A 144,179-nucleotide genomic window follows, 5' to 3' on the forward strand; every position below is an offset into this window, starting at 1 on the left:
AAACTTGTTTTATGAGGCCAGCACATCTCAAGTACAAAACCTGACACGGACATCACAAGGGAACACGACAGAATAATATCTCTTATGAATAAGGATGCAAAATTCCTAAACACAGTGTTAAAATCAAATCTGATGATTTCTAGAAAGAATAATATATCATGGCCAAGTGAGGTATATCTGAGGAATCTCAGGTTGGTTTAACATTGAAAAATCAATTGTTATAACCAAATAAAGGAGAAGACCATATGGTTTTCTCAGGAGAAAAACTGATTTGATTTAAAAGAACAAGACATTTATTATTAAAAAGTCTTAAGAAAGCTAAAATGATAAAGAAACTGCCTTCATCTGATAAGGGGTAGCTTTAAAAACTCTGGGCCTAACATTTTAGTTAATGATGAAATATTACTTTCCCTGAACTCAAGAACAAGACAGAGGTGTCCACTATTACCCCTTCTGTTCACAGCTGCCCTGAAGATTCTCAGCAGTGCAATAAGGCAGGAAGTAGAAATAAAGGATGTGAAGACTGAAAACAAAGTAAAACTATCATGATTTGTTGATGGCATGAGTGTGTATGTGTAGAAAATCCAAAACAACGAAGAAGCCACTGGAACTAATACATGAATGTAGCATGGAGCAAGCAATAAACAATTAGGACATTTAAAAAAATATAATTTAAAATGCGTCCAAAAAACTCACCAAGGTACGTGAGAATAAACATAATAAAAGTTGTTGACTTCTACAGTGAAAACTACAAATTTTCCAATATTCTTCCTAAGTTTCTGAAAGAAATTTCAAAAGTTCTACATAATTGGAAGTATATTCTATGTTCATTCATCAGAAGACAATGTTTTTACAGCAGTAAAAAGACTCTTGAGTGTCCCATTGACAGCAAAGAGATCAAATCAGTCCATCCTAAAGGAAATAAACCTTAAATATTCATTGGAAGGACTGATGCTGAAGGTGAAGTTCCAATACTCTGGCCACCTGATGCGAAGAGCTGACTCATTGGAAAAGACCGTGATGCTGGGAAAGATTGAAGGCGGGAGAAGGGGACGACAAAGGATGCGATGGTTGGATGGCATCACCGACTGGATGGACATGAGTTGGAGTAAACTCCGAGAGTTGGTGACGGACAGGGGGGCCTGGCGTGCTGCAGTCCATGAGGTCGCAAAGAGTCGGACGTGGCTGAGCGACTGAACTGAACTGCGCAGAGGAGAAAGGGGAGCTTGGCCGCGGGAAGGCTGAGGTGATCCTGAGCCAAGAGAAGTCGCTAAGGAAAGCTGAAGAAGAAAGGGAGAGACACGTAGAGACTAACCACGGACCCCCCGGCGTAAAACCCGCGGGCCTGGGAGGCTAGCCACGCCCGCCCGGGAAGCCTGGGGAGGCGGGACTAGGAGTGCACCGATTGGCGGTTGGCCCCGCCTCACCCCGGGGCGGAACCAATTGTGACGGCGGCGAGGTTTCCTGCCGGCGCCACCAGCGTGCGGCACAGAGACGCCGGCGTGCGCCGGCGTGACGCGGCCCCGCGGGATGGGCAGGGCCGAGGCCGAGGAGGCGACGGCGGCGGCGGCTGGGCGAGCGAGAGACTGCGGCCGGACGACGGCCCTCCGACCCTACCGCCATGAGCACCAAGCAGGTCACTTGCAGGTCAGCGCGCGGCTCCGCGGGTCCTTCCTCGCGCGCGCCTCGCCGCCGCGCCAGGGAAACGAACCGGAACGGGGCCGTGGGAAGCGGCTCTCCCGAGGTTCGGGCTCCGGCCTCCCGCAGCGGGGCCGGTGCCCGGGACCCGGCGGTTCGTGGCGGAGCCCCGCGGGCGTTGCGCCGCCCGTTGCCGGCGCGCCGGCCGCCGCGCGGCTGGAAGGAGGGCGCGCTGGCGGGGCCGTGGGACCTGGGGCGAGGCCGCCGCTGTGCTGTCGAGGGGCCGAGGAGGTCGTTTACAAATGGCGATACCGCCCAGGTGTAGGCTCTCATAGTCGGTGAGGGCCCGGGGAAGCGGCCTTCGGTTCCTAAGCGTCTGGAGAACTCACGTGCAGAGTCAGCGTGTTACTAGCGGCTGTGTGGGAAATAGCGTTTGCTGTAAGTTTCTTTCTTTCCCCGCGTATCCCCAAGGCTTATGTTCTCGGCAGCCTTCACAGTAACGCTACTAGGCAGATTTTATTTCTGTTTTGTAGTGCAGGAAACTCAGGCCGACGGAGGGTAAGTGAGAGTCTCCCCTTAGGGAGAGACCCATTTCTTTGGAGAAATGCAACAGGAATGGATGGGTGGCTGTAGAAAATTCAAAGCCGGATGGCCCCACTGCGCCCGTTGAATAGAAGTGGTTTGGTGTGTAACACCCGCATTCCTCGGCGGGTATGTGGCTTGAAGGTTTGGGGGTCCTGCTTTTACTGCACCTGGAAAGTACAACTGTTAATAGTTGGTCTGAGTTAAATCTATGTGGGAAACGTTGATGGGCGGCGGTACCCAGCCCCTCAGTCGTATGGTTCCATTATATGTAATGAAGAGTTTAAGTATCATTTATGTTGCTACTTCTCTTCCTTACTATGAATAGTTGAGAAACTGTGATGTAAAAAGTTTCCTGTTAGCATTAATCTTTATTAACCGTTCAACCAGTTTATCCAAGGCCTAGGTGCCGTTGTCGGAAATTGGCCGTTTGTGTGGATAGAAAAGAATTTCTCTAGGTTATTTGTAATAGAAGGTCTTTGTGAGGACCTGTGCGCATGTTTATGTGTATTTCTGTAAACTTACCCCTGTTGGACAATATCTTTAATCATTGTGGTCTGTATACCAAATTCCGGTTAAGGGGGGGTCTAAGCCGCGTCTGCGTAAGGGTTTTTGTGTCTGCGCTGCTTTGTAATGGAATCTCCCGTTTGCGTGGTGTCTCATTTGACAGATGAGGAGAAGCTGTGCTCCGACTTGAAGCTTGCCCCGAATTCACATCCACCTGGAGGAACAGAAATGTAAATCAAGATCACCTTGGGGTGGTTCTTTCTATCCTAGGAGATGGCTTGACCTCAAAGCTTTGGTTCTGGTTTTCCCAGATAGGAGTGTCCTGCAAGAAGGTGGTGAGGAGAAACTAGAGTGGGTTGGACGGTTGAGAAGGAAACAGTTCTGTAGGAAGTGGTGTTTGTTGGCAGTGCGCTGGGTGCTCTTTGAGATTCCTTACCAGTCATGTTGCTTGTCATCCAGCAACACACGTCATTCCGTCGATCACCAGCCAGGCCTCAGCAGTGAAGTGACTTCCAGGGTTATTCAGCTTCAGGTGGCACATATGTGGCATCAGAGTTTGTGCTCTTGTAGGTGCTCTGGCCCCCAAATAAGTTTGGGAAATGCTAAATTAAAGTTTCTTTACTTCAGGAATTTTCAAAGCTTTTAATTTGCTTATACAAAAAAAGGAAAACTCATCCAAAACTATACAGTGGGACTGTGCCTAGTGGTCCAGTGCTTAAGACTTTGCCTTCCAGTGTGGGGGAACTCTGGTTAGTGTAGTTCGATCCCTGGTTAGGGAGCTAACATCTCACATTCCTCAGGGCCAAAAAAACAGAACATAAGCAACAGAAGCAATATTGTAACAAATTCAGTAAAGACTTTAAAATGGTCCCCATTAAATGAATAAATAAATGAAGGTCCCTTGCAAAGGGATGTGAAAGAGTCTGGCGTCACAAGGTCTGCCTTGCCAAAGGAAAAACAGGACATGTTTACATAGGAAAAATGGCAGTGTTAACCAAGAGTACCAGGTTAACATTAGTGCACTAGTGTCGGAAAAGCTTTTCTCACATCAGTACCTTATACACTGAGATCTATCTCCAGACATTGGCAACGTACATGAAATGTTCAAGGTTTGATTTGTTTGGGAGACCAGATCTAAAACTGGGTGGTCTGCTGTTTTTGGTTTATGTCAAGGTGCAAACTGGTATTGGTTTTCCTGGCTGTGAGATATGATGTATACATGCTTATGCTGCATGTCAGCAGGACAAAGTGTTTGTTTTGCTTCTATTATAATACAAGCTAAATGATAGGATTCCCAGACCTAAGGACAAAGACATTCCATGTTTATTGCCTGGAATGCAAGAATGGCCACTCACACCTCTCTGCTGTCGGTCAGCTCCCCTGACTCCTCAACATTCCACTCTGTCCAGAATCTCAATTTTTTGCTGATTCTTTTTTCCAAACCATCTCCCTAGGTTTTCCAATCTGTTTTCAATGGCCTTTATTATTGCTTGGTAACCAATTTGTTTGTCCTTCTCCTCATGTGATAGCAGTCCCTTTGTTAAGACCCATAATTACAGTTTCCAGAGAGTCAGGCCTGGAGCTTGTGACTCATTGAAAGGCACCAACAAAATACAGGGCACCTTGTGGCCCGTGAGTGTAGGAAGCACTTGAGCTCCAGACTTGGGCATCTCTGGATGCTGATTCTGGCTTCACCTGGGCTGCAGTCTCCTCATCTGTAAAATGGGGATGGCCATGCCCACCCAGCTTGAAAAAGCCCCTGGTGCTAGGAAAGTTCGAGGGCAGAAGGGGAAGAGGGCGTCAGAGGATGAGGTGGCCAGACGGTATCATTGATGCAATGGACATGAACTTGGGCAGACTCCAAGAGATGGCAAGGGACAGGGAGGCCTGGCGTGCCGCAGTCCATGGGGTGGCAGAGTCAGGCACAACCGGTGACTGAACAACAATGCCCAACCAGTAGGGCTGGTTAAGAGATAAGATAATAACAAATAATCCTAAGACCATTGAGGATGTTTTAGGCTAAGCACTGACATGCAGCCTATGAAGTACTGTGAATTATAATCATATTACAGATGGGAAAGGCTTGGAGATTTAAATTATTTACTCAAGGTCATATAGGAAGCTAACTTCACAGTCTTCCTTTAACCACTACATTGTTCTTTATTTCATCCCTACCACTAATCAGTTATTGCAAGCCTGTCACCATGCCTCCCATTAGCTGCTTTCCTTCCCCTTTTTATAAAGTTTTTGTTTTTCATTTATTTGGCTGCAGTGGGTCTTAGTTGCAGCACACAGGTGCTTTAGTTGTGGCATTTGAACTCTTCGCTGTGGCATGCAGGGTCTAGTTCCCTGACCAGGAATCCAACCTGGGCCCCCTGCATTGGGACCTCAGAGTCTCAGCCACCGGACCACCAGGGGAGTCCAAATCTGCCTTCTCCTTTGATGGATCTGTTGTCACAGGCAGTACAGCCGTAGAATTTAAGCCTGTGAAAATACATGGGAAAAGGTGAAGGAAGGTGACACTGAGAATGCAAATTGCCCTTGTGCTTGGAAGTGATTTGCAAAAATGTTCTGTTAGAGGCAGGCACCATGGAAAGACCTGCACGAAACCAGGTTGATTGTGTTTGGCTCAGCCTTCAGCCACAGCTGCTGGCGGTTCTGTAGCTAATAGTGAACCTGATACCCTCTGCAACAGATAAAAGCCACACCATCTGGAACAGTCTTTAGGGTCACCCCAGATAACAGATGACTTTGGAGTGTCCCCTGGAAAGAACCTCCCTACTCTGAGTCTCAGCTGTGCACGCCCCCCCCCCCGCCCCCCCGATATCCCAACAGCCCACAGTCCTCTCCAGCTCGTGTCTCAATCTTCTCTCTAGGAAGAGAGGGATGGTTTGGCCATCCAGAAGAGTGAGCAGTTGGAAACTCATTACGGGATACATACCGCACGAAAGAGGTCGGGGTTAAGCTTAGTATAACCCAAATGGTGAGGAATCATTGTGAGCAGCTGACAAATGCCCTGGAAGGACTGGCGGGACGCCCCCAGAGAAGTTTTGGGTTTGTCACCGGGCAGTGGAAATGGTGACATACACTACAGAAATAGGACTGGACCGGCTCCACTTCTTGTTTCACACTTGCTTTGCTTGAGGCAGTGGTGGAGGCTTAGAAGTTATATTTGAAACTAAATTTCAGTTTAGTCACAGAGGTGAAATGCCTTGCATGGAGTCACCAGCTTCTAAGTGAGAAAACTCGGAACTTGGGTGGTGGTTAAATATTTTGAATTTTTGATGGGGAATATAATTAGTGCAGTTTGGAAGGTGCATTTTCTAAAGAGGACTTGTGGGAGGTGGTGGTAGAATTACTCAATATAAAAGACATCTGCAGGCCCACCACTGAGCATCTTTCCTCTTCTTGCCTGGTTAGTAGATGGTATCTAGCAGTCTTGCCCTGGTTCTTTGAGGAAACTTTGTCTAGTTTCTCCAAAAGAAACCTTTAATGAAGCATTTGTTAGATCTCACTTGTGTGGAACTGTTTTTGTAGCCAACTGGAACCTGTTCTCTTCCACTCTTCAGGAGTCTACTAATTCTGATAACGGATTTAGCTCGTCACTGATTTTTTTTTTTTTTTAAACACCTTCAAAAATTACCCTACTTGTGGATGGTTGGAATCTATTGCAGTGTGTGTTTCCTTTGTATTTATTTGTTTGGCTGAGTTGGGTCTTGGTTGTGGCAGGCAGGATCTTCACTTGCAGAGCATGTGGGCTCAGTAGTCGCGGTGCCCGGCTTTAGTTGCTCTGTGGCATGTGGGATCTCAGTTCCCTGACCAGGGGTCGGATCTTCATCCCCTGTACTACAGGGCGGATTCCTAACCACTGGGCCACCAGGGAAGTCCCGGAATTACATCACGATGTTGAGTAGGGTTTCTCCAGAAGAGTTACCAAACTGTTGAGAAGTGTGATACACTTTGATGTTGGGGATCCCAGAATTACCACTACACTGGTGATTGGCTAGAATGACCTGTGGAACTCAACGTGTCGTTGTGTTCAAGACTGAGGTTGATCACAGTGAGTGGTGAGGGGTTATGGCTGGACCCTAAGGGAGACAGACTCCAGTGGCATCTGGGGAACCCGAGAGCAGGCTTGCTGCCCTCACCTCCTCCCGTGAAGGGTCACAGCACCCTTCTCCTCCCGCAGCAGAAACGCAGCGCCCTGTGCCCAGGGAAGGCCAGCAGAGACTCCGTGCCCAGACCCGTCTCCCTCCGCCCGGCGTGTCCCCAAACCAGACTCCCGGGAAAGCAGGCGCGCAGCGCCAACGAGATCCTACACAGGAGAGGCGGAGCGAGCCTCTCGGCACTCAGAGACCGTCTCTCAGTGTGGGGGGCCGTCTCCCAGCCGGGTCCCGGGGGCTGCAGGCAGGGGCCTGCCTTCTAAGCGGGCTCAGGCCTGCCGTATTCACAGTGCTTCTGCACACTTGGAAAGCCAGTATGGTGAATACCAAGGTTTATTTAGGCCCTTTCTTTTTCTTTTTGTTTTAACAAGAGTACCCTTAGTTTGCCAGGTTCTGAGCCTCTTTTCTTTTTTCATAGAACTACAGCAGCCTTATAGCAGGTTACTGCACACGTCTCTGGTCTGTTGGCAGCCCCGGGGGTGTTGCCTGAGAAGAGCCTAGCTGACCACCTGGACAAGCCCTGCAGGCCACCGCCTCAGTGTAGTCGCTTGCATCGCAGGTCCAGTCATCTTTGTTGGCTCAGAAACTTCATTCTGTTGGTGTGTTTAGAGGTGACACATGCTACCCAGGGGCTTTCCAGGTGTCACTTCTTATGTGAGCGGCTGAGCACGTGCTCCCGGCTCAGTGGGCACTGACATGCAGAGCAGAGTGCCCTTCTCACACTTCCTGGGAGAAGAGAAACTGCCCGGCGGGCCTGGTCAGCGGTCTGCCGGTGGGGAGATGGGCAGGTGGAGAGACGTGGACGTACGTGTGCAGAGCAGGGCCGGGGGGAGGGGCTGCAGAACTGTGGCGTCCAGCTGAGCAGCCTCGCCGGTCCTCTGTGGGGCTGAGGTGCAGCGTGAACCCCTGTTCTCTGGTACCCTTCCTCGCCTCTGTTGTTGCTGTTGGTGAAACTCACATAATATAAAACATACTGTTTAGCCGTAGTTGACTGTACATTTCAGTGGCGCTCCGTACCTTGATGTTGTGCAACTTGTGTGCGTGAATGCGTGCTCAGTTTCGACTGACACTTTGTGGCCCCATGGTCTCTACCCACCAGGCTCCTCTGTCCATGAGATTTCCCAGGCAAGAATGCTGGAGTGGGTTGCCATTTCCTCCTCCAGGGGATCTTCCCAACCCAGGAGTCGAACCAAGTATCCACGGCTCCTGAATTGCAGGTGGATTCTTGACCACTGAGCCACCATATGGCTCACCATCATCTATTTCTTGAGTATTTTTTACTTTCTTAAACTGAAACTCTGTCATCATTAAACACTAACTCCCCATGCCACTCCCCCCGACCCCTGGCATCTAACAATTTATCATTACTTTCTGACTCTCTGAATTTGACTAGGTATTCCCCATACCTCGTATACATAGGAATCAAACAGTATTTGTCTGCACTGTAAATTGGGACACCTTTTTAAGGTTAAGTTAATGTATGTCCTACAAACAGATTGTACTTTCTTCCCACCCCACCCCCTCCCCGCCCCAGTGCTGTACAGTAGGTTCTCATTCACCTCAGTTCAGTTGCTCGGTCATGTCTGACTCTTTGCGACCCCATGGATTGCAGCACGCCAGGCTTCCCTGTCCATCACCAACTCCCGGAACTTGCTCAAACTCATGTCCATTGAGTCAGTGGTGGCATCCAACCATCTCGTCCTCTGTTGTCCCCTTCTCCTCCAGCCTTCAGTCTTTCCCAGCATCAGGGTCTTTTCCAGTGAGTCAGTTCTTCGCATCAGGTGGCCAAAGTATTGGAGTTTCAGCTTCAGCATCAGTCCTTCCAATAAATATTCAGGATTGATTTCCTTTAGGATGGACTGGTTAGATCTCCTTGTAGCCCAAGGCACTCTCAAGAGTCTTCTCCAATACCACAGCTCAAAAGCATCAACTCTTCAGCACTCAGCTTTCTTTATAGCCCAACTCTCACATCCATACATGACTACTGGGAAAACCATAGCTTTGACTAGATGGACCTTTGTTGGCAAAGCAATGTCTCTGCTTTTTAATATGCAGTCTAGGTTTGTCATAGCTTTTTTTCCAAGTAGCAAGTGTCTTTTAATTTCATGGCTGCAGTCACCATCTGCAGTGATTTTGGAGCCCAGGAAAATAGTCTGTCACCGTTTCCATTGTTCCCCATCTATTTGCCATGAAGTGATGGGATCGGATGCCATGATATTAGTTTTTTGAATGTTGAGTTTTAAGGCCAACTTTTTCACTCTCCTCTTTCACTTTCATCAAGGGGCTCTTTAGTTCTTCACTTTCTGCCATAAGGGTGGTGTCATCTGCGTATCGGAGGATATTGATATTTCTCCTTTAAATCTTGATTCCAGCTTGTGCTTCATCCAGCCCGGCATTTCACATGAAGTACTCTGCATATAAGTTAAATAAGCAGGGTGACAATATACAGCCTTGACGTACTCCTTTCCCAACTTGGAACCGTTCCTTTGTTCCATGTCTGGTTTCAGCTGTTGCTTCTTGACCTGCATACAGATTTCTCAGGAGACAGGTAAGGTGGTCTGGTATTGCCATCTCTTTAAGAATTTTCCACAGTTTGTTGTGATCCACGCAGTCAAAGGCTTTGGCATAGTCAATAAAGAAGTAAATGTTTTTCTGGAATTCTTTTGCTTTTTCTGTGATCCAGTGGATGTTGACAACTTGATCTCTAGTTCCGCTGCCTTTTATAAATCCAGCTTGAACATCTGGAAGATCTTGTTTCATATACTGTGGAAGCCTGGTTTGGAGAATTTTGAGTGTTACTTTGCTAGCATGTGAGATGAGTGCAGTTGTGCAGTAGTTGGAACATTCTTTGGCATTGCACTTCTTGAGGATTGGAATGAAAACTGACTTTTACCAGTCCTGTGGCCACTGCTGAGTTGTCCAAATTTGCTGGCATATTGAGTGCGGCACTTTCATAGTATCATCTTTTAGGATTTGAAATAGCTCAGCTGGAATTCCGTCACCTTCACTAGCTTTGTTCACAGTTATTCACTAGCTTTGTTCATAGTGATGCTTTCTAAGGCCACTTGACTTTGGACCCCAGGATGTCTGGCTTTAGGTGAGTGATCACACCATCGGGGTTATCTGGGTCATTAATCTATTTTTGTACAGTGCTTCCGTGTATTCTTGCTACCTCTTCTTCATATCTTCTGCTTTTGTTAGGTCCATACTGTTTCTGTCCTTTATTGTGCCCATCTTTGCAGGAAATGTTCCCTTGGTAACTCTAATTTTCTTGAAGAGATCTCTAGTCTTTCCCATTCTATTGTTTTCCTCTATTTCTATGCACTGATCACTGAGGAGTGCTTTCTTATCTCTCCTGGCTATTCTTTGGAACTCTGCATTCAAATGGGTATAGCTTGCCTTTTCTCCTTTGCTTTTCACTTCTTTTCTTTTTATAGCTATTTGTAAGGCCTCCTCAGACAGCCATTTTGCTTTTTTGCATTTCTTTTTCTTGGCGATGGTCTTGATCCCTGTCTCCTGTTCAGTGTCACAAACCTCTGTCCATAGTTCATCAGGCACTTTGTGTATCAGATCTAGTCCCTCAAATCTATTTCTCACTTCCACTGTATAATCGTAAGGGATTTGATTTGGGTCATACCTTAATGGTCTAATGGTTTTCCCTGCTTTCTTCAATTTAAGTCTGAATTTGGCAATAAGGAGTTCATGATCTGAGCCACAGTCAGCTCCCAGTCTTGTTTCTGCTGACTGTATAGAGCTTCTCCATCGTTGCCTGCAAAGACTATAGTCAGTCTGATTTCGGTATTGACCATCTGGTAATGTCCAGGTGTAGAGTCTTCTCTTGTGTTGTTGGAAGAGGGTATTTGCTACAACCAGTGCGTTCTCTTGGCAAAACTGTTAACCTTTGACCTGCTTCGTTTTGTACCCCGAGGCCAAATTTGCCTGTTACTCCAGGTATCTCTTGACTTCCTACTTTTGCATTCCAGTCCCCTGTGATGAAAGGGACATCTTTTTTGGTGTTAGTTCTAGAAGGTCTTGTAGGTCTTCATAGAACCTTTCAACTTCAGCTTCTTTAGCGTTACTGGTTGGGGCATAGACTTGGATTACCGTGATACTGAGTAGTTCACCTTGGAAATGAAGAGAGATCATTCTGTCATTTTTGAGGTTGAACCCAAGTACTGCATTTCAGAGTTTTTTGTTGACTTATGAGGGCTACTCCATTTTTTCTAAGGGATTCTTGCCCACAGTAGTAGATATAATGGTCATCTGAGTTAAATTTATGTGTTCCAGTCCATTTTAGTTCACTGATTCCTAAAATGTCGATACTCACTCTTGCCATCTCCTGTTTGACCACTTCCAGTTTGCCTTGATTCATGGACCTAACGTTCCAGGTTCCAATGCAATATTATTCTTTATAGCATCGGACTTTACTTCCATCACCAGTCACATCCACAACTGGGTGTTGTTTTCACTTTGGCTCCATCTCTTCATTATTTCTGGAGTTATTTCTCCACTATTCTCCAGTAGCATATTTGGCACCTCCTGACCTGGGGATTTTATCTTTCGGTGTTGGATCTTTTTGCCTTTTTATGCCGTTCATGGAGTTCTCAAGGCAAGAATACTGAAGTGGTTTGCCATTCCCTTCTCCAGTGGACTGCATTTTGTCAGAACTCTCCACCATGACCCGTCTGTCTTGGGTGGCCCTACACGGCATGGCTCATAGTTTCATTGAGTTAGGCAAGGCTTGGTCTGTGTGATCAGTTTGGTTAGTTTTCTGTGACTGTGGTTTTCATTCTCTTTGTCCTCTAATGAATAAGGAGAAGAGGCTTATGGAAGCTCCCTGATGGGAGAGACTGACTGAGGGGGAAACTGGGTCTTGTTCTGATGCGTGGGGCCGTGCTCAGCTCAGTTCAGTCGCTCAGTCATGTCCAACTCTTTGCGACCCCACGGACTGCAGCACGCCAGGCCTCCCTGTCCATCACCAGCTACCGGGACTTGCTCAAACTCAGTGCATCGAGTCGGTGATGCCATCCAACCATCTCATCCTCTGTCGTCCCCTTCTCCTCCTGCCTTCACTCTTTCCCAGCATCAGGGTCTTTACCAATGAGTCAGTTCTTCGCATCAGGTGGCCAACGTATTGGAGTTCCAGCTTCAGCATCAGTCCTTCCAATGAATATTCAGGACTGATTTCCTTTAGGATGGACTGGTTGGATCTCCTCGCAGTCCAAGGGACTCTCAACAGTCTTCTCCAACACCACAGCTCAAAAGCACCAATTCTTCGGAGCTCAGCTTTCTTTATTGTCCAACTCTCACATCCATACATGACTACTGAAAAACCATAGCTTTGACTAGACTAGCTTTGACTTTGTCAGCAAGGTAATGTTTCTGCTTTTTAACAAGGGGCCATGCCCAGTAAATCTTTAATCCAATTTTCTGTGTTCCCTCCCTGTTGTTTGACCTGAGGTCAAACTGTCACCCACGCCTCCACTCCTGGACACTCACGGGCGAGTCTGGCTCGGTCTCTTGTGGGGACACTGCTCCTTTCTCCTGGTTTGCACACACGGTTTTCACTGTGCCCTCCAAGAGTCCATTTCCTTGGTCCTGTGGAATCAAGTCTGTAATCAAGTCCCACTGGCCTCCAAAGCCAGATTCCCTGGGGGTGAGAGTCTGCTCAGTGGCTCTGTGGTGGGGCTGATGGGGATCTCCTCCAAGAGGCCTATACCACACGCTGCGTGACCCAGGTCTGCTGCAGTCAGAGCCCCCGTGCCCGCGGCAGGCCACTGCTGGCCCGTTCCTCCATAGGAGACACTCAAACACTCAAAGGCAGGTGTGGCCTGGCCTCTTTCCGGCCTCTGGGTCCTGGTGCGCACACGGTTGTGTTTGAGTCCTCCTCGCGTCTGCGGCGGGTATGGGGTTTGATTCTAAACGCAATTTTGCCCTTCTACCATCTTGCTGGGGCTTCGCCTTTGTCGTTGGATATGGGGTATCGTTTTTTGTTGGGATCCAACATTCTCCTGTCGATGCTTGTTCAGCAGCAAGTTGCAATTTTGGAGCTGGTGCAGGAGAAGATGAGCACACGTCCTTCTACTCCGCCACCTTGCAAACAGTTTGAGGTTCTCGTTGGTCACGTGTTTTACATGTAATGGTGCATATATGTCAGTCCCAGTCTCCTGACGTAACCCCTCCCCTCTTGGTGTTCGTGGATTGTTCTCTACATCTGTGTCTCTGTTTCTGCTTTGTAAATAGGTTCAGCTGTACCATTTTTTCCTAGATTCCACATATATGTATTAATATATGATACTTATTTTTCCCTCTTTGACTGACTGCTCTCTGTATAACTGTCTCTGGGCCCATCCACTTCTCTGCAGATGGTATGGTTTTGTTCCTCTGTGTGGCTGAGTAATATTCTGTTGTGCGTGTGTACTACACCTTTATCCCTTTGTCTGTCGATGGATATCTTCATTCCTTCCATGTGCTGCCATTTAAATAGTGCTGCTATGAATATGGAGGTGCATGTACCTTTTCAAATTAGTGTTTTGGATTAAAAAAAATTTTTTTTTTAATATACCCAGGAGTGGAATTGCTGGTTCCATTTCTAGTTAGTTGGGAAATCTCCACACTGTTTTCCACAGTGTCTGCACCAATTTACATTCCTACCAACGGTGTAGGAGCATTCCCTTTTCTTCATGTCCTCGCCAACATTTGTTATTTGTGTCCTTTTTTATGATACCTGTTCTCAGTGGTGTGAAGTGATCCTGTGGTTTTGATTTCCCTGATGAGTAGTGAAGTTGAGCATCTTTTCGCATGCCTCTTGGCTGTCTGCATGTCCTCTTTGGAAAAAATGTCTATTCAGGTTTTCTGCCCATCTTTTTAAAATCATGTTGTTTGTTTGATGTTGAGTTGTATGAGCTGTGTATATATTTTGGATATTTACCCCTTATCAGTCAAATCATTTACAAATATTTTCTGCCATTCAGTAGGTTGTCTTTCCATTTTGTTGGTGTTTTCTTTTACTATGCAAAAACTTAATGTTTAACTAGGTCCCATTTGTTTATTTTTGTTTTTGTTTCCTTTGCTTTAGGAGGCAGATCCCAAAAAATATTGCTGTGCTTTATGTCAAAGAGTGTTCAGCCTATGTTTTCCTCTAGGAGTTTTACGGTTTTCAGTCTTACTTGTAGGTCTTTAATCCATCTTGAGTTTATTTTTGTGTGTGGTGTGCACTAGATGGCCCCAGGCATGTTTTCAAGAGCAGCAGTTCTCTCAGGTCAGGGCCCGGTGGGAAGCACCGCACAGTGAAGCTGTCGGGAAAGCACTTGGTGGGTTGGAGGGGTGGGACGGTTTCTTGGTCCAGCCAGGACTCATACTGGTCATGAAGGAAGGTGGGTTATCACAGCTCGGTGCAGTGTTGTAGACAGGGGCCATGGTTTGGACAGAGGCAGAGTGACAGGAAAATCAGTTTGTGTAGGAAAAGGTCCGGGCTTCCTGGGAAGACCACAGTTGGGGTCCGCTGCCCAGCAATTAGATCTTCTCCAAGCCTCAGCTTCCCTGTCTGCGTCATTGGTGTAGAGCTGATACTCCTCAGCGCAGTGTCAGGGTTAAGTGAGGTATAGAAGCAAAAGTGCCAGACAGAGTCTTACTGACAGTACTGCTGGTTGAATCTGTTGTGTTTTTCCTTACTTGTATTTCTGAAAACTTGTTGAGAGAGAGGGAAGGCCCTCTTTGCCACCAAGTCAAGAGGTATCCCTCTTTCAAAAAGATACACCGTCACAGGCTTACCCGGGAGAAATGGGTAAAACCAGAGCGCTCCAGAGCTGATAAGATGAGAGCTGGTGTGGGACATCCTGGGGGGAGTCATCCTGCCGCTCCGTCTGCCTTTGTGCATTTTGAGATTCTCCACACTATGTTTTTTAAGTAAGTTAAAACATAGGTTCACAGGTGAAGCCCTTTAACAGAGCACCTTCCTGATGAGATCCTCACTGACTTCTCCAGCCTCTCCAGTCTGGAAGAGGCCTGGGAAGGGGTGGTGTCTTTCAGCCCCGTGTCCCTTACTGGGGGCACACTGGTCAGTAAAGCTGCCAGTCTGGCCGTGACCCTCCCGTCTGTCTCAGCAGGCCTGCTGCGCCCTCAGGAGGCCTCCCTTCTCTGCCTTTCTGTCTCTTCTCAGAAGAGACATGTCCTCCTCCCGCCCATGGGCACCCTGCGCTCTGCACACTGCTTGGCACGGCCCCCTGGGCTGCCCCCTCCCCACCGCGGTACTGTGTCTCCTCAGCCCTGTGCGTGCATTGTGGTAAGGCACAGGTCTGTCTTGTAACTGTCTGCTTAATCGTCAGCATTTTTTACTAAACTTTAATAAGAGCTGACTCATTAAAGAGGTGAGTGACTGCAGCCATGAGATTAAAAGACGCTTGCTGCTTAGAAGAAAAGCTGTAACCAACCATATTAGAAAGCAGAGACCTTTGCCAACAAAGGTCCGTCTAGTAAAAGCTATGGCTTTTCCAGTAATCATGTATGGATGTGAGCGTTGGACTATAAAGAAAGCTGAGTGCCAAAGAATTGATGCTTTTGAACTGTGGTGTTAGAGAAGACTCGTGAGAGTCCCTTGGACTGCAAGGAGATCCAACCAGTCCATCCTAAAGGAAATCAGCCCTGAATATTCATTGGAAGAACTGATGCGGAAGCTGAAACTCCAAAACTTGGCTACCTGATGCGAAGAACTGACTCATTGGAAAAGACCCCAGTGCTGGGGAAGATTGAAGGCAGGAGAAGGGGACGACAGAGGATGAGATGGTTGGATGGCATCACTGACTTGATGGACATGAGTTTGAGCAAGCTGCAGAAGTTGGTGATGGACAGGGAGGCCTGGTGTGCTGCAGTCCATGGGGTCACAAAGAATCAGACACAACCGAGCAACTGAACTGAACAAGAGCTGAACTTTGGGGGTTAGGTGAGATAGGTATTATATTGAGCATTTATGTTTGTTTTTTTTAAACACACTCTCCCCAGTATTTGATACTTTTTATAATTTTTTAAAAACTAAAACAACCATCATTTACTCTTACAGACGCAGTATATATTACATTCATGGTAGAAATACCTTTCTGCATTTTTGACACATATGTCAAACTGTGTGTGAGAGCATACTGTATGTGCTGTTTTAAAATTTGTGGTGAAATAAACGTAACAGAAATTTACTGCCTTAGCCGTGTGTCAGTGTGCAGTTCAGTAGTTAGTACATTCACACTCCTGTGCACCCGTCTCCACCATGCACCTCCAGAACTTCCAATCCCCAAACCGAAACTGCCCCTTTAAGCTCTTAACTCCTCCATCTGCCTCCCCAGCCCCTGGCACAGCCGTTCTGCTTCCTCGCTGTGAATTTGACTGTTCTGAGCGCCTCGTGCAAGTGGAATTCGATAGTGCTTGTCGTCTTGGGTCTGGTTTCATCACTTAGCATACCATCCTCAAAGGTCTTCCGTGTTGTAGCAACTGTCAGGCTTTCCTTCCTTGTGTGTGCAAACCACATGTTGTTTATATCCATTCGTCCATGACTGAACACTTGGATTGTTTTCACCTTTTGTCTATTGTGAATCACGTGGGGTGTACAGATACTTGAGTTCTTGTTTCCGGTTCGTTTGTGTATATACCCAAGAGTGGAATTGCTGAATCATATGGCAGTTCTATTTTTAATTTCCTGAGGAATCGCTGTACTGTTTTACATAGTGACGACTGCACCATTTTGCTATATGTTCTGTTTTGTAATATGCTTTTTTCAGTTAATACTCCTCAGTTTTCCATGTCAATAAATTATCTGATATCTAGTCTGGACGCGTCTGTACTCAGATTTTCTCATTTGTCCCACAGATTTTTTTTTCCATTTTCACCAAGAACTTTATTAAACAGTGTATTCACTGTTTTATTCCACCTTGTTTAGTCACTAAGTCCTGTCTGAGCTTTTTGCGACCACATGGACTATAGCCCATCGGGCTCTTCTGTCCATGGGATTTCCCGGGCAAGAATACTGAAGCAGGTTGCCATTTCCTTCTCCAGGGGCACAGATGTTTTTTGGAGCTGCTTTGTCCAAACCAGAATATAATCCAGGACTGAGTATTGCGTTGGTTATTGCATACCTTATATTCTACTAATCTAGTGCAATCTACTCCTTTTTAATTTTTTTCTTTTGACAGCTTTATTGAAGTTAATTTTCATGCCATTTACAGGGACTGTGTCTGTGTGCAGCCTATATCAGCCGTGCAGTGGTCTGTATGAGGAGTGTTCTGTCCCTGTAGATGTGCCCCGTTTTTAACACTACATGTAAATGAATTCATGCAGCATGTGGTCTTTTGTGTCTGTCTTATTTCACTTACTATGATGTGTTCACACTTCATCCTTGTAGCATGCATCATTATTTATTCCTTTTTATTGCCAGATTAATACCCCACTGTATGGACATTTTGCAATTTGTTTATCTGTTCACCAGTTGATGGAATTGTCAGAGTTCTCACTCTTTGACTATTATGAATAACGTTGCTATGAACATTCCTGTCCAAGTATTTGTTTGAACATGCTTTCATTTTTCTTGGATAGACAGAGTCGACACCTGGGAATGGAATTGCTGAGTCCTGTGGTAAATTTATGTTTAAGTTTTAAGAAACTGCCAAACTGTTTTCCAAACCGAGACCCTCTCCCCTTACTCTTTTTCCCATGACGCTTGAAAAAGAGACCTGACCCACATACTGCCTCCTCTTTTGTATTTATCTGGTTGATTCATCATGAAGTCTTTCAGTTTGTTCCCAATCCTCCTGAATTTCCTATAAACTCAAAGATGTGCAGTTTTGGGTTTTCTTGAACTTTTTATTTTGTATTCTGGTATAGCCGGTTAACAATGTTTTAACGGTTTCAGGTGAACAGGGAAGGGACTCAGTCATGCATATATATATATATATATATATATATATATATATCTATTCTTCCCCAAGCCCCCCTCCTATCCAGGCGGTCACATAGCAACGAAGAGTTCCATGCACTATACAGTTGTCCTTGTTGGTTATCCATTTAAGATACAGCAGTGTGTATATGGCCATCCCAAACTCGGTATTTCTTCCCCCTCAGCAACCATAAGTTCATTTTCTAAGTCTGTGAGTTTCTGTTTTGTACGTTCATTTGTATAATTTCTTTTTGGATTCCACATCTAAGGGATGTCACATGGTATTTCTCCTCTCTGTCTGACTTACTCAGTATGATACTCTCGGTCCATCCATGGTTGCTGTAAATTGTATTATTTCATTGTTTTTTAATGGCTGAGTAATATTCCCTTGTATTATATGTACCACGTCTTCCTTATCCACTCCTCTGCCAGTGGATATTTAGGTTGCTTCCATGTCTCGGCTGTTGTAAACAGTGCTGCAGTGAACATGGGGTGCACATATCCTTTTGGATCATGTTTTTATCCGTCTGTATATGCCCAGGAATGGGATTGCGGGGTCATATGGTAGCTCTATGTTTAGTTTTTTAAGGAACCTCTGTACTGTTCTCTATAATGGCTGCACCAGTTTACATTCCTCGCAACAGGGTAGGAGGGTTCCCTTCTCTTCATACCCTCTCCAGCATTTATTGTTTGTGGATTTTTTTTTATGATAGCCATTCTGGCAGATGTGAGGTGATCTCTCATTGTAGTTTTGACTTGCATTTCTTGAATGATTAGCGATATTGAACATCTTTTCATGTGCCTATTGGCCATCTGTATGTCTTTGGAGAAATGTCTGTTTAGGTCTTCCCATTTTTTGAGTGAGTTGATTGTTTTGATACTCTTAAACATCATGAGCTGTTTGTATATATTTTGATCATGACTAATCCCTTATCTGTCACATCATTTGCAGATATTTCTCCCAATCTGTGAGTTGTCTTTTCGTTTTGTTTATAGTTTCCTTTGCTGTGGCAAAGCTTTTGAGTTTGAGTTGGTCCCATTTATTTTTGTTTTTATTTCAATTATTCTGGGAGATGGATCAGAAAAAGATGTTGCTGTGATTTATTGCAGAGAGTATTCTGCCTATGTTTTCCTCTAGGAGTTTGATAGTATCAGGTCTCTCATTTAGGTCTTGAATCCTATTTGAGCTTATTACTGTATGTGGAGTTAAAGAATGATCTGTTTGCATGTGGTTGTCCAGTTTTCCCAGCACCATTTGTTGAAGAGACTGTGTTTCTGACATTGTGTAGTCTTAGCTCCTCTGTCATAGATCAGTTGACCGTAGGTGCTTGGGCTTATTTCTGAGTGTTCTGTCCTGTTCCATTGACGTGCATTTCTGGTTTTGTACCAGTACCATACTGTTTTGACGACTGTAGCTTTGTAGTGTAGTCTGAAGTCCGGGCACCTGATTCCTCCAGCTCTGTTTTTCTTTCTCAAGATTGCTTTGGCTATTTGGGGTCTTTTGTGTCTACGCACAGATTTTGAGATTTTTGTTCTATTTCTGCAAAAAATGCCATTGAAATTTGATAGGGATTGCATTGAATCTGTAGATTGCCTTGGGTAGTATAGTCATTTTGACAATATTGATTCTTCCAGTCCACAAATATGGTATATCTTTCCATCTGTTTATGTATTCTTACAGTTTTTGGAGTACAGTTCTTTTGTCTCCTTAGGTAGATTTAATCCTAGGTATTTTATTCTTTTTTGATGTGTAGATCTGCAGTTTTGTTGGATTCAGGTTTAAGTGTTTTTGGCTAGGATACGTGGCAATTTTGTTGTATACTTCACTCATACTGAGTAACATCAGCAGACATAGTGTTTTTGTTTTTTTCATGTATGTATGGGTTCAACATCATTTGTTGAATTACCTTGACACCTTTATCAAAAGTCAGTCACTGTGCCCGTGCAATTCTACTTATAGGCTTTTAAAAGAGCCTCCCTCTGCATCCTTGAACTGCAGTTGCTGTCTCTTCATCTCAGCAAGACAGCGGGGCTCTGCTTGGGGTTGCCCTCCCTGCTCCAAGGCCCAGATATGCCTCACGGCAGAAAACCGGGCTTGGCGCCTTTGTCTGCCTTCTCTTCAAGGGCCAGTCTGGTGTTGCCTTTTGTCCAGGTATGAAAGCAGTTGTTTGACATGTTTTGTTCTGTTTCCTAGTTTTTCACAGTGGAAGGACAAGTTGCATGTGCCTCCTGGCTGGAAGCAGAAGTCTCTTTTCTTGTGCGTCAGTTTCTGTTGCTGTGTCTTCAAGTTTTCTGTGATTTTCTTAGGTAGTGCTAATTTGCTGTCACAGTGTGATTGTCATTTCATATATTATAGCTTTCATTTGGTTCATATATTGTAGAAGTTCCATTTGGTTCTTTGTTATATTGTCCATTTCTCCTCGTGTTATTTTTGTGTTTCTCTTAAAACCTTCAGCATATTGAACATAACCTGTAATAGCTATAATTAAAGTCCTTGTCTCCTGAGTCTGTCACCTGCCATTCCTGTTACTGTGACTGATTTTTCTCCTGATTGTGGGTCACATTTTCCTGCTTTTTGGTATATCCAGTGTTTTTGAGCATTTAGATTTTATTGTCCTCCCTCACAGAATGCTAAAGTTTGTTTTAACTGCCAGTAAGTTATTTGCTATCATCTAGCTCATTTTGAAGCTTTTCTCTCTTTTTCTAAACATTATTGAGGAAGATCTAAAATCTCTTTATTTGAGAACGTGTTTACCCTTAATGCCAAAGCACATCCCGCTCCAGTTCGCTCTTGAGTATTCAGTGAGGTCTCTCTGCTCTGGCTGGACGGAGCTAGAATGCCTCCCTGTGGTTCCTTCAGAGCCAGGATTGGACGACTCAGTGGAACGTTCTTATTTGTAAATGTCTTGGTGCTACGCGGTCTTGTTTGGTCCTCACCACGGATTAGTAGGGTAGGTAGTAAAGTTTTGTCTCACAGGTGAAGGTAGCGGGGCCCACCAAAGCTGGTTTTGTGATGTGCTGACAGCTGATACCGCTGGGGCTTGAGCCCAGATCTCTGACTTACATACAAGCAGACCCTTTAACTCTGAGAACAGAGCGGTTCTTCAGTTAGGAGGCTCACATTTTGCGTGTGTAATATATCTTAAATCAAGAGGATGTATTGTCAGATGGAAATACATGGGATCGTTTTTCTTCTGGAAACGCTGCCACGGAAGTAGCTGTGATGTGTCTAAGATCACGGTGTCTTCTAGTCAAGGACGCATGGGTCCCCAGCGCCCACTTGGCACGCAGTATGAGGAGGGTGTGCGTGCACTTGGCCCAGGAACGTGGCGGCTTCAGAGAGTGAAGCACACGCTCCTGAGAGCCCGCGCCTCTGCTCTCTCCCCAGGTACTTCATGCACGGCGTGTGTCGGGAAGGAAGCCAGTGCCTGTTCTCGCACGACCTGGCCAACAGCAAGCCGTCCACCGTCTGCAGATACTACCAGAAGGGCTGCTGCGCCTACGGGACGCGTTGCAGGCAAGAGCGCGTCTGCGCCGGCTGTCACCTGCGCCGGCTGCGCGCGGGGCTCTAAACCCTTCATCTGCAGCTTGGGTCTTGATGAGGGGAGAACTTCAAAAGGAGTATGCAAAAATAATTTGGAAACCTCAAACTTAGTGCCCTAAAAACAATTTTAATTTTCCACAAGTCACTTTCAGGCCCATTCTTATGAGTCTGTAATTACAAATTTGCATTCACAGTATACCCAAGATTTTACATCTTGCCTTTTTTTGTTTAATAACATGTCATAAGCTCTTCCCAGTGCTGCTGCTGTTACGCACGAACTGTAATAATTGTCCATAATGTTGATGTGCCGTCATTTAACTGTTCCTATATTAGCTACTTTTAGAGACTTGAGTGGCTTCCAGCTTTTTGTTGTGAGTGCCCATGCAGAGACATTTATGTGTGCATAGAATCTTTGTTTGTAACCGACATCTGTAGGCAAGTTCTGTACCTTTTGGACAGGAGCACATTCCAAAGCCTGCCCTGTGCGGTCACAGTGAGCGGCTGCTCTGCTTCTGGGACCGTGGCGCGCCCCCTGTCCCTCCCTCTGCTCCCTGGACGCGGGCACTTGGCCCACCCTGCTCTCCTCCCTCCAGTGGGCGTCCCCAGGCGTCCAGGAAACAGCCAGCATCTCCTGGCAGGTCAGGCTCCGTGTGGTCTGGGCAGCACGTCCGTCCCACTCAAGTTCCACGCGGGCACTTAGTGGGAGTAATAGACAGCAGTGGACCACCCACTCTGAATGGCCAGGCAGTTCTTACTCATTGATAAGAGTTTTATCGATTAAAATACAGGAGAAGTTTGTCTCCCTGTCCACGTCCTCAGATGGAGCAGAAGGGGAGACGGTGCGGGTCTGGGGCGGGCGGGAGGCTGTGCGTGTGGGGTGTCCTGATGCCTCTGCCGTGTGTTCTGTGCAGGTATGATCACACGAGGCCCTCTGCTGCGGCTGGTGGGGCCGTGGGCAGCGTGCCCCACGGGGTGCCCTCCCCAGGTTTCCACAGCCCTCGCCCTCCTTCTGAACTCACCGCATCAATCGTGAGAACTAACCTACATGAGCCCGGGAAACGTGAAAAGAGGACGTTGGTGCTGAGAGACCGAAGTGAGTGAGCATGGCCCTCCGTCCCCCCTCTGAGCAGCACCCTTGTGTTTTAGGTCTTCCCTGCCAGGGGGCTCCTCACCGCGCACCCAGAGCCAGCCTGAGAGCGGCCTCCTCTGGCTGCAGGGCGCTCGGGCCACACGCCTGGCCTCGTGCCCGAGGTGGGGCCAAGCCTGGGTCTGCGGGCAGAGCCTGAAAGGGACGCTGTTGGCACCGTGTGCTGTCACCGCGTGGGGTGCTGGCCCAGCTCTGAGAGGCCACAGGCTGCTCATCGCAAAGCTCTGCTTTTCGATGAAGCGCATGTTTCACTGTTTCTCGTCTGTGTCAGTTCATGGTCTTAGTTCTCACGCTGAGCCAGTTGCACTTTCAGAAATAAAACAGCCCGTTGGGGTTTGGGGAGTGGTCTGTGCCCTGGAACAGGGTTTGCCTGGGTCGGAGACTACAAATTGTAGTTGTTTTTATTGGCTGGTTCTCACCAGGTGAAGGAGTTTCTACTTCTGGAAATTGTTCAGCATAAGATAGGCAGATACCCTACCAAGCAAACAGCAGGTCCATCCCATAGATACCCGCTCTGAGGAGGTTAGGAGCGTGTGCTGGGGCGGCGGCAGCTCCTGTGTGACAGGTGGATGGTGGCTAAGCAGCCAGCAGTCTGCCCCGGATCTTTAGTCTCCTCGCCGTAAAGTGACTGGTGAAAAGGCAGTCTCTGTCATTCCGTTGACATCATTCCGGATTCCATTTGACTTTTTCTTTCTTTTTTTTTTTTAAGTGTAACTGGTCCATATGTTGACATTTCAATACTTGCCGTTTTTAAAAAGCAACTTTCACATTCTTTTATATAAATATATCACTGTCTGCTTTGCTATTTCCCTACGTTGCCAATTACGGCTTTTTGGTTTTTATTACAATTCTAAGTAATATCACTCTGAACATTTTTCTCCTCTAGCCTTTGTTTTTTTTCCATACATTCCCAAAGTCAGGGTTAATTTGTCAGGTTTTGACTGATGGCTTCCCAGAAAGGCTGGGCCTGTGTTCACGGGTCTGTGTGCTGTATCTTCTCTTCAGATCTCTCCGGCATGGCTGAAGACAAGACCTGCCCGGGCGGGGGGAGTAGTCCCGGGGGCTGCAGTGACGCGCAGAGTGGCCCCGAGCTGAAGCCACACTCCTACCTGGACGCCATCAGGAGCGGCCTGGACGACCTGGAGGCCAGCAGCTCCTACAGCGGCGGGCAGCAGCTGTGCCCCTACGCGGCCGCCGGGGAGTGCCGCTTTGGGGACGCGTGTGTCTACCTGCACGGGGACGTGTGCGAGATCTGTAGATTACGCGTCCTGCACCCCTTCGACCCAGAGCAGAGGAAAGCTCACGAGAAGGTACAGTGCCCGGCTTTACATGAACGCGTCTGAAGGAGCGGGAAGCGCACCAAGTGACGAAATCCTTGGCAGCTCTGTCCACATCTTTCTGCCAGTAATACCTGCCTCCTGGGCCTGGGCAGCCAGACCGAGCCCCGGAGAATTTGAGGAGCCCGGTGCTGGAAGGGACCGTGCAGGGCCGGAGGCTCCAGTGTCTTATGGAGGCCTCTGCTCAGCACAGGCTGTGGGGTGGTCTGCACCCCCGCCGTCTCCAGGGGGTGTGGCAGTGAACACCGATTAGGGCTGCCCTCCTCCCCAAGGACGCGGTGCCCAGTGTCACGTGGGTTCACTCCTGTGTGCGTCCACTGTGCCAGGGCCTAGGCTGCACACCCTTCACGTTGACTCTGGTGCCTGGTACGTGGTGCCGCACCGGGACGTGTTCACCTGCTTCCTGAGTGGAGGGCTGCGTCCAGTAACTGCTTCTCCTGGGAGGAAGTGATGCTGCTGGCCCCTGACCCTGGCCTGTCAGCCCGACAGTTTAGGTTGAGAAATGTTCACCACGTCTGGTGTTGGTGTGGGGAAAGGCAGTGCCCGAGGGGCCAGGAGACCAGGGCCCCCTTCCTGGCAACCTCTGTGACCCCACGTCGGCCCTGTAACCTCGGGCCTGTGATCTCGGGTTTAGATTGGAGGTGACCCTGGAGCAGTGTGGCGGGCAGGGGCCGAGCCAGTGGCGACCTGAGAGCGCATCGTGTCCCGGACGCAGGCCCTGCCTCGGCAGCCTCAGTCCCCCGTCCGAGCTGGGCCGCGTGGGCGCCAGCTGCTCCCGGCTCGCGCCTCTTCCCGCTCCCGGACCTCAGGCTTCCCTCCTCCCCCGTACCTCAGGTTTGCATGTCAACATTCGAACATGAGATGGAGAAGGCCTTCGCCTTCCAGGCGAGCCAGGACAAAGTCTGCAGCATCTGCATGGAGGTGATCCTGGAGAAGGCGTCGGCCTCGGAGCGGAGGTTCGGGATCCTTTCCAGCTGCAACCACACGTACTGCTTGTCCTGCATCCGGCAGTGGCGGTGCGCCAAGCAGTTTGAGAACCCCATCATCAAGTAAGTGCAGCGGGGTGAGCTGTAGACGCTGGGAGGAGGTGTGACCCGGGACCTTCTTCCATCCGCTCTGAAGCCTTCCCTTGTCCTCCAGGCTGCAGGGCCTTGAGCAGGTTGCAGAACCCCTGAACCCAGATGCCTTCTCCTTTTAAATGTGGGTGTCAGTTCCTGTAGGCATCTGAGGTGTCGGGGGGACCCTCAGCAGGCACCCCTGTGCGAGAAGGCCCACTGGACTCTGGGGCTCACAGTCATTGGTGGTCCCCTCTTAGGACAGTTGCTGATTTTTTTTCCATCTGTTAAATAGGGGTCATTTGAAGCCTAAATGAAGTGGTGCATGTAACACATCTCACATGGCGTCTGATACTGGAAGTTCCTCAGTGAGCCAGCAGAGGGCTTTGTCCCCAAGCCTTACTGAGAGAGAACTCACATCTAACAACATGGGAGTCTTAACTTCCTTGGCGGGGAGGGAGAAGAGCTCACTGTCAGTGAGGAGTCACCACATGTTGTGTAGCGTGAGAACGTCACACGTTAAGTCGTCATTCTCTCAGTGACCCCGTGACCATCGCCCTCGTTTTGTGTAGGGAAGCTCGGCGTGGCGAGGTCAGGTGACTTGCCTGAAGGCACACATCTGTGTGGGGAGGTAGCAGCTTTGCTGAGATAAAACGTACAGTTCAGAGGGTTTTTATTATTTTCAGAGCAGTTCAGCTGTCAGTAGAGTCTAATTTTAGAACATTTTCATCATCTTAAAAACAAAAACTCTGCTTTGAGTCACTGCCTATTCCTCCTTCCAGCCCCTGGCAGCTACTTTGTTGTTCAGTCGCTCAGTTGTGTCTGCCTCTTGGCAACACCATGGACGGCAGCGCGCCAGGCTTCCCTGTCCTTCACCATTTCCCAGAAGTTAGTCGGACTCATGTCCTTTGAGTCGGTGGTGCCATCCAGCCGTCTCATCCTCGTCGTCCCCTTCTCCTGCCTTTGCTCTTTCCCAGCATCAGGGTCTTTTCCAGTGAGTCCATTCATCGCATCAGGGGGCCAGAGAACTGGAGCTTCAGCTTCAGCATCAGTCCTTCCAGTGAACGTTCAGGGCTGATTTCAGTCAGTAAATCAGTGTCTCTTTGAGATTGCTTGTTCTGGACACATGAAGTGGAATCATACAATAAGCAGGCCTTTCTCCCTGGCTTCTTAACTCAGCATGTTTTCAGAGGTCACCTATATTGTAGCATGAATCAACATACCGTTCCCTGTAGTGACTGAGTAACGTTCCATTATATGCCTAGACCACATTTTGTTTATGTGTTCATCAGTTGATGAACATCTGGGTTGTTTTCATCTTTTGGGTTGTTTAGCTGGTGTGCTTGTGAATATTTGTGTATTTGTTTGCCTGCTTATTTTCAGTACTTCTGGGTATACACTTAGGAGTGCAGTTGCTGAGCATATGGAAACTCTGTGTTTAACGTTTTGAGGACCTGCCAGACTGCTATCCAAAGTGGCTGAGCCAGGGACGTCCCTGGTGATCCCGTGGTGAACAACCCCCCTTGCAGTGCAAGGGATGCGGGTTCAGTCCCTCCTCAGGGAGCTGAGATCCCATGTGCCTCGGAACACCCCACGGCTCCCCACCCCATGCGCCACCAGAGTCCGTGTGCCGCAGCTAAGACCAACACAGCCAAATAAAATGCCCCAAAGCTCTTAGTCTGTTAAAAAAGTGGGTGAACCATTCTACATCCCCAGGGTCTTTCCTGATAGCTCAGTTGGTAAAGAATCACCTGCAATGCAGGAGACCCCGGTTCAATCCCTGGGTCGGGAAGATCCACTGGAGAAGGGATAGGCTACCCACCCCAGTATTCTTGGGCTTCCCTTGTGGCTCAGCTGGTAAAGAATCTGCCTGCAGTGTGGGAGACCTGGGTTCGATCCCTGGGTTGGGACGATGCTCTGGAGAACGGAAAGGCTGCCCACTCCAGTATTCTGGCCTGGAGAATTCCAGGGACTGTATAGTCCATGGGGTAGCAGAGAGTCGGACACGACTGAGCAACTTTCACTTTCAGCAACGTAGGAGGATTCCAGTTTCTCCACATTCTTGCCCACACTTATTTTGAAATTGTCTTTTGATTTCTGATGTTAGCCATCCTAGCAGGTGTGAAGTGATACCTTAGTATGGTTTTAATATGCATTTCCCTGATAACCAATGGTACTAAACATCGTTTTCTGTGCTTGTTGGCCATTGTGGAGAAATGCCTACTCAAATCCTTTCCCCATTTTAAAATTAGGCTGTCCTTTTACTGTTGAACATGTTTTAACTGTAAATTAGGCTTAGAGGAGTGTGTCTGTACTTTTTAGAATTCAGAGGTGAGCGGCACCGGGCTGGTCACACACTTGCACACGAGGTTTGGTGGTGGAGTGGGCACAGGGTTTGTGACTGAGTCTCTCCCTCCCTAACCCGCTTCTCATTGCAGGTCTTGTCCGGAGTGCCGCGTGATATCAGAGTTTGTAATTCCAAGTGTGTACTGGGTAGAAGATCAGAACAAAAAGAACGAGCTGATTGAAGCTTTCAAACAGGGGATGGGGTAAGTGCTGTGACCGCGGCGTGCGCGGCCGCCCCGTGGGGGCCTCAGGCCACTTGGTGTCTGCTCTCTCTCAGGCGGCGGGCCAGGCTCTGGGGGCGTGGAGATGAGCGCAGCCGGGGTGAAGTGGCCTTGCGTTTTGGCTCTTAGCTGAGCGGTGTGCCCCTGAAATCCTGCTTGTAATGCTGAGGTAGACCTGTCATGCCTGATGATTCATTCAGCACGAGACAGTGAGGATGGCGATGAGGGTCTGTATGACAGACTTGTTCTAGTTGCTGGGGATACGGCTGTAAACAAATGACAGACAGCCCAGCCCACGCACTGTTCACAGTGCACTGAATGAAGTAAACAAATGAGGTAAACAAGAAAGGATTTATTAGACGGTGGGACTAAGGAGAGAAGTAATCCTGGGAATGGGGACAGGAAATGAGGGGCTTGCGGCGTCCCTGTTGGAGCCTGCAGAACCTCAGCAAAGCAAGCAGAGACCTCGAGGAGGTGAGGCAGTGACCATGTCCATGTGGTTGAGAAGGACATCCAAGGGAGGGGCCGGCCACTGCAGAGAAAGACTGCAGCCGGAGCGTGTCTGCCGTGCTGGGAGCAGCAGGGCGGAGTTGGGTGAGAAGGGAGGGTGGGCCACGTCGTGTGGGGCTGGGGGCACTGGGCAGACCCCACTTTTATTCTGGTTGAGGTGGGCAGCCATTGTAGGATTGTGACCAGAGGAGTGACGTGACCTGATGTATGTTTTGAAGGGATCACTGTGACTGAACCACCGTGAATATATTGAAAGAGGAGACAGGGGAAATGGGGAGACCAGTGAGCCTGTTACAACAAGCCAGGCGAGATACAGCAGGGGGGCCGGGCCGGGAGGCGTGGAGGCTTCTGGAACAGATCTGGATTCCCCATCTGTTGGGGAGAATCAGGATGAGTTTGCTGGCGCACTGCAGACGGTGGAGAGCTGAGAAGTCAGGTTTCACTCTCACTTCCAGCGTCACCACTCTCCAGTTTCTGGCTGCGCGTCTGTCCGTGTTGGCCGGTTTCTACCAGTTTTTGTGAAATCTGTTGAGGATTCAGCACTGGGAGGCGAGGCAACACAGCACCGCCGACTGACCGATGGATGCACCAGTGGGCTGTCGCTGGCAGACTGGAGAGGAGAGTCCAGACGGTCGGTCCTGACCGCGCTCGTGTGTTGTCTGGTGGTCTGGACTGAACTGAAGAGCTGGCTGTGCTTCATGCGGTCTGTGTCGTGAGGATGGAATCTGAACCGTGTTGCGGGGGCACCAGTGACGGTTTCCAGAACCGTGGGGGTTTGTTTCCATGGCTGCTGGAGCACTGGACCGTTACCCAGACTGTGTGGCTGGAGACAGCAGACGGCGCTCCACCGTTTGCAGGCTGGAAGCCCAAAGCCAGGTGTGGCAGGCTTGGCTGCCCGGGGGCTCCGAAGGAGACTTGGTCACAGACCCCTCTCACGACTTCGGGTGGTTGCACCCCTCCACCTCCTACCCTGCTTCTCTCCCTTCTGGCTCTTGTGAGGCGCTCCTATGAGACGCCCCCCCCCCATTAACCCAGGACGAGCCCCTCTCAAGATCCCTTGCTGCGTTAGCAGACATGGTTTCTCCAGAGGAGGTCCCGGTCCCGGGAACCGGGGATGAGGATGTGCCCACGATGCATCTCACTGGACATGGCTTCTCAGCCTGTTTCAGATGCTGTAACAAAATAGCACAGACCGAGAGACTTAAAAACAACAGGCATGTTTACTGTTGCAGTTCTGGAGGCCGGGAAGTCTGAGATCAGCGAGCCGCACGATCAGGTTCTGGTGAGGGCCCACACCCCGACCGTGTCTTCATGTGCTAGGAGGGTGAAGGAGCTCGCGGGGTCCCCCTGCAGGAGCGCTGCTCCCCTTCCTGAGGGCCCGCCTCATGACTCCATCACCTGTCTGCTGATCTCGTCCAGCTGGACGTGAGGGTTGCAGGGAATTCACACATTCAGACGTGACCCGTGATAGCTGAACTGCACGCACACCAGCGCCGCCAGCGCAGGCCTGCCTCTTTGAGCACTGATCTCCTCTCTGTTGAAGGACACCGCTACTGTTCACAACTGAGAGCTACTCTGACATTTTTTTTTAGAATTCCATTTTAACTGACATCTTTTAGGTTGTCTTTTTTCTTCACTGGTTTTTTTTTCCTTGGGATTACAATGTATTCCTAATTTTTCAGGCAGTTAATACTCCTGCTGTCATACATGAAATGCAGTTGCCTCTTGATTAGCATCTTTGTGCTGCAGATGAAATACATATGCATTATGTTTACATACATAAGGCTACACAGGTGGAGATACAACTTTTAAAACTCAGCCTGACTGAGGTGTAATCGGCAGCTGCAGTTGGTTGTTCAGTCACTAAGTTGTCTCCAGCTCTTTGCAACACCATGTACTACAGCATGCCGGGCAGGCTTCCCTGATCATCCCTGTCTGAAGCTTGCTCAAGTTCACGTCCATTGAGTCGCTGATAACATCGAACCATCTCATCCTCTGTTGTCCCCTTCTCCTGCCTCCAGTCTTTCCCAGCATCAGGGTCATTTCCAGTGCATCAGTTCTTCACATCAGGTGGCCAAATCATTGGAGGTTCAGCTTCGGCATCAGTCCTTCCAATGAATAGGGAAATAATGATCTCCTTTAGGATTGACTAGTAGGATCTCTTTGCTGTCCAAGGGACCCTCAAGAGTCTTCTCCAGCACAGTTCGAAAGCATCAGCTCTTTGGTGCTCAGCCTTCTTTATGGTCCAACTCCCACATCCCATGACGACTGGAAAAATCACAGCTTTGAGTATACAGACCTTTGTTGGCAAAGTGATGTCTCTGCTTTTTAATAGACTGTCTAGGTTTGTTATAGTTTTTCTTTCAAGGAGCAAGAAGTGTCTTTTAATTTCTTGATTACAGTCATAATCTGGAGTGATTTTTGGAGACAGGAAAATAAAGTCTGTCACCATTTCCATTTTTTCCCCATCTGTTTGCCCTGAGGTAATGGGACTAGAAGCCATGATCTTAGTTTTTTGATGTTGAGTTTTAAGCCAGTTTTTCCACTGTCCTCTTTTTACCCTCATCAGAGACTCTTAGTTCCTCTTCACTTTCTGCTAGTAGGGTGGTATCATCTGCATAATATCAAATTATTGATATTTCTGCTGACAAGCTTATGATTCATCCAGCCTGGCATTTTTCACAGTGTACTCTGCATGTAAGTTAAATAAGCAGGGTGACAGTATACAGCCTTGACGTTCTTCTTCCCAATTTGGAACCAGTCTGTTGTTCCATGTCCAGTTCTGTTTTTGACCTGCATACAGGTTTCTCAAGAGGCAGGTCAGGTGGTCTGGTATTCCCATCTCTTTCAGAATTTTCCACAGTTTGTAGTGATCTCCACAGTAAAAAAGCTTTAAGGTAGTCAGTGAAGCAGAAGTAGATGGTTTTCTGGAATTCATTTGTTTTTTTCTACGATCCAAGAGATGTTGGCAATTTGATCTCTGGTTCCTCTGCCTTTTCTAAAACCAGCTTGAACATCTGGTAGCTCACAGTTCACGTATTGCTGAAGCCTGGCTTGGAGAATTTTGAGCATTAACTTTAACTAGTGTGTGAGATGAGTGCAATTGTGTGGTAGTTTGAGCATTCTTTGGCATTGCCTTTCTTTGGGACTGGAATGAAAACTGACCTCTTCCAGTCCTGTGGCCACTGCTGAGTTTTCCAAATTTGCTGGCATATGGAGTACAGCACGTTCACAGTGGCATCTTTTAGGATTTGAAATAGCTCAACTGGAATTCCATCACCTCCACTAGCTTTGTTCGTAGTGATGCTTCCTAAGGCCCATTTTGACTTCACATTCCAGGATGTCTGGCTCTAGGTGAGTGATCACACCATCGTGATTATCTGGATCGTGGAGATCTTTTTTGTATAGTTCTTCTGTGTATTCCTGCCACCTCTTCTTAATATCTTCTGCTTCTGTTAGGTCCATACCATTTCTGTCCTTTATTGAGCCCATCTTTGCATGAAATGTTCCCTTGGTATCTCTAATTTTCTTGAAGAGATCTCTAGTCTTTCCCAATTCTGTTGTTTTCTTCTGATCATTTCTTTGCACTGATCACTGAGAAAGGCTTTCTTATCTCTCCTGGCTATTCTTTGGAACTCTGCATTCAGATGGGAATATCTTTCCTTTTCTCCTTTGCCTTTAGCTTCTCTTCTTTTCACAGTTATTTGTAAGGCCTCCTCAGACAACCATTTTGCCTTTTGGCATTTCTTATTTTGGGGGATGGTCTTGATCACGGCCTCCTGTACAGTGTCCCAAACCTCCATCCATAGTTCTTCAGGCACTCTGTCTATCAGATCTAATCCCTTGAATCTGTTTATCATTTACACTGTATAAATCGTAAGGGATTTGATTTAGGACATACCTGAATGTTCTAGTGGTTCCCTCTACTTTCTTCAAGTTAGGTCTGAATTTGGCAATAGGTTCATGGTCTGAGCCACAGTCAGCTCCTGGTCCTGTTTTTGCTGACTGCATTTAGCGTCTCCATCTCTGGTTGCAAGGAGTGTAATGAGTCTGGCTTTGGTGACGTCCATGTGCAGAGTCCGCTGTCTGAGCAGCAGCTTCCATTGTGCGCTGCAGTGTGCTCCGCACACTCACTGTTGTACGTTAAACGCTCACTCGTCCTGTGGGTGAGGGCTTGTCGCCTTTCACCACCTCTCCTGTTGTTCAGCACTCAGTTCCTGGCAGCCAGTTTCTCCTCCGTTTCTGTTTGTGTGACTTTGGCCCTGAGAGCCGGGCATGTGTGTGAGTCTTCCCTGTCTGACCTCACTTAGCGCGACACCTCCAGGACAGTCCCGCCGCCTCGCGCGGCGGGGCTTCCTTATCTCCCGGATCGTGTCTCTTATGGTCCGCCTGGTGGCCCGGGGGTTCCCAGGTGGCACTGTTAGTAAAAATAACACCTGCCAATACAGGAGACGCACGTTCGATCCCCGGGTGGGGATCCCCCGGAGGAGGGCATGGCAAGCCAGTCCAGTGTTCTTGCCTGGAGAATCCCACAGACAGAGGAGTCTGGCGGGCAGGAGTCCTACGGTCGAGAAGATTCTGACACGGCTGCGGCAGCTGAACACGCGTGCAAAGTGCTGAGCGGTAAAAAAGCCGCTTCCAGTGCGGCAAACACCAGTGCAGTCCAGGGATCGGGAGTGTATACTGGAGAAGGAAATGGAAACCCACTCAGATATTGCGTACAAAATTCAATGCACAGGGAAGACAGGCGGGCAATAATGCATGCGGTCACAAAGACTTAAGACAAAACGCAAGAACGGAGCTCAAAGACAGGCGGTATTTATATTCCCCAAACCTGTGTAAAGGGGCCCGAACGCACCGTATTTTAAGTTGTTGGTACAGACATAAGACGGCAGCCTTCCTGCATTTTCTGTTCTGGTTGCTAGGGCGGCGAGAGGCTAGAGAAGGTCCGGGCGCTAGGTGAGAGTGGGGTGTGCCAGAGGACACAGCCAGGGACTTGCGTCTCCTTCCCGCCTCCCCGTTGGCCTCACGCCCCAGCAGGCAGATCTCAACCGCTGGAAAACCGCTGGGCTGAGGGTGCTGTCCCGGCAGGGAGGGGCTTCTCATGGAGAGCGGGAAGAAGTCTGGCCCCAGGACGCTGGCAGACGCGGTGCCTTTTCGGAGCCCTTGCTGACCGGAGGGTGAGCCGACCTTGGGCCCTCCCGGCTCTGCAGAATGTGGTCCCCGCCGTGCGGGGCCCAGCGCTGCCGTGGGCGGGCTCATCCTGACCAGCTCCTGCAGCTCCCTGCGTGTCCAGCGTCGGGACCCAAGACTGCTCGGGCTTCAGGGGTGGGACACAGCCGGGTGCCAGAGCCCTCGGGGAGTGTCGCTGGCCTTGCTTTTACCTTCAGTTTGTGGTTTCCTTTGGAATAGGGTTCCTTTTCTGTGTTGTTTCTCCTGGGTGTCCAGCCACTTGATTGACTTATGTATGCACATAAATATGCGTGTGTGTGTGTGTATGCACGTACACATATATTTTTGTTTCACTTAGTGCCTTAGTTTATTACAGAGTGGGGTCTAGACTTGTCCGTGCTGGACACTGTCTTTCTGGACCATCTGCTCTGCATGCGTGTGTTCACATCATCAGGCCCTCCCGTCCGCCGTGCTGGCAGCTTGTTTTCGTCGGCGGCGCTCAGGCTGTGTTGTGGGCCTGGCGGTCAGTTGTTTCTGCCGTGGGCTCAGTTGTCTTGTGTTTTAGAGCCCACCTGTAACTAACAGCGTATATATTTTCCAGAATGCCTACGTCTAAGGTCTTTCACCCTGTATGCCAAGTCCAGGGCTATCCAGGTTGCTGGAAAAGGCCTCGTTTCCTTCTTGCTTTTTGGCTGAGCAGTCCCTTCTGTACAGGACCCCACCTTCCTAACCCTGATGACCTGTCCCAGACATAGCTCTGTGGCAGGTGTCACTCTCGGCCCCTCTGGCCGTGTGACTCAGAAGGGCCCGTGAGCCGGGATAGCACAGCGTGGTGATAGACGTCCCCAAGGCGGCAGCAGGCCTGCATCTCCTCCGGAGCCCAGAGCCAGGCGTGTTCCAGGCGGCGGGTGGGAGCTGGGCTGGAGGAGCGCGCAGGGGCTGGTGTTTCGTGCCTGCTTCCCGCTCGCCCTTCACAGAACTGGGGTGTGCACACGAGGTCTTTCTGGGGAGCTGTGTATACGGGTGCACGGTGATCTGCCGTGGCAGGGAGGGGTCACTCTGGGAAGAGGAAGGGAACCCACCACCAGGACCCTTGCAGAGCAGAGGACTTTCCAGTACTCCTTACAGCCCACAGGGCGCTCTGAGCTTTGGGTTCACTCGGCTTGCTTGAGTTGTAGGCATGGCCCTCCTGGGTCCATATAGACCGTGATCCCATCCTGAATGACCGAGGGTGTTGAAGAATTAGTAAAAGGTGACTCACGACTTTGTTCTGTTTTGCTGTAGGCCCCTAGGATATTTTTCTTCAGGACCTGATGGGAGTCCTGTGTGGGAAAGTTAATGTACTTGAGGTGTCTCTTGAGACATCTTTATTGAAGTACATCAGTTGGTTACGTTTAAGCTACCAATTTTATGCTAATCACGGAACTATCTTGACATCAGCAGTCTATGAGACTTGCTTCTCTGAAGTGTCATTGTATTTTATACCATGCTTTCTTCTCAAAACTTTTCTCTGTCTTTTCCATTTTTCTTTCTCAATATGTTAAATATTGGTCTTCCCTTGTAGCTCAGTTGGTACAGAATCTGTCTGCAATGCAGGAGACCCAGGTTCAATCCATGGGTCAGGAAGATCCCCTGGAGAGGGGCATGGTTACCCACTCCAGTATTCTTGCCCGGAGAATCCCTGGACAGAAGAGCCTGGCGGGCTGTGGGTCGGAAGAGTCAGATGCAACTTAGCAACTAAACCAACCAACCAACACATACTTTAGGATCTTACTAGCGCTATTTCAATCAACTAATTAAGCAGAGTTGCCCAGTCTACCTAATAGGTTTTTAACGTAAAGTGTAAGACAAAACAGTAAAGTAATATTTTATCTTACATGAAAAATACTTAATTGCTAATGCAAAGCAAAAGAATGAGTATTACAGAAATAAGGGGGCCATTGTGTTCACATGTGTAGAACATGTGAAGCGATTTATGGAAATGGAAAACTTTTGGTAGTATGGATAATGTAAACCTGTACCATCCCAAAGTGGTTAACTTCCATTTTAAAGGTGAGAAGACAGAACTACCTGCTGGGTACTTATGACATAGCGGACAGTGCAGGTGAGAAGACAGAACTACCTGCTGGGTACTTGTGACATAGCGGACAGTGCTCTATGTGGGATATTACTCACTTAACCAAGTAAGGTGCTCTTCTGCTAGCAAATGAGCCTCCTGAAGTTCGGAGGAACACTGGCAGTATCAAGAGGCAGGCAGACTTGTAATAGAAGCCAGGCATTTGGATAATTTACAAACTTCATATTCAAATGACACTCAGCTAATCATATTCAAACCAGTGGAAGGCCATGGTGCAAGTAACTCTAACAGGTAGTCCAGAACTTTTTACCTGGCTTTTAGCACATTGATCATGTACATTTTGTCTGCATTAGCATCAGTTTTAGAATATTACTCAGCACACACGGAACAGCTTCCAGTGTCTGACCTCAGGAGAATTACCGCAGGAGGTCAGCACGGTCTTACTAAGTCAACAGGAACTTACACCGTTATCTGTTAGATCTTATCCTCAGAGGCCATATAACTCGACTCAGGGAAATTTATAAAACAGAAAATAATCTCACACCGTCTTCCAATTAAGGGCTAAATATTGTGACACAGACCGAAAATGCTAGAGGCTTTTATTCTCACATGTAAGTATTACTGTTAGGAACTGATAACATATTTTTTTTGTAGGTGATAAACTTTTTTATACTGCCCACTCAGGTTCTTTTTCTCCCCCCCACCCCCCCACCCCGTCTTTCCCTCTCTCTGTTCATCTTCTTGAACGTCTTTAAGCAGCAGCTGCTTTGAAATGCTTGTTATCTTGAAGTTAGCCTCTTGTGTCTTTTCTTGTTAAGAACGGTCACTTTTTACTGATTCTTACATGTGTCATTTTATATTGTTAGCACCCAGTATGGTGGGGAATGACAAAGAGCCAATGACAGAATCTTTCCTTACCTCCAATAGTGGATTTCCACCAACATTGTCTTTACCTTCTTCAAGCCACAAAGACATGGCTTTCCCACTGGAGTTTTAGCCCCCTTGCCGAGGTATTTGACTAGGCCCTGCTCTAGGCTGAGCACTATTATTTCTTAAAAAGGTAACTCAACGTCTTACCATTCCATTCTTCTAGGTGTCTATAATCCCTTGAAAAACGCTGCTTTTGTTCATTCTTTAGCGCCTTCAGGTCTTTTCATCATATCTGTATTTCTAGTTTATCTGCAGAAATGGTACTAAGAGCAAAACTAGTTCCTTTAAGTTACTAAAGGCTTGAGATCTTGTTTTACCGTTTTTTTACTTCCTGTGGTGTCCCGTGTGTCCCCCAGAGGGCAGGAGCAGCCGGGCAGAGGGGTCCCGCCTGTAGAAAGCTCTGCTGCAGCTGGCTGAGAAAACCCTGGTGTAGCCGTTGGGCTTCAGGGCCTCGCTTTCTGTTGCAGTGTTTCTGTGCATTGCACAAATTTACTGAGCTGTGGGCCCAGCCCCTTCAAGCTAAACGCCAGTGTGGGAGAGCTGGCTAAGAAACCTGATGGGAAGTTAAGGACAGGTATGACACAGGTTTCCTGGTGACAGTGTCAGAAGAGCAGAATGGGGCAGGCACCTCGAGCCCTGTGTGTGTGGGATCGCGGGGGCAGGTGGAATGGTAGGGGTGCACATCTGGTCTGGGGAGCAGTCCCTCGGGTTAAAAGAAATGTGGGAAATGTGGGGTTTACAGCAACCCAGACACAGGCTGAAGGGCCTCAGCCTGACCGGGGACTTTAGGAAAAGGACGGCAGGGCACAGTGGTCACGGCCCTGTCCCTACCGGCCCCCCAGGTTCCGCCCTCCTCACCCAGCACACCAGGGGCCGCCCCCGAGGGGTGCCCCAAATGCTTCGGCAGTGCGTGAAGCGAGAAGGGGGTCGCCCGGGGGGGGGTGCTCTGTAGACAGCGGTCCTTGGTGGCCAGATAGGGCTGGGGAAAAATCATCCTGGGGTGGGGACTCGAGGACAGTGTCTAGAACCTGACAAGTAAAAAGCCAGTGTCCCAGAGACCCCAGTAAGAACCCTCAGAAGCTCGGGAACAGGGGCCACAGCCCTCTGCCGGCCTCCACGGCCCGTCCCCCATGTGGGTCAGACCTGTAGGGAGCTGGGCTCCGGCTGGCCTCACCCTCTGCATCTGTCTGCTGGGGTCGGCCTGCGTCTTTCCATCTTCTCCAGACACCTTGCGGCTTCTTGGGCACCTCTTCATCTTGGGATAACTTTGGACCACATATAAGCCAGATTTCATTTTAGCACGGAATGTGAATTGTCTGGTTTTGAGTTTCAGGAGCAGGGATTTTTAAGAGAGATCTGTAGCTAGAAACTGAAGATGGGGGCAAGTTTAACTTTCAGACTATGTTTTGTAGACAAACCTGTTCTGAGCAGGGGTCTGGGGCACAGAGTGAAGAAGCCCTGCTCTGGAGGGTGGGACCAAGGGAAATTGGAATGAGACCCATAAGGCAGCGGCCAAGGTCTAGGCTCCTGTGGTCACCTTGACATCACTGCTGGCCGGGAGGACGGGAAGCTTGCCCCCGGGTGGAGCCAGTGCTGGGACTCCGGGCGGAGACGAATCAGCTGGGCCGGAGGTGTGGTCAGGCCTGCTGCCCCGGAGGCCACCAGGGCTCCCCGTGTGCGTGAGACTCCGCACCGTGGTGCACCACCGTCCAGCGTGGAGATCGGCTTCCAGCATCTCTCAGCCTCCCTGTCACCACCTCTGATGGGAGGCTGCCCCTGCTCCGGCAGAGATGGCGAGGAGTGGTTCATCTACACCCAGGTTTTGACATTATCCTCTCCTGCTTTTCAGGAAAAAAGCTTGTAAATACTTTGAGCAAGGCAAAGGGACCTGTCCATTTGGAGGCAAATGCCTTTACCGTCACGCTTACCCTGACGGGCGGCTGGCAGAGCCTGAGAAACCACGGAAACAGCTCAGCTCCGAAGGCACCGTGCGGGTGAGGGCTTTGTGGGCACGGGCCCCGGGGGAGCCAGCAGTCTCAGCCACCCTGCTTGCGTGTTGCTCTTAGCAGTGACCAGGCATGTCTGCTGGCTGTCTTTGCAGTTCTTTAACTCCGTGCGGCTCTGGGATTTCATCGAAAGCCGAGAGAGCCGGCACGCCCCCAGCACTGACGACGTGGACATGACGGAGCTCGGGGACCTCTTCATGCACCTGTCCGGGGTGGAGCCGTCCGAGACCTGAAGAGCCGCCACGCCCTCCTCGGGGGCTCTGCGGCCAAGCCGCCTGCCGCTGGGGGTGGCGAGCGGCGTCCAGGGTGGCCCGGGGCGGCGGGGGCCGGAGCCAGTGGGGCTGCACTCCTCTGGGTCTCAGCCCCTCGTTATTCCAGCCGTGGGAAGAGTGAAGGATGTAAAATAACTAACAGTAGACGGGGTTCTGCGTCTCTGGTTGCTACTGTAGTCGCCCCTCCACTCCTCAGAGGACCCGGCCTGGCCCTGTCTGTGGCTCGGGCTCCACGGACAGCCAGCGTGCGGCGCCCCCGCAGCAGCAGGCACGCTGAGGGGAGACCCCTTTGGGGGTCAGAGGGCTCCGGCGTAGCGAGCACCCCAGCACCTGGCTAGGTGCCGCACACCTTCCTTCCCTGGCACGCAGCTTGCCTTAGGCCTCTCCAGTGCCCCCAGGCAGGGCAAGAGCATTGTGGCTGACGTTCCTCTGAGGGGGGCTCCTGAAGCAGCAGGGGGCAGAGCAGATACGGCCCCCCGTGCAGGGTTTGTTTGAGGGTCACCAGGCAGATGACAGCCTTACCCGGATGCCCCAGGGACACGCCCCTGGCTGTTACCTGCCGACTTGTGACCCAAGGGTCCCTGTGCACTCTCTCCTCTGTAAACTGGCTTTGATTTGAAGTTTCATACAAATTTAACAGCACCTAAGAACAGTTTCTAGTTCTGACCCAGCAGTGGTCCTGAGAAAAAACCGAATACAAGTCTCTCATCACTTGTGATTTTAAGAGCTTAAAATACTATCAATCCCAACTCACTCCAAGCCTGAATTATCTATTTTTATAGACATCTGTAGATACCAGATATTTTATAAAATGTATTAAAGTATGGGTAGAAGAAGGTCTACTCTTTACCTGAGTTTAGAGTGCTTTTTTGCATAATTCCTACAGTTCTCTCTCTAGTGGAGGGTGAACAGAAGCTGGACTCCATTCACTCTGGCCCATTTCCCGCTTCTGGAGTTCTGCTCCGGAAGGCTGAACAAACAGAATTCGATCTGTGAGCTCACGATTTACTTTCAGAGGAGGGAAACAGCCATTAAACCTACATTTAATTTATTTTATTAAAATAACATAATTGAATAACTGTATTTTGTCAGGCGCATAAAAACAAAATTAAACCCAAATTATCAAGAAAACCTGTGTTCCTGGCTTCCTTGCACACGATGTGATGCAGAGACAAGGCTGGCCAGGCCCCGCCCCACGGGGGCCGCTCCTGGAAGACAACTCGGCAGGCTGAGGACTGCTCCCCAGGGCGGGGAGGCCCAGCACCTCCGGTCACCAAGCCCAGCGCTGGAGCCCGTCAGGAGAAGGACGTGTCCCCGAGTCAAGTCCCTAGTACCAAAGCGGGCTCGTCCAGGCCGCCGCGGTCCCAACAGCCCTGGGCCGTTCGGTGCATTATGTGCAAAACTACCTGTTTGCCGCCACACCAGGTATCTGCAGAGAAGTCCTTCTGTGATAGCGTCCCTCCTAGAAGCTGACTTAGAGAATCCACACGTCCCACGTCACGGCTGGTTTGCCTGCCACCTTCATTTCCCCTCTGAGCACGTTTGTTGCCCCAAAGACACTCCTGCAGCTGACAGCTGGGCCCAGTGTGTGACCATCAGCAGCCACGGGTGCGTCTGGAGGAGGTTGGCTCATGAGCTCAGGGGCCGCCGGGGGAGCAGGGCAAACCAGCTGGCGAATGGCTTCCTCCTCCCCGGACAGAAAGGGCAGAAAAGGCAACGTGAAGTTAAGGCCCTGTTGAGTGGTGTAGAAGGTCCTTAGCAGCAGCTTCTCGGAAGACCAGCTCCGTCCCCACAGAAAGGGAACAGATGGTGGTGCCTGCTGACCACTCTTCCCGCCAGCAGCCCAGGCGCGGGGCCACTAGAAGACGGGCAGCCGAGGGGACGTGGTCAGCGTGCAGGCGTTGATGTCCTCGGTGTGGGCTGCCCGGTGCAAGGAGGGCTCCGAGGCACTCCGGTTGATCTTGGGCAGAGAGTGCTGGAGCAGCTCGATGGAAGACAGGATCTGAAAGAGGCACCAGGGCGGTCTCAGGGGGCGCGCCAGGTGTCCCTGCAGCCGCTTCCCCTTGGGCCTCGAACCCTTCCCACCCCACGCACGGCGTGTGCAGGGCACGCGTCCGGCCGCTCCGCATCACTAGACCCGCTCTAACCTGCTCGAGCGCCCGGAGCCAGCCTTACCTGGGGAAAGAGAGGCCTCTCTTCCTTCACTTTCTTCACACAGTCGGCTACCAGCCTCTTCATGGCTTTGGGGCAGTTCTTGTAGAGCTTGCTGAGGTCTGGGGAGGCGTAGCCGCGGCCCACCATGAAGATGATCTGGGGAGCAAGCGGGGGAGGGAGGGCGGTGAGCAGAGCGCCTCCAACCCTGCGCTGGGAGGCGGCCTGCCCTCTCAGAGCCAGCGGATGGGCGCCAGGGACCCACCTGGTCACGGTTGTTGATGTGGGAGTAGGGGAGCTCCCCCGTCATGAGCTCGTACAGGACGATGCCGTAGGAGTAGACGTCGGACTGGAAGCTGAACGGGTTGTTGTCCTGCATCCGGATCACCTCTGGGGCCTACGGGACCAAATGCGCCCGTCACTGTCTGGATCCGGGCTGCCCCGGGGCTGGGTGTGCCTGTACTGTCCTCAGAAAGCCCCACGGCGGCTCATCCCCAAAGGCTCCCACGCTCAGCATCCATGAGCGCAGGGCCCGACGGGAACCCAGCTCCACGCCGCGCTGTGCCGCCAGCTCCCTCCAGGCAGCCCAGGAGCTGCCCGTTCGCACCCGGCCCCCCACCCGCCCGGGGCGCCAAGCCGCCTCACCATCCACAGGATGGAGCCGGTGGGCTGCTCGACCTGCTGAGAACCACTCCAGCGCGACTTCACCGTGGCCAATCCAAAATCGCCGATTTTCACCGTCAGGCCTTCGTGGAGAAATATATCTCAATGCTCGTTAAGGACACTAGTTTAGAAGGATGGTCCTGCTCCTCCTGAAAAGCTGCCCCAAGTTCTCCCTGGCACCTCCTTCTCGGCCTTCCCTGCACTGGACCTGCAACGCTTTTGGGGGGGGGGGGGGCAGCGGACCAGAGCGAGGGGCCTGGCCAGCCCTGCCCTCCCCACAGCCTGCAGGGCCTCAGGCCCCAAGACTGTGAGCATGGCCCGCGGCCTGCTGACCGTCTCGGCCTGCGCCCCGCCCTCCCATGACCAAGGGAAACCCCACAGTCCTGAGTGCTATCTGCCTCCAGACGTTTCCCGCGAGAACAGGTACCATGGTGACTTCAAAATCACAGCCAAACTTGCCTCCGTCCCGGGTAAAGTAGTCAGGCGGTTTAAGGCCGACGTGTGCCATCTGCCAATGCCCAGTAATTCATACCTGCTTAGAATCTGCTGTCTGCTTTCATGGTGTGATGTGTTGGCCTCCAAACCCACCACTAACAGGTATTTCCTGCCTCAGACACATGCCCCAAGTAGGTAACATCCCAAATTCCAACCCGTCACCACTGCTGTGCCTCGCACTGGCCAGGAGGCAAAGCTGGGCTATAAAGCCCACTCCTCTGAGAGGCTGGGGGGGGAGGCAGGTGCACCCTTGTCTACCTCACGCCTACAGCGTGAAGACTGCTTTTATCCACTTCCCTTCTGCAAAAGCACATTAAAGCCTGGAAAAGGGTTGATTCCAACGGTAGTCTATGAGGAAACCATTTCTGTACATTCAAGAAAGACAATTTCAAGTAGTAATTTTAAAAATCTTGTACTTTCGGCTTGCATCTACTTTCTGACCTGATATAATCCACAAACCAGAAATAAACATGAGCGACAAAAGGCCCATTCCCCCAAGTTAAATTTAGTAATAAACAGCCTTCCAAATTAGGCCTGTTTCAAGCATAACCAAAACAAGTATCTCAACTTTGGTGGAACTCTTTCCAAAGTCACTTTTGCTGAGGTAAACTTTAAAAGTCTTCTAAATTTAGAACTGAGCAGTCTGATGAAACCACCACCAAAGGATACTGTTGGATTTCATGTCTCTGTGGATGATGTTCTTTGCATGCAAATAGCTGTGAAGGGAAAATAAATCTATTAAAACCAGTTTGAGAGACACTGGTAAAAAGCAGCTTCCTTTAAATTACATCAAAGAAGCAAACCACTTGGAAGGCCTGACTCCTAGATGAGGAGTTATAGGGTTGGCCAAAATGTTAGTTCAGTTATTTATTTGGTTGCATCTTACGGAAAAGCCTAACTGAACTTTTTGGCCCCCCCTAGTACATTCGGGAACTGGTCCTGCAGTGGTTCAGCGTGCTCCCCATTAGGACTTAGACCTGAAAGTGAGGCTACAGCACAAACGGAGGGTCGTCTTTTAGCATCAGTTTTATTCAAATGGGAATTCTGACAACCCAGATGTCCATCAGCTGATACACAAGTAAAACCATATCTGTACAACGGGCTGTCCTTCCACAGAAAGGACTGCAGCACTGAGACGCTGCAACATACACACACGCCTCAGAAACGCCACGGCGAAGAGGCAAGACCAACACGTCCATCTCATTAATCTTGAAAATGTTCTACAATTAGACAGTGGTAAATGGCTGCACAACTCTGAATATACTAAATAAAAAAAACACCTGAACTATAAGGGTGAATTTCATCTCTAAAAAACGAGTAGTCATCTCTGAAAACATATGGAATTTGCATGGTATATGAATTTTACAAGCACGACATGAGATTTTATAAACCCCTTGCAAGCACAACTTTAGTTCGGGGAACTTCAAAGGAAAACAAATTATTGGAAAAGTGACATCTGATAAACCCCCAGGTGGGTAAACCACACTGGACGGCTACACCTCAGAGGCATGGTGCCCCCCAGAAGCCGCCGGCCCACTCTGTGTTCTGGGGTGTCTGGCAGAACTCTGAGGGCAGCAGCTGGAACCTGAATCTGAGCCTCAAGCAGGTAGACTCAGCTCAGGCAAGAAACCCGACTTTCTCGTTCCTTCAGTCCACCCCTCAGGTTCACTTCCAGCTGCGCAAAAATAAGGGAAACCACTTAACAGACTTGGCTTTCCCTAATCTTGGTTTTGATTCAGGGACAAGCCGGTGCACGGGCCCCAGACCTCCTCGTCAAGCCAGGCACTCACTCCATTCCCTGAGCCGTCTGCCGGGCGATGTCGATCAGCTGGAACATCTGGAACTTGGTCTCCTGGACGTGCAGGTGCTTGTAGAGGCTGCTGCCCTCACACCACTGCGTCACGATGGCCAGGTTCTCCTTCGTCATGTAGCCCATAAAGAGCAGGATGTTCACGTGCCGGGTTTTGCTGGAGAGGGGAGGAACAAAAGGCTCGGAGCTTCTGCCTCTGCAGACAGGGAGACCCATCCTGCCCCCGAGTGCCTCCTGTGGGCAACTGACGCCGCCGTACAACCCCTGGGCTCGCAGAGCACCCACGGCAGACTGCTCCCACACAGCTGCTGCTCTGGGCTGGCAGAGCGGCCCTCGATGCCGGCCTGGGTGGCAGAGAGGACGTCCCCCTCCAGCAGCACAGACTCACCGAGCTCCCCACAGGGGTCACAAGGACCCCTCATCCACGGAGCCCATCCTCTCAGCCTATTCCTACAAGTCTAAATAGTGACTCCAAAAAGATTTATAAGCTGATGGTTTTGAAGTCCAAATTAAGGCCACTTGGTTATAAAGAGTACTTGGAAATAAATGTGAAAACAGAACCTATGTCAAACTAAAACCCAACAACAGAACCTGAGCTGTTGAGGTGGTGAGCCCAGAGGCTGACGCTGAAGGGCGGTGCCATCAGAGCGGCTCTTCTCAAGGCCTAACAAGCACAGGAGCTGGAAGAAGGCTCCACTCCTTTCCACTTGAAAGGCAGCCCCAAAGCTTTGAGCACGCCCCCAGAGGCAGGTCTCGCCCGCAGCCCGCTTCCTCCGCAGGGCTGCGAGGTCCACTCTCCACTCACCGGAGGACAGCCACCTCGTTCCTGAAGGCCTGGAACTGCTCTGGGGTGGGGTCCACGACCTTCAGAATCTTTACTGCAACGTCTCCTGCAAATGAGTTTATAGTCAGTGCAGCTGATCTTAACTTCATTTTTCATGTACACCTGTCTGAGGAAGAGGCAGTGAATCCCTTATTCAAAAATCACAGACAAAAAAAAAAAAAAAATCACAGACCTACACAGATAGAACAAATACTATGCCAATTTCTGAATTATTCAAGTGGCTGAAAAAAAAAAAAAAAAAGGTTTTATACCACTATCCTTCAAATTCCGCCCCAGAGACCTTGAACCAGCTTAGTTTCAGCTGTTCCTGTCAAGCCAGGCGTCCCCGGTGGTGAGGTGACGGTCACAGCCTGGGCCCGTGAGGACGACAGGGGCGAGATGTGAACCGCCTGGCAGATGCTGAGTCTCCTCCGGGGCCAGAGGGGGGGCCCAGGAGCAGGCCAGCGACAGCCCAGATGCTCCCTTGCACAAACTCAAAGATCTGTATTGTAATGAAGCTCCTCTGCCTTCAATCCCATTAGAAACCAACCCTATCAGATGACTGCTGATGCTCACTACACCCTGACATGTCTGCTTTCACAGGTTATCACCTCCTTCAATCCTCACAGCCGCTCTATGAGGTTAACACTGCTGGCCTCACCTTACAAGCAACGCACAGAGGTTTGGTCAGTTGGCCAAGGCAGTACTGCCCAAAAACGCCAGAGCCAGGGTTAGAACCCCGGTCTCACAGCTGTACTTCTAACGAAAATACTGTCAGTCACTCTTCACATACCTTTAGAAATATCCACAGAGCAATCCTACTTTATAGGTACGACTGATTTAGAAGCCACTTTCAGAAGTTATGTTGTCCTTATAACAGTGATGATGATAAACTGCCTGAAGCCCCAGGAGGACCTCAACTTTCAGGACAAGTGATCAGACAAAGGGAGTCCAGCTCAGCGGCACCTTGGAGGTGACCGAGTCCCCCTACATCCTGAGCCCGTGCCCTCAGCAGCACCCCGGCACCTCCGCTGGGGTACTCTTTTCACTTTTGTGGGCGCCAAATGGTAGAGAGATGGTTCTCATGTCAGGTCGCTGCCCTGCGATCTCTGCATCATCTGAAAATGAAATCACCTAACAGCAGCTTCCATGCTGATTCTTAACCAATTTCTGGCCACACGAATTTGCAGAGGGCCCAGGCTGCCTGAGGACGGCAGAGAGACACTCCACGTTCAGAGCTGCCTTCAATTCCTGGGCAGATGGAGCTGGTAAACCGCGCAGCCCGAGCCTGAGCTCCTGATGCCGGACAGTGGGACAAGAGTCTTCTGGGCACCTGCCCACCCTGGAGCATCAGAGCCAAGACAGAATGCGGGTGAGGGCGGTGACACCAGAGGGGAGTAAGTATGTCGGCGGAGGATGGAGGTCTTCGGAGGGAGATGGGGCGTCAGCCAAGGCAAGAGGCAGTTCTGGACGAGGAACCCCAGGAACACAGTGAGGTGAGGGGGAGGAGAGAGATGCCAGGGCAAGGCCAGCGTGAGCTGCGACACCTGCAGGACGGGAGGGGGGCTGGGGGGAGTCTGAGCACGGGCCCAGGCTCGGAGCAGGCGGAGGTGACAGGAGGGCAGGAGAAGGGACAGAGGCGGAACCTCGTGAAGGGGGACTGGCTCAGCGGCAATCGCGGAGAGGCAGGGCGGGCTGGGCCGGGGTCGCATGAGGACAGGCTGGGGAGGATGCGGGCGGAAGGCCCGGGCGGGGCGGGCTGGTGGGCTGCCCTCAGTGGAACCGCTTCCCCGTGCTGGGCCTAGTCGTGCAAGCCCTGCCCCTCTCATGGCTCTCCTCCAGGCACACGCAGTCCCGTGGTGGACTGATCAGCTCAGCAACCTCAGAGAGGTCAGCAGCAGCCACAGCCAGCCCCCCGCGACGCCCCCTGACCTGCACTCAGCTGAGCACCCTCCCACTCTAGGCTCTACTTTCTGGAGCTGGGAACAAGACGGACTCCTGTGAAACAGTCATCTGTCTGTGTTCCCCCGTCACGGCCACGTGAAATCCTCCCATCGTTCTCAGTCCAAACCCCAGCCCCCAGGTCCGTGTGACCGCGCGGGGGACGTCACCCACAGGCCCGGGTCGTGCACGTCGCTGATGGGGAGACGGGGCCCAGAGGCCCGCCAGCTCAGGTCAACGGCCCTGCCAGCGGGCTGTGCACTGGGACTACAGTCTGGGTCACAGCCGCCCTCATCTGTGCACCCCAGAGCGAGGCCAAGTTTTCAGGTCACTCAGAAGCTCCCGTCACTGGTCTTCAGGCCAAGGCTGGGCAGCCTCCTAAAGGCCGGGCAGGGTCCGGGACGCCCGCCGCGCCCAGTGAGACCAGGGTCTCTCCAGGCCCTCAGAACCCAGAGCCTGACCTGACCGCCCCAGCCTCTCCCTCGCGCCTCCCCAGCAGCCCCTCAGGGCTCCTGGGGTCCCCGGGACAGGCCAGGGGGGCGGCCCACTCCACCTCTGCTGCTTCCCTCCTGGCACTCCCTCACGGACTCCCCACCAGCCAGTCGACTGACAACCGGGAGCCAGGCCTGCCACCCCTTACCTGCCTTCCTCCATGTTCCTCCTGAGCACGCAGCACACACCTACTGGGCTTTCCCTGGCCATTATCCCCACCAGAATATTAACTCCGTAAGAGAAAGAATTTGTTTCCATTTTGCTCAGGGCTTCAGCCCCAGCCGTTAGAGAAATGCTCGATATTAGAATGCTCAGGAAACACTGGCTGAAGAAACGAGTGGCTTCTAAGCGGCACCGGTCAGCAAGCCAAGTCATGAACTGAAAAGCTGCCTGTCTGAGGCTCTGGAGCTGGAAGTGGGCACAGCCTCTGACAGGGAACGCCGGGCACTGAGACGGCCCGCGGGGCCGAGCGCGTCAGGACCACGGCCCCCCCAGTGGCTCGGGGCCACTGCTGAGGGGCTGCATGACACGGGTGCTAGTCATCAAACCAGAACTTCGCGCTTTCCCTCCACAGTAATGTCAGAGGCAAACGTGGTACAAGCTCTAAGATACACTGCTCCTGGTTATCATGGGTTTAATAAGACACTAAGCTGGTATGATTCATCCACCATTGAAGAACAGCTGCCATCACTGATGAATCTGAAGTGGGTTTGTTTTCCCTTTTTATATTTCAATTAACCCTCCTGTTTTAATCATCTAGGATTGTCTAAAACTTATTACACACAGCCCTGCTTTCTAGAACAGAAACAAACTGAACCCCATTCCTCCTCTTCACACTGACTCAGTCAAGACGAGGCTCAGCCTGAGGCGGGGCCGGGGGTCCCCATGCATGGCTCCGCCAGCTGCAGACCTCACACATGACCCCCGAGTGTCCTCAGTCTGGGGATCTGCTGCCTCTTCTCACTCTGAGAGAATGACCCTGCTGCTAGCACTCTGACAGCTTCAGCTGCTATCTTCATTGCTTTTAATGCATTTTTGCAATTGGGAGACCCCAAATTCACGCTCCAAAGGAGACTCGGCTCTCGGGCCCAAGGGGTCTCTTCTGTACGTGAAGTCGGTGGGCTCTGTTCACGGGTCTGAGGCCTCCATCTTGGCTGCTTTAAGACCTTTTCTGTTTTTAGTTTTTATTTTTGTTCTGCAGCTGGGTAAAATAAAAAGCACTTAAAAATCACCAAAACAGCTGTAATTTTTAAGGAATTGAATAAAGCATTATATATAGGAATCAGAAAAGCATGGGCGGGGCGGGGGGGGGGGGAAGCAAGCATAGCATAAAACATTCACTCTAGAAATCATGGTTTCCTTGACCCTCTCCTTCTTCGTCTTCATTTGCAGACCACAGCTGGCTTTCTGAGAGGCTGAGCTGAAAGTCCACGGCTCCTCACTCCTCTGACTTTTGAGACTCAACTCAGAAAAACTAGAATCTTAAAAGCATTAGATGTTATCCACATTCTAATGGCTGTCTTCATGGAAGTAACACTAGAGCAATATACCTCCTTACAGTAATCTACAGGCTCACAACTGAGAGAAAATCTACCACCTCAATGGCAGTACTGTGGCAAATCTAATGCTCTAAAAAACTATGAACCCCCAATAAAAGTGCTCAATCGGAGGAGGTTTAAATTTGGGCAACACTTAAACTGCATGTGCTGGCTTTTGGCAAAGGCTCTAAAATGTATAAAAATGATAAAACGCTCTTAGTGGGCACATTAAAAGGAGTATTTGCTGCTCCAGTTCCTGCAGTTACTTACAGGCTTGCTGTCTCAGATATAAGCACTCTATCTCACAAAACTGTGTTTTTCTTTTCTAAGGGATCACCAAGACATTTATGACATCTATTTACAAAATATTCAGCAATAGTATAATTTCTCGGTGACCTGGGAGGCAGGCCAGTAGTATATTAGATGCAATATTCAAAAGGAAAGGAATCCCCCTCATGTAATTTACAAACATTCAGTCCTTTCCTGGTTCTTACAAAGAACCAGAGGCTTGTCAGATGGTTAGCTCTAAGTGGAAACCCCACATGTTAATTAACATAAGCTACTTGCAACGCTGCAAGTGTTTCTCAGTTGTTAACAAGTTGAATCTTAATGCTCCAACGCATTTTATGCTCATGACTTCTCTCAGCCTTTGTCCATTTATGTGTAAAGATAAACACGGTGGCAACCAAAGTAGAAATGCAGGCACTCTAGATTCTGTGTGTGGTCTTGTGGGGCTTTTGTTGGTCTGCTTGCTTGCTTTTTTGTTTTATTAAAATCTGAATTTAGAGAGATGTCTTTTGGGGAACATGTAGCATTTTCAAGAAAATACTCTATCTGCTGACATTCTAAAGGCAAAGGCATTAAAAGCCTGACAGAGAAATGTTAAGTGTGTTGCCAAAATAAAGAAGCTGTGGCTACAGACCTTAAAATAGAAAGTTTCTTCCAATGACAAAGTGTTTCCATTCAAATAAGAACATCAACTCCAAACAGATTCAAGAATACAGTCTGTGCATTCCTGTCTGACAAGAGGTTCCCACAACCAATCCCAGGGCAGAGCAAAGACAATCTACCTTAGGAGGCTCCAGGTTTTACTGTGCTGACTGTCTGACCATGGGTGTGTCAGTTCCCCTTCTTGAGACCTTGGTTTTCTGCATGTAAAATCTCTAAGTGCCTTGCCAGCTTTAACTTGCTGGAGTGCCTGACCCTCCTAATAACAAACTCTTAAACACATTTAAGGAGCTTCAAAGCATGTCCCTCCCAGGTTCACACTATCTAGTCAATTTATAAGAAAGAAGAGACTGTGACATTTAACAAAGATGTTCTCTGGGGGAGGGAGAGGGAGTGCTCAACTCTTGTTCACCAATTTCAAGTTATCCTGAAAACTTTTTTGTACCAATTATAGATTGTTGAGTCCTACAAAGCACAGTATGCAATGTCACCGAGAGGGAACAGGGAGCCGTGGACACTGCTGCTGGGAGCCCGCCTGGCCCTCTCTGGACTGAAAGAGGGCTTCACCCTGGTAGTTGGCAGGGGTGCGGGGGGTACCAAACTCACCATGCCACTTGCCCTTATAAACAGTCCCAAAGGAGCCTGACCCAATCCGAGTGGACAGCATCACTTCACTGGCTTCTATCTCCCAGTAATAACTCGAATCTCTCTGTCCACGAGGCCTCTAAAGCAAGCACAGATCATTAATATATTTCATGAACAGTTAAAAGTCTGCTTAACAAGGGTGTCAAAGAAAGGATCAACCCAACTCCATCCATTCCCAGATCTTTTAAAAATACATATTAACTATAAGTCTACTTTTTGTCATTTGAGAAAATACTATTTTGGTTCCTGCCTTGCAACAAACCAGCAAGTTTTCCAGTGCAAGCATGCCAAAAACAGCATTGACATGTATAACGTATTCATTTAATGAGCGTTCCCCACCCCTAAAATGAACGGCATCCTCATTTCTGACCAGGCTTTTCTTGCTGAACCCTGACATGCAGGGGGTGCTGTGGGCACTCACAATTTTGTTCTTCTCCTGGGTGCTGGAGCTCGGCGCCCGCTCTCTCTGTGCCGGCGCAGGGGTTTTGGGCTGTGACCAGCCTGTCGGGCTCAGATTGTTGGGGCTGCTGGACAAGGCTGAAGGGGAGCCTTAACAGACAAGACAAACAGGATCCACTCATGGATAAGTCAACAGAAGACACAACAGCATAAAGAGAAACAGCCCATTACTATCTGCTAAATGACTTAAGCAAGTACCTGATTCACTGTGACTTCGAATTGCATCCTGAAACAGAAAAGGAAAGCTGGTCAATTTCTGCCCTAGAAAAGATGTTCTCTGGGGGAGGGAGAGGGAGGATAAGGATTTACAAGAGCAAAAGAGATTATAAAATCTCTAAATCACAAAAGGTCTAATTACATACACTAACTTTTCTTTGATCCAATTCATCAAATGTCTGTAGCCAGTATTATCATCATATATTAGGAGGACTGCTGCTAGTTTCTCATACATGACAGACATGACATTCTTTTTTCTCTGAAGAAAGCAATGCACACAGCAGACTGGTACTCTTTAAAGGAAGGCTAACCAAGTTACTATCAAGCTGAGAGGTTTCCAATGGTTGGGGATCTTGTTCCACTGAAGCTCAAAAAAATAATATTTTTTAGCAAGGGATTCAGTGCCCAGTTCACTCTTACTCCTCTAGGAGTTAGATCTGCGAAGAGGAAGCACCATGACTACATACTTGATCCAAGCCTAAAATCATGGAAAGCTGGAAGAACCGTAAATCCCCTAGTCTGAAACCTACATTTTACATGTAAGAAAACATATGTGAACAGGCAAAGGGACATGGCAAGGGTCACACAACCAGCAGGTGGCAGAAACAGAACGAAAAATAACCACCCAAGGACCTCAGCCAGGAGCTCATTCATCACAAAATGTTCCTCAGATCTTGTGGGTAAGCTCGGAAATGAGTTACATTCTACTCAGGTGAGAGGTCAAAGGTTACCCTTAGAATTTATTAGAAACTATTTAGTTGGAACAGTTTAAATCACAGGGCCCTCCCATGAGGCCTAAATCCCTTTTCTAAAAGGCTCACTTGGAGTACATAGGTAACAACAACATAAAACCACTTCACCCCATATCCTCGAAAAGGAGATTTTTCCTGAAGTCCTACTCTGTTCTCCTTGTGTAACCACAAGGTGCTTTTTTCACAGAATTATTACCAGAATGCTTGCACCCTGCAGTATCTTTACAAGAGATGAGAGAAATCACAGGCCAAGCCCCCCCACACTTTGGCAGCCCCATCTTCAGAGTTTACCAATAAAGCCTGGTTCTAGGGTTCCCCAAACTGGTCAGTCTTCAGAATTACGTGGAGAGGTGTGTAAGAACACAGATTCCCAAGCCCCTCCACCAGTAGAACTGATCTAAGAATGTCTGGGAGAAAAGGTGGGAAATCTAGGAATCTGCATGCTCTTAACAATGACAAAATGACTGCCAGGTGGACAATCCTTTGTCCAAAAATAACCTGAATAAAAAAAAAAAAAACAAAAATAACCTGAATTTCAGTAGAATATTTAGCAGCTGTAGTTTTCTTATTCAACTAATCTATTGTTTTCAATCAAAGCATGGCACAACGTATTTTTATTGACCAGAATTATATGCCCAGTGCATTAGGATTTTTTCTTAATGCCATAGTAATTTTCTTCCCTGTTTTTTCTGTGCTAATTTCTACAGCTGGATTGACATGTCATCTTGAGATCTAAATATTAAAGAGAACTAAGATGATTTATACAAAGCAAGAAAGTGTACTTTTAAAATGCTGAATCAAATTTTTAAAACACAGGAGTCAAAAATGTGCTCTGCTTCTGAAGTGCAGACAGGATCAAGCACAAGAGATGTGCCAGTTATTCTACAATTCAAAAATTTTCACTTTTAATGTTCCCCCTAACTCTGAGTGTTTATACAAGAACAGATTATATATCAGAAGAAAACTGGTATATTACTGTATCATTATTAAGGCTCATCACAATAAAATAGTAAGATTCATAGTCTGCATACACACAACCTCACAATAATCGTGTGATAACCTAAGTGCCCCTAAACGACCAATTTAGACCCCACATTCAAAGGACAAGTATGTCAGAAATGACTTGAGGTCTGAGTACTGTGAGTTGTGTCTGAGGTCACAGGTGGCCCTGAGGTTTTTCAAGGACCAATTCAGAATGCAGAGCACAGTTGTCTCTGATTCAAAAAAAAAAACCTCTTATCAAAGGAATTTCAGGGTATACCAACCAAACTGACACATTTTGTTGTAAACAGAATAGTGATGGTGTTCAGTAAGAAGTAAATAAACTAGCATTAGTCTCTGGTTGAAAATTATTAAAAAAAAAAAGAAAATTATTTTTAAAGAACAATTTTAATACCCTTAGACTCAAAATCCCACCTGAGAAACTGATTTCACCTATCAACAATACCACATACAGTATCTTTTTTAAACTCCTAAATATGCTGCTGCCAAAAGAGAAAACATGAAAGTAAGTCTGATGAGAAATATAAAATGCAGGGATTGTTTCATTTTTGATAGTCTACTGTCTGACAGTCTAAGAAATCCTGATAGTTTACAAGAAAGCAAAGGCATGAAGAAGAATACCTACTCTTCCCCTCACACAAAATCGTCTGGACCACGCCCTGGGAGAAGCATTCAGGCTGTTATTCTAGTCCAAAGCAATGAGAAACAAAGGAAGTATTTTAAGTGTATTCAGTTGTTAATAAAGATGAACCAGAAAGCAAACCAAACAAATAGAACATACCATAAAGAAAAGAAAAGAAAAAGCAGTTTGAAAACACTAGCTTTGGGCACTTTCATATATTCCTAAATACCTGCTTGTTAAAATCTTAGGACTCCACCCTTTTATTTCTAAATAAAATCACAAAGTCTTTCAGAGAGTTCATAGTCCTCTATCACTATTATTTTCTTTTCCCCGCTCCCCCTCCAAAAAAACACTACTCTTTATTGTAACTTATCCGCTAGTTCACTGAAATTCTCTTCCTATCTAACCTGGAAAGAATGAGCTCAAATGTTAACATCTCTTCAGGAAATTTCAGTTCTCCATTTGAATGATATACCAACAGGATCATTAAGCTAGTCTGAGGATACAGTGAATAAGAAATTCAGGAAGTCCAGGGGCCTGAGAAACTGCTGCAACATTCTTTACCAGGTTAGAAAACCAAAACTCTCTGACACAACTGTCAACCCACCCGAACGACTGACTGATGCTCTCCACCACCCCCAAGGGGCCCTTTTACCTCAATCATCCTGTTGTCCACAGGCAGAGTGGTGCTGACCATGTGGACGTTAGGTGTGGACGTCGACCTCTGCCTCTGGGAGAGCGAACCTTCAGAGGAGGGGCTGGAGGTGTTGAATGTGAAAGCGTGGGGTGTGGAGTATCTGTGCTGGGAACTAGGCAACAAGCAGAAAGAAAGTCCATGGTTGACACTCAGGCCTCTGGAATGGAAAGTCTTTCGACTACTTGCTTCATTAACATCCTGGGGCAAACCCTACTTACACTATGACCTTCGACAAAAGTATTCGTTTCTTTTGTCAATCTAAATATGCACCATTTAAATTTTTTCTTCTATTGAGGTGCCTCTGCATGCAAATTTTTAAGAAGGAAGTAATATATGCGCTCAGAATTCACGTACAAAGAAATGATACTTCAATAAATCACGTCTACAGAATACTCCAAAACTTTAGACCACCTCAACACTACCCTCTACAATTAAGCTAGCTGGAACTCTCCCAGGTTCATTTCGAGACTAAATGAGAAAAGCTGCAGGAAGGTCCCTGACACTCCTAGGCCTGCCCAGTGCGCCTGCCCACAGGCAGCACGTTCCTCATGGGCATCCCCTCCCCGCAAACAGCTCACAAAATCAATCACAGTGACTTCGGCTTTTAGATCTGAATACCTCTGACATTTATCACTGGCTTCTTTTACCCAATGACACTCTCCTACCAGCCAAACTGGGAACATGCATTCAGCATAACACTGTCATTATTTGTTCAAAAGATTACTCTGGGTTTTATTCAGACAGGTTAGCACCATGCATGAATTCAAGGGATGAAAGACTTTTTCTAAGAGAAATTGTTCTACGGCCTTGAAAAACTGCCTTTCCAGGCAATTCAACATGAATGGCCTCAGAGGCCTGGTTTTTTCTTCTATCTAAATATTCAGAGGCAAGTACAATTTTTCAGTCAGCCATGCTTTTAAATTACCAAGAAAAATAAAGGTCATACACTAATACATCCAAGTATCATTTCAATACAAATTCCTTACTCTAAGATATGCTGCCTTGAATAATTTCCATGTTAGTTTTACAAAGGCCATTAAATATTATATGACTACATATAAAGTGAAGTCAGATATTTTGGGCAAAGATGTAGAATTATTTTAGGTTCCAAATTCATGTGTAAAACTGAATGAGGCATGTGAACTCAACAAAACTCTGATTTTAAAGTTGCAAAACAGAATAAAGACAGATTATGTGCAAACTTACAGGCACATTAAAATGGATTATTTATATTAAAAATCTAATTAGATTTTTTCAAGATAGTTTATTAAACATCATGGTTTTAGCAATGCAAGGCCATAATAAGCATTTCAAAGTCAAGGGTTTTATTTTTATTGAATCACCGTGTATCATTTTGGGACCCTTTCCCTGAGGCTCACTGTATACTGACAAAGGCAAATCTCCAGGTCTTTAAAATGTAATGAATGGATAAAGAAGATGTGGTACATATATACAAGAGAATATTAGCCATAAAAGGAAAAAAACAGGGTCATATGTAGAGATGTGGATGGATCTAGAGTCTGTCATACAGAGTAAGTCAGAAAGAGAAAAACAAATGTCAAATACTGACGCATACATGTGAAATCTAGAACCACGGCTCCGAAGAACCTACTTGCAGGGCAGCACTAGAGACACAGACGCAGAGAAGAGACCTGTGGACACTGGGGGCAGGGGCGGGTGCGATGAACTGGGAGATGAGGACTGACGTGTACACACTAGCGTGTGTGAGACAGAGCGCTAGTGGGCCGCTCCCAGACAGCACAGAGCGCTCAGCTCAGCGGAATGGTGACCTAGAGGGAGGGATGGGAGAGCGAGCACAGAGGTCCAAGGGGGGGATACGTGTATTTATACAGCTGATTTACGTCACTGCAGAGGAGAAAGTAACACAACACTGTAAAGCAATTACATTCCAATAAAAAATACAAAAACAAAACACACAAATGCGATATAAGGAACATGCCAGGATACCAGGATTAATTGTATTCAGTCACTTTTCAGAATTTAAGAACTAAAGGACTACAAAGAGAAAGTTCTACACTTTGCTCTAACACCAATGTGGAGTTCCACAGAGGCCGCACGGAGTTTACATGGAAAGAGAAGGGAATCCAAGGGAACTCCAGTCCTCTGCGTCACACTTTCAATCCCATCTGCCCCAGCACAACTTCCCATAAGAAAAGCAGTAGGTGCAAAGTACCCAGGAGGTATCCGGGAAACAGACTCTCGCATCCGACGCATCGTCAAAGAAGGCAGCGCTGGGACCCCACCATCACCAACAGTGGAATTTGGGAACAATCTAAATGAAATCAGAGAAAGGCAGGTTTACAGACTTGTGGTAGTGATTTTACAGTCAGCCTGCTTGGCCTTCCAAACTCAGCTTCTCCTAGTCACATTTTCCTGGACCATTTTAGGCTACCCAGAGTAAGTTGTGTAAGTAGCTCAAGTCACGTCCAACTCTTTGTGACCCTACGGACTGTGGCCCGCCAGGCTCCTCTATCCCTGGAATTCTCCAGGCAACACTGGAGTGGGCAGCCATTCCCTTCTCTACAGATCAAACCCGGGTCTCCTGCAAATGGATTCTTCACCACTGGGCCGCCTGGGGAGCCCACTGATGGACTACCAAACTAAGTGACTGGGCTTAAATGACCACAGAAAGTGAACAACCTTGACCTGCCAGGGAACACAGAGTCTCTAGTGTGCATTTCTAGGAAATACTGGCCTAATGTCCAGCTACCTCAAAATAATGTTTTTTAAAAAATCTATACATAGTAGGCACTTTGCAACCTAAATCATATAGCTTTTCTAGAAACATTCTGTCTCGGAAATGCACAAATGGTAAGACTGAAGCATGAAGGACAGATCACCTTCAGCACCAAAAGTCATACACAGAGAAAAAGTGAACTCACATCAACTGGGCATCTTCCCACCATGAGATGAGCACTCAGTGCCTGGAAAGGTCACGCGTTATCACAGAGAAGGCTCACAAGAATGCTGCAGCCAGGGGAATGCCTCTTTTACAGACGAGTGAGCCGAGGTTCAGAAGTAATGACAGTTAGTTAATGATAACAGTGAGAGTCTGACCAGTGTCTGCTGGACTCCAAAGTCTGTGCTACTTACAAAGTTCTCTCTGCAGAAGAGACAAGTTCTCTCTGCAAAAGCTACGTGTGACTACCACGAAAGCGAAACAGATGCTCCCGTGGTGGCTTAATGAAAACATGCCCTTAATTTTTCTAGTGCCCTCAAAAAGAGGTAAAGTGCAACTCCGACGTTTCCTATCCCTGTTCACAGGTTTTAAGAGGTGCTCTGGAATACTTCTTTAAACCTTACTAAAAAAAAAAAAATTGTCTATATGGAATATATTTGAGTAACTGGCTTGTTGTCAGAGGGATATACGTGTTTATGGTTTACTGTAAAATCATTTGAAGACTAATGTGTTCCCTAGTTTGAGGTGAAGAAAACAGCAGCAGCCATACTCACCAGCCCTTCTCTTCAGAAGGTCTCCTCGGCGTTATTTAACACAATGCAGAGCAATGTCTCCTAGCAACCGAGTAAGAACCCTGGGGCTGCTCACGTCACCTGCTCCTGGTCTTACGGAGTCACAGTGTATCAATCTCTATTCAACAGTCCCCTCAGCTCGTTTTAGAAAGTTGTATACAAGCCACACTAAAACTTACTAATTTCAGAACTGTCATGTTTCTAAAGTAGATCATTTCCAGATCATGATAATTCACTTAGAAAGTCTAAAACCCAGACCTGTCAGTCAAATATACAATTTGCATCCTCCAAGGAGGTTTATACCTCCCTGTCCCCTTATATTCTTTGAAAAAAGAACAATGCCTTACAAGAGCTGTCTGATATTACTCCAGTCCACACACATAGTGGGTACTTTGGTGCTACAATGCTCGTGAAACTTGTAGCCACAAGTCTGACATCTAAATCCATTTAGCAAGAACTTCTGACAGATGTCACAGAAGGCAAGCTTCAGGAAGGTTTTCCGAGCCTGGAACAAGAACACAGGTGTGTAAATTATGCTGAATAAAAGACAAAATAATTTCCTCCTTGGCCCCCATGAGGTTTCATTACAATGGAGAATCCTACTTCCAACATTTGTAACAAAATTCATACACAGAAACTGAAGTACATCTGTGATCTAGTGAAACCTAAACTGCTTTACTGTAATCAACGGGATAGCTTTAAACAATCCAACAACATACATGCTTATTATCTCTGAGAAATTCCTACTGTGCCAGCCAAAGCACCCAACAGACCACAAAGAGAGAAGAGATCCGCCACTTACAAAGTTGTGTGTTGTGAGGGGAACATGATCCAGGAAATCCACTTGAAGTTCCTCTCCGATCAATGAGGCAGCATCAGTATTCCAATCTAACCGTGCTTTTTTACTAAAGAGGATTTTAAAAAGCATTACATGAAAGGGAAATATTTAAACGAGGTAAAAGAACTGAATACCCATAAATAATAAATGCCACTCAGCTCATGCCTCATAAACATAAAGCCTAAAGCCCCGCCCAACACTGGCCCTTCATTCACACAACAAATCCAGAGCAGGTTCCTACCTCCATCTTCAGAATGGGAGGACTGCGGCTCTAAGAAGGTGACTTGGCTCAAGGCTACACAGAGTTTAAGGGCCTACTGGAATCTAGGTCAGTCAGACTACAAATGGGTACTCTTAGAATAAAGTTTTCTTTAAACAATGCAATAAAACAATCTCATAATAAAGGAAATTTGCAATAAACTGGGTATCTTTAAACATAAGAATCCTATAAAAATCCTATAAAACGGGTTAAAAATATTGCAAGAGTAGCAAAATTTAATCTTCACTAGCCTACTTCATTCTTGAAAATAAATAAGTGGAAAGGAATCACAAATGAAATGCACTTTTTCTATTAATAATGGTCTCAACTCTGTAGAACTGTTTATAGTCTATAAACTGAGGAAAGACTTAAGTGTCTTAATATTTACTCTGAAACTATTCTTCTGTGCCTACACGAGACATAAAAGCAGGTACATATAAGTAAAAATGAATGCCCAACTCCTTTCCTGTGTCCTATGCAGTCCACCCGGCCCATCTTCTGAAGGAAGAAGACCCTCGGACAGGGAGAGAACACTGCATACACAACACCATTCAAACTTCTGCCCTTTACCTACAAGAAGCCTTCAGAGCCATTTCTCTAATTACCTAACAGGAAACAATCCATTCCTTAATTCCCTGAACAGGGTACAGGAAACCCAACATGACTCTAAGTCCCGTTTCACCCTAGTGGAGAAGGTGAGGGTGAGTCCTGTTTTCTGATCAGCCCTCAGGTGCCCTCCACCCAAGGGAGAACTGAGGATGGCTCCAAACAAACGCGCCTGGACGAGCGGGGATCAGGTCCCCCACCCCCACCCCGTCTCAGCCCCTCAGCCTCTAAGGAGCTCTATGCACGAGCTTGGAGACCAACCCGCAATTGTACCCAGACAGAGCTGGCATCTGCTTCAAAGATTTGCACTTCAGCAAAAAGCCTCCGAAGCTGAAAGGAGCATCATCAACAGATGACTTTATGCTCACCCTTCTGAGCAGATTCATTCCCTAGGCTCCTCTCTCAAACTAGGGAGTCCCTTGAAAAATAAAACATGCAAGCAAAAAAAGAAGGGAAAGTTAAGGTATCATCCCAGAATTCTGGGGGGACAGTAACCGGTAACGGATGGTCACAGACAGCTCTGATGCTTCAGGGTATTTATTATTATTACTCTTAGACTGTGAAGTGATGTCTCTATCTTTCCATCATCATTAGAAATAGGATGTCCTATGGATCGTCCCTGAAGCAAATTCTCCTGCATCTTTTAGCCCTGTGTCTGTCAAACTGCTGGGATTCAGTAAAACTGAATAAAAATGAGTGAATTGTCAAAGTTTATCTCTTACAGACAACATTCTTTAACTATAAATAATAAGGCAAACACTTTCTAAGTACCCATTCTGTAAACTGCCTTAGAGCAAACACAAAAGCCTTGCTCTCAAGAAACATACCATCTGACATTACTGCTTCCTTCTGTGGAAACGGTATCCAGCACCTAATATGTATTTTATTTTCCAATGTAATATTTAAGCAAAATCTTCAAGTTCTTGGTATCTTACTTTTCTAAGCTGTCTCTTTACAAACAAGATATTCAAATATTCACTATTGAATAGGTAGCAAGTACTTTTTTTTGTTTGATGGAAACAGTTACTATCTGAAGCTAGGAGATCCTTACTAGTATGAAGGAAGACCTGGCTGACTTTCAAGTTCTTACCCCTTGTGTTCGTGGAGAAGTCTGAACACTGCACAGCACTCTGGTTGCAGACCCCTCACCTTGAGAGCTTTCATAAGGCAGTCATGCAAGCTCATTCCATTCCGCACATTGACCTACAAACAAAGGACCACCATTAGAACAAACACAGGCTGTGCAAGCACACTCCTTGGAAAGTGAGCACAAAATAAAGGCATCGGTCTGTAAAGGTGTATGCAGAAAATGTATGACAGCATTGCTCGGACAGCTGACCCTTGAACAACATGGCTCCAAACTGCACAGGTCCATTTACACGTGGACTTTTTTTCAGTAATAAATAATACAGTACTACATGAGTCGCGGTTGTTTGATCCAAAGGCTACGGAACAGGAAATACAGAGCAACAGACCCAGGGGCTGACTATAAATTATATCTGAATTCTCAGTTGCACACAGGGAGGGCACCCACAAGCCTCAAGTTGTTCAAGAGTCATCTATAATGGCAAATACATACACAGAGAAGACAACCAGAATGCCTAGCAATAGGTGAGTGCTGGAATAAAGCATTGAACATCAGCGTGTGTCCCACTGCGCTGTTACTACATTACTTCTAACGACCTGTCAGAAGGGGGTCATCTTAATTGGGGGAAAACATTTTTCAGAATAAAACAAAGAGTAATATTAGATGCAAAAGATTAGATATGACAAGAGTGCCTGAAGAACTATGGACAGAAGTTCGTAACGCTGTACATGAGGCAGTGACCAAAACCATCCCAAAGAAAAAGAAATGCAAGAAGGCGAAGTGGCTGTCTGAGGAAGCTTTACAAATAGCTGAGAAAAGAAGAGATGCAGAAGAGAAAGGGGAAGATATACCCAACTGGATGCAGAGTTTCAGAGAACAGCAGAGAGAGATAAAAAGGCCTTAAGTGAACAGTGCAAAGAAACAGAGGAAAACAGCAGAATGGAAAAGACTAGAAATCTCTTCAAGAAAACTGGAGATATCAAGGAAACATTTCACAAAAGGATTGGCAAGATAAAGGACAGAACAGGTAAGGACCTGACAGAAGCAGATGAGATCAAGAAGTGACAAGAATACACAGAACTATTAAAAAAAAAAAAAAAAGGTCTTAACGACCCAGATAATCGTGATGGTCTGGTCACTCGCCTAAAGCCAGATATCCTGGAATGTAAAGTGAAGGGAGACTTAGACAGCATTACTACCAACAAGGCTAGTTGGAGGTGATGGAATTCAGCATAGCTATTAAAATCTTAAAAGGGGGACATCCCTGGTGGTCCAGTGGTCAGGACTCTCCATCTCAGGACTCTCCACTTCCACCAAAAGGACCACAGGTTGGATCCCTGGTCAAGGAACTAGGAACTAAGATCCCACACGCCACATGGTGTGGCCAAAAAATAAATAAAATCCAAAACACGATGCTGTTAAAGTGCTGCACTCAATATGTCAGCAAATTTGGAAAACTCAGCAGTGGCTACAGGACTGGAAAAGGTCAGTCTTCATCTGGAAAAGGTCAGTTTTCATTCCAATACTAAAGAAGGGCAATGTTAAAGAATGTTCAAACTATCATACAACTACACTCATTTCACATGCTAGCAAAGTTATGCTCAAAATCCTTCAAGTTAGGCTTCAACAATACATGAACCAAGAACTTTCAGATGTACAAGCTGAGTTCAGAGAAGGCAGAGGAACCAGAGATCAAACTGACAATATTCTCTGGATTACAGAGAAAGCACAGGAATTCCAGAAAAACACCTACTTCTGCTTCACTGGCTATGCGAAAGACTTTGGGTGGATCACAACGAACTACGGAAAATTCTTTAAGAGACGGGAATACCAGACCACTTTACTTGTCTCCTGCGAAAACTATATGCAGGTCAAGAAGTAACAGTTAGAACAGGACATGGAACAATAGACTGGTTCCAAATTGGGAAAGAAGTACATCAAGCCTGTATATTGTCACCCTGCTTAACTTACATGCAGAGTACATCATGTGAAATGCTGGGCTGCATGAACCACAAGCTGGAATCAAGAGTGCTGGGAGAAATATCAATAACCTCAGATACGTAGATGATACCACACTAACGGCAGAAAGTGAAGAGGAACTAGAGTCTCTTGATGAGGCTGAAAGAGAGTGAAAAAGCTGGCTTGACACTCAACATTCAAAAAACAAAGATCATGGCATCCAGTCTCATCACTTCATTGCTAATACAAGGGGGAAAAGTGGAAACAATGGCAGATTTTATTTTCTTGGGCTCCAAAATCACTGCAGACAGTGACTGCAGTCATGAAATTAAAAGATGCTTGCTCCTTTGGAAGGAAAGCTATGACAAATCTAGACAGTGCATTAAAAAGCTGAAACATCACTTTACCAATAAAGGTCCGAATAGTCAAAGCTATGGTTTTTCCTGGAGTCATGTAGGTATGAGAGTTGGACCATAAAGAAGGCTGGGTGCTGAAGAATTGACGCTTTTGAATTGTGGTGCTAGAGAAGACTCTTGAGGGTACCTTGGCTGCAAGGAGATCGAACCAATCAATTCTAAAGGAAATCAGCTCCCAGTAATCAGTGGAAAGACTGAAGCTCCAGTACTCTGGCCATCTGCTGCATAGAGTCAACTCACTGGAAAAGACCCTGATGCTGGGAAAGATTGAAAGCAAAAGGAGAAGGGAGAGACAGAGGATGAAATGTTTAGATAACATCTCCAACTCAATGGACATTTGAACAAGCTCCGGGATATAATGAAGCACAGGGGAGCCTGGTGTACTGCAGTCCATGGAGCTGCACAGAGTCACAGATGACTTAGCAACTGAACAATGACAAGAAGATGATTTAAAGGGCGGGGAACCTATATATGTTTATACATGTCATATGCATGTGAAAAAGTAGCTCTTACCCCTAAGAGAAAGTGGTTTCTTCTTGTTTAGTCACTAAGTTGGCTCTGACTCTTTTTGACTCTATGGACTGTAGCCCACCAGGCTACATGGGATTTCCAAGGCAAGAATACTGGAGTGGGTAACCATTTCCTTCTCCAGAGGATCTTCCCGTCCCAGAAATCAAACCCCATCTCCTGCATTGGCAAACAGATTCTTTAACACTGACCCACCAGGGAAGCCCCAAGAGACAGTAGTTGGGAGAGAGAATATGATCAACTTTCCCTTTCTATCTGTATGCAGGTCAGGAAGCAACAGTTAGAACTGGACATGGAACAACAGACTGGTTCCAAATAGGAAAAGGATACGTCAAGGCTGTATATTGTCACCCTGCTTATTTAACTTATATGCAGAGTACATTATGAGAAACGCTGGGCTGGAGGAAGCACAAGCTGGAATCAAGACTGCCAGGAGAAATACCAATAACCTCAGAGATGCAGATGATACCACCCTTATGGCAGAAAGTGAAGAAGAACTAAAGAGCCTCTTGATGAAACTGAAAGAAGAGAGTGAAAAAGTTGGCTTAAAGCTCAACATTCAGAAAGCTAAGATCATGGCATCTGGTCCCATCACCTCATGGGAAATAGATGGCTAAACAGTGGAAACAGTGGCTGACTTTATTTTTCTGGGCTCCAAAATCACTGCTGATGGTGACTGCAGCCATGAAATTAAAAGACGCTTACTCTTTGGAAGGTAAGTTATGACCAACCTAGACAGCATATTAAAAAGCAGAGACATTACTTTGTCAACAAAGGTCCATCTAGTCAAGGCTATGGTTTTTCCAGTGGTCACGTATGGATGGGAGAGTTGGACTATAAAGAAAGCTGAGTGCCGAAGAACTGATGCTTTTGAACTGTGGTATTAGAGAAGCCTCCTGAGAGTCCCTTGGACTGCAAGGAGATCCAACCAGTCCATCCTAAAGGAGATCAGTCCTGGGTGTTCATAAGAAGGACTGATGTTGAAGCTGAAACTCCAATACTTTGGCCACCTGATGCAAAGAGCTGACTAATTTGAAAAGACCCTGATGCAGGGAAAGATTGAGGGCAGGAGGAGAAGGGGACGACAGAGGATGAGATGGCTGGATGGCATCACCGACTCAATGGGAATGAGTTTGGGTAAAGTCCGGGAGTTGGTGATGGACAGGGAGGCCTGGCGTGCTGCGGTTCAGGGGGTCGCACGACTGAGCGGCTGAACTGACTGAAGGTGTCTGACTCAATGAAATATTCATGCAAACATAAATATCCACCAGAAATAAAAATCAACTAATCCAATCTGTAACATGAGTTCTTTGGATCAAAAATTTGTATTTCAACTTATTTTCAACAAAATGGTTCATCTTCCTAACCAAAAAGCCATCTCACATACACTGCACAGTAGAGGGGGGCAAGCAGGAAGTAGAAGAAATAAAGTCTCTGCCCTGCTGGCAGGGCAAACAGCACTGCTGGTTTAAATAAGTGTGCACACCCAGCCAGGTAGTCTCAGCTGTACAGACACCTTCATACCCCCACGTACCCAGTCCTCAGGAGCTCAGCAGGCACTTCAGAGCCTAAGAGAAAGTGTGAGCAACCAGCATGCTAATACCAGCAGCTATATAAACATTTCAACTAAGATTTTAAGCATTCCAGTAAGAGCCCCACACAGTGCTTTTAAAGCCAATAAACTTTATCAAAAGTAAGGCAACTAGACTCAGAATGGGCAGCAGGGTGAGCAGAATGAGATTTGCAGTGCTTGCAAACTGCCCACAATGGAGTCCTTCTGCTGCAAATGTGACTGCTGACAGAAGCCAATCCAGCCCCTTTCCAGAGAGAGGTAAGTGATTTTTTATTTTAGAAGTTTAGAATATTTTCAACTGTTCATCTTCAATGTTTCACAACAGTTTATTGTTAAGGTTTCTTGAAGTAGTGATACCCTTAGAAATATCCCACCAACTTCCAGCTTTTCAGAAACAAAACAACTCAGTAAAGGGAGAGACTGATCTGAACTGTGCGGACATCAAGAATGAGGACAATGAAAAGTAATAAACACTCACGCAGTAAGAGAGCCAGGACCTGTGTCAAATACTGTGCAGTAGTACTTTGAAAACTGAAAAGTGATATCTGTGATATTTAATCTTCATTAGAAGCCAGAGCTCCAAGAGCGAGACAGTTCTTTAAATATCCTCTAATCCAGCGGGGTTCCCAAACGTGGCTGGTATCAGAGTCACCCGAGGAGCCTGGGAAAATGTATTTTCCCAGCCTGCCCCCTCTAACACACTCATCTGATTCAGTTCATCCTGAATGAAGCTCAGGAATCTGCAGCTTACACTGCTTCTGAGGTGATTCCAATGGTAATTAAAGAGCCTGAGCTCTGATCCAATCACTCATCTAATAAAAAGCATCAGCAGTAAGTCAGAGACACATGTTTACAAAACAAATGACAAGAAAAACTCAAAAACCAAGCAACTACTAATTATTCTAAAAGTTACTTATCAGATATACACCCTGTCACTCTTCTCTCTGTATCCCATGGATACATGCTGTGATCAGTTATGGCCTGACTAAGCTCTGGAGCCCACTACTAAGTGATTACGGCAGTCATCCTGGGCTCCAGCAGTGAAGCAAGCTGGGGATGACTACAAACAGCTGCCTGACCGAGCCGGCCCGCACATGACGCCTTCCTCCTCCAAGTACCCCTGGAGCTGGGTACCCTGGTACCAGCACGTTCGGGAACCCCGCTGGATTAGAGGATATGTAAAGAACTGTCTCGCTCTTGGAGCTCTGGCTTCTAATGAAGATTAAATATCACAGATACCACTTCTCCGTTTTCAAAGTACTACTGCACAGTATTTGACACAGGTCTTGGCTCTTTTAGTGTGTGGATGTTTCTATCAGAGGCACATAGTCCAGCTCTGGTCAAAGAAGCAAGAGAAACTAACTCTCCCTGCTGGAACCCTCTCAAAAGCTGCTGCAGGTGTCCCACTTTTCCAATCAGCGCCCCAGCCGCCAGCCGCGCTCCACTGAAGGCTGTCAAGGATGCACTGATGCAGAAAACACTCAGGAGCTAGCATGCTGCCGCCAAGTCGTTCCAGTCGTGTCCAACTCTGTGCGGCCCCACAGACAGCAGCCCACCAGGCTCCTCTGTCCCTGGGAGTCTCCAGGCAAGAATACTGGAGTGGGTTGTCATTTCCTCCTCCAGAAATTATCATAACTAGTCACTGTAGCTAGCATAAGCCTCATTTCATAAAGGTCAGGAACAGAGGTTCAAAATATTATGTAACTTGTCATGATACAGCTTATAAAAGGCAATAAAGGGATTTAAATTTGGGCCTCGTTGTCTTAAAGGCCTATACACTTAACTATTGTGCCAAACTAAGGTCCCCCATCTGCAGGCAAACGGGTAGACGGGGGTGGAGAAGACAGGGGCAGGAATGCCCAGAAGCAGCACCAGAGGGTCTTCAGCTCCCCAACACATTCACCCTTCCCACTTTCTTAAGGTCAGAAAATTAATGAGAAAACTCACTTTGCAAACAAAAGATTACTGCTGAAATAAGGAGATTATTATTATTATTTATTTTGCCAGTCATTAAAGTTTCATTTCCAGGAAAAGGAACAAAAATAAATTTATTCAAACTTTAAATGCCTTTGAGTTTTGCCTTCAGCTTAAAAATGTACCTTAATGTACAACACTGTAACTGGGAGGCTCTTTAGGTTTCACAAAAGTTAAAGGAAGTTTTAGTAAAGAGGAGAGAGTGGAACTGTTAGAAAGAAAACTCTGGACTGCACTTTCCAACCTGGGAACTTTTCCTCACCTAGGTACACAGAATAAACACAGGTGCCGATTTTACACAAAGAACAGAGGGTGGGAAAGGATGACGCCTGGACGTTTTGAACGAAGGTTCTCTCGGACCGTATGGGTGTGTGACAATCACCCACCAAGCACAATTAGCACAGCTTCACTTTTCAGTTTCAACCAGGTGGTGTTCCGCGCCCCCTCCCAGAATGGGAGGAAGCTTTTTGAGCAGTGATTTCTTAGAAAAGTTGAGATTTTGTGTCAGAAGCTACACAGGAATAACTGGCTAGTCCAGGGCCTTGGAAAAAAGCTTGGTTTCTAGGCTACCTCCAGCTTTGCCCCCGAACCTAGGAAATGTACTAAAATAATTTTTTCCAGGTAATTTTATTTTCTTCTGTATACTTGACTGTAATATCAAAAAAATTTAAATGAACAGTTTGCTTTAATACACTGAACAAAGTTTGTAATTAGGCAGAAATGTCTACGCAAATTTTTTAAAGAACCCTTTGAAATATATCCCCACTAAGAATGTACTATATTCACCTGACACCAGTCAGAATGGCCATTATTAAAAAAATCTAATACAAATAATAAATGCCACAGAGGGTGTGGAGAAAAGGGAACCCTCCTACACTGCTGGGGGGAACGTAAAAGGATACAGCCACTGAGAAGAAGAGAATGGAAGTTCGTTATAAAACTAAAACCCTGTGACTTAGCAATCCCACTCCTGGACACGTCTGGAGAAAATAATTCTGAAGATACAGACACCCTAAGATTCGCTGCAGCACTGCTTACAATAACCAGGGCGTGGAGGGAACCTACATGTCCACCAACAGAGGAATGGATACAGGTGTGGTGCATATATACACAATGGAATATTACTCAGCCATAGAAAAGAATGAAACCCTACCATCTGCAGCGACATGGATGGACCCAGAAATTGCCATACTGAGTGAAGACAGAAAGACAAACACAAACATCATGATATCACTTTCACATGGAATCTAAAAACAGGGTACAAATGAGCTTATCTACAAAACAGAAAGTTAGATATAAAAAACAAATCTATGGTTACCGGAGGGTAGGGAGGAGGAGGGATAAATTGGGGGACTGGGCCTGACATGTACACACTGCTATATACAAAGCCGATAACTAGTCAGGACCTACTGTTAGCACAGGGAGCTCTGCCCCACCCTCGACAATGGCCTACACGGGAAAAGAGTGTCAAAACTGGATCCTGGTGTATGTATAAATGATTCACTGTGTTATGTACCTGAAACACAATATTGTAAATCAACTATATTTCAGTAAATATTTTCTTTAAAATGTACTATTTGTTTAGGTGAATTGTCAGAAAAGACCTTCGAGGCAAGACTAAGTCGAAAGAAGGCCAAGAGCTAGAAGGAAAAAAGCAAGGGGGTGTGAAGAGAATATAAAGCAATAAAATCTGCAACTAGAAAGTCAATTATCAGAGACTCTAAGGAGAACCCTCCTGCAGTGTTGGTGGGAACGACAATTTGTGCACACATGATGAAAAACAGTATGGAGGTTCCTTACGAAACAAAAACCAGAGTCACTGTATGATCCAGCAATCCTACTCCTGAGCACGGATCCAAAAAAGACAAAAACTCTAATTCAAAAAGGCACATGCACTCCAGTGTTCACAGCACTATTTACAATACCCAAGACATGGAAACGACCCCAGTGCCCACCAATGTGTTAATTACTAAGTCATAAAGAAGAATGAACTACTATCATTTAAGATTATCATACTAAGTGGAGTCAGTCAGAAAGAGAAAAACAAATATTATGTTAATTATCATTTAAATGTGTAATCTAAAAATAGATGAATCTATATACAAAATCAAAACAGACCACAGACATAGAAACCAAGCTTATTATCAAAGGAGAGGGGAAAGGTGGGATAAGTTACGAGTGTGGAATTAACAGAAACAAACTACGATACATTAAACAGATTAGCAACATGGATTTACTGTGTAACATGGAGGGCTACTGGATATCTTGTAATAAACTAGAGTGGAAAGTCATTGGGAGCACATATACACGCTGGAATCACTTTGCTGCACACCTGAAACTAACACAACAGTGTAAATCAACAATACCTCAATTTAAAAAAAAAGGTGCAACTACAAAACACTAAAATAAAAATTAAAGATAAAGACTCTAAGAGACAGTGAAGATTTTTGCTATCTATAAGATGGGCAACATGGTCTGTAATGTTTTTATAGGTGATGGACACTACATTTTCTGAGAGGAATGTTCACGTACCACTGTTCTTTGTTTGTTTGGCAAAAACACACGGATAGTGTTGCTTGTCTTAGAAGGGTCCGTAAGTTTGCCATCATCTGATGCCCGACGCTGATAGCCAAATTGCTGAACTATTGTAGGGGAGATGCAGCTGGTGCCATCAAACACCGTGTCTTTGAATCCAAAACCATTGCTGATCGTCTTCCAGGCCCCCTGTATGTGCTCCATTGATGCAGCTTACACAACACTTCAACCTAGTAAAAAAAATAATAATAATTCTTGAGTAAAATTAATTAGCTCAACAATACAATATACAGAGTAACTGTGAAAACAATAGTATGTGGGGTTTTTTGTAGGTGACGTATTCTGCTTAAATACATTATTCAGAAAACTTCTATTATAGTATATTTCCATAGAATATTTCAGACAACTCAAAAATGAACACGATGCGGACTAGAGATCAAAAGACTCATCAACGGTTATACAACCAGGTAAAAGCCAACGTGGAACATGAGCCTAGGTCTCCTGACTTCTAGTCTAATGCATTTTCAATCCCACTTTTTCTTTTGTTATTGTATATTAAGCATAACTAGCTTTGAATATTAGTAACACATTAGTACTATGAGAAATACAAAAAAAAGTGTAAGCCATAATTTTCTGCCTTTGAAGAAAAAAAAGAAATTAGTTTTTGTAAGATGTTAGACACTTTATATATAAATTATCTCATTTAATCTATAATAAGGACCCAGAAAGATTTTAAATACCTTCCTCCAACCATGCTTTAATTTTTAAACAAATGAGGCAGAGGAAAACAATGCTACTTGCCCAAGAATATCCAGGTTGATAGGTAAAACAACCAGATTCTTCATCTGTTTATATTTAAAGTACATGAACTTTCCAACATAACATTCGTTGGAGTTCAGTTTTAGTACAGAAACAAAGCTTACAAACAGATGCAAACAGAGATAGTAACCTAACAAAAAATAATCAAATGTTTTAATAGGACAACAAGAAAACCACAGCTGAAGTCCACAGACAGTCACACAATGAGAGTAAGAGACACTCTGCAGTGAGGGCGTGCAACGTCCTGGCGCCGACTGGGAGTCAGCAAGCGTGCGGAGGTGACAGGCGGTCCACAGCCACACCACCCTGAAGGCAATCGATCTTGGCAGAAGTGAGAGGTGCTTCCACCTTCACAGAACAGTGAGGTCGACAGGGAACCCATCCTTCTCAAGCCTTCCTCCTTCAGAAAGTTGTTTTATCTTATAATCAGCAGTAGTTACCATTTACTAGATGCCTACTATCTAGCATGAGAATGAGTATACGCTGCATACACCCCATTCATGTCATCCACTGTGATCCTTAGGTGGAAATGACATCCATTTCACTCTACCTGGCAGAAATGGGATTCAGATCCGGGCAGCTCTATCTGATTCCAGAGTCCTTACCTTGTCATACGTAACACTGACACTTGAAATCATTTAGTCAGAGCTAAAATGGCCCAGAGTTAAAGATCATTTAATCCAAACATCTTGCTCTGAACCAGAAGCTTCTGTCTGCACATCCACTATGTGGTAAGCTCTTTCTCACCTCACATGCCTGAATCCAGAGGGGACGATAGATACTAACTATTCTGAGCTGACAGCTGAGGAAGCTAGAGAAGTTTAGAGACAGGATCACTATCTGGCATCACTCTCACAAAGTCTTGGCACAACTTTTTAGAGGAGAATATGGTTTAAAAAAAAAAAACTATTAAAAATGTGAAATGTTCTTAAAGACTAACTTGGTAATTCAATATTGCCCTCGGAATTTATCCTACGGAAGTATAAGGCAAGGCCTTCTCTGATGCTCCTGTGGTTAAGATTCTGCACTGCCAATGCAGGGGGCATGGGTTCGATCCCTGGTTGGGGAACTAAGACCCCACATGTCACATGGCACAGTCAAAAAAAAAGATAGTATGTATAAGCATCTTCACTACAGTGTTGTTCATTTCCTTGAAAAACTGTGGAAAAGACCAAATACTTAACAACAGAGAATTAAACAAATCATGTTAATTCCCATGTGACAAATAAAGTTGCTCTGTATGTGCAGAGATAGAAAAAGCTACCCACAAGACAAAATGAAAAATGTAGTCTGAACCTCTTTCATACTAATCTAGAAAGGAGAAAAATCTAAAATCATTTTTTTAAAGGTGAGAAAATCTCAAATAATAAACAATGTGCCAATAACTATTTTAGCAGGATGGTTCGGAAATTTTTACTTTATATACATCTACTTTTTGCTTTTTATATTTTACTACTACACTAGAAGCCTATTTTATTTGTGTAAAGGGGAAGGGCAGGACAAGATCCTACAGCCTTCAAGGGGCAGGACCATAACACATTGCCTCCCATTTCTTTCTTACACCACCCAAGCTCCAACACATTCCTAATTCTATTACCATGAGGTCACTTTTTAGGGACATCTACAGCTTCTTTTCCCTAGACCTTTTTTCCCCAACTAAAGAGGAAGACTTATCTGAGCATCTCAGTAGCCTGAAAAGGTGTGGCTCATATAATCGACAGGTACAGAGCAGCAGATTAATCTTAAAAACGCATCTCATCATTTCCCTCCCCTGTTTAAGACTCAGAATAAAAGCTAAACTGCCAAGCCACGCTTCACATCTCAGTACTTTTGAACTTTCTGTTTCCTTCACCTGGAAAGCCAAAACCTCCATAAACAACCAAGCTGTCCTTTTCAGATCATTAAGGTCTTTATTTAAAATATCATTTACAGACACTTTCTCCACCCTAACCTTAAGACTCCACCGCCCTACCCCCATCAAATAACCCAGTCTTACTTTCTTCATGCCACTTACCACTTACACTCACTGTTTACAGATTTGGGTCAGTACCTCCCACCCTTTTTGCTCCATGCCAATCTTGCCAGTACCTCCTGCCAATCATGTTCACTACTGTATTCTTAGTCCTTAATACAGTACCTGGATCACAAAAGCACTCAAATATTTATTAAATGAATTCAGTTAGGAACCAGAATAATGCTGCAAAAAATATATTTTAAAAGAAAAGACCTGTCAAGAACTAGTAAATGTGAATTAAATCTCCATCTGGTAGTACATCTTTTAAAAAATATACCTATTGTTCAGCAAAAGACAAACTGCAATAAACTGCATTCTATATTATAATCTATTGGCTAAAGAACCCACTTACAAGACTTAACTGCAGCCTAAATTCAAGATTATAGTTATTTTATGACAAATTCTGTGTCCTACTGTAGGCACTTAGAAAATAACAGTGCTGGTACTTAGTAGGAACACATTACAATAACTTAATAAAAACTGACAAAAGCAAATCCACTCTAATTCTCAACTTTTTGATTATTTATCATTCATAACTTTGAAGTTTCCATGTCTATATCAAGACCATTTACAGGCTAAGAAGCATGCTAAAGCAGTGCCTTTTTCATGCCACTCACAGAAAATGATGAATCCTAATTGTAGGGCATGCTGAGATAAGCAGACAAGCCCAGAAAAGCCAAGGGCCCTACCAGCTGCCCCAGTACTGACCTCTGTATCACAGGAAGCTGTAAGCCAAAGTATCCCGTAATCAATTAACGAGAAAGGATACACATCTGAAAACAAGAACAAAGAAGCTTCTAAAAAACCATATAGCAGCCAACATACTTCAATATTAAATGGAGACATTCAGAAACTCCATTGATACCACTCCCAAATGTAAAAGTATGCATAATGTATATATAAATCTACTTTCTAATACTGTGATCTCTCCCTCTCAAATTGACCAACATTTGGTCAGTATCTGTTGACCAAATGCTCTAAGTTAAAATATATATGTATACACACCCACACATATCCTCCTAAAGATATAATAAAATTAGACAGTCCAAAATAGAAATCTACTTCTGATAGTAAAAGGTCTTTCACAGTTCCCAAGAAAAGTTTCAAAACAAACACATTCTCTTATGATTGGAAAAATTCATTATATCAGAAAGTGAAGTCGCTCAGTCAAGTCCGACTCTTTGCGACCCCAAGGACAGTAGCCTACCAGGCTCCTCCGTCCATGGAATTTTCCAGGCAAGAGTACTGGAGTGGGTTGCCATTTCCTTAACCGGGGGATCTTCCCAATCCAGGGATCGAACCCAGGTCACCCACACTGCAGGCAGACGCTTTACCATCTGAGCCACCAATAATTTAAAACAAGACATATATACTTCCCTACAACACAAGAATATAATAAGAGGATTATCAGTCCTAACATAAGAAGAACTCCTGAAAATTAATAAGAAAATTTTCAAACTTTAATTATGGAGTATTTCATATTTTCATATTTAAGTAGAAAAACTACTGGACATTATTGCTAAAACTGTAAATTATTCATCCATAAGATGGTTCCAGGGCTTCCCTGGTGGGTCAAATGGCAAAGAATCTGCTTGCAATGCAGAGAAAGTGTTAGTCGCTCAGCCGTTACAACCCCATGGACTGTAGCCCACCAAGCTCCTCTGTCCATGGGATTCTTCAGGCAAGAAATACTGGAGTAAGTTGCTATTCCTTTCTCCAGGGGAACTTTCCCATCCAGGCATCGAATCCAAATCTCCTGCATTGCAGGCAGATTCTTTATCGTCTGAGCCACCAGGGAAGAGGCCCGGGTTTAATACCTGGGTCGAGAAGATCCCCTGGAGGAGGGCATGGTAAACTCACTTCAGTATTCCTGCCTACATGGACAGAGAAGCCTGGTGGGCTACAGTCCATGGGGTCGCAGAGAGTCAGACACGACTGAGTGGCTAACACTTTCACACTTCTCAAGATGGGGCCAATGACATCATCTTTTAAAAAATACTTCCAAGACTACCTGTGCTGTGTAATATCAAAAGTAAATCAAACATTTTAAAAAAGAAGTTTAAAATGTTCATAAAGTATTTCTTGGTATTTATCCAACCTTTTCAATCCTTACATAAAAGTGTATTGTGTAAAAGAGGATTGTTCAGTAAGCCATTTGAAGATAACTTTGGAAACAAAAAGTTGATATGGAACCTAATTTTAAAAGCTCTTTTCTGTCCCATGATTAAAAAATAACTTTTTAGATAACTCTCTTCACAAAGTAGTAGCTTTATTATGACAAAAGACCCCTGATTGTAAACACAGTTGTGTTTATATATATACATATAGTGAGACAGCCTAAGAATTTGTATTCGACAAGCTAAACACCGATCTTTTACCAGAAAGGACCCAGCATATTCACAATCTCACTTACTATGATAGCAAACTGCTATAAATTTAGGAAGCCTACAATTTACTTAACATGAATTCTAGCCTATTCTAGAACATTCTAGAACAGGCTAGGCTCAATGGGTTTCCTTCTGCATTCATACCCCTTCTCCTCCAGTCATCCCATTACAGAGCACCACAGAAATCAAAAAACCTAGATCCTACTCTACTCTGCTTCCTCCGTGACTCTTCCATTAAAGATTTGCCAAAATGGGCTTACCCCCAAATTCAGTCTCTGAAAGACACCACTGGGGTGGACATTTTATGGGAAAAAAAGGGGGGGGGGACAATTCATTAATTAATAGGTATCACAGCTTTCCTGAGTCACTTACTCTATATCTGTCAATCATTAGTTGATCAAAATTTCCCTAAATCTATTACTTCTAGCATAATATCTGAGGCTGACAACCTCCATAGGTTCACCAAAAAGTTTGCCTTTCATTGACTTCATGCTTCATCTGTCACACTGGAATTTGAAGGTTTTGTAGTCTAAACTCTTTTTATTTATTTTTTTTCAGTTCTACCACTTTATTGCTACCAACCCATCTCCCTCCACCCTCGTGCACACATGCTCAGTCACGTAACCCCATGGACTGCAGCCCGCCAGGCTCCTCTGTCCATGGACTTTTCCAAGCAAGAATACTGGAGTGTGGGTTGCCATTTCCTTCTCCATAAACTCTTTTTAAAGCTGAATCTTTCTATTTCAAAGTGTTTGCTTTTACTATCATAGTTCACTTGTCATAATCATTCAACCTCACTTATTCTCTGCATGAATATTCTTTTAGAAAGTTAGAGAATGACATCTATCCTATATCTAAGTTAAAAAGTGGTTTAGAAATTCTAATAGTACTGAGTTTCGTAGGCAGTGGTTCAGTCGCTAAATCATGTCCAACTCTTTTGACTCCATGGACTGCAGCCCTCTGTCCCAGGCTCCTCTGTCCATGGAATTCTCCAGGCAAGAATACTGGACTGGGTAGCCACTTCCTTCTCCAGGGGATTCTCCCGATCCAGGGACTGAACTCAGGTCTCCTGCACTTCAGGCAGATTCTTTACCATCTGAGGCACCAGGGAGTTGGGGAGCAAACAAAAGAGCCACACTAGAAAGCACACTGCCCTGAATACGCAGCGAGGGGGCTTAAGGAAGCGTCTAAGGCCAAACCCCCGTATCATCTGCGCAGTTCTATCTTGAGATCCATTTCAGCTGCCTTCTCTGGGCCCTTCTGGTTGGTACAGTAGTGCCTCATCTTAGAAAGCTTCGCGTTCTGCAGTTTCAGTTACTCGTCTGAAAATATTAAATAGAAAAGTTCAGAATGAATAATTCCTAAGCTTTAAGAGCTTTTTGAGCTCTTAAAGCCTTTCAGAGCTTTTTGATTTCTAAGTAGTGTAATGAAAGCTCACACCAATTCACTCCCTCCTGCCGGGATGTGAACCACCCCTCTGTCCAGCACACCCACACTACATATTCTACCTGCTCTGTAGTCCTTTAGGAGTCTTCTGGGTTACCAGATGGGCTGTCACGGTATGGCAGTGCATGTTATTTTACTTAACAATGGCCAAAAGTGCAAGAGCTGTGATGCTGGCAATTCGAATATTCTCTTACTGTGCCTAACTTATAAAATTAAACTTTATCATACGTATGTATGTATAGGATAAAACAGTACAAGAGTTCCAAACCATCTGTAGTTTCAGACACCCATGGGGGAGTGGGGGGCGGACACTTAAGAAAGTATCCTTCACCGGTAAGGGGGGATGATTAAATAATTAAAATGGTATCCAGTATGCTTCAAACAAGGACAGAATAAATACCTTCTTAATAGCCAGCTTCTTCAAGGAAGACTTCCAAAACTCAAGTCTCTTTCTCTCCTGACTGTAACTCAGCACTTTTTCACACTGTGGAGTGGGACCCATAAGTGTTCAGAATATCATTTTCATGAGTTATGACCAGCTTTCTCAAGTAAGGTAAAGCAGAGTGTATCCACATAGCAGAATTAAGTGCTATTTTGAGAAATCTCTGACTCAGGTACACACACATCATAAAATGTATTCCTTAGTAGAGATCACTACTAAGTCTGAAAACTACTGGTGTAATTATAAAGCTCAGAATCCCTACCAGAGCATTCACTGAGTTCTCAAGTGCATTTATCCACATAGAATATATCTTCTTGTACTTGAATGATAAATTTTTTTAAGGATCCATGCAGTCTTGGATTGTCTCAGTTTTACCAATGAACTTTCTCCATGTGTCTGCTAATTCCACCTTATGTTATATACTAAAATAATCATTTCTGCTAATTCACGTGATTCTTCCAGTTTTCATGTATTTCACTGCCAAGCAGACTCAAAGAAATTCAGTATACTAAGCTTTCATTCTTTTCTCAGGTTCCATTAGTTATTTTGTGAGCTTATTTATCATTCTCATAAATGACAGAATGATTTCCGTTCGTTTCCAAGTCAAACCATTCAATATCAAAGTAATCCAAGTCTATGCCCCAACCACTAATGCTGAAGAAGCTGAAGCTGACCAGTTGGTTCTATGAAGACCTAGAAGACCTTCTAGAAGTAACACCAAATAAAGAGGTCCTTTTCATTATAGGGGACTGGAATGCAAAAGTAGGAAGTCAAGCGATACCTGGAGTAACAGCAAGTTTGGCCTTGGACTACAAAATGAAGCAGGGCAAAGGCTAACAGAGTTTTGCGAAGAGAATACACTGATTATAGCAAACACCTTCTTCCAACAACACAAGAGATGACTCTACACATTGACATCACCAGATGGTCAATACCAAAAGCAGATTGATTATATTCTTTGAGATCTAATATGGAGCAAAGTCAGCAAAAAGAAGACCAGGAGCTTGACTATGGCTCAGATCATGAACATGTCATTGCAAAATTCAGACTTCAAGAAAGTAGGGAAAATCCACTAGGTCATTCAGAAATGACCTAAGTCAAATCCCTTATGAGCATACAGTGGAAGTGACAAACAGACTCAAGAGATTAGATCTGACAGAGGTGCTGAAGAACTATGGATGGAGGTTTGTAAAACTGTACAGGAGGCAGTGATCAAGACCATCCCCAAGAAAAAGAAATCCAAGAAGGCAAAATGGTTGTCTGAGGAGGCCTTACAAATAGCTGAGAAAAGATGAGAAGTGAAAGGCAAAGGAGAAAAGGAAAGATATACCCATCTGAACACAGAGTTCCAGAGAATAGCAAGGAGAGATAAGAAAGCCTTCTAAAGTGAACAAAACAAAGAAACAGAGAAAAACAATAGAAAGGGAAAGACTAGAGATCTCATCAAGAAAACTAGAGATACCAAGGGAATATTTCATGCAAAGATGAGCACAATAAAGGACAGAAATGGTATGGACCTAACAGAAGCAGAAAATATTAAGAAGAGGTGGCAAGAATACACAGAAAAACTATACAAAAAAACGTTTTAATGACCTGGATAACCACGATGGTGTGATCGCTAGAGCCAGACATCCTGGAGTGCAAAGTCAAGTGGGCCTTAGGAAGCATCACTACAAACAAACCTAGTGGAGATGGTGGAATTCCAGTTGAGCTATTTCAAATCCTAAAAGATGATGCTGTGAAAGTGCTGCATTCAATATGCCAGCAAATCTGGAAAACTCAGCAGTGGCCACAGGACTGGAAAAGGTCAGTTTCATCCCAATCCCAAAGGGCAATACCAAAGAATATTCAAACTATAGCACAACTGCACTCATTTCACATACTAGCAAGGTAATGCTCAAAATCCTCCAAGCTAGGCTCCAACAGTACATGAACCAAAAACTTTCAGATGTACAAACTATATTTAGAAAAGGCAGAGGAACCAGAGATCAAATTGCCAACATCTGCTGGATCATAGAAAAAGCAAGGAAATGCCAGGAAAACATCTACTTTTGCTCCACTGACTTTGCTAAAGCCTCCAACTGTGTGGATCACAACAAACTGTGGAAAATTCTTCAAGAGATGGGAATACCAGACCACCTGACCTGCCTCCTTAGTAATCTGTATGCAGGTCAAGAAGGAACAGTTAGAACCAGACATGAAGCAACAGACTGGTTCCAAACTGGGAAGGAGAACGTCAAGGCTGTACATTGTCACCTTGCTTATTTAACTTATATGCAGAGTACATCATGGGAAACGCCAGGCTGGCTGAAGCACAAGCTGGAATCAACACTGCTGGGAGAAATATCAATAACCTCAGATACGCAGATGGTACCACCCTTACGGAAGACAGCAAAGAAGAACTAAAGAGCCCCTTGATGAAGGTGAAAGAGGAGAGTGAAAAAGCTGGCTTAAAATTCAACATTCAAAAAAACCAAGATCATGGCATCCAGTCCCATTACTTCATGGCAAATAGAAGGGAAAAGAATGGGAATGATGACAGACTATTTTTCTGGGCTCCAGAATCACTCAGGACGGTGACTGCAGCCATGAAATTAAAAGACGTGTGCTCCTTGGAAGAAAAGCTATGATCAACCTAGACAGCGTATTAAAAAGCAGAGACATTATTTTGCCAACAAAGGCCCACAGAGTCAAAGCTATGGTTTTTCCGGTAGTCATGTACGAATGTGAGAGTTGGACCATAAAGAAGACCAAGTGCCATAGAATTGATGCTTTCGAACTACGGTGCTGGAGAAGACTCTTGAGAGTTCCTTGGACAGCAAGGAGATCAAACCAGTCCATCCTAAAGGAAATCAACCCTGAATATTCACTGGAAGGACTGATGCTGAAGCTGAAGCTTCAATACTTTGGCCACCTGATGCAAAGAGCTGACTCACTGGAAAAAGACATTGATACTGGGAAAGATTGAGGGCAGGAGGAAAAGGGGTTGACAGAGGATGAGATGGTTGGTTGGACAGCATCATTGAGTTGATGGACATGAGTTTGAGCCAGACACAACTAAGCAACTGAACAATGAACATTTATCATTCAAATTTACTGTGACAATATCTACTGTAGTGGATTCACTGACAGTAACTTGAGACCATTCTCTAACACTGATTAGGCTACATGGCTCACTAACTTTTAAATACTATGACAGTTTTAAGGCATGGAACTTATACACCCATGGGTCTCACATGATGAAGTCTCATTTAAATATATATGTATATATATTTGTCTATTTGGTTGTGCCAAGTCTTAAGTTTTCAGCATGCCAAATCTTTTTTTTCCCCAGTTGCAGCATGTGGGATCTTAGTTCTCTGACTAGGAATCCAACTCTGGTCCCTTGCATTGTGAGTATGATGTCTTAACCACTGGACCACCAGGGAAGTCCCTATGAAGTCTCATTTACTAAATTAGTTTACTCCATGTTGAAGCTGCAATCTTTCATTCTCTCTCAAAATTGCCCTTCTTCTCTACCATCTCATTTATCACTTCTTATAAGGATTGCTGTTGCTGTAAGGTCTTCTGTTTCCTATTCTTTTCTGCTTTTAAAGGAAATACCAAATAAGACTGTGGAGTTAAATCTATTTCACTGAACTTAATGCAGATTCCACTCCCAATTTAAGTCCTTCTCCAAAGTGGACATGAGAAAGATTATCCTCACTCAGAGTCTTGTAATTTTTTTTTTTAACCTTCTCTTCTGGAGAGTTCCAGAGATCAAGTGTCTGAATAGAAAGCATGAGAACCTCAAAACATACAAAGTAGGCTTCCCGAAGTCTTTGAAGGCAGCCCCTATGTAGAAAAATTCTACATGCCTCTACTGAGCTTTGGGTTCCTTGTGATGTCCTTCAGGTAAAACTCTTCCCATAAAAACCCCCTTTCTTTGCTTCCTATTCATGAAGAATTTACCACTTTCTCCTGTTTTTTTATATTGATATTATTCACATGTATGCTATTAATAGCCCTTCCCTAATTATTTCCATGTCTGCATCCCTATTTGACTATAAGCTCCTTGAGGACAGAGTACACACATGCCTCTTTGTTTTCTTTTCCCCAGAACTTACTACTAGCACAACACGTGACTCAAAGGAGTTATTCAACCAAGACTTCAAATCAATGTGATGGCTGTTGCAGAATCCACAACATAGTAAACATTTAGAGTTATGTAAATTATTAAGGGAAAGGGCTATTTTTAGTATGTAATATAAAATTATAACCACAAGCAAGCATCCATGAAAAATTCAAATACTTAACAAAGACTAGTTATCTGAACAGTAACAATATTGGTTTGTTCTCTATTTTGACACCGGCCAAAACTGACTAGGAAACAAGATATATTCACCAAAAATGAATTTCTTAAAATTCTGTACCAACTATACAGCAAGAATGAAAACATTAGCTAACTGCTACTGAGTTCTTGACATTTCAGTATGTACAATACTACTGAGTACAGACTACAACATGCAGAGTAATATTGAATTTTTCACATTTCATTATGTAAGTATCAGTTCTTTAAATACAATCTCTCATTTAAGCCTCCCAAGAACTCAATGACAGATACTATTATCCTGATTTTGGATATAAGGAAATTGTAAGACCAAGAAAGTTAAATAAAACTGTCCAAGGTTTACACAGTAAGATAGAGAGCCAAGATTACTGACAGAATATCTAAGGTCAAAAGCCCTCACAAGTTCTGCCAGAGCTTTATCACACCATCACTCTTTATTCTTCAGGCAGATAAGATCAATGCATTTGTGTGGCAGGCTGTTGCTCAGATGAAGTGCCAGATTTCAACACTGTGGCTGCCTGCTCTAGCTTCCTGCTACTGGCTCCTTCCTTCTCCTCTGATCATTTGTTTTTATTACATTTTTATTTAAAATATGATATAATTAAATTTGGGGAGGGGCATAAAAAAGGAAAGTTACCCATAACCTTATTCATCCTAACAAAACATTTTTGGATACCATCTCCTAATATTAGAAGCATGATACATGGATATCAGAACTACTTCCACCTTTTATTAGCTGTGTGGCCTTTTGCCAAATTACTTAATTTCCCCCATACCAATTTTTTCACTCAGTCATATTACGGAGCAACTATTATGTACCTGACACTGTTTTACTCTAGATGCCTGAGTTAACTCAGTGAAATTAGAGACAAAGAACCTTGATCTCCAGAGAAGCGGATCTCCTAGAGGACACACACAAAACAAAGTAAGTTATATAACATGATAGCAGGTGATAAGTGCTGGGGGAAGGGAGACAAGTTGCAATGTATATAATGAGGTCAGAGTCGGTCTCACTGAGGAGGTGAAGAGCTGAGTGCGGAAGTCAGGAGTTTGACTTGCAAGCAGCTAGGGGGACAGTCAAGGCAGAAGGAGCAGCTAGTGAAAACCCTCAAGGAGGAGTGTCCCGTGCCCAAGGAACAGCAAAGATCATGAGCTCAGTGAAGTGGGAGTACAGCTGGGGGAAGGGCGATGCGGTCAACCTGGGTCACCACTGGAAGGACCCTGCCTCTTACTAAGGGAAATGGGAAGCCACTGAAAGGTTTTGAGCAGAGAAGACTCACGACCTAAGGTCTTAAAAGGACTAGTCCAGTTGCTACACTGTAAATAAACTACATGTGCAGTAGACATCCAACTATGAAGTTCAGAAGATGTCTGTGCTGAAGGATTAACCATGAAAATGGTTCAATGGCTGTGCCTGACGCTGATATTGCTGTGGTTTCTGCCTTACCAAGGCCACTCAGCACGGAGAGTGGCAGAAAATGAGCCTGTGCCTCAGTGTGCCGTGAACACAGACAGAGCAGGCTGAAGGAAGGCGTTCTCCTAAATCCCAGGAAGTGGGCAGTCCTGGGAGCTGAGCTACAGACTGTCACTACTTAGCAATGCTCTCTCTGGGGCTAACTGTGGCCTCAATCCTTATCCATACATGTACCTACGCATAACTGCAGTCTCAATCCAAACACTGTTACATTCTTCTTCCAACTTCAAGTATTTGATAGTCGTTTGTCTAATCATACCCCATTGTGTTGCATGTAATTCATCCTTAACCTATTCTTAAGTCACATATTTTTTTCAGCGCTAAAAGTCTCTGAAACCAGAACATATGCTAAAAACAATGCTGTGCCTTACTTGTCCCAACAGAGAGCCTGAAAAGAATACCATCAGGTATGTATGTATTTTGCTTGATAACCTAGGTATGAGATACTAGGTCAAAAGGTAAGAATTATGGATGAATGCTGCTACTGTTACAATTTTAGTATTTTAAAATTGGTCTGGGACGAATTTTTGTCTTTAAGATAAGCTTATTTTCTGAAGCAACTGGTGGCTATTTTCTCTGATCTTTTTTACCGCAGGGTGTGGGGGGGGGGGAGGTGGCGGTGGGCGGGGGGAGGGGGGGCAGCAGGGAGGTAGGGGGTTAGGGTAGGTTTAACCCGGAAAGGGAGGGTTGTGCTATTTCATTTTCTTAGAAGTGACAAAGACTTCTGAAAGTTTAGAGAGGTTAAAGATACAGACTGATAAAGGCAACACCAATGGGTGTAACTTTCTTAAGAATTTCACATTAGGTCAGCTTTCCATCAGCAGGCTGGGTACTGAGTACGATTATTTTGTGTTTTTTATACTCCATGGAAGAAAAGGAGCACTCAACAGCCTAATTCCCAAAGAGGTCTCTTAAACTCTTCTAATAAGGTGGCTCAGGTCTTTATTCCTGGAAAAAGTAAAACAGAGGGTCTCTACACAGGGAGGTTTCAGGTACAGTCGACAGCATGGGTGCTATTCTGAAAACCATGCTAACTGAATGCCTAAAAGCAGAGAGCAAGGAGCTTCTTCCACAGCTGGGGAACCAGGCTCAAAAAAAAAAACCCAACATTAGCTCCCCTACCTTACAATGAAGCTCAAAGACAACAAGCCTAACCCAAGCATTCAAAGATTCCAATCAGCTATTTAATTCAATCCTTTTAGAAATAAGACTGCCAAAGATTACCAGACACTTTAACATGGATGATAAAGACCAAAACACAATAGGAAACACATACACCCCTGCATGACTTGAGCTATCAGATTAACTGAAATCATCAGAACAGAGCCCATCAAGTGCTCATTACATTAAATTTTACAGTAATGGGATAACAGAAAATTCCACAAACTTCTAAAGGAAAAAAAATACAAGGGATCAGGAATTGGAATGGCTTCAAACTTATCAACACTGGAAGATAGAAAAATAATGAAGGAAAGACTTCTAAATTCTAAAGGGAAATTACTTCCAATTTAGAATAATCACCAAAACTATTGTAGAAAAGAGGTATTTTCTGGCATTTATTACTAAAAATCTTTTACCCTTCACGATCCATGTCTCAAGGGATTTGTTACATGATTAAGAATAAACCAAGAGATGAGATGAGATATAGGGAAAAGGGCATCTAACACAAGAAAGAAGCAAAACAAAATCCTCAGGCCAGTGGAGGGAAACCTCTGGATCACACCTGTGCATCAGGGACAAGCAGCCATAACTGTGTGACCTTGAACTTTGAACTGCCTTGAACTGCACCCTGTACTGCCACCAACAACACTCACCCGCACGTTAGCCTTTTCTTTGCTTCAGAGACAGGGTAGAGAGAGGGGAGGGAGAAAGAGGTAAGGGAGGAAATGTAGGGAGAGAAGAGATGGACGCAAACAGCCCACATTTTTAGTTTTCCATGATCCTATACTCTCCATTTTCTTAACTGAACTATAGCTGATTTACAATGTTGAGTTAATTTCTGCTGTACAAGAAAGTGATTCAGTTATACACACATATATTCCTTTTTATATTCATTTCCATTACAGTTTATCACAAGATACTATAGTTCCCTACGCTATGCAATAGGACCTTGTTTACCCATTCTATATATAATTGGTTAGCATCTGCTAAGCCCAAACCTCCACTCCATCCCTCCCCCAACCCCCTCCCCACTGGGCAACCACAGGTCTGTTCTCTATGTCTGTGAGTCTGTTTCTGTTTTGTAGATAAGTTCATGTGTGCCATATTTTAGATTCCACATATAGGTGACATCATACAGTAGTAGTCTTTTTCTGACTTACTTCACTTAGTATGGTAATATCTAACACCATCCATGTTGCTGCAAACGGCATTATTCTTTCTTACTGCTGCATAGTATTCCAGTGTGAGTGTGCGTCTGCGTGAACATCTTCATTATCCACTCATCTGTCAATGGACATTTAGGCTGTTTCCATGTCTTGGCTTTTGGGAATAGTGCTGCTATGAAAAAGGGGGTGCATGTATCTGCCCAGGAGTGAGACTGCTTGGGCCATGCGCATGCATTCACTTCAGTCATGCCTGAGCCTTTGTAACACCATGGACTGTAGGTAGCCAGGCTCCTCTGGAATGGGATTCTGCAGGCAAGAACACTGGACAGGGTTGCCATGCCCTCCTCCAGGGGGTCTTCCCCACCCAGGGATTGAACCAGTATCTTCCCCTGAATAGCTGGCAGATCACTTTACCCACTGAGCCACCTGGGAAGTACTGCTGGGCCACATGGCAATTCTATTTTTAGTTTTTTGAGGAACCTCCATACTGTTTTGGCTGCATCAACTCACATTCCCACAAACATTGTAGGCAGGTTCCCTTTTCTCCATACCCTTCTCCAACATTTGTTACTTGGAGACTTTTTAATGATGAGCCTTCTGACTGATGGGGAGTGATATTTTATTGTAGTCCTGATTTGCCTTTTTCTAAAAATTAGTGATGTTGAGCATCTTTTCATGTACCTGAATGCCATCTGTCTGTCTTCTTTGGAGAACTGTCTATTTAGGTTTCTTATGCCCATTTTTTGATTGGGTTGTTTTTTATTCTTGAGTTGTATGAGATGTTTGTACAGTTTGGAAATTAAGCCCTTGTTGGTCTCATCATTTGCAAATACTTCCTCTCATTCTGTAGGTTGTATTTTCATTTTATTTGTGGTTTTCTTTGCTGTACAAAGGACTTCTCCTGTGGCTCAGCTGATAAAGAGTCTACATGCAATGCAGGAGGACGTGGGTGCGATCCCTGGGTTGGGAAGATCCCCTGGAGCAGGGAAAGGCTACCCACTCCAGTATTCTGGGCTGGAGAATTCCATGGACTGTACAGTCCATGGGGTCACAAAGAGCTGGACACAACTGAGTGACTTTTTCTTCTCTCTTTGCCGTACAAAAGCTTGCAAGTTTGGTTTATCTTTGCTTTTCTTTCTACTGCCTTGGGAGACTGACCTAAGAAAACATCAGTACAATGTACGGCATAATCCTATGCCCTTTCAGTATACTCTTCCTTATACAGGAGCTAGTGAGAGCTGGGCTGCACCTTGAGATATTCTGGGTGGTTGATCAACATGAACAGAACAGTCGGTCTAGCAGTACAGGGTTTCCCAAAGCATGGGCCATACATTATTCATGGTTTACAAAGACGATTTTAGAGGATTTGTGGACATGACACAAAATAACACTGAATCAATCAGACAAAGATTGTGATAAAGATTATGATGCCTCTTTAACACTTCTTAATCTCCATTTTTTAAAAAAGCCACTAATAAACTCTAACTAAAAATTAATTCTGTTGTTTTTATTATATTAAGATAGCAGCAAAGGAATACAGTACTATATGTGATCCCTATTCTGGCATCTTCTTTTGGATTCATTTTGACTGTGTATTTTCAAAGTGCACATAACATAGTTCCCTCCATTTTTGTGCAAAAGAACTGAACGCGAGAGAGTAATTAACCATCATCCATCCTTGATGCTTCGCTTCTGCAATTTCAGGTGATGCTAGCACCCAGCTCTTATCTCTATAACTCTACAGCCTCAAGCTACTTTACTATTTTTAAAGTGAAAGTTCCAGGAATACCCGGGCGGTCAGTCCAGTGGTTAGGACTCCACAGGAGGCACAAGTTCAATCCCTGGTCGGGGAACTTAAGAGTCCACAAGCCTCAGGGCACCGCCAAAAAAAAAAAAAAACAAGTGAGCTATTTTAAGAAAATATATTAAATAAGCACTACTATAGGCAGGTCTCTGTTCTGGTAAAAGTCAGGAAGATAGCACTTCAATGACTGAAACTGGTGAAACACTAGTCTAGCAGAGGCAATACACTCTTTAAATGACCCTGTACTCTGCCATTACTTATCTATCAGGCTTTTAAGCAAGTCTGATCAATAAAATCCTAGTAATCAAATCTAGAGGGTTTCTCAGCCTAACGATCCTCTCTTCCTCCTGCTGCTGCTAAGTCGCTTCAGTTGTGTCCAACTCTGTGCAACCCCTTAGATGGCAGCCCACCAGGCTCCCCCGTCCCTGGGATTCTCCAGGTAAGAACACTGGAGTGGGCTGCCATTTCCTTCTCCAATGCATGAAAGCGAAAAGTGAAAGTGAAGTCGCTCAGTCGTGTCCGACTCTTCGACCCCATGGATTGCAGCCCACCAGGCTCCTCTGCCCATGGGATTTTCCAGGCAAGAGCACTGGAGTGGGTTGCCATTGCCTTCTCCGCTCTTCCTCCTAAGAGACTCATTATTCTGCACTTGCAGGGGTTTCTTCTATCTCCTCCACCTGCTTTGCTGGCTTCTGTTCTTCCTCCTGCCTCAAAACCATGGATGTACCTCAGGACTTCTAAACTTTCCAAGTGTTCCACAGCCTTTCCAACCTGGCCTACACACACTGCCTCCATCAATGAAAAGCGTGGCAAACAACACTGTTGTCTCCCAATCCCACATTCCTCTTTTGAGAACTTCCTTCCTTCAGCCAAGGAATAAGCCCCAAGCAGCGATGTTTATCTGTTTCCACTCATGACCCCGCCCCTTGAGGCCCCACTACTACTGAATGGTACAATCAAGTGGAAACTTAATTTGAACCTCAGAGACTATAAAGAATGATCCTTTGAACTAAGAACACAGAAACAGAGTTATAAGAATGTTGGTCCATGTATGTTCAAAGCAGTCAAAGCAAGTTTGCTATTAAGAGAACAATATTCTGCAAACTGACCTACAGATTCAACACAATCTCTAACAGAACAGGCTTCTTTGCCAGCTTCTTAGTAGATATTGCCAAGCTGACTCTAAAATGCATATGAAAATTCAAGGGACCCAGAACAGTCAAAATAATCTTGAAAAAGAACAAAGTTTGAGGAATCATACTTACCAATTTCAAAACTTACTGCCCAAAGCTACAGCAGTCAATGTGGTACTGGTATAAGAATAGTCATATAGAGCAACAGAGCAGAACTAAGAAGGGCACCAAACAATTCAGGTATCCACAAGCAAAAGAATGGAGCTGGACCCCTACTTCAGAGAATTATGTAAAAATTAAACCAATGGGTGAAGACCTGAATAATGTAAGAGCTAAAACTGTAAAACACTTAAAAGAAAACAAAAGAGTAAATCTGGATGACCTTGAATTTGGCAGTGGTTTTTAAGATAGAACACTAAAGACACAAGCAACAAAAGAAAAACAGATAAATTGGGACTTTATCAAAATTAAAAACTTCTTGCTTCAAAGAACACAATCAAGAAAATAAAAAGATAACCTAAGTCTGGCAGAAACCAACGCAATTCTGTAAAGCATTTAACCTTCAATTAAAAAATAAATTAATTAATTGAAAAAAGGGGGGTAAATCTGCAAATCATGTATCCTATAAGGGATTTGCATCTAGAATATAAATATTCTATAGAATACAGGCTGAAGAATTCTCAGAATTCAATAGTAAAAAGACAACCCAATTTCAAGACGTGCCAAAAATCTGCATAGACATTTTTCCAAAAAAGATACAGAAACAATCAAGAACATGAAAAGGTGCAACATTACTAACCTTTAAGGAAACGAAAAATCAAAAACATAATAGGACAGCACTTTACATGACTATTATCAAAAAGCGAGAAAGAAAAAGGGAAAAAGAAAGGGAGGGAGGGAAGTGCTGGCAAGGATACAGAGAAAGTGAAACTCTTGTGCACTGCTGGTGGGAGATGTAAAATGGCATATGGCCTCTACAGAAAACAGTATGGTACTTCCTCAAAAAATAAGAGTTACTATACGATCCAGCAAGTCCACATCTGGATACAGACCCAACAGAATTGAAAGCAGGAACTCAAAATATTTGCACACCCATGTTCACAGTTTACTCCCAATAGCCAAAAGGTGGACACAAGCCAAGTGTCCACTGACCAGTGAAATGATAACAAAATATGCTATACACATGCAAGGAGGTATCATTCGGTCCTAAAAAGCAAGAGGATTTTGATACATGCTACAGCATGGATGAACCTTGAGGACATTATGCTAAGTGAACTAAGCCAGTCATAAAGGAACAAATATTGTATGATTACACTTATATGGCATACCCAGAGTAATCAAATTCAAAAAGAAAGTAGGATTGTAGTTCGCAGGGACAGGAGTGGGGAGTCAAGGCGGGGAGGTTAACGGTACAGAGTTCCAACATGAGATGATGGAAAAGTTCTGGAGATGGATGGTGGTGATGGTTGCAACATAATATAAAGGTACTTAATGCCACTGAACTGTGCAGAAATTTATATTATGTATATGGTACATGGTGGTAAATTTGTTATATTTTACCACAATAAATTTTTTTACAAAGAATGTTTATAGTTGTCTAAACCTACCATTTTTTTTTAAAGATAGCACATCAAAACACCATTATAGTCACTGATAGTAAATCTGGAGGCTCTGGGAAAGCCCATGCACCTCCCTGGACCTCGTGGCTTCACCTTAAAAATCAGGTGCAAAGGACTAAATCAGACCTACCTCTAACTTGGGAGTCTCAGAACCCCTGTGAACCCCAAATGTCACAAAATTGGGGTGGCCAAAAAGTTCACTGGGGTTTTTCCATAATATGTTACAGGAAAACCCAAATGAACTTTTGGGCCAAACCAATTAAAAAAAAGAAAAAGTCCTCCAGGAATTCCCTGGTGGTCCAGTGGTTAGGACTTCATACTTTCACTACTTTCAATCCCTGGTCAAGGAACTAGGATTCCAAAAACCATGTGGCCATAAAAATAAAACATTCTGGTTACTTGCAATATTTCCAAACTAAAACTAATAATCTATTCTTTTACCTTCCAAAAGTCCACTCCACTCGGAGCAACAAAAATCATCAGGCTTCTCTATCTACCACAGATTGAAGCTACAGGACTTCAGGGCAGATTTGCAGGTTATTAGAACCTTTGATGTTGCTGCTGTTATGAAGTCACTCAGTTATGTATGACTCTCTGCGACCCTGTGAGTTGTAGCCCGCCAGGCTCCTCTTTCCATGGGATTCTCCAGGCAAAAACACTGGAGTGGGTTGCCATTTCCTACTCCAGGGTATCCTCCCAACCCAGAGATCAAACCCGAGTCTCCTGCTTGGCAGGAGGATTCTTTACCACTCAGTCACTTGGGAAGTCCATCAGAACCTTAGGACATCAGAAAGTTCACAGGAACATTATGCCTAACAGCCAAAAGGTAGAAACAGCACAAATACCCATCCAGTGATGAATGAATAAATAAAATGTGGTACAGTTGCCCTCAGGTGTCTGCAAGGGATTTGTTCCAGGATCCCCTGCAGATAACAAAGTCCAAGGACACTCAAGTACCTTATATTAAATGGTGTAATATTTGCATAAAAACTACATACATCCTTCCAAACTTTAAATCATCTCTAGATTACTTACAAGCAACTGAACAACAACAAGACTACCTACAACACCTAATGCAATGTAAATGATTTGTATATAGTTGCCTTGACAAGGGAACAAATTCAAGTACTGCTTTTTGGAACTTTCTGGTAATGCCTTCGGGTAAACAGCATTTCCCAGGGAAGCTCTTCAGAGTAAAGAGCTCCACACATGAGTTCACATTTCACTGGCCTCCAGTGAGTCACTGTGAACAAATCATTACGTCCAAATGGTTGGCCTTCACAAACTGACTGAAGCAAATCAGGCTCTCCACTAGAGTTAAAGATGAGATCAGTCTCATTAAAACTGAATGGCTACATAATAGGGAATAAGGGCTGACAGTTCCTCAGAGAAAAATATGGGTACAGTTACAATGAAAGGGGGTAACAGAAACAAACAACAGGTGTCCACTTCACCAGTTTTCAGGTGACAATCACCAAGATCAAGGGTTTGTTAAAGGAAGGAGCTTAGAGATACATCCTTAAACTGACCTACTGTGCATACTCTTAAATGTAGAATCAAAACTCAGGTTACATCTTTAACTTCTTCTCAAATATTGTCACTATTTGTAAACACACACACCCATGACAAATCAGGCAAGCGACATGGGTCTTCTTAAGCCCATGTCGCTCTGTTCTTCAGCAAATCTTAGAGGAAGATCCTTGAGCAGGCAGGGGACAAAATACCACATGTTTTCTTGTTCAATCGCTTCTGTGGAACACATCTATCAATAGGACCAGGAAAATGAAATTTCCAGAAAGTGAAATATGAAAAAATATAAAAGGAACAGACTTGACAGATTAAAAAAAGAAAGAAAGAAACCAGCATCTTTTAAGCATCTATTACGAGCTAGGTCCTAAGCATGTAGGTATTCAAATGCTATTTAATTTAATCCACATAACCTCAAGTTACCTGCCTCTTCTACCAAAAAAAAAAAAAAAAAGGAGCTGGAAGAGATGACCTATACTGACCCTTCTAGCTCTAACACCTTGTAATGATTCTATTGCCATGAAAATCTAACAAATACTACAATTTTCTGATATAGAATATCCTTCTCTAGCTTTCCAAACAGACTATATGGCAACCTTCTCTTAATGATTTATAAGTTACTGTAATGAGTAACCTCTGGTTATCTATAGAATGTAAATACAGCAGATTTTCCAAAAACAATAATTTTACTCAGATTTGAGTTGGGGAGGTTAATAAGGTAATCACAGTTTTAAATATGGGCTTCCCTGGTGGTTCAGACATTAAAAAATCTGCCTGCCATGTGGGAGATCAGGGTTCGATCCCTGGGTTGGGAATATCCCCTGGAGAAGGGTACGGCTACCCACTCCAGCATTTCTTGCCTGGAGAATTCCATGGACAGAGGAGCCTAGCAAGCTACAGTTCATGGGGTGGCAAAGAGCTGGACATGACTGAGCGACTAACACACACACAGTTTTAAATATTTTTATAACATATCTATTATGAAGTAAAAGTCAAAAACCAAATATTTAAAATGTGACTTCAAAAAACTTTCAGGTTTAAAGGGTAGGCATTCAATCTAATATCAGTGGCAGTTTGATGGAAAAGCTTCAAAACAACAACGACAATCAACGCAACAGACAACAGTCCTGTGTCTCCTCTCTACTTCTCAGATGACCCCTGCACTCTGGCTGCCAGAACCACTTCTGACTTGACAGTATTTACTTCTGCTGACTTCCCTACTCCTCAGCATTTGCTCTTGACAACCTGATTTGAGAAAGAGAATCAAGCCTGTATATTAAGGAGAACAGGAAAAGAAAGAACGTAGTCTACTAGGCTAGAGAGGGAAAGTCACTCAGTTGTGTCTGACTCTCTGTGACCCCATGAACTGTAGCTCACCAGGCTCCTCTGTCCATGGAATTCTCCAGGCAAGAATGTTGGAGTGGGTAGCCATTCCCTTCTCCAGGGATCTTTCCACCCCAAGGGACTGAACCTGGGTCTCCTGCATTGCAGGCAGATTCTTCACCATCTGAGCCACCAGGGAAGCCCAGAGAAGGCCTAACCCACTGAGTAATAAAAAGGCTTCAGTATAGGCTTATTTGCAAGGTCAAACCTACATTCCAGAAGATTAAGAGTACCAAAAATCCAACATTCAGCTAAGCAAGGTCCTCCTACACACTTGGTCCACACAACTATACAGACTCTTATGGTAAAAATTTTAACACCCAAATTATTAAACTCTATGAAAATAAAGACTGAGCTCTGACAACCTAATTCCTAGAAGAGTACTTGCTGAATGACCAAATAAACTGAGCTTGCACTTTGAAGTCAGAGACTTGCTCATGAATAACCTTCTTGGCTGTGTGGACCTGGGCAAAAAACATCTACACCTTAATTTCCTCATCTGTAAAATAAGAATATATTTTAAGAGGTGGAGTGGTTATGAGAAGTAAATGAAAAACTATAAAGAATGCAAAATTCACTGTCTGGTACACTGTGGGCACTTAATCCAAAATAGCTATTACTACACAATAGCTGTATTATATTATTGGTAATAATACTGCTTATCCACACAACAGAGTAAACTACATACGATCCTTGATTCCTTTAGTATTTTCCTCACCCACCACATTTAATCATCCAACACCTACTGTCAGACCCTCTAAACTCCACCACTCTAGCCCAACCCAACCATCCCAACCTAAGGCACCATCATGTCTTGCCTAGATTACAGCAGGTGTCACTATGTCCACTCGCAAACCCTGTGAATCTGTTCTCTACCTAGATCTGTCACTGTGTCACTCAGACAAATCTGGTCACATGATTGCTCTGCTAAAGTCCTTCTCTTGAGTGTGAATGGTTCCCTCTTACACTCAAAATAAAACCCAAATTCCTTAAAACTATGACCTACAAGGCCTTACATGATGACCTGGCCTCTATCTCTATTCTACACCTTATCTCCTATCCTCTCTTTTAGTTCACTCATTTCTGTCATACTGACCTTCTTGTTGCTAGCTTGTCAATCATGTTTCCACTCAAATGTCACTCCTCAAAGGGGACCTACCTCCCTGACCATCCTGTTTTAGTGTATACTGTCTCTAACATTTTTCTCTCTTTACTGAGCTTTACTGTTGTTTTCACCATCCTTTATTCCATTTTTATAATACTTTGAAATTATATTAGATATCTGCCTACCCAGTGATTGTCTACCCTAGATAGTATGTTCCAAGAAGCTACGTTCAGTTTACCCTAAAAACCCTATCACCTTTCACAGTGTCTAGCATACAACTGGCCATTAAGACATTTCCTGAATGAATAATAAAGGCTGGCATCTAGGTCCAGTGGGTGCTGAGTTCTACTAGAAATCACCAGTCCAGTCATTTCTGAACCACGTGATGCTGAGGGGCTACACTCCAGGACTAGAACACTGACAATTGTGGAATTCTGCACCTGGAGGATCAGCACAGTATAATCACTGGCTGGCAGTCAGCTCATCACTCTAACAGCTCTATCAGACAGATGCCCAAAGGACAAAGCCAGCTGGTGACAGCCAGGAGAAGCCGCTACGGAATTCTACCACGCTTGAGCTGTTTCCAAAGTTTGATTTACTAGTGTTGTTTGGCATTTTTCTTCACAGTTGTTTTATTTTAAAAATAAAACCAAGCACCATTCTTGTTCACCTGCTCTGTCACACTAAACTGTAAACATGTTCCACCTACACACACATCCATTTGTCCTAAATATACACTGCTGAAAATAAAAAGTGGTTTTAAGCCACAGTGTCCCTACTAAAGAAATGTAGAAATGTGTTTTTAAACATGCCTAAAATCATGCAGAATGCAAAAAGAATGAGTAGAAAGAGTAGGATATCAGACAGCAGGAGGGGTAGTTCAGCCTAACAGAAATACAATAATTAACAAACATTTGGGGTACATGTCCCAAAACAAGAATGATTTCTTAAGCATAACCAAAAAATGGCAGTTCCTGTTTAAATTTTTGGATGTTAATCTAAAATATTCTTCATATACGTAAGTTGTGAACCATGAAACTAATCAGAACAGTTAAAGAGAAAAATCAAAGTTTTGTTACAGTTTTCAGCAATTTCAGAACATACAAAAGCTAAAATCTGAGAAAACTGATACATTTTCACAACAGGTTTGCAAATGATTCTAGCATCAGTTACTAGTCATCACCTTCTCTATATTCGCTATGGGCCTAATACCGTATGTCGTAACCTCTAAAAATAAGTCTCCACTTTAGAGAATGATGAAATCAGTATCTCAGTGAATAAAAACAAGGAACTGCTGTATGTCAGCATGTTTTACAGGCCACAGCTACATTAGATGATTAAAATGATAAATTTCTCAAACTCTTTAAAATAATTCAAATATAGGAATGTTAAGAAAAGCTCAACTCTTTTTTAGAACTCAACTTTTATAGCAAATTCTTTTTTTTTTTTTTTTTTACAATCAAGAACCCATTCCCAGGAGTTTCCATGAACAACATGCACCAGGACAGTCCAGCAGAAAACTGAAGAAAAGGAACAGAAGCAGGGTGCCAGTGATTTTCATCGTATACTTTCACGAAATATCTAAGTCTAAACACTGGTAAAGCAAGGTACAAATCCTCACCATAATACTGCACTTCTGTCCTCAGGCAACAAATCAAATGGCCCATAAGAGCACCGTACCTACCACTCAACTCCCAGGCATTAGCAGAGAAGTCACAAACGTTCTCTCGGCTAAGGCAAAAGGCTTTACAGAACTCTGCAGGCTGTTTTTCCACAGTCTGTAGAGTTTTGAGCACTCTTCCCACAATCCTCACGCCCCAAACTACACAAACCACTTGTGTAGGAACACTTGGATATGCAAACAAAGTAAAAGGGTAGGAAATTCAAGGGGCCATACTATGTCTGTGAAAGCTGACTTGCTTAAAATATTTTAGAGAAATCAAGTTATTTCCTAGTCAATTCCTAACAAGCCGTTGAGAAGTGATATTACAAAGGACACTGGGATACTTTATTCTGAAACTCAGAATCCAGAGTATACAGGTTGTGATACAGGCATTTTAAACTCCACACATTCATTTCAGGCTTCTCACCCTGTGGCTCAGCTCTAGCAATAACTTCAAAGAACTGCTTCATTCAGAGGCATTTCTAAAACTGAATAAATAGCACCAGATTAATAAAAGAGTAATAAATTAATTACTCTGGGACAGTCTTGTTTTTTTTGTTTTTTAGTTTACCATGTGCTATTAAAAAAAGTGTTCAGAAAGCATCTGTTTCAGGTGCAAGATTATTAGGGAGCAGCACACATACAAACACTAACAAACAGCCCCAGGCCACGTCATGTGAGAAGAGTAAGACTGTGCAAACGTAACCGCCAGTACGCAGTGTACACTTTTCAGTGATTTGAGTCCTATGTTTAAGGTCCATCACCTAACTCAGGGCCTAATCTGACAGATAAATGTTTGACTGGAAACACTATCCTACCGACATCTGGAGATACAGACCTCAGCAGAGCACTCACTCAAACATTCCTCATTGATTGTCTTGTAGTTACTCTCCTGCAGGGTTAGACACCTTTGGACCATGGTAAGTAAAACAAATTGTAACAAGCCTGATTAGTCCAGGAAACCTCAGGAGTTCAGTGTACAAGAACCAAGATGTCCTAAGACTTCGGCCTAACAGAGCCAAGGAGCAGCTGCGCCAACTTGGGGGTTAAGGCTGACTGTCTCCCCCTCACCCGACCTCAGCCAAGCCAAGCAGCCAGATAAATGCCACTATTGCTTCCCGACTAGGGAAACACACACACGTAACTACCTCACAGACACAGAGGGACAGCATTTTCCTTCAAAACTGCCTCAGCGAATCAGTATACAAAATCTGTCTTAAAACCTCACTTTTGAGCTTTTATTCAAATACTACTCTTTTATTTCACTTAAAAATATGAAAGTGGTGGAGCCCAAATACCTAAGGCAACCAGCACTTTGGTGTTAAGCTAGATTTTAAAGACATTCTTAAGCTACCTAATATCAAGTTTCTAAGAATGCAGCAATGCATTCTGTGGTTGAGATTGATTGCAGAAAGTTTACTTCAATCAAGAGAACTTAAGATTTTACATTACAGTTTATTCCTCTCCACTATCTCACAGTGCTATTAAAATTAAACAGGGTAAAACCAGGTATTATTCCCAGTTCTTCTGTAGACAAAGAAAACATGAAGTTCAAAAGGTTTAGTGACAATAAGGGAAGCAAAACAAAAAATTCAGGCTCTCAGACTCTAAATTACAGGTCTATTTTAACACATTAAGAAACAAAAATAGCTGTTTAACAATGGTACTATTACTACTTTGAAATAAATACTGTTTATAGGTAATGCAGTATATGGAAAAAAGGAAAATATTTGTTTTATATAACATAAGCAATTTAAATTTCCTTCATATTTAAGAGATTTTTACTTCCTTTCTAAACAATGGTTTAGTTCAAATTCATTATCTTAGAGCAGTTGTTTTCCCAACGTTTTTTTCACATAGCCTTTCTTTCTTCTTATCCATTAAATAATACAGGATAGAAGAGTATCACAAATATAACCCTGGGACTTCGTGGGTGGTCCAGAGGCTAATACCCCACACTCCCAATTCAGGGAGGCCTGGATTCAATTCCTGGTCGGGGAACTAGAGCTCACATGCCACAACTAAGGGTTCGAACGCCACAACTAAAGACCTGCCTGCCTCAACTAAGACCTGGCAGGGCCAAATAAGTATTTCAAAATACATATGTATAATCTTTTATTTAGAAAGCTAACTCTCGTAATCTGCAGCAAATGAATAACGATTGAACACAAACATAATGAAGTCTAAATTGTGTTTAATGGCTCTGTAGCTCAGGGATTAGAGCACTGGTCTCATAAACTGTTTTGAAGTCATTCTTTTTTTTATCTTCACTCCAAAATTTTTCTCCCCAGAGTTGGTAACAAACAGAAGTTAGATAAAATCTCCATGTAATTAGAAGACTGCTAAACTACAAACCATGACTCACTAATTCTGAATATTAGTCAATACAAAAGAACTCCTATACATCAAAATAACCTGGGCACTGCCCTAGAGTTAAGATTCTGTTGTAATATTTTGTAGCTGCTGTGAGTTTCTACTTGGTTCAAAAGGAAAGAAATGAGGAGAAATGGGTAGCAAGGGCTTGAAAAGACTACTGCTGGAATAAATTACCTGAATACTAAGACACCCACAGCTTTAAACAGCCTCTTACTCGCGACATCTAGACTCCCCTCTACTCGGCATGTTCTACAAAATGTGAAAATTAAACAATGTATGTGAAGCACAGAATGTTGGCCTGACACAGTAAATGTTCCCTATTATCATGATGAAACAGTCAGGAATTCTTCTAGACAGCCATAAACCACCAGCCTGGGTTTTTCTGAGTTCAAAGCCTAACACTCTTCACTACTACGGTTACTGCGTTCCAAAATTAAGTCCTAGCTTTCAAAATACAGATCAACTGTTTAGCTCTCACGTTACTCGGGTTAATGTGTGCTGTGAGCTCAGTCGCTCAGTTGTGTCTGACTCTTTCTGACCCCATTTTGGACTGTAGCCCACCAGGCTCCTCTGCCCATGGAATTTTCTAGGCAAGAATACTGGAGCAGGTTGACATTTCCTCCTCCAGGGAATCTTCCCGACCCAGGGATCAAACCCGCATCTCTTATGTCTCCTGCACTGGCAGGCAGATTCTTTATCACTGAGCCACCTGGGAAGCCCAGTTGGGGGAATAACACAGCTAATATGTTATCTTGTTCATTTGATCTCTGCAAATGGTCTCTATGTTCCCAGAAATCTTCTGCAGAGCCCGCATGGAGTAATAATTCCAGATGCTTTACCATCAGTCTGTATCCTGGAACCTGTAAACACATTCCTAAATTATCTACACATCAACACATGCCTAAATTACCTGCAATTAACAACCAAGATAACTTTCTGGAAAATACCTCCTTCTCTGCTTAGATTTATCATTTCCTCAAGAAGCTTCTTATTTTTATATTTCTCCATGATAGGAGAAATTAGACAAGATTTACCATCAAAGAGAAGTGAACCTAATGCTATGTACAACTTACAACAAGCCTTAGAAGAAATGTAAAATATCCTATTTCACTGTTCTAAAAAGTAAAATACAGTTAAAAGTAGCTCTATTAACTAGAGAGGGTATATGTGAAGTATATGTCAATTTTAACCAGGTAACTAATTAAAATATTCTAACTCCAGATCCTCCTGGTAAATCAGAAAATTAGAAAATATGTTGAGAGCACAAAGTAGGGGAAATGGCAGCAATGAAATAAACTGAGTCCATTAACTTTTAGTTAACGCCAACAGCCATTCTGATCACAACACTAACACTACTCCAAAGCCTTGTGTCAACTCAGTTTTCATTACTTAATTGTATACTGAACTTTTAAAATTACAAAAACCAATACATCATTTTAGAAATCTCTGCACTAAACTCACTTTTCAGAGTACATAAAAGTCTAAGCAGCTTAAGTATTCTCATAAGAACTGGCAAAATTAGGTGGGTAACCCCAACCACTCTAAACTTTAAAAGCTTCAGGGTCAGCCCACAATCGCTTTATACGTATGCAAGTGATTGTTTCTAGAAGTTTATGAAATATTGATTAGTGGTGAAGAGAAATACATTTTGGAAAGAATACTTCTTAAAGTGCTATTTTAAGCTAATTCCCTAAATTAAATACGTAAGATTAGAAGAAAAGTTTTCACATACAAAGTCACAGCACAACGATTATCATCTTATAGAAAAAAGGTAATGGAACTAATTATTTCTACTCAAGTCAAAAGGGTTTAGAAAAGACAACTCTTCAACAGGGGTATCTCGGGTTCCCCTGGTGGTCCAGTGGTTAAGACTCCTCGCTTCCACTGCAGAGGATGGAGGTTTGATCCCTGGTGTGGAACTAAGATCCTGCATGGTACAGAAAAAAAAAAGGGGCGGGGGAGGGATATCTCTGAGGGCCCTATGAAAAATAAGTACCCGGAGAGGCAAATTAGAGTAGCCTTGATCCCGGCCCTCAATAAACTTATAATTTAGATGAAGAAGTAACACAAGGACAAGGTGGGGTTAATCATACAAGGCCTGTGAGAAGGAAAGGGATCTACTTTAAGTCATAAAGAAAATTATAAAACAGCATTCCCAGAAACCTAACAAAAACCTTAAGTTTGCATCACATCTTCAGGCTACATTCTGAGGTGCAAAGAGGGTGTAAGATACAGTCAAGAACTAACCTAGAAAACCCCTTTAATCTCTCCTTAAGTCGATGGCCTATATTTAGGGCATTTACTCCATCTTTCTCCGTGCTTCTTCCTCTTTAAAGTAAGGATCACAATGTACCTTCATCATCAGGATTATGGGAAGTTTAAACGAATTAGGGTAAACTCTTAAAATAATCTGGTATGCAGTAGTTAAAGGTAAGCTGTTATCTTTAGGATGTCTTTTTTAAAACTGTATCTTCAGACAAAAAAAATCACACTCAATTATGAGATGGTCAAATTATAAGGCTTGGGAGAATTGAGAATGACAAAGAATAGATTCACTTTCTTCAACTGCAATCAAGATCTCCCAAGAACATATGCTCAGTACTATGAGGAGTGAGTGATGGCTGAAACTGCCTGCACTATTAAAATACTTTTTTGGCAGGACAAAAACATAGTTTAATACTCATTTCTTCTTTGCTTTTGTTTTTTGGGGTTTTTTTTTTTTTTTTGGCCACACCACAGGGCTTGAACCCAGGTTCCCTGCAGTGAGAGCGCAGAACACTAACCACTGGACTGTCAGGGAATTCCCTACTCATTTTAACATACTTACATTGCAGTTTCACTCATTTCTCCTTTAAGCTCATTTCTTTGCTCAGTCTAGCCCTGTTACATCTGAGGGACTGGGTGATCAATTTTTCAAGATTACTCCAAGCTTTCTTTAAGGAGTAAGTGTTTTTCTATTTTCTTTTTTTCCCTTTTTTTTCATTCAATTGGTCACACAACACTGGAAAAAACCCACCCTCACACATAAAAAGTTTCTGCTGAAACAGACACACTCAAACACTTAAAAATAAAATGTCATCTCATCCAAGCTAGGAAACAATAATAAGTCTGGTTTGGAAATGGCTCAGCTACAGTTTCCCAACCAGTCCAAAAGGGCAACTCAGAGGCACTGCAAGGTAGTGTGTGTGTCAATATTTGGAGTTTCCTCATCCCTCTTTCTCAATTTCTGACCACAAACTGGTAACTTCATCAGATGACCGGCCAGCATAAACGCACATGAAGAAATGTGATACTCTACCCTTCTAATAGTTAGCAAGCCGGGCTGCCCAAGTTTAGAAAAGAACCTCACTTTTTTAAAGGATAATTAATTTTTAAAAAGTTCATCAGCTAGTTCAAACAATTACATTAAAACATCAGTTCCACAGTGAAAGACATATGGAGCCCATTTAATTTTAACTCTGAAGTTTTTCATTTTGTTCATTTTAAGTCACTTTGTCTAAACTCTTTAACTCGTTTTACTTTTCATCTCCAAATCAGTCATTGCTTCTTCATTTAAGCAGCAACTGTTCATTTTTTAATGAATGGAGCTATTCACAAAGTATATCCTTAAACACAAGTAGAAAAATATGCAACTCACAAATAAAATATGGTTTAAGTATGATCATTCTGATGGTCAGGTAATAATGAAGTAAAAAACAGCTACACAGTGGAAGGGGAAGGAGAGGAAATAAAAACCACCCAGACATCTCATCCTGCTAAGCTAATGCCTGGAAACACTGACTTAACCATACCAATAATTTCTGTTCCACATAAAAGGCATAAATTTTAGTGGCAAGTCCTGCATAATCAACAAGTGATTTAAAAAATAGCATGAGCTTTCTTCAAAAATAAAGACATGAAAAAAATTTAATAAAATAAAGACATGAAATATAAGTGAATCCACTATTCTGCACACTGGCAGCTCTCACTTGGGCAGACATTTAGATCTATCCTCAAGATAAGTAGTCCTCCAGGTTTACAACCTTGCCAAAGCTATTTCAAGAAGTAACCATCTGATTCAGTCATTTCTCCAATGATTCCTTGTGGAGTCGATGGCTTTCATAGAGAAAAATTCCCTGGTCTTCAATGCTAACCACCAAAGGTAAGCATCTTGCTTGTTTTGAGAACTTGTAAGAATTACAATAAGGTATACCTGCAAAACTGAGCACCATTTGTTTCCCAGAAAATACTTTAAATCAACTTTTCAAGAACATTTTCCTTAAACCAAGGCCATGTTCAAAGGTTTCCTCTGTAAATTGGACCATTAATTCATTAAAACTCTAAGTTATACCCAGCTACTTTGCCACAGGAGTAAAAAAAAAACGAAATATGAAAATGTAACCTATGTAATTACACATCAAAGTCTGAATGCCTTAAGGAAAAGAACTGTATGTATTTCCTACATCTTGTTATATACGCCATCATCCAGTACAGTAGGGCTTCCCTGGTGGCTCAGTGGTAAAGAATCCACCTGCAATGCAGGAGTCAAAGGAGACGCAAGTTCAATCCCTAGGCTGGGAAGACCCCCTGGAGGAGGGCATGGCAACCCACTCCAGTATTCTTTCCTGGAGAATCCCCATGGATAGAGGAGCCTGGTGGGCTACAGTCCATAGGGTTGTAAATAGCCAGACATGACTGAAGTGACTTAGCACACACGCCAGTACAGTACCTTGCACAAAATTAATGTTTAAATATCTGAATAAAATATTAATGGAGAAATGATGTAATTACACTACTTATCCTAAACCTTTCTCATGGATATTGAATCACTACCTACCACATGAAAGTACTGATATATAGAATCCAAAAAACCAGAATGCCTCTCTATATACTGCAACTTGGCACAGAACTGAGTGGAAAAGTGTAAGGAGCACATCATTTGACAATTTCTAATCATCTATTTCAACTGCCAGTGGCTTTGAAGAATATAAAGTTCAGAAAAATAGTCCTTGCCTTTTTAAAGAAGAAAAAACAAAAAATCATGACTTACCAAAGACTGACTGTGTACTAAGAGCTTTCAGGATGACAAAGAGGCCTACAACAACAAGAACTGACAGCTTTGTGTGTGTGGGGGGGGGGGGCGGGGTGATGGAGGAAGAAGGAGTAACTTCTTAAGAAAGCAGTAAGAATATGGAGTATAGGACTTCCCTGGTGGTCCAGTGGCTAAGGCTCACGCTTCCAATGCAGGGGGCCTGGGTTCAATCCCTGGTCAGGGTACTAGATCCCACATGACACAACAAAGACCTGGTGCAGCCAAATAAATAAAAAAGAATTAAAAAAAAAAAGAATATGGAGTATGGAATGGTCACTTCTAGCCTGAGCAGAGGAAGAGGTAGACAATGAAGGATGATTTCACTGTATTTGAAATTGAAGGGAAAGCATTTTAATAGGTACATGTAAATGTTTTTCTTTATAAAAAATGGAACTTTAATGTACATATTTTAGTATCCTACTTTTTTCACTTAGTGTATCTTACCACTCAAGATTAACTGAAATAATTATTTACAAGTTAACTGAGTATATTTTAGATTAAAAGGGGATGAAGGGTATTAAGGAAGGTAACAGCAACAACTACATGTATCAACTTAATAAAAAACTTTTTTTCAAAAAAGCAGTCATTAATTGTGTAATTAATTTATCTCTTTGAAGAACATTATATACAAATACATTTATAAAGGAGGAAAAGTCCATAGATGCAAATACAGCCAACTTCCTAAACTTCTGGTTTGCTCAGTTGCTCTAATTAGCACATGCATGCGCGCACACACACAGAGAGAGAGGAATATTATTCAACCATGAAAAATAATAAAATTCTGACACACAGTATAATATGGATGAATCCTGAAAACACAGTTAGTGAAATAAGCCAGATACAAAATTATAAACATTGTATGATTCCCCAAAGGTCCAAAAGTCAAAGCTATGGTTTTTCCAGTAGTCATGTATGGATGTGAGAGTCGGACCATAAAGAAGGCTGAGAGTCAAAGAACTGATGCTTTTGAACTGTGGTGTTGGAGAAGACTCTTGAGAGTCCTTTGGACTGCAAGGAGATCAAACCAATCAATTCTAAAGGAGATCAACCCTGAAAATTCATTGGAAGGAATGATGCTGAAGCTGAAGCTCCAATATTCTGGCCACCTGATGCAAAGAGCTGACTCACTGAAAAAGACCTTGATGCTGGGAAAGACTGAAGGCAGGAGGAAAAGCGGATGACAGAGGATTAGAGGGTTGGACGGCATCACCGACTCAATGGAAATGAGTTTGAGCAAGCTCTGGGAGATGGTGAAGGACAGGGAAGCCTGGTGCGCTGCAGTCCATGGGGCTGCAAAGAGTGGGGCACAACTGAGCAACAATGATTCCCTTTATATGAGATACTTGGACTAGCAAACTCACAGAGAGAAAGTAGAGTTCACCAGGGGCTGGAGGTAGAGAGGAACTGGGAGTTATTGTATGAATATAATTGTTACAGGGTTCTATCTGGTATGATGAAAAATTTCTAGAAACAAATTAGCAGTCATGTTTGCACAACACTTGAATGCACTTAATGCCACTGAATAATACACTCAAATGTGGTTAAAATAGTAAATTTTATGTTATGTATAGTTTACCACCACCACTCCCCCCAAAAAAGCCTAAGGGGCCCATTTTGAATTGTCAGACAGCTAGATAAATACCAGGCATAGAGTATTTATGATGGTTATTCTCACATTCACATTTCTCTAACTCCAGTCCAGACTAAGACCAAGGAAGGTAGAAGAGTATCATTTATACCCTCCATGTAGAAAGCCTATGAATGCAGAAGAAAACAGCCAGTGTGGCAAGAGCAGCTTGAACCAATAAGTCAGCGAGCTGCTAAAGCAGGCAAACGTCCTCAGGGAGCTGGCACTGAGAACCCAGAGCACTCTACTGATAATGCAAAATAGAAGGGGAAGCTAAGCAAGCTTAATTCCTTCCACAGAAATCCTAAGCTACAAAGTTCTGAGTATGAGTTTAGTAAGTAGTATACCATTTTAATTGTAAGCATTAGTGTGTGATGGGCAGAAGGAAGGAACTAAATCCACAGGCGATTAACCTGTGAATCTCTACTTATGCAAATAATGTTTACTATATAATCAAAACAAAGTTTTAAGAACTAGAGCTTTATAAATTAGACATGCCTCAGCTCTAAGGAGCTTAAATCTAGCCAGAGATGTAAGACATCTATATAAAAAATTCAGTTCAATAAGCATCATTTAGCACCTTATACTCAACAAATTGAACTGAAATCAGGGGCACCAAACACTGTGCTAAAAACTCCGGGTATTCAAAGGCGATTAAGATCCAATCCTGAGAAAAGATGAGAGGTGGACAAGGACTTTAATAAAACACATGTCACAGTAAGTACATATCAAGGCCACAGTGTGCTGCTGTACCAAAAAAGTACAGACACAAACCATGGAAGTTTAAGTAAAAGGTCTTATTATAAAATCTAACATTAAATGAAGTGATTTAGATTTAACAGTTTCACCAAAGTGCACAGACCTGGTCCCTCAATTTCTGAAATTTTTTCACAAATGTCAACAAAGGACTTGCACACTGAGTAGAAAGCAATAACTTGAGTTTATAATCTAATGGGATGATAAACTCACAAATGACCATATGATAAAGGCCGTAAGAAAAATAAATGCACGGGTTTTAAGGTAGGGTTCAAGGAAGAAAACACGATGAGAAAAATGTCAGGAAATGGTATTTAGAAGATGGTGTTCAAAATGGCTCTTAAAAGAGGAACAGATAAAAGTGAGGAAATCGTGTGAATCTCTCCTCAGTAGATAAGGTCACTGAGGCAGGAACTTGCCTAATTCACCCTCTACCACACTAGCCTGCTGCACTTACTTAGGTGCTTAAGAAAATAATAATAAACGGCTTCTGAATTCCACTGAAGATAGTAAGAGAAATCCACACTACCAAGATATAAAAGCAAGAACTGTATGCTGAGCCTGAAAAGCAAAGGAGACTCCTGGACGATCTGCCACAGGAAGGAAGGGCAGCACAGAGACACGTGAATATTCCTGTATCATCACAGAGCAGGCAGATACCCGAGAACCTCGTAATACACCTCCCTCCACGAGAGAAAGCTGGTATGGGAAACAAAGGAGAAAGCAGAGTTCCTCTAAACAGCGTAACTTTCTGTATCCTTTCAATTCTGGAGCATGTGACTGTGTAATCTATACAAAAGATTAATAAAACCTAATATTTAAGATTCTGGTGAGGGACAGGGAGGCCTGGCGTGCTGCAGTCTATGGGGTCACAAAGAGTCGGACTCGACTTCACGACTGAACAATATACATTTAAAAAGGGAATCTGGCAGTAATGTGAAAAATGCAATGGGAAGAAACAAGAAAAGGGAGTTCAGTTTAGAGGTTCTAATGATAGTTAAGGCAAATTCAGTACTAAAAGCCTGAAGTAACCTAAGGGAAGTAGAAAACAGTTGAAAGAAGCCCAAAAATGTAGCCGTCAATGACAACTGAGAGTGACTGAATGTCTGGAGGGACATAAGGGCCCACAACATGAATAGAACTTATCTTTATATATTTATCTATATCTATTTTTCTATTATAAAACAATATATTCGGGGACAATGAAAAGTAATATAAAGTAATAAATAATTTCTGTTTAACAACTACTGGTAACATCTACATGTGCTTTCTTCCTATGTGTAGGTTTTGAGTTTTTGACTCTAAAAAGCTTGAGATACAACTTATATCCCACCCATAACTTATAAGCCACCCATTTAAAGTATACAACTCAATGGCTTTTATGAGACTCACAGAGTGGTACATTTACCTCCACAATAAATTTCAGAACATTTTCAATACTTCAAAAAGAAACCCCCATCACTGTTCACTGCCATTCCCCTCTCCCTCCAGCCACTGGCAACCACAAATCTACTTTCTGTCTCTGCAGATTTGCCCGTTCTGGGCACTTCACGCAAAAAGAATCACAGAATATGTGGGGTTTTCTGACTGACTTCTTTTATTTCATATGATGTTTGCAAGGTTTCTACATACTGGAGAATGTACCAGTTTTGTTGTTGTTCTGTCCCTAAGTCATGTCCAGCTCTGAGACCCCCACAGACTGTAGCATGCCAGGCTTCCCTGCTCTTCACCATCTCCTGGACTTTGCACAGATAAATTCCTTTTCACTACTGAATAGTATTCCATTGTATTCAATGTTGTGTTTTTTAACAGAACTACAATCATTCAGATATAGCATTTCTTGTGTCATAAATGCTTCATATATGCCATAGTTCAAGAAATGCATCATGCCCCATAAGTGGCTGTACCACAGTTGACTTATCGTGAAGTTTTTCCAGTTTTTTCTACTATAAGCAAACTTTTTAAAATGCAAATGGGAACTCCTTTCAAAATAATCTATCTGGATCCAGGGAAATGCCTCTCCCAGAAACTGAGCTCCCTAATGAGATTTGCCACAGAGAACAAAAGCCATGTTCTTCTAAGGCAAACTCAGGATTTCATCTACCCCAAACCTAGGTAAAGGACAGATGTTAAAAGCTATCTAACATGGAAAAGCATGGGATGGGGTGAATTCCGAGTGCAAGCACTGACATATACACATTACCATGCGTGGAACAGACAGCTGTAGGGAAGCTGCTGTGTAAGACAGGGAGCTCAGCTGGGCGCTCTGTGATGACCCAGAGGCAGGACAGGGGCTGGGAGAGGCTTGAGGAGGAGGGGATACAGGTACACATATAGCTGACTCCCACTGCTGTACAGCAGAAAGTAACACAACATCGTAAAGGAATTACACTATCATTTTTTTTTTAATTTTTGAAAAGAAGAAAGAAGTATGTTTCCATAGAACCCAGATTAAGAATGAAAACTCAATTTTAAAGATACAGTAACATGGGTAACCATTACTAGCCAGACTTCCCCCAGAAACGTTTACGGATGAAGAAAGTAAATACTCTGTCCAAATGTGATGCCTAGTATTAAGTGGCTTCAAAGAAATCAGACCACTTTTCCCTTCCCCAGCAGGTTGGAAGAAAATAAACAGGAGATAAGTCTTGACTAACACAGTAAAGATGTATTATTTACTCTTGCTACTGGATGACAGTACATAAAACCCAACAGGCAGAAAGATGTCACCCATAGGGTCCACCAGGATCCTCAGAAGCAATTAAACGTATCTGGTTCCCCTAAAGCATTTCACTGCCTGTGACTTCCCATTCATTAACCAAAAATGTAAACAATTTCTAAATCACAAAGGTTTTCATTCCAAATCAGTTTTAGGATTGTTAATCCCCACCCAGTAAAATCCCTTAGAATCTGATCTAAAAATAAAACTATGTGTCAAGTGTTCCTCAAGAAAAACTATCTACACTGACTGGAATGTGAAGCAATTAACACACTTCTTGAGTGAGTTGCCAGAGAGACTTGAGATAGCCTGGGCCAAAACCAGTAACAAAGGAACAACACCCACTTGACATTTTCCTTGGTTAAACTGACATTCTAGGATTAATTTTAGAAGAAAAGCTAACAGATCTGAAGTTAACTACTAAAATCACTGTGAGCTTCACAAGTATCCTGGGAGAAAAGGAGGAACAGAATGACTCAACCACTATAAAATTAAAGATGAAAACTATGATATGTAATTAAGGAATTTTTATTTACAACTTTTAAGGCAAGGGGAAAAAAAAAAAAAAAACCAGCTATTACTATCCCAAGGATTACAGGCAAGGTAGTTAAGCCCTATACCAAAAATACTAACTGAATTATAACACAAAAATAATTAGTATCACATTTGCAACCTGGGCAGTTTAGCAAATAAGAATTCTTAGACATCCATACACAAAGATAAACACAGCAACGAAAACCCTAAACAACCTCATCCTAAATGAACCCAAGTGTTCCTTGATTTCCCAATTATTTTAGTCAAGGTGAACAATTTTCCAACTACAGTCATTTCTTTCGGAGAACTGACTTTGACAACACATATGATTTAAAAAACAAAAGATTTTTTTTTTTTTTTTAAAGATCTTTTTAAGTCAAAGCTTGACTTTATGGTTTCATGAACCCCCCACTGTCACATAGTCCACTGCCTTTCAAAGGCAATAGTTAAAATTCTCTTCTGCAAGTCAACATTAAGGCATGCTGTTCATCTAACAAGCTCCTCCCAAGACCAGGATTATTATGTATGGGCTATTATGTTAACATGCAAACAAAACCACTCCCCACGTAACATTTTTCTATTTTTAGGCAACAGGTTATTAACAAAGCTTTATCTGGAATTAAAATGTGATAGAATCATGCACCTACTACTAACAGATTACTTGAAATAGTAATTTGAAGTTATTAATTATATTTTCCATTTAATAAGTAACCTAGTGCTTCTGGAGAAGTCAAATTTAACTTCCAAGAAGTTGTTGTTTAATCCTCAGAGCAAACTTCTACTTTGGATTTCACAAATGGCAAGTTTTAAACTAAAAGCAACCAGTCTCAGAGCAGTTTTAATATAATACTTAATGCTTAACCATTCTCCATTTCATCTTTTAGATACTTTTCATCATAAGTGACCAGCTTAATCTGCTTCTGTTTTCTCCTGCAAAACCAAAACCTATAAAATATGTTCTCCTGTATTTCACTCAAGCCTTCTCCTTTGAAGGCATACACATCTTTTAATTCTTGTTAAATAACAGTTTTAGAAAACTAAGCAATTTCACTACAACTTATAATCACAAACACTGCATACCTAAAAGATAATAAGCTTTTACACAGAAAGAGTAATAGGTTAATTTTTCCAAGTATCCTGTGTTCAACTGGGTTCAATGTTTCTGTTGCATTTTAAACAACACAGCCCTTAAAGTGATAAGGGTGAAAACAAGCCAAAAGAATTTTAATCTTAATGTTCTTGAATGGTATATAATCATCACAACCCAAGAAAGATTCAGGAACTTCTAGATGAAGTCTGTTAATATCATAATAGTCACTTTAGCACAAACATTAACCACAACAATACAGCTCTTTGGGGAGAATTATGTTCATAGAGCTAAAGACTTTAAAACAGAATTGTAATCCACAGAATCAATCCAAACAGTTTACTATATAAAACATTTACTAAACTAAAAATACTCAGTTGCATTCTACAATTTTTCAGATGTTTCATATAATCTGCCAATTTCTAAGCAACTGGGGAGCACAATTTATGTTGTCAACAACCATTTAAAATGCGGTATTAGTAGACTGTCTTACATTTATAAAGACAACATTTTTGTGAGCAAGCACAACTTCAGAAGAACCTTTTGCAAGAATCCCGAGAAATATGAATTATGTTCATTCACCACAGTGCAAGAGCAAAATATTTTACATAAAGCATTTATCAAAATGTTCTTGACGGAGCTTAACAAAGTAAATCTGTGCAACTACTAACAGCTTTAAAATCATCAAGAGAAGGGGGGAAATCGATTATCAGCAAGAAAATTAGCAACACTCGTCTAAAATAACTCCAATTAAACTAGCTCACTATCTTCAACAAAGAAAGATCCTTCGCAAGCTAGGCAACCTTTGTTTCAGACCCTCATCTCTCACCACTTTCTTCCTGCACCCCAGACGGCTTGCTGCTCCCCAAATTCATCCCAACTCCTGCACATCTCGGGGGCTTCCGTACCAGCTGTTTCCTCAACTTAGCCTGCTCCGCCCTCCCCACCTGAAGAGCATTTGCTCAGCACGAAAGTCCCCTCCAGTCTACGAGCTCCCTCAACTCCCCCAGGCAAAACGAGCTGTTCCAAACTACCAAGACCCTGGGTAAACCCATCCTAATCACAGCGTATTGTTTTCACACTTGGGAGCGAACGGAGGGGCAGCCTACCTCCACTCCGACCCGAGAGGACGAAGCAGGCAGAAATAATGAACGCGGGCTGAATCCATTCCCTCCTTAAGACTTTTCAGAACCCCGTCACACCTAGAGGAGGCACAGCAGACCCCAACCTTCCTCCCACCAGAGAAAGGGGCACACCCTGGGCCCCTGAAAGAGAACAATGAATGAACACAGCCGCCTCGCCTCTCCTCATGTCCAAACGCCTCTCTCGGGGCATCGACTAGCTCTGCAGAGCCTCTGCAGCTGCAGAGCTGAAGCGTCCAGGCGGCTCTCACTTCACACAAAGGAGCCCTGGATCTTTATTCCCAAGCATCCTGGGGCCGACCGTCAGTATAAGCATCCCAATCGTATCATCACTAACCCGCAGAGTCCTGAGCCCCAAGGGGAGGCCCCGATGCCTTCCTTTGTGGTGGGACACCGACCTATTTCCTCCTCTTGTCCCCGACTGCTCTCACCTTCCCGAAAAGGGTGTCACTTGAGAGAAGATGCAAGCCCGGGTCCCCCACTCCGCGGCCAGAAAGAAACGACGGTGGTCCACCTCAGTGACAACACGGATTCAAGGCGTCTCTGGGCGGATTTTCCCGTGGCCGAAATACAACTGCTCTGCACCGGGAACTAGGGTGGCGCCCGCACGTTTCCCCGAAACACAAGGAAATCTTAAGTGGGGAATGTGGGGACTCGGCCCGCCAGCCATGACACCGGGCCCCGGGGCCCCCGCCCGCCCAGCGCCACCCGGGGTGACAGCGGCCTGGCCCGGCCCTCCGCCCGACCGCCGCGGGGCCGCCCCGTCAGCGACGCCCTAGCCGGGCCGCCCGGGAACCCGGCCCACTCAGCCCCGCCGCCCCGCTGCCAGGGCCCGGCCCTGCAGCCTACCTGAGGGAGCCCGGCCGCCTCCGCGTCCAGTCGTCCGGCGGCGGCGTCTGGTCCGCTCCTCCTCCCCGCGGCGGGTGAGGGAGCGGGAGGCGATCACATTCGGCGCGTCCCCAGCCCAGGGGACGGGGCCCCGGGCAGCTCTCGCATTGTCCCACTCGCGCTCCGCGGCCTCAGGGCACACACCCCAAAGCCCGGCCACCTAGCCCTCTCCGGGGCTCAAGAGCGGCAGGAAAGCCTTCCCGTCTCACTCTCGTTCCCGTCTTAATCCCGCCATCTAAGATGGCGGCCCCAGCGCCCGCACTTGAGAGACTCGGGCGGCCCCGGGAGGCGAGCCCTGCACTCGGTGCTCCTCCTCCCGACCTGCGCCGCCACCAGCTCTCTGCTTCTGCGCGAGCCCGCCTAGGAGCCGACTTCAAACTTGGCTCGGGCATCCATCGCTCTGGCCTGAACTCTGGCCACGCCTCCTAGTGGGCGTGGCCTGGAGATCGCGCTGGTCGCCATTTCGGAGCCTTGAAGGCTCCAGGGAGGGTGCTGACTGGCCAAGGGAGTGGCAGTCGAAGAGAGTCGGAGTTTCGCTGCCCCGAAGTGGTCTGAGACTTAAAAGGGAGAAGAAGACCAGCCTGGTGATATCTCAAGGCTCAGAGATAACCAAATGAGCCCGAGGACTCAATGTAGAGAACAGTGTAGAGAACAGCTTTGGCGTGTCCTCCCTGGAGTCCGACGCATCAGTCGCATCGCGACTCTGTCGTTTACCCATCATGTGGGAAAGTCCGTAAACTTTTGAGTCTCAGTCCCTTGGTGGCTCAGACGGGAAAGACGGTAAAGAATCTGCCTGCAGTGCAGGAGACCCAGGTTGGATCCCTGGGTCCGAAAGACGGCTGAAGAAGGGAATGGCTACCCACTCCAGTATTCTTGCTTGGGAAATCCCATGGACAGTGGAGCCTGGCGGCTACAGTCCATAGGGTTGCAAAAGAGACACAATGTAGCTACTAAACAACAACAAATGGATATTTTAATGCATATACCCATCGCGCCAGCAATCCACTTCTGGACACTAATTCTAGAGGAATAGGTACACGTAAGCACAAAAAGGCACTCGCTAAAATGTTCATTGCCATGATGTTTGCATTAGAGATGACACTGGAAAAAAAATGTGACTTAATTAAAAGGAAACTGTTCAAATAAAGGGTGCTATCTCCACAGTACAGGATATCCATCTGTTAAAAAGAATGAGCTAGTTCTATATACTGATTTTTTTTTTCATTGAAGACGTTACATTTTAAAAAGTAGAACATGTACAGAATGACTATTCATTCTAACACGGGCACACAATACTACCCAATACCATGTACATTTTTTTTTTAAAGTTTTATTGGAAGCCTCTTAGTACCACACGTTGTTCTCCGAATTGGGAAGTCGGCAACAACCAAAAGCTCTGTCTTGTGAAGAGAAAGCCAAAGAAAATATAGTTAGTCGTATGTACAGTATAAAGGGAAATGAAGATGAAGCAAGGAGAACGACAACACTATGTGGACCCAGCTTCCTTGGCTCAGCAGAAAAGAATCCACCTGCCAATGCAAGAGACAGGGGTTCCATTCCTGATCCAGGAAGATGCCACACGTCAGGAGCAGCTAAGCTCACGTGCCTTCACGACTGAGCCTGTGCTCTAGAACCCAGGATCCACAACTACTGGGCCCATGTACTGCAACTCATGACGCCTGCAAGCCCTAGGGCCATGCGCGACAGCAACAAGAGCCACTGCAATGAGAAGCCCACACACCTCAACTAGAGAGTAGCCCCTCCACTTGCTGCAACTAGAGAAGAGCCTAAATAAATAGTTATTTTTTTTAAAAGAGTATGTTGACCTCTATATAAATATAAAGTAATATGTAAAAACATACATAAAGTATACAAATTCTCATAAGTATGGAAAGGGAATCCATGCAGAGGAAAGACTGGAAGGCATTGAATATGGAGGACCACGGATTTTTTTTAGTTAGGAATAATGACATTTCCTATAATGATGATGTTTGGGCTTCCCTGATAGTTTGGGCTTCCCTGATAGCTCAGTTGGTAAAGAATCCACCTGAAATGCAGGAGACCCTGGTTTGATTCCTGAGTTGGGAAGACCCGCTGGAGAAGGGAGAGGCTACCCATTCCAGTATTCTGGCCTGGAGAATCCCATGGACTATACAGTCCATGGGGGTCACAAAGAGTCAGACACTACAGAGCAAATTTCACCATGTCATTTCCTGTGAGGGTTCTTGGCCTCCTTATTCAATAGAAATTGATCAAAGGGCAGATAAGATATAAGAATTGCAGTGAAGGGTCCCAGGTCCCAGCCTGAGTCAACAATACGTGACTCATAGGATTAAATGAGATAAAACATGGAAAACACTTAGCACAGAGCCTGGGGGTTGAGGCTGACCACCGAGGTTCAAATTTGAACTCTGCCACTTCCTCATCTGTGACTTGGACAAGTCATTTAAACCTCAGTTCCTCAGTTTTCTCATCTGTAATGAAAAAGTGATAGTACCCATGTCAGAGTTGTAAGGATTTAGTGAGTTTAGTATGTAAAGCACTTGGAACAGTGCCAGGCTCACATTAAACATTGTAGAAGTGTTAACTGTAATCACTATAGTTATCTCTTATCATCCTATCATTACTGCTTAGGGCACAGCAGCAAAGCCACACTTGCTGACCCCTAGGCCATTCCTTTCAACCACCCCTCGCTGGTATTTGCCCAGCATGAAAGTTGAAGGAACCTGTACCTCATTCAAACCTCTCAGCTGACCAGTTAAAGTTGCTACTTCATTGTTCCAAAAATAATTTATTGAGGGGCTTGAATCCATGCTTCCACTGCAGGGGGCACGGCTTTGATCGCTGGTCAGGGAACTAAGAGCCCAAGTCCAAAAAAAAAGAAGAAGAAAAAAAAATTTCTTGGACTAAATAAAAATGAAAATATGATGTATCAACTTAAATTATAAAAAAAATATTGAGGTGAAGTACTCATAACATGAAATTAGCCATTTTAAAGTGAGCAATTTAAAGTTCATTTTAAAGTGGCACTTAGTGCATTCTCTATGTTATACAACCACCACTTCTACTTCCAAAACATTTCCATCACTGCAAAGTAAAGACCTTACCCTTTAAGCAGTTTTTCCCCCTCCTATCCTCACTCAGCCCTTGACAATCAACAATATATGGATTTATCACTATGGATTTATCTATTCTGGACATATACATGGAATCATAATATGTGACCTTTTGTTCTGATTTCTTTCACTTAGCATAATATTTTCAAAGTTCACCCTCCTGGTTGCATGCAGCAATACTTCATTCCTTTTTATGGCTGAGTATATAAGTATCACCGACTCAAAAGAAAAAAAGAAAAAGAAAAAAAAAGTATCACCGACTCAGTTCAGTTCAGTCACTCAGTCGTGTCCGACTCTTTGCAACCCCATGGACCACAGCAAGCCAGGCCTCCCTGTCCATCACCAACTCCTGGAGTTTACTCAAACTCATGTCCATTGAGTTGGTGATGCCATCCAACCATCTCATCCTCTGTCATCTCCTTCTCCTCCTGCCTTCAATCAGAGTCTTTTTCTGAATTTGAGCAAACTCCCAGGAAATAGTGGAGGACATAGGAACTTGGCAGGCTGAAGTCCATGGGGTCAAAAAGAATTGGACACGACTTAGCAACTGAACAACAACAAATATTAGGTATATACCACAATTTATCCATTATCTGTCAAGGGACATTTGGTCTGTTTCTATCTTTTGGCTGCTGTGCATACTGCTGCTATGAGCATGCATGTACATGTACTTGTCTGAGTACCTGTTTTCAGGTTGGTTGGCTTGTTTTCAGGCATATACCGAGGAGTGAAATTGCTGGACCATCTTGCACTCCACTTGGTTGCACACACCTACTTTGGAGACCTCCGGTTTGGTGGTAGGAGAAGGCAGGAGAGCTAGAATTAGGAAAGGTCTCAGAAGAGGAACAGGAGTGGGGAAAGGAATGAGTCAGAAGTGGCTTGAAGGAAAAACGGACATGCCATATGCTGCGCTCAGTCGCTTCTGACTCTTTGCGACCGTATGGATGGTAGCCCTCCAGGCCCCTCTGTCCATGGGATTCCCCAGGCAGGAATACTGGAGTGAGTTGCCATGCCCTTCTCCAGGAGATCTTGGCAATACTAGGGATCCAACACGTCTCCTGCATTAGCAAGCAGGTTCTTGACCACTAGCACCACCTGGGAAGCCGGGACATGCCCTGTTGTTCTTGGTCGTGACCGGCTCTTTGTGACTCCATGGACTGCAGCACGCCAGGCTTCCCTGTCCTTCACCGACTCCCGGAGCTTGCTCAAACTCACTTCCATTGAGTCGGTGATGCCATCCAACTATCTCATCCTTTCTGGCCCAGGGATTGAACCTGGATCTCCCTCACCACAGGCAGATTCTTTACCATCTGAGCCACCTAAGGTCTTTAAACCTGGCCAAAAAGGGTGCATTTTTCAGATGAAAGAAAGTAAAATTTCACAAATAATAGCTACCATTTATGGCACGTCTTGTAACTAGGCAGTTTTCACAATCTTCAATACACATCACAAGGACTTCCCTGGCAGTCCAGTGGGTAAGATTTCACCTTCCAATGCAGAGAGATTGGGATCTATCCCTGGTCCGGAGCTAAGCTCCCACATGTCTGGCAGCCAAAAAGCCAAAATATAAAACAGAAACAATATTGTAACAAATTCAATAAAGACTTCAAAAGTGGTCTACATCAAAAAAAAAAAAAATTCTTAAAAAAAATAACACATCACAACTTGAGAAACCTGCTGTTCAAATGAGGAGCCCCTCAGAGAGGGTAATTAATACAGGGACACAGTGGGGCAGTGGTGGAGCTGGGTCTGGACCATTTCTTCTGTTCATTCCTCATCCAGTTGCTGAAGATTTCTGCTGTGCCTACTGTGTGCCAGGCCCCGTGTTAGCCCTGGGTCCACAGGAGCCGAAAAGCCATGGTCTCTACCCTCAAGGACTTTGGGCTCAGTGGGGCAGACAAGCATCGAACAGGCAGACCAACACATCAATGTGAATCACAGAACAAAGGAATGGGGGGCTAGGTGTCTTTAGACTCAGGAGCCAAGGAAGGCTTCTCTCAGGAGGTGCTAGTGAAGCTGGGCAGAGAAGAAAGAAGAAAGAGCCCCAGGCAGTTGGAACTGCTTGTGAAGGGCCCTGAGTGGGAAAGGCGTGCAGACCGGTGTGGTCAGAACACAGAGAAGGAGGGAAGCAGGGAGCTGGGGCTGGCGCGGTGGGGACACAACAGAGGATGGAGTCACACCAGCCTGACTCCCACTCCCGTGCCCTCCCCATGCCATCCTGCCTCTCCAGTGAGTTTAATTTTAGTCCCAGATGCGTTTGAAGTGTGGGCCCAGCCTGGGCTGGGTGCTGGGGAGACAGGGCCATGTAAACAGTTTCCCACTGCCTGGTCCCCACGTGCTGTAATGGCAGGAGCTGGCCTCTCTCTGTGGGAGGGCACCCTTGGGGAGGTGGGGGAATGACCGGTTCTGCCTGGGAGGGTCAGGGAGGCCTCTGCAGAGGCAACCTTTCAGCAGAGGCTTAAAGGAGGAGTCAGAATTTTCCAGGCTGAGAAGGGTGGGCGGGCAGGGCAGGAGCTGGGAACAGTATGGGCAGAAACATAGGGGTGTGACTTGTGTTGGGGACCAGCAAGCAGCCCTGGGGTGGGAGATGACCTCCCTGGGGCAGAGTGCTGCAGAGAACGGTGAAGCGGAGGCCTGGAGGGCCAAACCTCCCTCAAGCCAAATTGGGGCAGCCTGTGATGAGGGGTGCACAATGCATGCTGTGGAGTCACAGGCAGGAAAGCCTAGTTCAGTAATCTTGGAAACCAGCAACTATTAAGCCCTGTGCACTCTCAGAACTTACTTGGGGCTTATAACCTGGAACAATCTCCATGGAAGTCAGTCTGAGAGACTTCCCTGGTGGCCCAGGGGCTAAGACTCCCTGCTCCCAATGCAGGAGGCCTGGGTTCAATCCCCGGTCAGGGACTAGATCCCATATGCCACAACTAAGAGTTCTCATGCCGCAACTAAGACCCAACACAGCCAAATACATACATACATTTTTTTTAAAAAAAGAGAAGTCAATTTGGCAATATCAAAATTATGAACTTGTAAACTTTTTGGCCCTAGAAATTCTCCTTTTGGGAATTTATCCTACAGATGGCCTTGTAAACACGTGAAATGATGTGTATATGGAAAGATGTCCAAGAAATACTGTTGAATTAAAGGGAAAAAAAAGGAACAAAGAGACAAAACAGTTCAAACTGTATATGCCACTTTTTGTGAAAAGGAAGGAAAACATGTGCTGGCAAAGGCTTAAAATTAACTCTGAAAAACACACAGAATTCTACTGATGGTGATCACAGGCTAGCAGGAGGGTAGGATCTCGGTAGATGAAGTACCAGAGTGGAAAAAATAGTTTCACTGCCAAACTTTTTATAATTTTTGTTTTAAAATTATAAAAAGCTTTTTCTTTTAAATTATATTTTGGTTTCTTCTGTATGTCTTATTTTTATTTATTTTTCTTACCTTTTTCTTATACCTTTTATAATTTTAAGTTGTTGAACCATGTGAGCCTGTTACCCACTCCAAAATTTAATTAAAAAGAAAAAGAAGGCCTGGAAGTCAAATAGAATGGTCCACACTGGAAAGGGAGAAGGCCTGGAGGTTAAATAGAATGGTTCACACGGGAAATGGAGATTGGGAATGGGTGAATAAGCGATGGAGCGGGGTCACTGGTGTGTCTGCCAGCCCCACCACCTCCTCTGCCGGCCACACTCCCTCCACCAACAAAGTCAGTGTGACCCTCACCAGGATACTGACCACCCAGGACTCCAGGGCTAGGCTTCAAGCCGTGCCCTCTGGGATGCCTGGGCCCCTGGATGCCTGACCAGCTTCTCCACCCTTCCCAGGACCACATCCGTTTCTACTCTAGCTCCTCGGCGACAGGGTCTGGAGATGAAAGATACCCTGACTACACAACCTCACTTACACCATCTGCGGGGGGTGGGGGTGGGGTGCGGTGTCCACCTGCCTCATTGGCGTGGCCAACACACAGCCTCCCAGGGCCTCTCCCACCACCTCTGAGGCTCACCTCTGCCTGCTTCCCCCAAGCCCTGGACCACACCTGGGGCTGAAGACTGGGCTCCACAAGGAGCCCCTGGTCACCACCCCCTCTCCACCATATTCCTATTTCAGCAGCCGATGAGAAAAACACATAGTTTCTCCCTGGTAAACCCAACCCCTTTTTTTTCAGTTTATTTTAATTGGAGGCTATTTACTTTACAATATTGTGGTGGTTTTGACCATACATTCACATGAATCAGCCATGGGTGCACATGTGTTCCCCATCCTGACCCTCCCTCCCACCTCCCTCCCCATCCCATCCCTCTGGGTCATCCCAGTGCTTCTCTGTGCACAGAAGAGTAGGCATGGGGTGTGCAATCAGGCAAATAGGAAATCAAATCCCAGCCCTGCCCTCCCCGCTGGGATTCTTGGCCTCTTCCTCAGGTGATGGAGGAGCAGAAACACTTGCCTTCAAGGGTGACTGGGAAGAAAGGAACTGGGGAGGTGCAGGTCCCTGGTACTTAAGAGGTGCCCAGGCACACAGTGGGTGCTCAGCGAGCCCTGCTCCTCCTCCCCTCCTCCCCACTTCTTCCTGACTTCCCACTTTCTGCCCTAAAAGGACAAGTCTGCCAGGTCTTGAAAAAGCAAAAAAAAAAAAAACCCACATTTTTTCAAATGTCCCTTTTGCACTTTCAGTTACCACCCTAATTCTTTCTTCCCTTTTAGGGTCAAATTTATCCAAAATTGGCCTAGACTCAGGCTCAACTTCGTCACCTGTGCGTGTGGACATGCTCAGTCACTCTGTCGAGTCCAACTCTTTGCGACTCTACGGACTGTAGCCCACCAGGCTCCTCTGTCCATGGGATTTCCCAGGCAAGAATACTGGAGTGGGTGGCCATTCCCTTCTCCAGGGGATCTTCCTGACCCAGGGATCGAACCCACCTCTTCTGCACTAGCAGGTGGATTCTCTACCACTGAGCCACCTGGGAAGCCCTTTCCTCATCCATCCTCCACTAAGCCCAGTTGGTCTCCTGCTCACTGAGATCTCCCATCAGGGGAATTCGCCAAGCCCAGGCCTCGGTGCCTTTTTCTGACTTTTGGTAAAGGGCACCCTCTTCCTGTTGACATTCTGCCTCTGCCCGACCCCTCCTATCGCAGCAACGGTGCCCGTTCTCCTCTCAGGCCTGTGGAACCAGAGCACCCGCCCAAGCGGCTCCTGCTCTTTTCCCTTCCAGACAGACTGCTCCTCTCTCCTCTCCACCCCAGCTCCAGGGCTCCGGCTCCACCTCACGCCTTCAGTGTTCTGTTCTTCCGTGGCATTTTCCTGCATTTCCCGCTTCAGCTCACACCTCACGGGACTGCCTTCTCTCCGGCTCTCACAGCCTCAGTCGGCAGAAGACGACAAGGTGTGTGTTGAGTCCTGCCCCCAAGGCCGCAGAAGCAGAGTCCAGAACCAAGGTCACCGCCGAAGCTGGCTGAGCCCCTTTGTCACCATTGCCAAACCGCGCACCGCCCCCCCCCCCAGCCCCGATCATCACCAGCTGGCTTCCTGACCCTAAATTAGGCAAAAATGCTCACCCTGGTAGTTATCCTACAGCTCCCTAACCTATCACCTAATGCCACCTTGCAGCAGGAATTTTCTTTGCCTTAAGGCTGTAACAAATTGGCTACTAACACACAAAAGCTGTCGACTCTTCCTGGCCTGTCAGGAGGTGTCGGCCCGCTGCCCTTGCCCACGTTATCTCTGCTCTTCGTTCCTAAAAAACACACTTCTTTCTGCAATACTCTGAACCCAAGTTCAGACAGCTTCAATAGTCTGCAACCAGACACTGAATTTCCATCTCATCTTCCTATTAGTTGTGTGACTCTGGGCCAGGCAGACAAGCCAGCACACCTGTCTGAGAGGTCCTCTTATCTTGTGCATGCAGATAATAATGTCCACCTCACAGGACTGGGCTTCCCTGGAGGCTCAAATGGAGAGAATCTGCCCACAGCGCAGGAGACCTGGGTTCGATCCCTGGGTTGGGAAGATCCCCTGGAGAAGGGAATGGCAACCCACTCCAATATTCTTGCCTGGAGAATTCCATGGTCAGAGGAGCCTGGTGGGCTACAGTGCAAGGGGTCACAAAGAGTTGGACACAACTGAGAGACTTCGCTTTCACGGCACAGGGGCGAGGCTGACATCCTGACTAAAGGCATCTTATCTTGTGTTCATGAGGGGCAGGGTGGGCGGTGTGGATGTGAGATCAGGGCAGTCACACAGGGCAGACACTCAGGAGGCCCAGCATTTGGGGTTCGATGCTCTGTGGTCTCTATCTTGAAATTCTATTTTTTTTTTAACCTTGAAATTACTTAGCGGTGTAAACATAAACTACTTTGTTATGCCTACAGATTCGGCGGGTGAGGAATGCAGACAGAGCCGAGCAGGGATGGCTTGTCCCATGATGTCTGGGACTGGAGGTGCCCTGAATGGCTGCGGACTGGAGGGTCCACTTCCAAGACGGTTTCCTTACTCCGACGTCTGGTACATCCAGGGGGAAGGCTGGAAGGGCGGGCGGGGGGTGGGAGAGGGCACTGTCTGCCTGAGCATTTCCTGGCCTTTCCAGCATGGTGGCCTGAGGGTAGTTGGAACTGCTACACGGTGGCTCAGGCTGCCAGCAAACGATACGGAAGCTACACCCAATCATTAGTAGCAATATCTGCATCCTTTTCCAAGTAGACATTGGCCTCACAACTCTGAATAAGTGGGAAAACTGGGGGGCTCTATTTATTCAATAGGTGATCATCTGGACCCCTTCACCTACCTCTCTGGAAGGGCAAGACCAAGAGGTGGTATAATAGGGCAACCTTAGCTAGCAGCTTCTGACACCAGATTCATAGGAATCAGGCCTGAGAAGACAGACCCTTCTCTCAGCCTCAAATATGGTTTGCACACTTAAAATTCTAGAGATTGTTTTCTCTTGGTTCATTTCCTCATCGTGGTTCTGGGCCACTTTGGTTTTAGCTTCCTCTTGGGACTCTTTCTAGTAATGTTGGTGCCCTGTCCACATTTGCTCTATCAGGAAGGTCAGTGCTTTTCTTTAGAAACAATTTCAGAAGGCAGACAATTCCAAAGCAAGTTGGTTGACATAGAAGGGAATTAATAGTAACAGTGATTGAAAGCTAACTATGATGATGCCATTAGGCATTGGGTAGTAAATCATACTGAATCTTGTAACAACTCCATGAGATGGGCACCTGCATCATTCTGTCTCACACACAAGGGAATTTAGACAAGAACACACCGCTAATAGCAGGTGAGCTCCGGGAGAAATTAAAGCAGTCCGACTCCACCCACCTCTATTTTTAAGGGGGAAAAAAAAAACCTATTTATTTTGATACAATTTCAAACAAAGAGAAAAGGAACTCCCATATTTTGAATCATCACAATATATTTGTCCAGGGAATAAATAGGTACTCAAACACAGCAAAAAGCTCATCTTAATTCAGAAAACACCAATATACCCAAAATGAAAATCCAAAACAAAGATTAATCTTGGCTGAAAGTTCCAAAGCCAAAGGGGGAAATGAAGGGTGTCTAATATTTTTTGCACAATTCTTACTCACTTCTGTATTTATCCTCCCTGAGGTTTACTTATAGCAATAAATAGATTCATAAAAGCTCAGAGAAATCTTAAGAGACCCTTCAGTGGAACCCCTGGCCTCACCTCCCATGTGTAGCTGATGGGTCAGCGGCTGGGGTGCTCTGCCTCCCGAGCAGCTGTGGGGAACTGGGAACCCAAGGGCCTTAGAACTGAAAGTCCAGCCCTGTCACTTAGAGGCTGTGTGACCTTGGACAAGGCCTAACCTCACAGAACCTTAGTTTCCTTGCCAGTAAATGGAGCTGAGAATGCTGACCTCAGGAGGTTATGTGTACTGCGTCCTAAGTCGCTTCAGTCATGTCCAACTCTTTGGAACCCTATGGACCGTAGCCCGCCAGGCTCCTCTGTCCATGGGATTCTCCAGGCAAGGACACTGGAGTGGGTTGCCATGCCCTCTTCCAGGGGATCTTCCCAACCAGGGATCGAACCCAAGTCTCTTAACGTCTCCTGCATTGGCAGGTGGGTTCTTTATCACTAGCGCCACCTATGGAGAGAATTAAATGAGAAAAGCTTGCGAAGAGTTTGGCATTTAGCATGGATCCAATAAATGTCCCTTTTTTCTACTTTTTTTTTGGCCCCACTAAATGGCTTGTGGGGTCTGGTTTTCTGGATCTTAGTTCCCCTTTCAGGGGCTGAATCTGTGCTCCGCACAATGGAAGTGCGGAGTCCTAACCACTGGACTGCCAGGGAAGACCCTCTACCTTTTCAAATAGCTTTTTCCCTACTTAGGATGATTCCTCTAGAATACAGCCGCAGAAGTAGAATTACTGGGTCAGTTGGAAGAAAAATTTAAATGACCCTTGATCTGCATTGCCAACTAGTTTTCCAGAAGGTTCCAGCTATTGGTGGTACCTGAGATTGCCAGTTTCACCATTTCTTTGCCAATCTGTTTTCTTTTTCCTTTTGGGTATTAGAAAAAGAAAAGTATCATATCTCTGTGTTAAGTTGTATATTTTTCATTAATCAGCAGGTGAGTATTTCCCCACATCTATATTCCCTGTTTTCTGGCTTGCTTGTTCGTGACCTTTGACTATTGGAGAATCGGCATTTTTTAAATTAATATGCGTGAATTATTTTTTACAATAAATAAATTAACTTCTTATACATTTACTGCAAGTGTTTGTTCCTAGAAGGTGACAATAGGAGCAGAGACTGGGGTGATGCAGCTACTAATCAAGGGTTGAGACCACCACCAGAAGCTAAGAGAAGGGCAAGGAAGGATGTGACCCAGAATCTCAGAGGGACCATAGCCCCACTGATACCCTGATTTCACACTTCTGGCCTCCAGAACTGTGAGAGTACATTTTTGTTGCTTTATGCCCCGCCCACTACAGTTTGTGGTACTTTGCTGTGTCAGCCCAGGAAATGAATATGCCAAACTAAGTCCAAATTTTCCTATTAAAATTGGAACCAAGGAGAATGGGGCAGAAATGATCCCAGTGATACATGTGAATGTGCCAGGCATGTAGAAGAAAAGTGCTGTTTTCCTACCATCTAAAAAAAGAGGGGAAAGTTTGATCTCTAGCTTGTAAATTACACTGAAATAAAACCCAAATGACTGAAAGATTTAAACATTAACAAGAGAAACCCTAAGAATACTAAAGGTAAACGTGGAAACAAATTTTTCTCAGTGCAGGGAAGGCATTTCTAAGCATTATATACAAATGCCAGAAGCTATAAAAAAAATTGATACACTGAACCACATAAAAGTCAACTTTCAGCACCATAATAAACACTTTCAGCAAAATCAAAGGTCAAATAGCACACTGGGAAACAATACTTGCAACTCAATTCACAGACAAAGGATTCGTTTCTCTTAATAAAGAGAGCTCTAAAAATCAGCAAGAAAAGACCAGGTAGAAAAACAGTCAAAAGATGTGAACAGACAATTCACAGGAGAGAACATGCAAATAAATGAAACATATAAAAATATAGCCACCACCCTAATAAGAGGAACCACACTGAGAGACCACCTCTCTCCCAACAGCTTGGACCAAAGTAAAAAAAAAAAAAAAAAAGAAAGAAATTTGCCAATTACCTCCCAAATGTTTTCAGTCTATTCTTGACTGACAAAGGCAGAGGTTAAGACCACAGTCACTGGCTTATCACTTAAGGTTCTTTGCAGTGTTGGGGGTCTGTGACCATCATAATTGTCCCGGTCATATTTTTACCTATTAGCATTATCTGAGGGTTAAGCCATCAGTTGTATCTGAAAAAGGGATTCTAGCAAATGGTTAACTAAAATGTAATGGTTAACAATCTTGAGTTTGATTCTTGGTTCTGCCATTTGCTAGCTGTATGATCCTGGGTAAGTCGTTTAATGTTGAGCCTCAGTTTCCTCATCTATAAAATGGGGATAATATAGCACCTACTTCATAGGGTTGTTATGAAGACTTAATGAGTTTATGGGTCTTCCCTTGTAGCTCAGTCAGTAAAGAATCTGCCTGCAGTGCAGGAGACCCGGGTTCGATTCCTGGGTTGGGAAGATCCCCTGGAGAAGGAAATGACAACCCACTCCAGTATCCTTGCCTGGAAAATCTCATGGACAGAGGAGCCTAGCCGGGTGGGCTGCAGTCCATGGGGTCTCGAAGAGTCGAGCACAACTGTGACTAACACTTACTTACTTAATGAGTTTTTATATGTAAAGCATTTAGAACAGTGCCTGGCACATGGTAAGAACCATATAAGTGCTAGTTATTATTACCACCACAGGGTGACCCTAACATTTGGAAGAAAAATTTTTATGTAAAATCAACAAACCACTTATTCTTAAAAACTCCTCTGTGTTTGCAGATTTGGCGGCTACTCTATATGTGCTAGATGTTTTTACATACATTATCTTCTTAAATCTTTCCTGTAGTCCTGTAAGGTTTGCTTTGAAAGTGAAAGTCACTCGGTCCTGTCCGACTCTTTGTGACCCCATGGACTTAGTCCATGGAATTCTCCAGGCCAGAATGCTGGAGAAGCCTTTCCCTTCTCCAGGGGACCTTCCTAACCTAGGGATCGATCCCAGGTCTCCGACATTGCAGGCGGATTCTTTACCAGTTGAGCCACCAAGGAAACCCACGAATACTGGAGTGGGTAGCCTATCCCTTCACCAGGGGATCTTACCTGGGAATCGAACCGGGGTCTCCTGCATTGCAGGCGGATTCTTTACCAACTGAGCTATGAGGGAAGCCCTAGGTTTGCTTTAGAAGCTCCATTTCACTAAAAAGAAAACAAAGAATCAGAGAGGTTAAGTTACCTCTCCAAGGTCACACAGCTTGTAAAGGCCAGGGTCAAGATTTCAGTCTCGTCGGCTCAGGTTATTTCTACTCCATCTCAGGCCGTCACCTCCGGAGTGTCTTTCTCAGTCCCCAAAGGCACCCTGTGACCCACTGAGAGTGGAAAATTTCAGCCCTGTTCCAGAGGGCAGGCCCCAACCGGACGGCGGGCTCCTCCCTGGCCCCGACGCTGCCGCCTACCCCGCTGATTTATAGAGAAAGGTGGGGAGCATTCCCCATATTCCAAACCCACCCCGACCCGGGATTCCTAAAGAGGAGAGACAGGCAGACGGAGGGCTCCGCCCCCTGAGAACTCGCAGGGGCGGCGGCGGGGCCGGCGGGGCGGAGCAGGTGTGGGGAGAGCGCAGAGGCTCAGAGCGAGAGGCCGGCCTCGCGTTTACAGTCCCCGCGTAAACAGTGGCCCGCAATTCCCTCCAACGCTGCTGCTCCGGTCCGCGCCCCAGAGTCTCTTAGACGCCTCCATCCAGGCTTGTTCTACCGGACGATCAACGCGTGCGGAGTGTGCAGCGCGACCTGTTTCTAAATAGATCTCATTTGGGCCGGGCCTTTGAAAGCCAGCCAAAGGCCCCAACCTAAAATAGTCAGCCTACTGCCCTGTTATTTTCAAGGCTTTAAAAAAAAAAAAAAAAATCCTTCCAAAGCAAAGCAAGTATTTTTCTCTCAGGCAGGCTTAGAATAGCAACACCTATTTACTTGGAGGGAGGAGACTGCTGGGCGAGTTTCAACCCCTGGGTGATTATCCAGACCAGGGGACCCAGTGCACTCGGCCGCGAAAGAGAAGGCTCCCCATCAAGGGCGGGGTCCTAGGTCTTTACCCCAGGGACTCCTCCAGCCCCCGTCCCACCCCAGTACCCAATTCATATCCTGTCCCCCCACCCCCAACACACACCTCACTTTCTAAGCTGCTCCTGGTCCTCTGGGTCATGACGGCAGGCCTGGCTTTCATGCTGGGTGTCTTGCTTCAGCCGTCAGGCCATCTGCAACCTTCACTCTTTGCTTCTCTCCGTGGCCAGAGAATGAATTTTCCGTGGCCCTGTGGCTCTCAACCGAAAGAGCTCCCATCAGCCATGAATCATAATCACAACTAAATTTTTAGGGAGAGCTTACTGGCTGTCAGAATCCATGCTAAGCATTTCTCCTCTGTTATCTCACTGAAGTTTTTAAGCCTGTTGTTCTAGGAGGTTCCCATTTTGCAGAAAGCTGAAATGTTGCTGAACTGCCCAGGGTCACCCAGGCAGAGGACACAGGCTGCGAGATCTGAACCCAGCTGAATGACTCCCAGTGTGAGTTCTAGATCATTCTCTCATCATTGTAGCTTTTTAGTACATACAGATCATAATATCCCATCTTGTATTACACATACTTGTGACCATCTGCTAACATGACCCCCAAATGCTACTTCTAGGGAGGGGCCCGGAGTGAAAGTTTGAGACCTTTTTTTAACTTGTTTCTTTACATGTTCCCATTTGTGTTTTTTTTGTTTTGTTTTGTTTTTTTATGAGCATGCATTTTATTATCAGAAAAACAAACAATAGTTTGAGAAAAATAAAGAGGAGCAAGGGCTCAGTGTCTCTGGCAGAGGCAGCGTGTACGGAGGCTGACCGCACACACACTCAGGAGCCAGGGCGCCCAGCGCTGCCACTTCCCAGCTGTGTGACCTTGGGGAGTTCCCCTAGCATCTCTGTGTGTTTCCTCACTTATGGAATTGGAGGCTAATAATAGCATCTGTCTCATAGGCCGGGCAGGAGGATGGACGTGTTAAAGTGCTTGAGGCGGTGTCGGGCACCCTGTAAGGCCTCCAGCGAGCCGGCCAGTATCCGACACCTCAGAACATGGAGGAAACAAAAAGGGATGCCAAAGCAAAGCCCCCAGGGGCCCAGCAAGTGTGAGGGGTCAGCAGCTGTCAGGACTCCAAGGGGAGGCTTGTGGCAATCAGGAGAGTAAAAAGTGTGGCAGGAAGGACTGCAGAGGGTTGTTTTTTTTCGACTATGCTGTCCTTAGTTGCTGCGCACTTTCTCAAGTTGCGGTACATGGTCTTCTCTTGCGGTGGCTTCTCTTGTTGCAGAGGACAGGCTCTAGGGCGTGAGGGCTTCAGTAGTTCCGGTATGTGGGCTTAGTTTGCTCCTTGGCATTTGGGATCTTCCCAGACCAGGGACTGAACCCTTGCCCCCTGCATGGGCAGGCGGATTCCTAACCACTGGACCACCAGGGAAGTCGAGGCTGCAGTGTTTTAAGATCCAAAGCATGTTCTGAAAGAGTTGTGACTCCAGGATTTTATTGTAAGTCTCTTGAAGTTTAATGTTGGCTCATGAAACTGATGCTGAAACTGAAGCTCCAATACTTTGGCCACTTGATGCAAAGAGCCAACTCATTGGAAGAGACCCTGATGCTGGGGAAGACTGAAGGCAGGAGGAGAAGGGGGCGACCGAGGATGAGATGGTTGGATGGTATCACCGACTCGATGGACGTGAGTTTGAGCAAACTCCGGGAGATGGTGAAGGACAGGGCATCCTGCTGTGCTGCAGTTCACGGGGTTGCAAACACGACTTAGTGACTGAATAACAAGAACAGAAAATTGAACAATAGCAAGAAGGGTTTGTAGAGCCCTTTGGCCCTAGGCTGCCAGCCTGCAGCCTCAATGGTCCTGGCTCCCCAGAGGAGCCCTGACACCCAGCAGCTGGCAGTGAGAGGCAGGGTGAGTCACAGATACCCATGTTGGAAGGGAGGCGGCACCAGCTGACTAGATAGGGATTCTCGTCTTCATTTTACAGAGGAGTCACCGAGGCTCAGAGAGCGGGAGCAATTTACCCAAGGTCACACAGCATAGTGTGTGATGGAACCAGAATTTCTGATTCCAAAGCCAGTACTTCTGAGGCTATTTATGTTTCATACTTTCCTTCTTTAACATTTCCTCCAACCTGAACTTTCTGACAATAGTGATTAAGAGAAAAACTTTCTCCCTGTAGCATTTCTCTCTCTTTTTTTTCTGCCTTGAAATAAAAAATGTCGACTCCCAACACCGTCTCTAAATGAAATGAGGTTTTTCTCCGCAGGGTGCACGGATGGTTAGATCACAGGTGCAGCTGGTCCCATGCCCTGGCAACTGGCTCGCGGTCATCTGCCTCCACTCAGCATCCCTGTGAACACGTCAGCAACTGCCCTCGAAGTGCCTGCTCCCCATGAAGGATTCTGCTAACCGTAAGAAACCAATCAGAGCCTTGCAGGCATGAGAAACTAAAGATGATGAGGTTGGAAAGATGGCTTACATCCAGGCAGCCCCCCACAACACGCCAGGCACACTGAATCTTCCCAACAGTCCACTTCTAGCGTGAAAACTCCTGGGTGTTACCCTGTGATGGGGAGATTAGTATCCCCATCACCTGATAAATTAAAAGGTCTGAAAGAAGAAGCAATTCCCTCAAAGTTATGTGTGTTGTAAGAGAAGTTACAGGGCTTCTCTGGTGCCTCAGTGGTAAAGATTCTGCCTGCCAATGCAGGAGACACGGGTTTGATCCCTGACCCGAGAAGATCCCACATGCTGCAAATTGAGCCCGTCTGCCACAACTACTGAGCTCTAAAGCCCACCTGCTGCAGAACTGGTGAAGCCCGCACACCTAGAGTCTATGCTCCGCAACAAGAGAAGCTGCCACAACCAGAGAAGCCGCACACCTCAACTCGAGAGTAGTCTTGGTTCACCACAACCAGAGAAAAGCCCGCCCAGCCGCAGAGACCCAGCACAGCCCAAAATAAGTAAAATTATATATCAGCTCAGTCCAGTCACTCAGTCGTTCCGACTCTTTGCAACCCCATGGACTGCAGCACACCAGGCTTCCCTGTCATCCCGAAGCCTACTCAAACTCATGTCCTTTGAGTCGGTGATGCCATCTAACCATCTCATCCTCTGTCCCCTTCTCCTCCTGCCTTCAATCTTTCCCAGCTTCAGGCTCTTTTCCAATGAGTCAGTTCTTCCCATTAGGTGGCCAAAGGATTGGAGCTTCAGCTTCAGCATCATCCTTCCGATGAATATTCAGGACTGATTTCCTTTAGGATGGACTGGTTGGATCTCCTTGATTTTACTTTTATCACCAGTCACATCCACAGCTGGGCATTGTTTTCACTTTGGCTCCATCTCTTCATTCTTTGTGGAGTTACTTCTCCACTCTTCTTCAGTAGCATACTGGGTACCTACAGATCTGGGGAGTTCATCTTTCAGTGTCATATCTTTTTACCTTTTCATACTGTTCATGGGGTTCTCAAGGCAAGAATACTGAAGTGGTTTGCCATTCCCTTCTCCAGCGGACCACGTTTTGTCAGAACTCTCCACCGTGACCCGTCCGTCTTGGGTGGCCCTACACGGCATGGCTCATAGTTTCATTGACTTAGACAAGGCTGTGATCCATGGGATCAGTTTGGTTATTTTTCTGTGATTGTGGTTTTCTATTAAAAAGAGAGAGAGAGAAGTTACATCTCTCTAGACTCTCGCTCCTCCATACATTGTCCCTGACCAGCAGCCTCGGAATCACCTGGGAGCCTGTTAGAAACACATAGTCTCAGACCCACCTCAGACCTGCTGATCAGAGGTAGTATTTTACAGGACCCTGCAGTGAGTCTCAAGCACACCAAGGTTTGAGAGATGCTGCCCTAACTAACCACATCCCTGCCCTCGGTCTCCTGTGCATTTCAGACTCTGTTGGCCACAGTAGGCAGCTTTCTGCTCTTTATTTCCCAAGTTCAAAAGTACTTTGGCTTCAAACCTGGCATTTCAAAGAAAATCCTAACTGTAACTACCACGAATCAATATTTGCATACCATTTCCCTGACAGGTGGCCCAGTTTACCCAGGACTGAGGGAGCTTCTTGGGATACTGGACTTTCAGGACTAAAACTGGGGCTGCTGCTGCTGCTGCTAGTCACTTCAGTCGTGTCCGACTCCGTGTGATCCCATAGACAGCAGCCCACCAGGCTCCCCCATCCCTGGGATTCTCCAGGCAAGAACACTGGAGTGGGTTGCCATTTCCTTCTCCAATGTGTGAAAGTGAAAGTGAAGTTGCTCAGTCGTGTCCGACTCTTAGCGACCCCACGGACCACAGCCTACCAGGCTCCTCCATCCATGGGATTTTCCAGGCAAGAGTCCTGGAGTGGGGTGCCATTGCCTTCTCCTTCCAACCTCTATGGCCCCAAAAAAATTCTCAAGGGAAATAAGAACCCGGGGGAGGGAAGGAACCTGGTGGCAAGGATCAAATCCAGGGTACCGCCTGTGAGAGGTGGCCTTCAGGTCAAGATCAGATCAGAAATGCAGACACAAGAAACTTTCTTCAGACCTTAGATGCATTTCAGGGTGCACAGATAGGGCCTCTTGGCTAGACAACATGCTTCTAAGAATCTCAGAAGGTGTGTCCCTTAGCAACTTGCATGTGGACCAAAGGGTCTGTGTTTTGGGAAGAAATGTTTGAGAAAGGTATGGCTTTTGCCTAAAGGAGTAGATCATTTACTACATAGGAAATGCACAAAAGCTTTCATTTTACTAATTCAGACTGAGAGGAACAGAGATATTATATGTATACAGTTTTCCCTAAGGATCCATGGGGGATTCATTCTAGGACCCTCATGGATACCAAAATCTACTGATACTCAAATCTCTTATATACGATGGCCAGGTATTTGCAGAGTTTGGGGTTTTTTTTTTTTTAGATTTATTTTTTTATGTGGACCGTTTTTTTTAGAAGTCTTTATTGAATATTGCTTCAGTTTTATGTTTTGGGGTTTTGGCCCTGAGACATGTGGGATCTTAGCTGCTCAATCAAGGATCGAACCCTCACCCCCTGAATTGGAGGGCGAAGTCTTAACCCCAGGGATGTCCCAATGGCCTAGTATTTGCATATAACCTACACACATCCTCCCATACAATTTAAATCCTCTCTGGATTGCTTATGATACCTACTAAAATGTAAATGCTATATAAATAGTTGTAAATACAACAGCAAATAGTTTTTAGTGTGTAGGGGGGGCGGTGTACCTCAGTCCCTGGAATCTGTCTCTGACTTCTACAGTGATTGGACCGAACAGAACCAGGGGCACCTGTTCTTCCAGCCTCAGACAACTGTCCAAGCTCTTTCCAGCCACAACCTTTGGCACCAATCTCTCAGTCATCCTCAGCCTCCAGGATCAGCCAACGCCAAGCTCTGATCTTAGCTCCTCATTGCAGATCAGTGGAGCTCCCGCATTCCTCAGAATTACTCCACTGTGGTGGAGGCCACCATCAGCGCCCGGTCAACATGCATCTCCGGGTCTCCCACACCCACGTCTCTCGGGGCGTCTATTTCCACCAGTGGCCACATGGCTCCTGAGGGTGTGGACCACTTCTTGGGCGAGTTGGAGGAAGAGAAACATGATGCTGTGGAGTGTCTTTTGCAGATGCACGTGGCTGCCGCCCACACTTCCAGGACATGCAGGAGCCGTCCCAAGATGAGTGAGGTATCAGTAAACCTGGGTGCTCGGCAAGCCATTAGGGTCCTGGAGAAGAACCTGCACTGGGCCCTTTGGGATCTGCAAGTTCTGAGTTCTGTCTGTACAGACCCCACCTCCATGACTTCCTGGAGAGCCTCTTCCTGGATGAGGAGGTGAAACTCATCAAGAAGGACGACCACCTGCCTACCTCTGCAAGGATCACCTTCCAAAACAACTGGGAGCCTCTCGGGCAAACTCCTGGTATCAGGGCTTCTGCCTGCAGCCACTAGGCAGCTTTTTAACTACCCTGGCGCCCTCTCCCAAACCGCGGGCCAAATGGAAACAAGAAAGCTTTTTGCAAGGAAAAAAAAATGTCACTGGAGTGCAACAAATTCAGGTTTCGCTTTTTGAAATTTCCTGGAATTTTCTTCCCAAATGTTTTCGGTCCACGGATGGTTGAATCTGCGTATGGAGGGCCAACTGTATGTAAAATAAAAATACATACTGCGTGTATGCATATATATAGACACGCATTATATGTGATTTTATGGGTGAAGGGGGTCAAAGGGTTAAAAAAATGATTAAAATTTTAAAAAGAAACAGGATAAAACAGCGTGGCCTTTGTGACTCCCAAGTGCCTAAGGGCAGGAATCAGGCAAACATGAACCATTTCTTAAGGAAAAGAAGGATGACTCAGAGGGTGGAGCCAAGTAGAACCATTCCCGGGGAGCAGACCTGGGCCCCAGTCAACACACATTCCTCAGCTCTGGAGCACAGCGAACGGCACCCGGCAGAATTTCAGAATTGTGATGGACCTGGGACTGTGGCCTCCCCTTCTGAATGGAGTGTATATGGTGGTGCTACAGTTCCTGTCTCATTTACATGCCAGATACGTGGGGGCAGGTGACTTCTGTCTAGTCCCCAGGCCTTCAGATCAAGAGGAGCCTGGCCCAAGTGCCTCATCAACAACTGGTTGAGAATCCAGACTTCTGCCCTGCTCTTGAGGCTGAAATCGAGAGAGAGTCTGGGGGTCATGGGAAGTGGGGGAAAACATTCATTCTGCACAAGAGGGGGAGCTTGGAGACGACGTAGGAGACTGTCTCCAAAGAGGCTAGCCTCCAAAGATGGCCCCAAAGGAATCATGGCGCCTGGCGTGCATGCCTTTGAGCAGTCCCCTCCCGTGTCGTATTTGGGCTGGCGCGGGGACCTGCTGTAAAGCAACAGAGGCGCCAGAGTGATGTAGCGCCAGCTCGGGCTCACAATTCAAGGCGCCCGGGCAGTTTCAGCTTCCGCAGTCTGAGAAGCCCTGAACTACCGTGCGAGAAGTCTGACTCCCTTGTACCAGAAAGACCATGGGAGAGAAAGGGCTCATGGAGTAGGAGAGGCCCCGAAATGACTTGGAAAGAGAGCTTCAGGCTTCCCTGTCTCGCTGTGGCCAAACCTCTGGCCATCCCCACCAAATGCCAGGAGACACGAGAGTGCCATCTTGGATGCTCCAGTTGAGTCCCCCGTGGACTACCGCGGCATGACATCAGATGGGGCAGAAGTGACCCCAGAGGAGCCCAGCCAACCCAAGGCATCATGAGAGATAATAAAATGGTAGCATTCTTAAGCCTCTAAATGGTGAGGTAACTTGTTACGCAGCAGTGACTAAAATCCAATCCGAAATTGCAGAACAGGCAAGCCCACTCAAGGTGCCCATATAATCAGCTTCCGGAGGCAGAGAACCGAGTGAAAGGGGGAGAGTGGATGTGGAAGAGACAGAGAAGGTGAGAGTAAGATGGAAACAGGGCCAAGGGCTACTCCCTGGAACCCCAACAGTTCACAGCACAGCCTTTGCAGGAGGTCCAGCCTGCAGAGGGGACAGAGAGGGGGCAGCCAGGGAGGCAGACAACACTAGGTCTGTGCGCTGTCAGGGAAGCCAAGAGCAGAAGGTGACGGGAGGAGGGAACAGTCCACCGACTCTCACACTGCTCGGATGTCAGGTGAGAGGGGGACGAAGGATTCATCAAGACGGCTGGCCCTCAGGAAAGCTGTTTAAAGCTCTCCTTGGGGCTTCCCCAGTGGCTCCATGCTAAAGAATCTGGCTGCCAATGCAGGAGACATGGGTTCGATCCCTGATCCGGGAAGATCTCACGTGCTGTGGAGCAACGAAGCCCGTGTGCCACAACGACCGAGTCTGTGCTTGAGAGCTGGGGAGCCACAACGACTGAAATCCGCATGGCCGAGAGCGCGTGCTCCGCAAGAGAAGCCCCCGCAGTGGGAAGCCCTTGGCCCACAGCTAGACAGCAGCCCCTACTCATGGCAACTAGAGAAAAGCCCGTGCAGCCCTGAAGGCCCAGCACAGCCAAAAATAAATAAATACATAAAATTATTTGTAAGAAGTTCTCCTTGGGCTTAGCCCTGCACTTCTTCCCTTCATAGGTAGCATTCAGTGAACGCGTCCGGGGAACCGGACCTGGCAAAGGAACTGGGACTGTTCCCAAACAGTGAAAATCCAAATGGCCGGTAAACCCATGAAGAAGTGTTCAACCTCATTAGTCATCAGGGAAATGCAAATTCAAACCACAATGAAATTCCATTTCACACCCACCCGACTGGCTATAAATAAAAAGCCAAACAATACCAGGATTTGGCAAGGATGCTGAACAAACGGAACTCTCAGGCGTTGCTGGTAGGAATGTGAGTTGGTACGACCATCTTGGCGTCTTGGTTTGGTATTAACTGGTGTGGTTGAGGACGTGCACGGTGTGCTGGGACAGGTTCCCCAGGAAACAGACTCTGAGGAGGACTGCATGCAGGAGCTTTACTGAAAAGTGCTGTCAGCAACACCACTTGCAAGGGAGTAGGAGAGACCTTCAGAGCTGTCCTGAATTGACAGGGTGGGGGTTTAAGCCCTGGTACCCTTGATTTGGGGCTTTCCTGGCGGCTCAGTGGTAAAGAATCCACCTGCAATGCAGGAGACACAGGTTCGATCCCTGGGTCGGAAAGACCCCCTAGAGGAGGAAATGGCAACCCACTCCAATATCCTTGCCTGGGAAATCCATGGACAGAGGAGCCTGGCAGGCTATAGTCCATGGGGTTGCAAAAGAGTCGGACATGGTTGAGCGACTAAACCATCACCACCACCCCCTGCCCCCGATTTGGCTACTTACTGGCTGACTGGCTGGGGCTGTCCCTAAGGAGGGGTCCTAACCTTGGACAAGACAGCCCCATCCTGAGAGGGCAACATTCCTGGTGGCTGATGCCTCAGTCCTGCAGGAGACCTGGACGCACACCACACCATTCACTACAGTTCCATACCATCTGGACCTTCTGCCTCATAAAATAAGTTAACACTACTCGAGACCATCTCCTCCAGGATTCCGATCCATTTCTTTTTCTGGGGAAACTTGCAGTTGGTGGAATTAGCTACAGCTGTCACGCTCCAGCTAGTATATCATTATCTCCCTCCTAGTGCCTATTCTAGACGCCCCCCCACCAACCCTCAGCTGGCTCCTCTGCTGGTCTAGGTGGCTTACCTAACCAGACAACTCAGACCTTCATCCCCGAGAGGTCCGAGACCCTGGTCACCATGCTCATCTTAGTTATGGTTGCTGCATCTGTCTATTTACCATCAAAATTGGTCAAAGAAGAACCAAGCAACAGTCAAGAGGATCATCTGGACTGTCGAGTGTATTCTTCTCTGTCCTGTCATGTAACAACAGCCCTGTCTCTTCCTGATGTCACGATCAATACACCTGCCGGGGGGGCTTTGCTAGTGGCTCAGTGGTAAAGAATCCACCTGCCAATGCTGGAGACGTGGGTGCAATCCCTCATCTGGGAAGATCCCACATGCCCCAGGGCAACTTAGCCCATGCACCACCACTATTGAGCCCACTCCTGAAGTCCACATGCCCTAGAGCTTGTGCTCCGCAACAAAAGAAGCCACTGCAATGAGAAGCCCGCGCACCGCAACTAGAGTAGCCTCGCTCACTGCCACTGGACAAAATCCAGCTCAACAACGAAGACCCAGCACAGCCAAAAAAGAAGAACCAAGAAACACTCACAAGGGTCACCTGGAAGGTTGAGCGCATTCTTCTCTGTCTGATGGTATAATAGCAGCCTGGTCTCCTTCTTGATGTCATAGTCGATTCATCTGCCTGGAGGTTGACTTCTCTTCCTGCTTGCTGGTCCCTTGGCACAAGGAACCTGAAGCAATCAGGTAGTGACTAAAGCTGAAGGTTTAGTGGGATTCTTGTGTATCCTGGTGGAACCATCCCCCTGCTGGGAACCCACACCTCGAGACTCACAGAGCCTAGGGTGGTGAGGATGGGAAGTCCAGATTCTCCCTGTGGCTCACTCAGAGTACGGAGATAGGAGTCACTCTTAACTTTACCTACTGACACCCCAGCTCTGCTATTTCTGCATATTGTAGGCAGCACCCATTCATGGTTTCGGTTTAAGATGAATCCTGAAAGAGGAAAACTAGTTTTTCCCCAAGTGGGTCCCTGAGTTGCATCTCTCTCTCTTTTTTTTTCCCTGCTAAAGTGTTTTGGTTTCAACCTATCAAACATTTTTAATATAACAATTCTTGAATATACAAAGTTCCATCACAACAGCATCTACGGAGTGGGGTCGGGGTGGGGTTAGGAAGGGGAAGGACAGGTTTTTAGGTTCCTGACTGCTTCCTTCACCTCTGTTGCCTGTGAGAACATGGTCTTTGCAGAGGACAAGGCAGTTCAGCCAGAGGCCAGGGGCTGCACAGCCCACTCTAAGGCAGCCCCTCCAACATGACATCATTGCCACTTCGCGGGAAAGCCAGATCTGCTTAGGAGACAAGGGGGAAGGGGTCGTTACTGAGAAGAACCTCATCATTCTTCAGTATTCTGCTGACCATGCCTTTGGGGGCATAGGATAGAGTTTCCTAGAGACTGCTGGATTGAAAAGAGCTAAAAGTCCACCTGGGAGAAGAACAGAAACTGAGTGTGAGCTACTTCCTGCCAGGATGTCTTGCTGATGACTCTGGAAAGCTAGCACCGTGGTCCGCTGGATGTTTGGAAGGGGAAGGGATGACAGAGCCTTTGGCCCAGCAGGCCTGGAGCCTTGCCAGGTATTGACCAAGAAAGCCTCCAGGCCGGCCGGGGAGGTCTGTGGGAAGCAGCTTTTGGCAAATGCTCCTCAAGGGAGCCTGGTGGTACATTAGCTTTCAGGCAGAATTTATTGCGTGTGTGGAAGAGAGAAAACATACAAGTCAGAAAGTATTCAAGAATTAAAGTACCTCCTTCTTGGGGCTTCCCAGGTGGTACTAGTGGTAAAGAACCCACCTCCCAAAGCAGGAGATGCTGGGGACACAGGTTCGATCCCTGGGTCAGGAAGATCCCCTGGAGGAGGGCATGGCAACCCACTCCAGTATTCTTGCCTGGAGAATCCCATGGACAGAGGAGCCTGGCGGGCTACAGTCCATGGGGTCACACAGAGTTGGAAACGACTATAGCAACTTAGCACACATGCACCTCCTTCTTACAGGTCTGTGGGGATGGAAATGAGATAATACTTCTGGGTTTGGGAGAGAGACCCAAAACCTGTTATCTTTTGGGGGCCTGGTTTGATGGTTTGGATGTACATTTTAGCCCCGAACTCCTCATAAGTCCGAAAGTGAAAGTGGAAGTCGCTCAGTCGTGTCCGACTCTTTGCAGGTCTTATGTCTATGACTGCACCTTCTTTGCTGTAAAATGAATCCCTTGGTCCAATGTGATGTTTTCTGAGACCTCATGTCAGTGGACCAAACACTCTGCGAATCTTTAGATTGGCTGAGAACTCGTAACCAGGAAAGGCAACCCCACAGTCCAAGTATGTGTCAGTCCCAGTCAACACAAATGCTCCTGAGTAGGAGATGTCCAGTGTAACCAACCTGCCACCGAGTGACTGGCAGTGAGTTCCTTGAAGAACGGTGCCATGTTGGCAGCTCTATGTTCATCTTTGTTGCTGGAAAACTGGACATTCGGCAGCGGCAGTAACCAGGCCATCCCTCTTTATCTATATATTGGGTTGTGTTGGGTCTTAGTTGCGTCTTGTGGGATCTCTCGTTGAGGTGCATGGACTCTCCAGTGGTACGTGGGCTTCCTTGCTCTGCAGCACGTGGGATCTTATTTCCCCGACTGGGGACTGAACCCAATTCCTCTGCATTGCAAGGTGGATTATTAACCAGTGGACCCCCGGGGAAGTCCCCAAATCATTCTCAGTGAATGCAGAGCCTCTCTCCTGCCACGTAAGCTCCACTCATGAGCCTACTGTGCCAAAGCTGAGGAGATCAGGGACAGAAGCTGACTGCTGATGCAGCTGAGTGGCCCTTTCTGCTTGGTCGCCTAGTACCTCTTCAATGATGAGTGCTCTCCGCGGACGCTGACACGTGGCACAAAGCCCTTCACTCCCTGTGTCCATTCCTGTGGGTCCACACACGTCCCGCTTTCCCAGACCTCCTTGCTCCCAATCTTTTTATATTTATCCTTCCTGTTTTCCCCACTGCCCGTGAGTCTGTATTTATTCTTACCTCAGGCAGCTTCTCTTGCCCATAGAGTGGATGCGATGCCCACGTGATCTGCTCAAAGCCCTGCCCATTGGGAACATTCCGCCTCTTTTATTGTCTGTGAGGGTCACTGCCGAATGAGGTTGCCTTGTGGCTAGCCTCTATTTTCAGCTTCTACCCACACACCGAACAGATCCATCTGTGGATCAAGCTTGGCCCTTTCTCGCCCCCCCACCGGGGGCCCCATGCAGCCACAGGTGTGAGATGAAGGGGACACATGGGTGCAGCGCTGGTGGGTGACATGGTGGGCTTGGCCACCTGCCTGGGCAGCTTACTTGTGCCCTCTGCCCTACTTGTGCCCCATCCCAGACACACCATCTGACTTCAGACTGTCACGCCCTCCTGATCTCATGCCATGGGAGGTCTGACAGATGCCAGCGTGTGAGAGGCTGTGTGGGCCTCCCAGGTGGCGCGGTGGTAAAGAATCCGCCTGCCAAGGCAGGAGATGCCAGAGATGTGGGTTTGATCCCTGGCTTGGGAAGATTCCCCTGGAGGTGGGAAATGGCAATCCAGTATTCTTGTCTGGGAAATCCCCTAGACAGAGGTGTCTGGCAGGCCATAGTCCTTGGGGTCGCAAAGAGTCAGACACGACCGAGCATGCATGCAGGAGGGGCTGGGAGGGCTTCACTGCATGCTCCGTGTCTGCCAGGAGCCACTCCAGGAGGACTTTCTCAAAGGATGCTCATTCTCAGCTACAGAGTGAATGGCCTTGCTCCAGAACTCTGGGGAGCTGGGTGATGACCCCATGGGGGCTTGCCATAAACATGTAGCATCTTTTCCCTCTCAAAACACAGGTTCTCCCAGGTCACATGGCCAAGAGGCAGAACTGCTATGCAGGACAGCCTGGGGCTTCCACAGAGCTCTTCTCTGCCCAGGACCTGCTCAAAACTGGAAGCCTTCCACATCACTCGGAAAATAGGTTGGATGAGAATTCCCAAGTATCAGATATGCGGGCTCCAGCCCGCAGAGATCCACTGGGTGCTGAGCTTCCTTCTGAATGGTGGGAGGTACAAGACGCAATCAGATGTTGTTTACCTTGGAAGGGTGATCCCAGCGCGCCCCAGACCACCTGAACACCCCCCAAACCATTGACGTGGGGAGCCCATGAAAACTACTAGGGTCAACTGACCATCTTCCAGAGTCCTTGGATTCTTGTAGGGTTTACTTCCTACCCTCTGGGACCACATTTTGCTCATTGAGTCCTATTCACACTATGTCACCAGTAGAGTGGAACAGTGTGCTGTTTTGCAGAATGTCCGGATGGTCCAGTCCCTTCAGACTGTGTTATGACAGAGGGCGGGAGAGTGAACAGGGCCTGAGCTGGATGGGCAACGTGTACTGTTGTCTGCCCCACATAAAAGTGAACTGTTTCTGGTCCTTCTTCCTGTTAGGGATGGAAAAGAATGTATCAGCGAGATCACTGACTGGGTACCATGAGCTTGAAGCCGTGCTCAGCTGTGGCAGAGCTGCCACATCCAAGGTGGCAATTGCAGGTGGGGCTGTTATGCGGCTGGGTTTGCAGGAATTCAGTGTCAGGCTCCAGGAACCCCTGGATTTTGCATGGGTTAGATTCCTGAATTAAAAGGTGGGTGGATGGGGACTTCCCTCACGGTCCAGCAGCTAGGACTCCACGCTCCCAATGCAAGGTGCCTAGGTTCAATCCCTGGCCAAGGGACTAGGTCCCACACGCCAGAGTGAAAGGTTCCCACGCCTCAACTAAAAGAAGCCGCATGCCACAACAAAGATCAAAGAGCCTGTGTGCTGCAACTAAGACCTGAAACAGCCAAACAAATACAAATATTTTTAAAAGGGGGGGGACAAAAAATAATAAAAAAATAAAAGATGGGGACAGATGGGGACCACTACCCCTTGAATCCTTTAGCTCTTACATAGAGATCTCTGAGGAAACTATTCTTAGACCCATTCGGCAGATGAGGAAACTGAAGCTGAAAGTTAAAAAAAAAATAGTTTACTTATTATAAAACCTTCTGCTTTGTCAAACCAAAGTATTTGCACTTCACCACTAAGCTGCCCAATCAACGGTTATAATTAGAGCTCATTTAGGAAAGTGAAAAACAAGATGTCACTGAATTTCTACATGTCCACGCACGTCTATCATGCTTTCTGTTAGAAGTTTTCCCAACAAGTCTAACTTTGGAATCAGAGGAGGGCCAATTCTAGCTAATTTCTTAAGAGTAGAAACTCAAACTCAGTTGAGAAAGTTTTGGTAGCTTTTATTCCTGGCAGCTTTCGGGTCAGCTTTATTTCCTAAGCTAGATGCCAGGATGTTTCCTCATTTGATTTTTCCAGGAGCGTGATGGAAAAAAAAAAAAGAGAGAGTTGCCACCCCAAATTAAAATATTCCCTTCCATGTGGAACAATGCAGCATGAGCTTGCCTAGAGCCAACACTGACTCTTTAGTGCAAATGGTGAAGCAGCCCTAGGAGGGTACAACTACCCTCTATGTCTCCATACCCAAGTCATCTCCTGGGCTCATGGGTCTCAGTTTCCTCATCTGTACAATGGGAATAGTAATAACCTCTGCCTCACATGATTGGTGCCTCTTGTTCATCTCTGAGTCTCTAAAACACCTGGTGCAAAATATCATTCAGTGAATATGTGCTGAATGAATTAATGGAGTTTACAGATTAAATAAAAGGGCACATTTTCACAGCACAAGACAAACATTAGATTCTATGGTGGCAGCTTGACAAGGTATACTAAAATCATGAAAAACACACAGTTTTTTTTTTTTTTGGCTGTACAGCATGGCTCATGGAACCTTGGCTCCTCGACCAGGGGTTGAACCTGCCATCTTGGCAATAAAGCATGGAGTCCTCACAGACTTAAAGAATGAACTTACGGTTGCTGGGGGGAAGGATGGGGGCAAGGAATAGTTAGGGAGTTTGGGATGGACATGTACACACTGGTATATATATATATTTTTTCACACTGGTATATTTAAAATGGGTAACCAACAAGGACCTACTGATGGCACAGGGACCTCTGCCTAATGCTATGTGGCAGCCTAGATGGGAGAGGAGTTTGGGGGGACATGGACACGTGTGGATGTATGGCTGAGTTCCTTTGCTGTTTACCTGAAATTATCACAACATTGTTAATCGGCTGTACCGCAATACAAAATACAAAGTTAAAAAAAAAAGCACAGAGTCCTAACCACTGGACCTCCAGGGAATCCCCCACACAGGTCTTCTGACCCAACGATTCCACTTCTGGAACTGGAAACTTGAGTCTAATAATTTTAATAACATGAATTGATAATGATAACAATCTTAATTAATCAGATAATTAATAACTACGGATACTTCAGAGATTAAGCCACAAGAATGCTCCTGGAAATACAACCAAAATAGTCATCATTTTTTGGTGAGGCATCTAGACTTGTGACACATAGGAAGACTTTGTAAGGCTCCACACTAAGGCAGTGGTCCTCAAAGTATGGTCTGGGGGGCAGCCGCAGCAGCACCACCTGCAAACTTGGTAAAAACGTAAATTCTTGAGATCCACCCCCACCTACTGAGTCAGAAATTCCCCACAGGGCTCAGCAAACTGGGTTTTAACAAGCCCTCCACGTGACACCAATGTACATTCAGGCTTAAGAAGCACCGTTCTAAAGTGTTACTAGAGATTGCCTCTTTGTGAGTGGGGTACTTCAGTGTTATATTTTCCTGCTTTCCTGGAGTATGTCAGCATGATATTGCCAAGTGACATGACAAAAATACTCCACTAAAAACATGAAGAAAACGAAAAACTAGATTCTGAGTAGACGTGAAAGGGGAGAAAAAAGTTATGAAGAAGCATGAGGGATGGATTAGGAGTTGGGGATTAGCAGATGCAAACTATTATATATAGAATGGATAAACAGCAAGATCTTACCATATAGCACAGGGAGCTATATTCAATATCCTGTGATAAACCGTAATGGAAAAGATATAAAAACTGTGTGTACACATATATACATACATATAAATAACTGAATCACTCTGCTGTGGAGCAGAAACACCGCCTTGGAAAACAACTATACTTCAATAAAATAAATTTTAGAAAAAAAATCATTCCCACTTCTCTCATTTTCTCTTCTTTCCCCCACTTTACTTCTACGCCACACCAATGGGATATTGTGTAGTTACGAACTTAACTAGTGTCCGGGCCATTTTGTAGCTTCCTTTTATATATATATATTTAATATCACACAGCAGCATTTCCCATGATGCCACAGGCTTCCAAATTATCATTTGAAAAAGAGACATAATGTTACTTAATTATGATAGTTCCCTTGGCAACCTAACTCTTCCTCTGGGTTTTCAATGTTTTGCTGTCATAAATAATGCTGCCATGAATATCTGCACATACACTCTTGCCCAAATTTCAAATAATGTTATTCAGAGAGGTTCTCTGAAGTGGGGTTGCAGGATCCAAGGGCAGAAACATTTTTATGGCTCCTGCTAGATGTTGCCAGGCTGCACTTCCAAAGAGCGGCTACTGGTTTCCACTGCCACTAAGTACTGGAAAGGCTGCCAGTTTCCAACAACCTCCCCAGTGTGAGGGATTATGATTTAAAATAGTTCTGCTAATCTGATGGAGAAAATAAGTTATATTCCTGCTGTTTTAATTTTAATTTCTTTATTAGAGACAACATCCTCTTCCCTTTCAAAATAAATAGTAAATGTTCTTCTGTAAATGGAGATGGGAGGAAAGCTCTGGACTCCTCACCATTTAACATCTTTGGGCTTGAGTTTCTTCATCTACAAAATGGAGTGATACCAGAGTGCCTGGGAAATCAAGTGAAACAAAATATGGGAAAGCGCTTTTTAACAATGTATTCTGCGTGTACTGGAAAAGACCTTAATTCTGGGAAAGATTGAGGGCAGGAGGAGAAGGGGGTGACAAAGGATGAGATGGTTGGATGGCACCACCAAGTCAATAAACACGAGTTTGAGCAAGCTCTGGGAGATACTGAAGGACAGGGAAGCCTGGTGTGCTGCAGTCTATGGGGCTGCAAAGAGTTGGACACGACTGATCGACTGAACAACAACTCAGCTTCAAAAGTACCTGTTACTAATTTATTTTAAAACGTTCTGTTTTGTCAACAAACCAAGAAAACCTCCAACCGCGGCCCGAATCTTTAAAGTCTTCTTTTTTGTGCTTCGAAGGCTGTGGGCAAAGATCTTTCTTAATTCCCCCCCTCCCTTTTTTTTTTTTCCTGTTTTGAGGGAAACAGTATAACGTGCTTGGAGTTTTCCGTAGAAGGGCCACCTTGACTGTAGCAGAAAAAAGCGCAGCGACGCAAAGCCTCCCCAGCTCAGCAAACCCCACTTTGCCTTTGGAAGAAGAGCCCTTCTCATCTTAGAACCAACAGAGACGCTCCAGGTGCCAGAAGCGGACCTCGGGCCCACCTGGCAGGTGTAGGAACCGGAATGCACTGCTTACCCACTCTCAGCAGAAGACCCGCTCGCTGTGTTTCTCCGTTGCCAGGAAACCTCGGTTTCCCCAGGCTCACCGGTTAGAGCGCCCTCTTGCGTTCATGCCCTGTAATAGCACTTTCAGTTGAGGAAAGAACAAAGACTACTTTTTTTTTCATACTTGATTTCAGTAATTTTTATTGTGCAATATAATATGCAGAAAAGTATCCAAGATATAGTCACAGCTTGATAAAGTGTAGCCTCCACCTCGGTAAATAAACAGCATTAACAGCACCTCGGACACATTAAAATAACCCTTCCCCATCACACTCCTCCTTCTACAGACAAAAACCCCTCCCAATGCTTAATCAATCTCTTTTTCACTTTCCTTCATGGTTTCACTACTGGGCTTCCCTGGTGGCTCAGACGGTAAAGAATCTGCCCGCAATTCGGGAGACCTGGGTTCGATCCCTGTGTTGCGAAGGTCCCCTGGAGAAGGAAACAGCTACTCACGCCAGTGTTCTGGCCTGGAGAATTCCATGGACAGAGGAACCTGGCAGGGCTACAGTCCATGGGATCGCACAGTTGGACGGGACTGAGCGACTTTCACTTTCATGGTTCTATTACCTGTCCATGTACCTGAAACAACAGAGCACTGGGGCTTATCTGTGTGGGGACTTTATCTAAATAAAACCATATGGTTTTACTCAAAACTATGTTTGTAAGTTTTCATCTGTGTGTTGCACACAGCAGAAGTACATTCATTCTCCTTGCTGGGTAACATTCTACCGTGTGACTTGCTCCAGTTTATCTATTCTCCTGTTGATGGACAATGGGCTATTTCTACCCTGGGACTATTTTGAACGGTGCTGCTGTGAACAGGTTATACATCTCAATGTGCATCTCTGACTTTATTAGGTAATGTTAAACAGTTTCCTGGAGTGGTTGAACAAATAAGCGTACATTCCCACCTGGCATCAGATGTTTGTTCCCAGCGTTCTACAGGGCTACAGTCGATACTGTCAGACGAATTTTTCCAGTCTGATGAATGTGTAGTGGTATCTCATTGTCATTTTAGTCTGTACTTCCTGATAATTA

At 45.4% G+C, this 144,179-nt stretch overlaps 3 protein-coding genes across 5 annotated transcripts; 1 reads left to right on the forward strand and 2 right to left on the reverse strand.

Moving 5' to 3' along the window:
• The first annotated feature begins 1,493 nt into the window (after window positions 1–1,493).
• MKRN2 (makorin ring finger protein 2) lies at window positions 1,494–39,556 on the forward strand. Its single transcript, XM_043443370.1, has 8 exons — window positions 1,494–1,647; window positions 21,197–21,325; window positions 22,264–22,445; window positions 23,505–23,809; window positions 24,671–24,885; window positions 27,330–27,440; window positions 37,997–38,141; window positions 38,249–39,556. The coding sequence occupies exons 1-8, from the start codon at window positions 1,622–1,624 to the stop codon at window positions 38,384–38,386; spliced, it is 1,251 nt and encodes a 416-aa protein (XP_043299305.1). The 5' UTR covers window positions 1,494–1,621; the 3' UTR covers window positions 38,387–39,556.
• On the reverse strand, window positions 32,086–33,274 carry LOC122425061. Its single transcript, XM_043443371.1, has 2 exons — window positions 32,827–33,274; window positions 32,086–32,651 (listed from the first exon to the last, which is right to left on the reverse strand). Exons 1-2 carry the CDS (start codon window positions 33,228–33,230, stop codon window positions 32,153–32,155), a joined length of 903 nt encoding a protein of 300 aa, XP_043299306.1. The 5' UTR covers window positions 33,231–33,274; the 3' UTR covers window positions 32,086–32,152.
• RAF1 (Raf-1 proto-oncogene, serine/threonine kinase) lies at window positions 39,464–110,947 on the reverse strand. 3 transcript variants are annotated; one of them, XM_043443368.1, is made up of 19 exons: window positions 110,581–110,947; window positions 72,488–72,552; window positions 68,944–69,176; window positions 59,965–60,077; window positions 57,974–58,076; window positions 57,519–57,676; window positions 55,874–55,972; window positions 53,638–53,791; window positions 52,986–53,045; window positions 50,589–50,616; window positions 50,353–50,480; window positions 49,893–50,010; window positions 44,350–44,434; window positions 43,525–43,701; window positions 42,404–42,450; window positions 41,222–41,340; window positions 40,842–40,973; window positions 40,601–40,735; window positions 39,464–40,427 (listed from the first exon to the last, which is right to left on the reverse strand). In XM_043443368.1, the coding sequence occupies exons 3-19, from the start codon at window positions 69,148–69,150 to the stop codon at window positions 40,284–40,286; spliced, it is 2,007 nt and encodes a 668-aa protein (XP_043299303.1). In that variant the 5' UTR covers window positions 69,151–69,176; window positions 72,488–72,552; window positions 110,581–110,947; the 3' UTR covers window positions 39,464–40,283. The 3 variants fall into 3 exon arrangements, with proteins under 3 accessions (XP_043299303.1, XP_043299302.1, XP_043299304.1); XM_043443367.1 differs by lacking the exon at window positions 72,488–72,552 and having other exon boundaries at window positions 110,581–110,946; XM_043443369.1 differs by lacking the exons at window positions 52,986–53,045; window positions 72,488–72,552 and having other exon boundaries at window positions 110,581–110,943.
• Between the last annotated feature and the right edge of the window lie 33,232 nt (window positions 110,948–144,179).

Source organism: Cervus canadensis, chromosome 22 (genome assembly GCF_019320065.1).
Source record: "Cervus canadensis isolate Bull #8, Minnesota chromosome 22, ASM1932006v1, whole genome shotgun sequence".
Classification (NCBI taxonomy): domain Eukaryota; kingdom Metazoa; phylum Chordata; class Mammalia; order Artiodactyla; family Cervidae; genus Cervus; species Cervus canadensis.

Coding starts and splice junctions, on each gene's coding strand:
- LOC122425061 (XM_043443371.1), bottom strand. CDS start 33,230: ATGAGCCCGCCCACGGCAGCGCTGGGCCCCGCACGGCGGGGACCACAT. Junction 32,652..32,826: donor TACCAACAACTTAAAATACG/GTGCGTTCGGGC, acceptor TTCCTTCTCCAG/TATACACTCCCGATCCCTGG.
- MKRN2 (XM_043443370.1), top strand. CDS start 1,622: ATGAGCACCAAGCAGGTCACTTGCAG. Junction 24,886..27,329: donor TTTGAGAACCCCATCATCAA/GTAAGTGCAGCG, acceptor TTCTCATTGCAG/GTCTTGTCCGGAGTGCCGCG. Junction 38,142..38,248: donor GCTCCGAAGGCACCGTGCGG/GTGAGGGCTTTG, acceptor CTGTCTTTGCAG/TTCTTTAACTCCGTGCGGCT.
- RAF1 (XM_043443368.1), bottom strand. CDS start 69,150: ATGGAGCACATACAGGGGGCCTGGAAGACGATCAGCAATGGTTTTGGA. Junction 53,046..53,637: donor TGGACAACAGGATGATTGAG/GTAAAAGGGCCC, acceptor GCTTTGGACTAG/AATAACAGCCTGAATGCTTC. Junction 50,481..50,588: donor TCGAAGTCACAGTGAATCAG/GTACTTGCTTAA, acceptor TTGTCTGTTAAG/GCTCCCCTTCAGCCTTGTCC.